We start from the raw sequence: 127,786 nt of genomic DNA on the forward strand, positions 1-127,786 counted from the left end.
ATCAATAAATACAGTTTTACTTCTTCCTTTCCAATCTGGATGTCTTTTATTTCTTTTTCTCGTCTAGTTGCTCTGACTAGGACTTCCAGTACAATATTGAATAGATGTGGCAAATTGCTTACCACTTTGTGTTTTAATTTCTTCATCTATAAAATGGGGATAATAATAGTATGCATCTCATACAGTTGTTATAAGGATTGAAATGTGTAAATATTTATAATGTGCTTAGAACAGTGCCTGGATAATAAGTGCTATATAACTTTTTTCTTTGTTCATTTAAAATCATGGAAGGCTACCAGATTCTGCTTCAAGATGCAAGCCAACCATCCTGGCTTCCAGATATGGCTTTTGCTCCATCTTTTCCCTAATCCCTGCCGTCCTTGGTAGCACAGTTAGAATTTTAGACTGGTAGAACTATCATTTAGTTCTACTGCCAGCCCAAGGCAGGAATCCCTTCAGCATGCCACACCTGACCATTTGCTGGCTGCGTTCTGAGCAAGAACTCTTCAGGCTGATTGAACATTCAGGAAGCCTGAATTTCTCAATTCTTCGGAATGCCAATGATGTCTGGCTGTGAGGTGACAGTGAGAGTTCCCAGAGGCTGGAAAGCTAAGATTCTGTGTTCACTGTATGCACTGCTAGGTCCTCCAGTTGTTTCCACCATGACACCTGGCATGGGTGTTTGCATCTCCTATGATAGAAATAAGCTCTATGGAGAGGGTCTCCTGGGAACTGGCAGCTCCTGTTTCTTGCCCCTGGGGAAGCGAATTAGGGGCAAGGGTAGGGCTGGCTTCTCTGCCTTAGCAACTGCCCAGATCCTGAGTCAACACCTGAATAAACTCTGGGCTCTTTTTATTTAGCCCCATTGGGGATGGGATAGGAACCAGGCTCAGTCTTTTCAACATGGCATGTTAAAAAAACAAGTAGGACTCAAAAGTGTCTCATTCCTGGGAATTCTTAGCTAGAAGATCTCAGTTTCAGATTTAACATGAGTCTTTTTCTGATGCAGCAGCAGGCTGCTTTTCTCACTTAAAGAGTATTGTTACATAAACAAGCAAGAGATGGGTTTGCCACAAGCAAAGTCAAAATTTCCATCTAAATTTTAGCTAATAAGACTATTAGGACTGATTCAGGCTTCAGAGTTTTACATTTCCTGAGCCTGGCAGCTGTGTTTTCCCTCTTTCCACTAAATTCTGTAGTGTAGAATTTAGGGAATTATGGAAAACACACTTGCAGCACCAGAGCTTAAATGGGGTAAGATCTCTGCCCAGTAGTAATTGCTGATGGTGGGGGGAAATGTCTCTTGAAAATCATCCAGCTGCAGGAGACTGAGCAAGGGGTCTCAGGCCTTCTTAGTCCCAGGACTATCCTTTTTCTTAAAATAACTTTGAGAATTGAGTGCAAAAATATGCCAATGTCACATTTGCTGTGTGCATTTAGTAATAGAAAAATGTGCAGTGCAAAGGCGTGTTTATACAACTAGCAATTGCACTGCAAAACCATCAACAGCTCACAGCCCAACCAGTCTTCCAAAATACAAGTGTGAAGCATTTAAAATCTGCAACTCTGCAACGAGGTGCCCACAAAGTACCTTCTTCGAATTTGCATATTTGTGTACAAGAACACAAACCGTTTATATAAGGCTTTAGCCCGTTTTAAATGTTAAAAAAAGTCCCCATGATTTGCTTTGCTTAAAATGCACGCTCAAACTTTATTAAAAACATTTTTCAAAAAAAGTTTCATAAAGCTAGCCGTCAGCGAGGCTCACTGGAGGGTGTGGAAAATGGATCGTATATCTTTAACCCGCAGAAGTTAAAAGGTTTTTTTTTTTTTTTTTTTTTGGTTGTTAGCTAACAATGGAAACTTTTTTTTTTAAGTGTTTCCCTCCCTCGGTCTTGCCAAGCAATAGAAAAAAAAGAAGAAAAGAAAAACTTGTTCCGCTGAGTTCAACCCCAGACAGGCTCACAACTTCCTTCCTGCTTTCCTCCCCCAAGCCCCCGCCTTTCTCCCTCCTCCCTCCTCCACCCCAACCACCCCCCCGCCCCCACTTTTTTTTTTTTTTTAATCGTACATTGAACAAACACTGAAGTAGCCGGGAGCAGACACTGACAGGGGTAGTATCTCCACAGCCCACAAGGGCGTGCAGGGTCGGCCGGCGTCGCCACCGCCCGGATCTCCCGCCCCGGCCGAGGAGCTTTCCCTCTTTTTTCCCATTCCCCCCCTTTTTTGTGTCTTCCAAAAGAAGTGAGGAAACCATTTCCGAGCTTTTTTACTTTTAAAGCCATCTTTCTCCTTCGAGGTCTGCGTTCCCGGGCCATGTAGTCTGCACAGGACGCGGGAATCTTGAGCAACTGCAGGTAAGTTTGGCGGCTTTTTAATGGCTCTCGCCTCCGAATCCTCTTTCCCCTCTCTCTCTGCTCTAGAGCGAATCTGAGGGTTCCGGGTTCTGAAAAGGCGCAGGGAGGTGGGCCGGGGAGAGGGGCAAGGGGGTTTGATTGGGGAGGGTAGCGTGGAGAGGAGGGAGAGGCGAGTTTTCGGCGTTTCCCGTGCTCGCCTTCCGGGCCGCTGACTCCCCGCCGCCTACCTCGGCGCGCTGCAGGCGTCCATGGGCTCCGGCCGCCGGGAAGCCGGCTTGGCGCCGGGCGAGGCTGCCCAGGATGCGGAGAAGCCCTGCACTCGGCCGCGCCGCCTCCGGGCTTAGAGCGGGGCCCCGGGAGGTTTGCAGAGCCCGGGCTTCCGCCCGGCTGCAGCCATGCCCACCCTGGAGTCCTTCCGAGTGGGCAAGGGTCCCGGAGCCCGCAGAGGCAGCCGAGTCCTCCGGCACAGGGTGTGCGGAGTGCGGACTCGCTGTCCGCGCGCGTACACACACACACACACACACACACACACACACACACACACACACACACCCCTACGCGGGGGACGACGGGGGGGCGGCGTGTATTGGTTCCGGTACAGGGGACGAGAAGCGCCTCGGCCCCGGGCGCGCGCAGACGCACCCACACTCACAATACACACTTGTTTGGGGACTGACGACAAAGCCAGTGCTGAAAAATGCCTAGGCTGCGGCCCCGCCGCGCGCCCAGGCCGTCGTAGGCCGAGGGACACAGCACCAAGGCCAGGGTCAGGAAGGTAAAAGGCAGGCACGCAGGGGTCTTCCTAGACCCGGGCTCAGGCAGCGACCGGGGAAGGCAGGTCCAGCTCAGGTTCCCTCCGAGTCGGTCCCTGATGGCCAGAGAGGGTGGAGCGAGGAGATCCTGAAGCCCAAGGTGGGGGGGGGGGGGGCGGGGAGCTGCCCTGTTATACCCGATGTAACCAGTGTTTGCAAAGCCGAGGGGACCCAGAGACGGTGGAGGGGTGTCCTCACTCTCGGAGAGCTCGGAATCTGCCGCGCCCCGCACATAGCCCGCTTAGCAATCAAGTGGTTGTACGGTCCCCCGCCCGTCCGCGCGGCTCTGGAGGCAACTCTTAGAATTTGGAATGTGAAGGGACCTTCAAGCGCATCACAGTCTGGGGCGAAGGGTGGGAGCGCCCTCGGAAAACACACCCACAACCTAGCTGGCGACCGAGGGCCCCTGGGGTTGGTGTCCTCGCCGTGCCGCACAGTCCCTGTAGATAAGATGTCCAGTGGCACCGATCCCCGACAGATTGGGGGATCCCAATCCCAGTCCTAGCCTCCTAGCCGTCCCCCGCACCCGCCCTCTGGGGTCCTGACTTTTCTCCTTGTGTCTCCACAGCGGCGCTGTTGTTTACGGAACTCGGCGGGGGCTGAGCCCGCGGTCTTGCCCCCCGCCCAACGCCCAGGCCATGCCACCCCATCCGCGCGCGGAGCCGCGGCCGCCGGGCCTCTGGGGCTGAGCCGGGAGCCGAGAGCCGCGGGAGGAGGAGGCGCCGGCGGCGGAGCCGGAACAGGAGCGGCGGCGGCGGCGGGCAGCGCGGCGGACCCAGTACTATGGCTATGTACTGCTATGCCCTCAACAGCCTGGTGATCATGAATAGCGCCAACCAGGTGAAGAGCGGCGGCGGCCCTCGGCCCAGCAGCAGCGAGACGCCCCCGCCGCCGAGGAGGGCCGTGTTGAGCCCCGGCAGCGTTTTCAGCCCCGGGAGTGGCTCCTCTTTCCTCTTCCCCCCAGCCGAGTCGTTGTCGCCGGAGGAGCCCGGGAGCCCCCCGGGCTGGCGGAGTGGCCGGCGCAGGCTGAATAGTAGCAGCGGCAGCGGCAGCGGCAGCGGCAGCGGCAGCAGCGTGGGCAGCCCGAGTTGGGCGGGTCGCCTAAGAGGCGACGGGCAGCAGGTGGTGACCACCGGTACCCTCTCCCCTCCGGGGCCGGAGGAGGCCAAAAGGAAGCTTCGAATCCTACAGCGCGAGCTGCAGAACGTGCAGGTGAACCAGAAAGTGGGCATGTTCGAGGCGCACATCCAGGCGCAGAGCTCCGCCACTCAAGCGCCCCGCAGCCCGCGTTTGGGCAGGGCTCGATCGCCCTCCCCGTGTCCCTTCCGCAGCACCAGTCAGCCCCCAGGAAGGGTCCTGGCTCAGAGTGAGGGGCGGAGGACAAAGTCCTGGGGGGAACAATGTCCGGAGACTTCAGAGGCCGACTCCGGGAGAAGAGGAGGGACGCCCAGCCAACGCCTCTCGAAGGACAAAGAGGGAATAGCACCGTTCCCCGGCCCTGCTGCCCCGGCAGGATCAGCGGCTCAGGGTCCAGGCGCTTCGGTGAAAATGAGGGAGCCGGTCCCGGCCGGACCCCATTGTGGCTCACCCATTGCTATGGAAGTTGACAAGAGGGTTTCTTCTCCTTTGGGAACTCAGAATTACCAAGCTCCCCCGTTGGGGCTGGTCGGAGGGAACTTAACGATGGCCACAGAAGTGGCAGCGAGGGCCACATCCACTGGGCCACACCATCCACAGAACCCTGCCCTCACTGAGCTGTCTGAGAGGGCCCGCGAGCTTGGGGGTGTGTACCCTCGGGAGGCCCTGGCCAAGAGTCAGGGGCAGTCTTTGGGCAGTGAGACAAGTCCGGCCCCAGAGAGGGGCGGGCCCCGCAGTGGAGAGCCCCCTGGGAAGGTGGGGAGAGGAAATCTGCCCGGTGGCATGCCGGGCTCCGGGGCGCCTGAAGCGGACAAAAGGCCAGAGGAGAGGACTGTGAACGCGCAAAGCCCGGCGGACTCCTCTGAGGCCCCGAGCTGCTTCAGGCAGCCCGGAGACCGGGGCTCAGTAGGCTCCGAGGGGCCCCAGAGTGGGGCCCTAGTGGCCAGGGAGGCACGGCCGCGCTCCAACAGAGTGGATGAAGGGTCTGCGTCGCTGGGCTTGCTTGGGGGCAGCAGCTCAGCACAGCCAGGCCCCGGGGAGGTGGAGGCGGGGATTCCCTCTGGCGGAATGCTGAAGCCTTTGCCGTGTTGGGAAGCAAAAGATCTGAAAGAACCTCAGTGCCTTCCTGGGGACAGGGTGGGTGTGCAGCCTGGGAGCTCCAGGGTTTGCCTGGGCTCCATGGAAGAAGCGGGTCTGGCCTGGACGTGTGTCACAGGGGTACAATCCGAGGGGACTTGGGGAAGCAAGCCTCAGGGCAGAGATGCCCACCCCAGCCCAGAGCAGCTCTCCCCAGATCAGAAGGACAAGACTTCCCGGGGAGAGGCCTGCAGCCGAAGCAATATCCCTGCCGTCATCATTACAGACATGGGTGCCCAGGAGGATGGTGCCTTGGAGGAGGCGCAGGGAAGCCCTCGGGGCGGCCTGCCGCTGAGGAAACTGTCCTCTTCCTCTGCGTCTTCCACTGGCTTCTCCTCCTCCTATGAGGACTCGGAGGAGGACATCTCCAGTGACCCCGAGCGCTGCCTGGACCCCAACTCTGCCTTCCTGCATACCCTGGACCAGCAGAAGCCCAGAGTGGTAGGTCTTGCCCTGAGATTTTTCTAGAACTTGTGCTGCTTTCATGCCCACGTGTCCCTTTTTCTTACCTTCTACTGAGTCAGAAAGACTCTGACCAGGGCCCTGGGGCAGTCACAACTTATAATTCTCTCCAGGTGTGTTTGCTGGGGAGGTACCTAGGCACTGGCCATGCACTTTGTAGCTTGCACAGCGAACCGGAGTCATTTCTGTTGTTATTTCCATGTACATCTTAAAAGACATTTTTTAAGGTACCTCTGGCAGGTCACCACTCATTTTGGGGGAAGATAATATTCATGAGTGTGACCAAAAGCCTCCTGGTGAATCTCCAAAGATAGTGAACAGAGCTGCTGAGTGTATGTAGCTTTTGTCTGATCAGGTGAAACACTTAATTCTGTGATTCATTTAGGCGGAGGAGAACTGACAAGGATGTCATGGAATTAACTCAGGCTCTACTAATAGGCTAGGAAAATGAGTGACGTGATTCTGGAACAGGGCCCTGAAACCTGCAGTTGTGGCATTGGCCGGTCTTTTGGGTGGACAACCACCTAGCCTCAGTAAATTGTCAGGACATTGCAATATTTGTGGGGCCAGCAGAAGATACAGTTTGATGTATGAATTAAAATGAAAACTAGGCTTTGAGCTAAGCAGATAGTTTCTTTAATAACAATTACATTAGGTTGAATTGCATCTGGGTGATATCCCGAGGGTAGATACGTCCTCATGGATATGCTTGTTGGCTGGTACAGGTACATTTCAAGTACGTTTTCAAGTGCATCTGTTGTGATTCAGCACACTGACATCTTGTTCTGGCTATGGCGGTAGACAGGGGTTTATTTCTGTACACAGTTCATCTCAGTCCTAGGCTGTTTTCACTCTTGGGAGGATCAGAGCATCGTATGAAAGATGTAAGAGTTGAAGCTAGCGCTTCTGAAAAGGTCTGGACTTTCTCTTAGCTTTTCCAGAGTCTGGGGAATTTCCTAGTTCGGCGTGTAAGGGGTTCTTGTGCTACCTTGGGCGAAAGTCTGCATTTTATTGTAGTAGGTAGTCTTCCGATTTAGTCTTGAATATCAAGTACTATTCGCTGTACCTCAATAACTTAAACCACAGCAACTGAGAACTTTATATTTCTACTCTACGTGCTGCTCTAAGTTATTTTGGACTCCAAAGCGTGTGTCTGTCATACTCCCACTTCAGAAATCACAGTCTGAATCTTTGTAGACCAGGCATTTCTTTTCATGAGACTCTGCTTTCTGCTGATGATGGGGAGGCAAATATGTATGCAGAATCCGGCCCCAGTCAGCCTGGCATTTTGTGGCCAGCACAGGGCATCTGGCACGGGCACACCACCTTTAGAGGAGGGGTGGTCCACCTGGAAGAGGATGGATGGTGGTGAAAGGCAGGTGGAAAATGCTTCTCACTGAAGGTATGGCTCAGGTTTCTCCGCCTTCTTGCCCACAATTAAAGGTCTATGAGATGGTCCCCTGTTCCACTCCTCCCTTTGGCTTTTTATACCCTGGAGCGTAGCCAGCATAGCCAAGTTGTTTTAACTTGTTCTCCAACTTTCCATTTGCCCTTTCTAGTGGTGGATTAGCAGCTCCTATTGGCTGGCTCTCAAAGTATTTTGTGTGTCCCGATGTTTGAAAAGGGCTCTTGTCTGGAAGTGAGTTAAAGGGGAGATAAATAATGATAGATGACAATATTTTTTTTTTCATTTGCCAGAGGGATGCCAGCTGAGAAACCAGAGGGTTGAGTGGTGTCAAGGTAGCGAACGGGTCCAGAGGGAGAAACGAGGCCTGCCTGTGGTCCAGCCTACCTCCCTTCTTTAAACAAGGTTTCAGACACCCACAGAGAAGGGCCAGGGAAAAAGCCCCTGCCAGCCTCGCTCTCTGGTCATGTGCGGCTGATAGGGAGTGTCTGTGGGGGGAAGGGTGGGTAACCAACTGGAAATTATGGGATCCTAGGGACTTTTGAGCTTTTGGTTGACTGCTTGCACGATACACTCAGTTTTCTTTTTCACGTACAGATTGTTGTGGCGGAGCCTTATCTGTGACACCAAAACATCTGCTCCTTGAGTCAAAAATCACTTGATTACCTGAGATTGATATTTTGTCTACAGAAGGCCAGACAACTTGATTGACGGGGCCTTTTGGCTTGGCTGTTCAGTGTTTTATAGATAAAACCCCAGCCGGCGCTGTTTGAGGCTCTACAGTATCAATACTCGGTCCTCTCCTCGGACTGTGCTGCTTCTGTCTACACTGCTGCACCGCACTCAGGGGCCCCCGTCCTCACCCGTGCGCACCCTCATACATACACTCCCAGCATCCCACTCACACACACAGGTTGGAAACTGCACGTTCAGCCTTCTGGTCACACAACCAACCCCTGACCTTCAGACCCATACTGAGAACACTTTTTTGTGTGCTGCTGTGTCTTTGAGCAGAGTTAGACCTTTCATGCCTCGTGTGCGCGGGCGGTTCTTTGCTTCTGCGGAGGGATGACTGTGTGTGACGAGGTACGCAGGCAGAGGTGACAGCCCCGCAAAGCCTGGAGCCTGGATGCTGGGTTAGCTCTCCTGCTGTGTGGCCTCCCTGCCTGCTCATCACTGTGAGAAGTCCCAGCGCCAGTGTAGGGGAATTCGAAGATGTCCCTGTAGTTAAAAACAAAGTGAAAAGCAGGTTGTTTGGAAATACACTCTGAAACTTATTGAGCCATTTAGATTATGCAAATTAGCAGAGGCCTTTTTACTGAAAGGGAATGTGGTGAGAAGCGCCTCTGCTCATTTGCTTCCATGGGTAGGAGCTGTATGCAAAGTGCTTCAGGCCTTTCCTACAGTTCAGGCTTCAGACATGCCTGTCTCTGAAATAGTGTTCCGAGTTTTTGCTCCTCTCTGTCTGTTTGTAAAGGAGCAGGCGCTTGAAATTTGCTCACAAGTAGTTGTATCACGCGCTTTGCGTTCAATGGCTTAAATTCAGGCGTGTTCACATTTACGGTTTTCTGAGATCTGAACAGAAGCGAATTGCACGGAGGAAGAAGGGTGTTCTCTCTTGTTCTTTAAGACAACTAGAAATTAATCAACAGTTCTTGACCTCCCTGTGTTATTCCATTTAAAAGTAACCGGGCCATTGAAACACCAGGTTTAAAGTGCTAGATTAAACTAAGCATGCATCTTCCAAAAATAGATTTTCTTGATTTATTCCAAAATTGTACTATCAATCATGTGTACAAAAACCAAAACAAAATGCTGGTCTAGTTACCTGGGGGACATTTAAGGAATTATAATACAAAATCCTTGCCTTCTTGGTGCTTACTATTTTTTCAGGGCCATTGGAATTTTGTTTCCTTTAGTTTTTTGTGTGTTGACTAGTTTTGTTGCCTTTTTTAAAGTAAAAAACTAACCAATATATATGGTAAAAAAATTCGAGCAGTTTAAAATGGTTTTATGTGGTTTTTAAAAGTGTGACATTTTTATTTGAGGGTAAACCCAATTAAAATTTAAAAGCCTTAGAGGGATACTTACTTAAAAAAAAAAAAGAATATGGTGGTAAGTACTTTTAAGTGGGAAATTCTTATCTGGAAGAGAATATGGAAGGCCCAGATTTATGGGGTCAACGAGTTCGGGTTGCATATGCTGTTTTCTTAAGATGGGGCACCCTTCCCCCTCAGGTGTGCAGCCAGGATCTTTCTGGAAAGGCTTCAGGACTTTTCAGATCTGGGAGGACCCCTAGTCATTTATGTGAGGTTCTGCGTGTTACCCTGATCTGTTTAAGAAGGAGGAAACCAAGACTCAGAGGGGCAAAGGGACCCAAGGGCTGCAGCTCTGGCTCAGATTCCTCCTTTTAAAATATGCCTTCTGTGTGAGGACGAGCTCATGGGGGCCTGTAGAGTTCTAACTCTCTGTGACTATGTAATTCCAGACATTTGATTCAAAACCTGCTGTATGTGAAGTACGTATCAGGGTGTCTGGAAATGTGACAAGATTTCTTTGGTGTGGACCTTGGGCAGCCGAGGCCGAAACTGGGCACATTTAATTGTGTGCTTTTCCTTAAGATCCATTAATTATCTGCCTCTCATCTCTCTTAACTGGAAGAATGGTTCTTTGTAATTTCACATTGAAAAAGTATCATCAAAATAAATCAGTACAATACCCAAGATTCTCGTTAATGGTTAGACTGATTGATAGTAGAGGCTGCGCTGGTAAGATGCCAGCACATTAACCTGACAAGTGAAAAATGCATTGTTCTCTGAGGGCTTCGGCCTCCTCAGATAGTTAAGTTTGGAAACTGAGGCTTTGCCTCTGCAGAGCCAAAATGTCACTTCAAAGACCTCGTTTTATCAAAGATAAAAGTAATTCATCCAGCTTGAATCCTTTCAAATAAAGGTGGGGCATAGAGAAAAAGAGAGATTGGTGTTTAGGCATCACAAAAACACAGCTCAAGATTTACCAGGCTTTTAGGTTTAACAAGAAAAAACATATTAAACTGGACGGCTTCTGCTTTTAGAGAAATGTATTTCAGGTGTTACAGAAAGCATTTTCAGAACTTTGCTTTTTAGCACCAAATTGCTACCAAGCCACTTTTCTGATTTTGTTGGCACATGCCAGTTAAATGTAGTTACAGATTAGATTAGTTCTCTGTAGTTTATTTATATTCCTGGGAGCACTGATAACATTGTTTAGGCTTATTTTATTTTGTCGGGTTTCAACGTAGTTGTCTAAAGGCAGAATTTTAAAATATTTAATAGAAAGAGTTTTATATCTTGGTTGAAAAAACTTTGTAGACTTCAGGTAATCAGTGGTTCAGGATTAACTCGCGAACTCTTCTAAACTGTGTTGTGGACACACTGTCAGCACGGAAGGGTCTATATATATATATATATATATATATATATATATATATATATATTTTTTTTTTTTTTTTTTTAATTTATTTAGGCTGCGCCGGGTCTTAGTTGCAGCACTCGGGATCTTCAGGTGCGGCATGCCAACTCTTAGTTGCAGCATGCATGCTGGATCTAGTTCCATGACCAGGGATCGAACCTGGGGCCCCTGCATTGGGAGCGCAGAGTCTTATTCACTGGACCACCAGGGAAGTCCTGGTCTATGGGTTTTGATAAGAGACGAGATCTTGGCATTGTAGGTTATACACATTGTTCCCTCCAGTCCATGACAAATGTGCCTTGCAATGATTTTTTCCTGACTGGGTGGAATTGACATTGTGAATGATGTATTTTTCATGAATTGGGGAGCTCATTGTTCACATAATCACACCAAACCCAACTGTGAACTCTCTTGTAACGTGAAAAGCCAGTTAGAGTGCCAACCTCCATTGTCTCAATGGGCTATTTGGGACTTTGTATGTCCGGTTCTCTTGAGACTGTGTGCCCTCCTGTGGTTGCATACTGTTAGCTTAGTTAACTAAGGACTGTGGTACTACAGGTGGCCTCAACAACATGCAAACACTCAGCATTGTAGCATTCCCTCAGACCTATGGGTCCAGTCTGCTAGACTGTGGAGGCCACCCTGGGGGTCTGGAAGAATCGGGTCCAACCTGGTCCCATGATCCTGTAGTCAGACTTGACTTGCTGTAGTTCCGCCATCAACTCTCTTGTTGTGGTTCCCCCAGACACCTGGTCGTTCATTTTTCCAGGGGTGTATTATTATTTGAAAGACAATTCAGGTCTCCTGCGCTAAAAGACACTATAGATATAAATGTGATCTCATTAGGGAGTTAGGCCTCTGTTCTTAGAATTTAAAAAATAACAATTTTTTTTCTATAACCTACATAAATATCATAATATAAATCTGAGTCTAGGGGAGGCTTTAGAGCTCATTTTCTCCAATATCCACATTTTACAGGTGAGGAAAGCGAGGCCAGAGTGTATTCAGTACAGTCATGTTTACATTTTTCTTTTCCCTTAAAAAACTTCATTAGTGGATGAACTCCTTACTCACCTGGGGAGATCCACCTTGGCTTTAAACATAGGATGTGTTTTTGAAATGTTTGTTAAAGGAATGGATGAATGAATGAATGATAGACAGTAGCTCTGCTGCATTATCTACCCATAAAAGAACTGTCGAGTGATCCAGGAGAGGAGGAACAAAAAAAGGGAAAAAAGAACAATTAAGGCAGGCTCATTGCTTATTCCTGTGAACTTCCTGCCATAGGAGTAGGGGTGCCAGACTGGCGTATAGGAGACCTGGGTGAAATCCCAGTCTGCACATGGCCTGCAAGCCCTCTGAAAAATGGAGAGAGTAGGCATGACCTCACGGGGTGGGGGATGAGAGTTAAGGGATGCAGCATTCTAAAAGTGCCTCGGATGGCTCCTGGCACATGGTACGGGCTCAATTAATGTTAGTGGAGGTGGAATTAGGAGACATCTTAAGTATTGGTGAGGCAGTGTCTGTCTGGAAAATTCGTTGGGTCCCTTGGAAGAAATTCTTGGTAGCAACTCTAGGATTTTGTTGAGGTGCCACTTTCACCCAGTACCATCCTGGAAGATGATTCTGCCTCACCCAATAAGGCTGCAATAAAATGGATTTCTCAAAGACCAGTATTCACAGGCTACCCGTGAATTCACACACTATTGTGGGACCACAACAGCTTCCTGAAGTGTATTTCATGGAACATTGAGAAGAAGGCTGGTCTTACCCTCTGTCTGTTTCCTAGTGTAGTTTCCTTTGGTTCAGTTATGGGGCTGGGGGATCAAAGACCAATACAGGCCTCAGGGAACAAGATCAGTGACGATACCTTCTCCCAGAGTGTGTGTGCAGGGAAGACCACTCTGATGTTTCTCACGGGAAGGCAGGGCCCTCCAGGCTTTCTCTGATGAGGAATGATTTATGATCATCATTTCACTGGTAAGCCAAGACGCAGGCTTTTGACTAACTTGTCTGGTGTGTTTCTCAGCAGTTCCATTAAGTATTCACTCCTAGAGATCTGATCTTTCCCCTCCATTGAGCTTTACTTGGGCATTGTATTTACTCGATATCACTTTATGGAAACCCATTCAACAAAAGGTATCTCTTCAGGCCGCTAGTCAATACTACATTTTTTATTTCCTGAAATGTTTATTTCTATTTTGCTCCAAACCAGCTGGTAAGTTTTATAAGTAACCAAAAGTAGGAGCTGCAGACAGTAAGCACAGAATGAACCTCTGCAGTTCATATTTATGTATGATTTAATGGGGTATGGGGGAGCGTGGAGGGGGAGTATACTTGTTGTATACTCTAAGTATACTTGTTGTTTTTTATGTTTTTATTTTCCCATCTCAGAATAAGTAGGAAAAAACTTCTTATTCGACCTGGTGGTAACCAGTATTCAACTGAAGAGACTCCACCCTCTTGAAGGTCACTGTTATCCTGTTAATCTAGCATTTTACCTTTGTGGTAAGATTCTGGGTGGAAAGCGTAAATAAAATGTTACAGCATCTCAAACAAAGGCATTGAGATCATTTCCATTGACCTGGTGACTAAGATTAGGGTTCGCCTAACCCAGAGATGATATATATGTATTGTGAGGCCCGGTAAGGCTCTGTCCTTGCAGAGCTTACCGAAAGGGTGGTCTGGTCCATTTGCTCATGTTTATAAAATTGGTCTTAATGCATCCGGAGGGCAGGAATGAGGTACTTTGGCCTTGGGCTTTGGGGGCTGTGACAGCTGTTTTCTTTCTTTGCCCTTCTAAATGGGTCCTCTGCATCCTGCCCCCCCCATTCCATTTAACCAGGAGAAATAAACGGATTGTTTATTGTTCTTCCAAGAAGAAGCTGTAATACATTTTATATTAGCAGTGCTTAATATTTTCATTCACTATGGGGAGTCTTCAGTGTGCCTCGGAACGGAGGGATTTGGTTCCCTGGTGACTGGCCATCCACCAGCTCACCTGGCAATTTCTCTTGGTGTGCTGAGAGTTGGTGGCACCCCGGCAGTTACCGGGGAGGTCCCTGTACCCCCAGGCGGTTCCCAGCGAGTGTTTTTCCAATTTCACTGAGATTCTTTCCAGGCTCAGCTCAATTTGTTTTCTTCTTCTCTATGGCAATTGATGACTGAGTCGTAAAATGTATAATTCAGCAGGATCTTGTGTTAAGTGCTTCTTCCACAGTCGTGCAGAAGCTGGTGTTTGGCTAATCCTCTGCTATGCATGGGCGTGTAAGATTTTCTTTTTGCAAGTTAGCTATCTGGAGAGTAGGTTTCATACAATACATCTCATAACTATGGGGAAAGGAGACCGGCTGGGGTATGGAGAGGAACTCAGGGAGTATCACTTCTGTAAACCTTATCTAACCTGAATCTATTAGCAGGAAACTGAAAAGGCCTGTGTATGACAATGAGATAAACAGTTTAATCTATTAACAATGTCAAGTGGAAAATCCAGCCACAGCCAGTAACTTAAGAAATGGCTAGGAGGTTTTGTTGGGACAGCAGATCCTGAGACCCAGGTTGCTGAGCCAAGGGTAGGAAAATTGGTTGCTGTATGTTCAAGCTGGGAGGTTGGGAAGACACTGGTTTGAGAAACTACTGAAAAATCCTTACGGATACAAAAATATGCTAACGTAGGGGACATTTTGAATGCGTTATAATTGATATTTTAGTCCATATGAGGCCATTGAAACCTTTTCCTCCTCTTCACCATTGTCATCATCATTGTCACAGCATTTAAGTACTCATTAGTATTCAGAATCTTGCTAATTCCAAGTAATTTAGGATATGTCAGACCTTCTCTGAGAACTTTCCTGGGCATACTCTAGGAGTGCAGTGACTCTCAGATTCGGCGCTTGACCTCTTTGGGCTTTGGTATCCTCATCTGTAAAATGGGTGCATCGTTAATCTTCCTACATCATGTGGTCTTTGTGGGTCTTAAATGAGATCGTGTTTGTAGAGTCATTTTGAGAGTGTATTCTTTCCCGCCTAAATTTTTTTTTCACGAGTACTGTGATGTCACCTTTTTTCCCCAGATTTTCTCTTGATTTCTACAGTACTCAATTGTTTATTTCTGTCATGCACACTCTAAGTATACTTGTTGTTTTTTTAATAAACAATGATCTATTTTATTTTTTTAATTGATGTGTAATATTGCCTTATAATATTATATTAGTTTCAGGTGTACAACTGTGACTGTTTTTAAAGCTTTCCCAGAAGAGGATGGACCAGGGCAAGCACTGCACCAGTGCAAGGTATTCCCACACCTGTGTTGCTGAAAGAGAAATTGCTAAGGACTCTGTCAGAAACAACCTCTATGTCCACAGCAGAGCCAGTTCTGACGTGGACGTGGCAGGGGGCCCGGGGAGCAGGGATGAGTAGACATTCGGAATGACATCCTAGTTCCACTCCGGCTGCTCAGTAGCGCCGCCTCCTGCCCAAGTGACCATGGAAGCCAGTGCTGACTGTGGACGAAGCTTCATGCCCCTGTGGTTTGCTAACTGGTCCATGGAGATGCGAATGTGATGGACCTGAAGAAAGGCTGGAGGGAGCGAGGAGGGGCCACAGAGCAGGGGTCTCATGTTCCTGGAGCAGGTCTGTCAGCTCCTGAATAATTGAGAGCAGACTCCGCTCCATCCAGAGTCCGAGGATGCTTAATGGGAGCATTGATTTTTCCAATACTGAGTTGTGGTTTTCCCTTCTGTGTCCTGGAAAGTGAAAGGGAGGAATTCGGCAGTCTTGAGTTTTTTTAAAGCAGACATTACATTCAGCAGATATTTCCTGGGCACTTCCTAAGTCTGGCTGGGCCCTGGGCTAGGTCCTGAACCCTTTCACAGGGCCGGACCTCCCTTCTGGTGGCTGCCCACGTTGAGAGGCGGATGTGGCAACCCCGTGGCTGCCAAACAGCAGGCATTTATCTACCGCCTCTGTCTGCAGATACCTGTGCTTAGGAGAATGGCTTAATTGATGCCATCCCTGTCCTTGGGGATGTGCCCTCTAAGGCAGAGTGGATGCCAACAGACAGATTTGAGATTTGTGAAACTCAAGAACAAGTTGTCTAGCCATTAAATGAGCACATTCATTAAATATGAGTTAATAAATAATGAACCAGTGTTGGCATGGGAAACGCAGGAAGCTTCAGTGCGTGTCGTGGAACAGGGAGGAGAGGAATTGAATTTGGGCAACAGCCACTGAGGACAGTCAAGGCCTTGAGGGGTTTGCTGTCTCTGTTCGAAGTGGTCAAGCAAAGGGACTATTCTGGATCCAAAGACTCTGCGAGGTTGGAAGGGAAGAGGGCACGCCCCTCCCTCTGCAAGCCTTAACGCCCTGCATTGAACACCACACAAACTGGTGCTCAGCAGATAAAGGATGTAGTGCTTGGACGGGGCCTCGGGAGAACCCCCATCCCCACCCCAATCGACCAGAGGGACATGGTCAGGAAAACTTGGGAGGGACTTCTGCTCAGTGAGTGTCTGCTCAGTCTGAAGCTTTGGAAGAGCCCTGGGGGTGGCTGGGCTGGGGGTTGTGTAGACCCTTCCAGGGAGAGAGCCCTGGTGTGGCGTCAGGACAGTCCTGGGTTTGAGTCTAAGCTCTGCCACTTCCTGACTGTGTGACCCTCGAGAAAGGTTTTACCTTTCTGTCCCTCAGTTTCACCATCCGTGCAGTGGGGCTGCTAATACCAGCCTTAAGGCTGTGAGCCTTAAACGAGGTCATGTGTGAAGTGCCTGGCACAGCGACTGGACATACTATAAATGCTCAATAAACAGCAACTGCGAGGATTTAGAGGCAGCCGTACTCTCGTTCCTGAGCGTATATCATGCTGAGCCTGCAATGTCCACCATTCTCTTTGTTTAGGTGAAAGTGACGAGGGTGAACAAGGGAGTATTGCTTGCTGGTGCCCTTCTTCCCCTAGCAGAAAAAATGGGGCCTGGGGGCTCTGTGATGCTGAGGTTGGTAGGAGGTCTGTGCTAGAGTGGGGAGGAAGTGAGAGGGTCTGCTGGAGAGGGGACTCCAGCCAGCCACACCTGAAGCCACACCCTCACTCCGTCCCAGACCTTGGCAGGGACTTCACTTCTTTGAGCCTTGGTTTCTTCATTTCCCACGTGAGGATGACAACCCTCTGTCACACGCTTTTGTGAAGATGAACTGAGACCGTGTGGCCCGAGGACCTGGCACAGAACAGGCAGGGATAGAGGCAGCCCCTCTTCTGCACCGCGCGCCCCCCACCCCACCAGTTGTGACACTAACTTGCCTTCACTGAGTGGCCTCAGCCACCTCATCCCAAAGTGCAGTTACTTGTAAAGGATGATGACAAGATAGGCAGCAGGACTTATTTTTCCAAGAAGGTTTCTCAGTTGCAGGAGAGGCCTCACTTTGTCACCAGGGCTCAGAGCTTAAAGTTTAAAAAACAATCCATTATATTCAGTAGCTTGGCAAGAGGTGTCAGATTACTCACCGGGGACCAGCCTCTTTTTATTCTGTTTTGGAGGTGGAAACTGGCTGAGGTCACCCAGGCCCGGGAGGCCCAGCCTTTGCGGGTGAAGAAGGCTCCATCTCTTCTCTCCCCTCCCCTCACTCCTGTGCTTTCTTGGTGTGTCTTTTAGAGTCACCATTGCTCAGAAGAGAGGGAATGAAATATATATACATGCGTATAAGAAACATCACCGCTTTGTATAGCTGTGGCTCTTCCTGCCAGGGAGGTCTTTGAACTTGTATGTGATTTCACTGGGCTTCATTGCTTTCCTGTGCCGTGTCTGGTGGCGGGCTGGGCACATGCTTATTAAGATGTTCCTTATTCTCTTTCTTAGAATAAAGAGATGCTTTCTTCCACTGCAGACCCAACTGAGGTCTTGAGGCCCAGGCTGGTGGTCTCTGCAGCACGCTTTGCACACCCCAAAGGAGAGCCTGCCCAACACTTCCTAGCCACACGGTTGCTTTTTGCCGTTGTCCCGGCCTGCTGGCCTGTTCTCAGGGCTGGGAGGGTGGAGGGTGGTATGGAGGCAGAACGCAGTCAGGCGGCCGGGCTCAGCTGGACTGACCTGGGCATACCGGCATGCTTCGGAGTTCCAGGAGGGCCTGTGGCAGTCTGTGCAGACCCTGGCAGGAGCTGGGGCTCTGTGGCCACAAGTCCCCGCCGAGCAGCACGGACTGTTCCGGGGCCAGACGTCACCATAGTCTTGGGCACCCTGCCTGCCAAACACGGGCCTCTACTTTGCTGCACACTCGATGTGTGATGTGGAAATCCCTCTTTCCTTCTTGGCTGTAATATGGGGTGGCAGCCTGTGGTGTGCACCCTTGGGGTTCGCATCCTTCCTGTCTGCCGCTGGTCCACGCTCACCTTCCCACCCCAAGACGGCCACTAGGCATCCGGGCAGAGTTTCCAGGCCCTAAACTGTTGGGTCCTTCGCGTGACGTTACTGGGCCACGCACCTTTCTGGAGAGATGGGTCTCAGGGTGGGCCTGTGCTAACATCCCCCCTCCCCCGAGCCCCAGTCTCCGCCTGTCCTTTGCAGGGATGGAGGGGCTGATGTCTGGAAGGAATGAAACCACGAAAGGAACTTGTTAGTATGTGGCAGCCTTGACCTCAGAGGCGGTCTGGAGAGTGAGTGCACAGGACAGTAACTCCCTATTGCCCGGACCTGGAAATATACACAGGACGGTAATTAGTTTCCATCCCAGGCTGAAGCCATATGGAGCAGCGTCTGGGATGCTGTTTACATTGCGGTATCACACTGCACATGAAAAACCAGCCCGCTCCCTCCGGAGAGCCGCCTGCCGCCTCACTGTGGGCTGGCTGCTGGTTCACGCTGAGAAGGTGAAGTCTTGCAGGTCAGAGGTTCTTCCTGGCATCCTTTCTTTGGCATTCTGCACTGGCCTAGATTTTCTAATCTGTCACCATTGGCCTCAAATACCGAATCCCCAGGGGAAGGCAGGAGTGTCTCACCAGGAGATGCAGAGGAAGGGAGCTGGCCCTAAGGGTCGATGGGGGTGAGCCTGGCGGGAAGTGCCCTGAATGTCCCAGGTGGCACGCTGCTGGGGATCATTAGCTTGACCTCCGACCGTGGTGTGCAGACATGTTACACTGACTTTGGAAATAAGATTTCAAGAATTTCAGAAAATAGTTCAGTACGACTCCATGACCAGGTATTGTAAAAGAGGATGTAAGTCCCGAGTAGAGGTTTTGCAAAGTCAGCTGCACGAAGGATGGGATGGAGGGGACCCAGCCCAGCAATATTTCTTATGAAATTCGCTGGGAGTTATAATGTTAACAAAAATTCAGCGTGCATTAGCTGGCGGTGCAGCTGTTACAAATGCCTAGCAGTCTTAGGCCGCACAACAATAACAGTGGCTAGGATTTCAGAAGTATCTGTTCTGTGCCAGGCACGTTCCATAAGTTACTTCATTCAATTTCTGTAAGGTGTATATTACCTTCCTCCTTTTACAGCGAGCAGACTAGGGATCAGGCAGATGAGGTTGCCAGTCCCAGGGGCACAGCTGGGCATTGGCAGGGCTGGGATTTGAGCTCGTGGGTATCTCCCAGCTCCCTGCTCCTTCCATTGTCTGTCACCTGGAGGAGAGAGGAAGGGGATGGAGCTCTGTGCAGAGGGATGCTGAGTTTAGGTCTGGGCTCCGTGCTTTAGGGATATGGGGACTAATTGTATTGAGTGCAGAGGAAGATGCTGGGCTGACCAGGGGTCTGAACCACAGGCCTTGGAGATGGTTGAGGGAACTAGAGTTGCTTGTTGCCGCGGACATATTATATCTGGGGGCGGGTGGGCGCGGCAGGAGAGTTGCCTTCACATGGTTGCCTTGGAGTAGCATTTTAGTCTGGTTCAAGATCAGTTTTCTGTTCACAGGGGTGGAACTGAGAGAGGATTCTTTTCCTTCCAAATGAATGGGCCTTTGTACAGAAACACAGATCAGTAGATGGAACCGCAGCAGAAGCGAGCTTCTGGAGCTGCCTCTCGGCCCCCGGCCTGGTGGAGTGGAAAAGTGAAGAACTCCTAGCCCAAAAGGGCAATGAAAAGTGAAAGCTCCAAACTGCTCGGACAGAGCCGGGCTGTGAGCCCCTCACCGTGGCGGGAGGGGAGGGCATCAGGCATTCGTCCTGCGGCCCCCAGGGGCCCTGGGGACTCGCCTGTCCCCTCCCATAGGAGAGAGAGGGCAGTGCTGCCCGAGGACGGGGTCCCCGCAGGTACAGAGCAACGGTTTCTACGTGTCCCGTTTCCTCAGGCCACCCAGAGGGGCGTCACGGGTCTCTTCATTTCATGGGTTCCCGGATTCAGTTATACGGCGCAGCCCCAGGCATTCTGGCCCCTTTCAAATGGCATAGGTGAAAGCCTGTCCTGGGTTTATATTTCAAACACAGTATTAGCACCTCACTTGGAAGTGGGTGCATCAGGTTGCATCACCTGCCTACAGACTTCAGATAAATTAAGAGACACTGGATGAGCTAAGGGAGGAAGTTTATTCCAAAGGGGCAGGTGGCCGGGAGGCCCAGGCTTCCCATAGATGATTGCCTCGGGGCTCCTGACCTACAAGAAGAGACTTTTCTGTGCAGAGCCTCAGTGGGCAGAGCTGAGACCTGAGGGTGTGAGCTCGGAGGATGCCGTGCGTCTCCTTAGAAAGGAGCACAGCACTGTCACCACATGAAGGTGACTTCCAGTGAGCATCATGTAGGGGCCACGTGGGGCAGTGAGCAGCGCCCCAGGGCAAAGGCAGGCCGGGGCGGAGGGACCGCCAGCCTCTCACGGGGTCCCTCAGCTTGTCAGTTGGAATTCTCAGCCTCGGCTTGGCCTTTTGAGACTCTGAAGAAAGTCTCACTTTTAGGAGGGGACGTCTAGGTGGTTTCCAGTTTTTGGTTCTTTAGATAGAGCTGCTGTGAACCTTCCTGTACAGGTTTTTGTGAGACCATAAGCTCTCATTTCTCTGAGCTGAATGTCCAGGAGTGGTGCAGTCGCTGGGCCATAGGCTGTTGCATATTTATTACGTTTTTTAAGAAACTGCCAAGCTGTTTCCAGAGTGCCCACACCCTTGTACGTCCCCACCAGTAGTGATGCCGTTTCCCTGCATCCTCACCAGCACGTGGTGGCGTGGTGGTGGTAACTATGTTTTATTCTAGCCACTCTGATAGCTATGCAGGGCTATCTCTCTGTGGCTCTAATTGGTTTTTCCCTGATGGTGTTGAACACCTTCCCATGTGCTTATTTGCCATCTGTATATCCTCTTGGGTGAAATCACCTGACAACTTCGGAAAAAAAAATTCCACAGAGTTGCTGTGAAACCATGGGCAGGGGTCAAAAGCCTTGGGCATTGGTCCCCCGCCCCCGCATGAGCTTCCCCTCTCAGGGCTTCAGGTGAGGGTGCTTGGTTATCTCTGAGGTCCCTTCATGCCCCAAGCTTCTCTGACTCCAAAATAACGTGGTGACCTAGAGCAGCGCCTCCTTGGCGGGACCGCGGTGTGCAGGAGGGAGGTCCCGGGCATCCTCACCCGCACACCGTCAGCCCTTGTGTCCTCAGGATCCCGCCGAGGCTGACTCACGGGTGATATATTTAAGGAAAGGTGTCGTTGGGCCTGGAAATAAAAAGAAAAACAAAGGAAGAACTGTCGAGTGTCTCCGTGCCTCCTCTGGGCCTCCTGGAAGGCTGTGGCCCAGCAGGCCCCCGGTCCCCAGACGCTCCTTCCCTCTGCGTCTCCTCAGCGGGGCCTGTGCTGTGCGGTTTAGTTTTGCAACAGGGTCATGCTGAAGGTCCCAGCAGTGCTTCCCTTTTTATGTTAATTAAACAAAAAATGTGTCTGTGTAATTTAAAACCGCTAAGGACAGTGGTGGCTGAAGTCATTTTTCAGGGTGCCCTGAATCGCACCCTCTCAGCCTCGGCTGCTTGGCGGCGTTGTTGATTTTTCGCCTCTTGCCTCCTGTGTCAGGAGTAGTGGCGGCCGGAAGTGGTCTTGAGTGTTAATGGAATTGCTACCAGTTTGAGGGCCTGCTGCAGGGCTTGGTCTCCACTGGGAAGCAGGGTAGATGACATCTGCTTAAGAATGTATTTATTTTTGTTTTTCTGCCTAATGATGTATATGGGACTTTACAGTGCGTGAAATAAGCATCCTTGATCTTCGTGTCAGTGAGTCATAAGAAATGAAAAGACATGGTTGTTTCTCCCTCGGTATAATGAAGTATAATATTTGCAAAATCTCCTTTGGTGAAATTGTACGAACAATCTATCATAAAGAACGAATTGTTTTCTGTGTGGGCTTAGAGGAGTTTCGGAAAAAGAACAGAGGAGTGTCCCTTGAGCCCGGCCCGGGCGGTGGAGATAGTCTCCTGAACATAGATGGTCATGGGCTTTTCCCCGTGGCCCATTAGAATATTCCAGCACATGGTAGTGGTCGTTTAATTGGGTCCAAGACCAAAGATAGAGCTGAATCACATGATGCTTTGGTTCAGAATGCTTTTCTGGTTTGGTACTTTTTTTTTTTTTTTGCGGTACGCGGGCTTCTCACTGTTGGGGCCTCTCCCGTTGCGGAGCACAGGCTCCGGACGCACAGGCTCAGCGGCCATGGCTCACGGGCCCAGCCGCTCCGCGGCATGTGGGATCTTCCCGGACCGGGGCACGAACCCGTGTCCCCTGCATCGGCAGGCGGACGTTCAACCACTGCGCCATCAGGGAAGCCCTGGTTTGGTACTTTTTGAAAATCTAGGTTTATTTCTGGTTTGAACTTGTTCAATAGAGTTAAGAAAGAAAAAAAAAACCCTCTTGTTACGTTCCTGGTTCAAATTAAAATTTTATATTTGCACTTGGTTTGAGGTTGAATAAATAAAATGTATTATGGCTATTGGTGAGAAGTTCATTTTGATTCAAGTCACTTCTCCAGATAGCATCACTGTTATAAAACTCATTTCCCATGAACTTGCATTCTTCCAGGATGGTGTGTGTGTTGACCTCATTTCTTAAATATTCTGGATAATGAGAGTTACTATACTTGCATTAGTACTTTGCAATGAACTAGAAGTAATAAAATACTTAACATTAAAACCAGCAGAGGTTTTGCTAAATGCACAGACTTTGTCTTCTTGGGACCAGGTGGAGGGTTTTATCTACTATTTGCAACTAACTAACTTTCAGGGAAGGGTGAACTAACTCTTTATTCCTACGGCCCACAAACATTTATTGTGTGCTGACTGCATCCAAGTTGTGCTGGCAGGTAGGGATCTGTATATTAGTGAAGCTTAGTTCCTACCCTCTAGGAATTTTCAGTTCAATGGAGGAGGCAAAGGACAATACCTAACATCTATTATGCGTTTATTTATTTCATTTTTTTGTTTTGTTTTGTCTTTTGGTTTTTATGGCCATGCCACGAAGCATGTGGGATCTTAGTTTCCTGACCAGGGATTGAACCCATGCCGCCTGCAGTGGAAGCTCGGAGTCTTAACCACTGGACCGCCAGGGAAGTCCCTATTACGCGTTTATTATGTGATCGGCATTGAATGAGGAGTTAAGTGAGCTGCCTAAAGTCACAGCAGTAGAAGAGTCAGAGTATGAATCCAGACATTCTTATTCTAGAATAAGTTTTCTCAACTTTGGCACTATTGACATTTTGGGCCAGATATGTGTGTATATATATATATATATATATATATATATATATATATATACACACACACACACACACACACACACACACACACATACATATATATATATATATATATATATATATATATATATATATATATATACACACACACACATATATATAGTTTGGGGGACTGTTCTGTGCACTGTAGGGTGTTTAACAGCATCCCTGACCAATAGCACTCCCTCACGTTGTGACAATCAAAAATATCTTCAGCCATTGCCAAATGTCCCCCGAGGGGCAAATCACCTCTGGTTGAGCCACTGCTCTAGAGCTTGTCCTAGTAACCACGGCTCTATACTGCCTACCCAGGTAATAAGTGCTTAGCACAGTGTCCGTGTGTTTAGAATGATAAGTCCATGCAGAGTCCTGTCGGAAGCAGAGGACAGATGCCACTCTATCTGGGGTCACTGGGAAGAGAAATCTCCAAGATAGTGCTGTTTGAGTTCAGTTTTGGAGGAATTCACTTAGGTCGAGAAAGGGGAAGGGTATTCGGAGTAGAAGGACCCACAGGCACAAAAGCATGAAAGCGTGAGAAGACAAGGCAGGTTTAAGGGATGACCGTTCACTCTGGACCCTTCACTTCCCTCTCTGGATGTTTTCTTGTTTCCTTAGCATCAGGCTGGCTTCACAGCAGCTGCATAATTCTTTCTTTCAATCAGAGGTGTTGTATCAGTCAGGATGAGCTAGGTTTTGTTGCATAACAACCTCTCAGTCAGCGGCTTAAAACATCAAACGTTTGTTTCTTGCTCATGCCTCCTGCCTGATCTGGGTCAGCTGTGGGCTCTACTGCTTGTCGTCTTCACTCTGTGACCCAGGCTGGTGGTGCAGCCACTGTCTGGAACACTGCTGGGCACCAGGGCAGAGGGAAAGAGAATGTGGTGTAATCCATCCTGGCTCGTAAAGCTTCAGCCCAGAAGTAGCATCTATCACTTCTGCTCATATTTAATTGGCCAAGCAAGTCTCATGTCCTCAACTTTAAGGCGGCAGGGGATTTGAGTCCTACCACGTGCCTGGGGAAAGAGCTGGAAATGTGCTGGAGACAGCACTCACGTCTACCACAGATGTCAAAGGTCCTCACCTGGGATGTGTGACCACGGACACCTCATCCTCTCTTTGAGGGCCTCCTAGCTTGGCTTTCAGTGATGGCCTATTGCCAAAGCCAGTGTGAAATCGCTGAGCAAAAAGAGAAAATTAAACTATTAAGATTCCAAAAAATTTTAATACTCTGAATAAGCCAGAGAGGTCCTTGTGGGTTAGGACCAAGTCACAGGCCCTCATTTTAGAGTTAGGACGTTGGGGGTGGGAGTGGGAGAAAGGAGTCGAGAAAATAAGACCTGGATGCAGTAGGTTGTTTTATGGAAGTGGGTGTAGTTGTTCAGGACACTGGTAGTTATCTCAACACCCACCCAGGATGTTTTCCCTGGCTGATCCTGTAGTAAGTAGAACAGCTTTCAGGCCCGAGCCAAGTAGCAAGATGGTGTCCTTCGTGGACTGCAAATTTATGGGGCTGTTCTGAGACAGAAGGAAGCCCTGGATGAGAGCAGGAGCCACCGAGAGCATTTGGGATGATTTTAGAAAGTCTCAACCAATGCCTTATAAATAACCCAGGAGCATTTTCCTTGCTGGAAACTCGCTCAGACCGCGCCTCTGTCCCAGGCCCTGGGGAGAGGAGATAGAGACAGAGGCTGGCTGCAGTGGATCTAAAATGGGAAAAAACCGGAAACCTGTGGGGAGGATGCAGTCCTTGTCACCCCTAGGCAGAGGGGCCACAGAGGTCTTAGAAAAATAGAAATAAAGATAGCAATCGTTGGCCACTTCCCTCCCCAGTGAAGTGCTCTCTCCAAACCTGGTTTCCACTCTGTTTCCAAACTGTTTCTCCCCGTGGTGTGTAGGGAGACAGGGCAAGTGAGGTGGACAGAAATGGGGCGGGCGTGGGGGACACACAGGCATCGACCCACAGGGAGACAGGATGAGTCACAATCTGGGAACTTGGAGGTAGGGGCTCCAGGGACCAGAAGAGTCGAGAACAGCCAGCTAGGTCCAGAGTCTCCTTACCTCTGGGGTCTTGCTGGAGCGTGTGTGAGTGTGTGTGTGCGTGCGCGCGTGTGCAGCTGTAGGGGTGCGTGGGGTGCCTGTACCCAAGGGAGGGCTGCGATGCCAGGTGTGCAGTGGGGTAGCGTTCCTGACCGTCCTGCGGTTTGCTGACAGCTGCCTGACCTGGGTTGCACCGGCTTCCTCCCTCTGCTGTCGGATACCCCAGGGTGCTCTGTGATGCACCGTGTCTCCCTTCCATTTTTCACACCCCCAGCCTGTCCTGTTCTTTCTCCCTCTGAGAGCTTCAAAGCCGATGGTGCCCTTCAGCAGGTTATGCAGGACCAGACGGGAACAGACAGGTGGGCCTGCGGGGTGCAGGGCCAGGGCCAGGCCACCTCCCCCTCGGCCCAGGCCAGGGCTCCCCAGCCAGGACCACCGTCCCTTCAACACCTTTTTCTCGGCTGTAAGGTGGGCATGCTGCAGGGAGCCGAGCAGGAACTGTTTGCAAGTGCACGGGCTCTGGGGACCTGTTTGGGCAGAGGGGGCCTGTAGCCCAGCTGCCTTTGCCGTCTTTCTCAGTTGCCCACTTAGTGTGGGGAGGCTGTGAACGCTTGCTAACCCTTCACTCATCCTCAGATTGGCACTGTGCCCACAGTGATCGAGAGGGCAGGGGACCCAGACTGCTGTGGCCCCCACAAGGGCCCGACCCTTCCCAGCAGGGCTCCGAGAAGGGCTGCTTCCTGGTGAGCCCTACCCACCCCTGGGGAGGTGGAAGGTGGTTAAACCTGTCCTTCCCCACTCTGAGGTCTCCGGAAGACACAGGTGCTATATATAAAACTCAGCGATTATCTCACTCTTGCTAAGTTTCCACCCTGGCTTGGCACACTGTAGCCACCGCAGGGAGATTTCCTGAAGCCCTCCTCCCAGTCCCAGGGGCTGGGGGACTCTCCCCCAGAGGGCATTGCAGGGCTCGCTTGGGAGGAGGGTGGAAGGGAACGAGGGGTGTCTAGAAGAATGATCAACCTCACGCTCAAGCTCCTGCTAACGGACTTGGGGCCCCACATGGCCCCAGCCTGCCGTGAAACCCCTCTTTCTTCTCTTTCTTGCCCTTCCCGTGGGGCCTCGGGGCCAGGGACCAGCGTGGTGGGTGAGGGATGCTAAATACTGGCAGACACCCCAGCAGTTCAGCTCAGACCTGGAAGAGACAACAGGCAGGACTCCTGAGCTATTTCTGTTGTCGCCTCCATGACAAGGGAGAGGAGGTCCGGAAGGGCAGGTTTCCACTGAAGCTTCGGTGACTCGAAATTCCCCTGCGTGGTTTTTCTAGCTGGGGCGTTGCTGGCACGTGCTGGGTAGGACCCGTCTCATAGTTTGGGACTGCCCAGCACACTGCTGGCCATCTAGTATTTTCCACCACTGGGGACTATTTGCCAGTAGTAACCCCCCTGTCCACTGTGCACCCCCCTTCCAGACACCCCCTGGGGCCAGGCCACATACTGTGTCTGGTTAGGAACCACTGCAAGGAATTAGTTACTTGGGCAGCATCTCAGGAGGACACCAGTCAGAGCCAGAGGATTTTGGAGAGGTGGGGAGAAGACAGGGGTGGGATATTAGGCAAACACCTTGCTAGCTTGAGCTGGGTATGGGCCTGATATATATATTTTTTGTTTTTGGTCATTTATTTATTTTTTAACATCTTTATTGGAGTATAATTGCTTTACAATGTTGTGTTAGTTTCTGCTGTATAACAAAGTGAATCAACTATACATATACATATATCCCCATATCCCCTCCCTCTTGCATCTCCCTCCCTCCCACCCTCCCTATCCCACCCTCTAGGTGGTCACAAAGCACTGAGCTGATCTCCCTGTGCTATGCGGCTGCTTCCCACTAGCTAGCTATTTTACATTTTCATTCCATCTTCTCTGAATCAGCACTGTTACCTCAGGGCCAGCTTCATGGGTGCGTGAGCAGTGCAGTCACACAGGTTCCCGTGCTCCCTGCAAAGTCCCCACCCTTGGGCTTAATGCTCTGCAGTCGCCATCTTGAAATTCTTAATAATTCTGTCTTTGAGTTGTGTTTTGTAAATGAAGTCCTGTGAGACAATGCAGCCTGGGTCCCCTGGGGTGGGGCGCCACCTGCTTCCTTTCCCCATCCCCCAGCAATTGCTGACGTCCCAGCAGGGGCCTGGGGGAGGGGTCAGGGAGGGCCAGGGTCTGTGCCACTGGTGTCGCAAGGTGGGGCGTGGTGGCCGTCCCCACCCCAGGCTGGCAACGCCGCAAAGCGACAACTTACTGGGTCGAGCCTCACTCTCCCTCCCCATCCAGGTACCAAGAGTGTCCCACACGGAGGCTGTGATCCTTTGGGTGCTCCCATCCTGGGGCAGGCGAACCTGTGGGGAGAGGAGACCTCTCTGCCCCTGACCTGGCGGCTGGTGGGAGGGGACCCAGCAGCCCCCTTGAGTGGCCAGAGTCATGGGGTGAGACCCCTGGGTCCCGTGAGGGTCTGCACTAGCCCAGAGATGTTAAACAGCAGAGAATCAACACTACCTCAGGTAGAGAAAGAGAGACTGTGGAAGAAAGAAAAAAGTTTTTTTTGTTTGTTTGTTTTGGTTTTTTTTTTGCTGTACGCGGGCCTCTCACTGTTGTGACCTCTCCCGTTGCGGAGCGCAGGCTCCGGACGTGCAGGCTCAGCGGCCATGGCTCACGGGCCCAGCCGCTCCGCGGCATGTGGGATCTTCCCGGACCGGGGCACGAACCCGTGTCCCCTGCATCGGCAGGCGGACTCTCAACCACTGTGCCACCAGGGAAGCCCAGAAAAAAGTTTTATATTTTACCTTTCCTGGCCCTTTTCCCTGCATTTTGAACAACAGGTGCTGCTGTTTTGACTTTGCCCTGGGCCCTGCAAATTATATAGCATTCTTACCTGCCATTTCTGTTTGGTTCTCCTTCCTGTTTCTGGAAGGAAAAAAGACAAGTAATTAAAAGGGATCACTGTGAATGTAGGAGATTCCATGTGTTTTCTCCCTCTGTCCTTCTGAAGGTCATGGTCACCAGCCTCAAACTTTTCCAACAATACCTGTTGGCACAGCAGCTTCTACAGGAAGCAGCAAACGGGGAAGAGGAGAGAGAGGGGAGCGGAAGGGAGATCTGTCCCTCGCTGGAACGTGGCTGGAGTTTTTGGCCAGTCAGTCAAATCCTCCTTAGTCAGTGAGCTGTTTCTTCACAGGCACTTACTGTGTGCCAGTTCTGGGCCAGTACTGGCCTGGGCAGGACACTGGAGAGATACCAGACAGGAACCATAAAGCCAGGTTCCAGGAAATGAGGCTCCCTTCTCATCGGCAAGCTGTATTAAGGGATTGTCTGTGAGCAGGTGTAGATAGTGTCGCACCAAGCAAATTACACACACCTCGTGCTCGGCCTGGGGGACTGTGCCGTAAGACGTGGCCTGCTGGAGAGAGACCACGCGGCCGACGTGACCACAGATGAGGTGAGTCTATAGACAGTGGACCGGCACTGGCCAGAGGCAGGGAAGTCACGTTCAGACAGGGCAGGCTCAGGGAAGTTTCTGCTTCATCAGTGAAGCTCTTTTGGGGGAAGTTGGAGGTCAGGAGCCTCTGTGTTTCTCCAGGTCCTCTACCGCCTGCTGCATAGCTGCCAGGCCTCCCAGGACCATAGCAACGCCTGCCCCACGCCTGCATTTGAAGCATCAGCCACTTCTTGTCTGTTACTATATCATGCTCATCAGACCTTCCTAGACTCATCGGAGACCTCGTGAGGCCAGACGCAGGCCATCCTCCTACCTCTGGGCCAGACACACCCAGGGCAGCCCAGATGACGACCGGGGGTCAGGGGGGCCATCTCCATGTCCAGTGTGCAGGCAAAGGCCTTTGTCCCTAGTCTGGTGCCTGGCAGAGGCGGGGAGAGCTGGAGCAGGGGCACGGAAGCCTCACATGTGGGATATACTTATACTAAAAAGTTACCGTTCTGTACCTGACTCAAACTTAGCTGGGTGTCCTGTACTTTTCCTGGCAACCCTACTCCAGAGGGCAGTTTTGTCCTAGGCTTTGTGAAATGTGTGAATCCAGAAATGAGCGTTGGAGGCCAGGAGGCCTCCGGAGGTCCCCTCTTAAGGGGCCAGACGTCTGGGGCTCTGCTGCCCAGTGCTGTCACCTGCTTGCTGTGCCACCTGGAGTTGTCCTTAGGCCTCTTTTGTAAGATGGGGATAGAAAAGCCAGTGTCTTGTCTTCTTCCACCTCCCCTGACCTCTCTCCCGGGATGGGCTACAATGAGGCCTCCTGGCAGAATCCACAGGGCCCGGGGCTTCGAGGGGGCTGCCCAGGCTCCCTGCCTCATTAGTTAAGACGCTTTCGCTGCAAGTATCAGAAAACTGCAATTCTGTGGGCTTGAACGTAAGGAAAATATAATGTTTCACCTTAATTAATTAGCTCCAGCATAGGCAGCTGCAGCGCTGGGTAATTCATTAGAGCAGCAGAGTCACTCATGTCTTTGCATCGATCTGCTCCGTCCCCACAGCACGGGGATGCCCCTCTTCTCAGGGTGGCAGGACGGCTGGTGCAGGTCCAAGTGTCCTGTGTGGAGGGAAAAAGGGGATGCCTCCTCCTTGTGTCTGAGGCATCTTTCTCAGAAGATGGCTGGCAGATAGCCCCGTCTCACTGAACAGAATGTGTCACAAGCTTGTGCCCAAGTCCACTTCTGGCGTGGAAGTGACTTAAAACCATTGGTACGTGTTTACTCCTGGAAAGCTCCACCCAGCACACGTTTTGCTGGGTTCCTTCAGGGCGGATGTAGACACCCAAACAATATCAGGTCCCTCGCTCTGTTCCCGCAAAGGGTTTGAGGCAGTGTTGATTATTTTCTTTGTTCTTTCTGATTTTTAACATAAACATTAGGGAGAAAGACTCTAACGATAACCATGATCAAAAGAATGATTTCACTCATTCTGAGTGTACTTTGATAAGCTGCATATAGTTTTGTTTTACAGACGTGTAATCTGATTGTAGTATTGATAGTTTTATCTTTTGATTTTATCATTTTAATGTCGTCTCACATTTTCATTTTCATGAATTGGCATGGGGTCATCTGCTTGTCATTTTAAGTGAATATAATAGTGATAGCACCTAACTTCTATCAGGTACTTACTGTATAGCAGGCACTGTTCCAAGTGTTTTCTATGGATTATTTTACTTAATCCTCATAGCAGCCCATTTTCAGATGAGGAAACTGAAGCACAGAGTATCTAGAAAGGTACTGCAGCCTGATTCCTGAGTCTCAGCTTTGAACCGCTATGTAATTTACATGGTCATGCCTTTACTGTAGCTGTCGCTACATGCAGCAATGAGCATTTTTGTAAAAATTACCCTCTCTCTACTCCCTTTAGTTACTAATTTGGAAAATGTTCCTCTTAGTGGTACTGTCGGTCAGAGCCCAAGAAGAACATATGGCTGTGTCATCTTTCCACCTTACCCTCTGGAAAAACTGAACCAGTTCAGGGTCATCTGCAAGGTCTAAATGCTCTGGCTTCCCTCCCACCATTGGGTTCTCTTTCTAGTTTGGTATTGTCTAATTGTCCCTTAAATTTTTTTTCCCCTAAAGTTTTAATTTGTAATTCTTTAGTTAAAGTGAGACCCTACATGTTTCCTTGTGATGATTCCTTTAATTATGCAAACTGGCTGCTTATCCCCATTGAGCAACCATGTAATTGAATTGCGGTATTAATGGCCCGTGTTGATAGCATTTTTTCTATAGTAAGTGATCAGTTATATTATTTACAAATGTCTTTCTATTCTGTGGTTTTCTCTGAAAAGCATACTTTATTTTGCAACAGTGTTTCATTCCGATTTATTCTAATCTATCTCTTTTTCTCCCCCCCCTGTGAAACTGTTCTTAATTGTCCTGGCCTGGAAATAGGGACCATGTGGTCGTTGAGGGCAATGATTTTTACTGATTTTTCTTATGCAACCAACCTTTGTGATGGGTCCTTGGAGGACTGAACTGTGCCTCACCCTGTGAAGACTGGGTTTTTTGAAAACTCCCTTTTGAACTCTCAGGAGGCAATTTGGTGGAGAGCTGGTGCCTGGGTGCTGGCTAGCTGGCGGCTGGCCATATCCAGCCATCCCCAGCCCCCGGGCCATCTGTACACCTTGGCAACCGAGTGGCGACCGACACACCCAGGCCCAGAAAGCCAGACAGAGTGGCGGCTGGAGACTTCACGGAATCCTTGTAATTAGAAAGGGAAAGAGCCTGTTAGCGCATGCGGTGTCCTCCCCTCCCATAGGCCCAACCAGCTTTAGAAGGTGGCTTGTAATTTGCTCTGTCACCTGGAGCACTCAGTTGAGTTTCTGGGTCTTTGAAGTCCAGGAGTTGGACTAAGTCGGTGGTTTTTAACCCCTTTTTGGGTCTTGTGCTTTTGGAAAGTGGTTGAAAGCAGTGCACCTTTTCCCTGGAAAAATGCACATTTCAAAAACCATTTTGCACGCTCTTTCAGGACATGTGCAGCTAGAAGCCCATCTCAACTTCATTCCACAGTCTGCAGGTTTAGAACCCAAAGACTCGTTGATCTCTGAGGTCCCTTTTTAGCTCAGAAAGTTCCAGAAAGTTTCCGGTCAAGGAACCTGGGATTAGAAGTGGGCAAAGGGGAGCCTCTTGTACGTACTTGGAGGAAGCAACTGTCCAGCCCGAAGGGTTTTACTATCTGGTTTGTTTGTTTGTTTTGTGTTGTTTGTTATTTTCCCGGGTTGAGTTCAACTTTGTGATACCATGTTCTTTTCTTATATCTTATTCTTCCAAAATTTTGGACTGCCTCTGAAACTATTGAAATCTTTTAGGGTTTTGGGGGTGGAGATGGGTTCTGAATGCTTTTTGACATTCCTATCACAGGAAGGGGGAGGAGAACATCTGCCCAGATGTTCCTGGCAACTCCCAGCAGCTATTAGCCTTTGCCTGCTGACCCTTCGCCTTTAGCAGCTTGGGACATGAGAGAACGGGCTGGTTGCATTGATGTTTTTGTGAGCAGATGGGTCCTTGGGAGTTGGAAGAGGGGGAGGAAAATTTCTTCTGGTTGATCAGAGTGCTTTCCCAGCACCTCTGGGCCTGCTTGGTTAAGAGGCTTTGCTTCAGTTCCCAGGGACTTTTCTAATTCCTCAAATGACCTGCCTGAGAGGGAGCTGAAAGGAAGGACTCGGGTCTCAGAGATCTGTGCTCAGGGGTCAGGAGAAAAGTCCCAGTGTAATTTGGTATTAGCTGGAGGGGAGATGCCCACAGTCACCAGCTGAGCCTCCAGCTGTCCAGGCCAACCCAGCCTCCTGCAATGGGACAGAGACAGTCACAGATACAAGTCTTTCCGGTCGGAGGTTGAAGGTATGTGTGCATACGTGTGCACACAGCTGCTTCTCAATATTTGGATTCGACCCAGGACGTTGACAGGACTTGGGGCAGGAGGGAGAGAATCAGAATCTTCAACCTGATTTTATGTTTCTGGGATCTCTTCCCTCCCTCTGGCCGTCAGAATGTTTACGTAAAATGTGGGGCAAGTGATAAAGGAATTAGCCCCTAATATTTTACAAATTTTAGGATGATTTTGCTGTGTGGGAGAGTGGCCTGAGTGTGGGGAACCTGTGGACCTGGTTCTACCATAGTTACTGGTACTTTTTTTTGTTTCCTGCGTATTCTGGAACTCATCTCTGAACATTTAGCACTTTTAACCAAGCAGGAGCAATGCTGTGATTCTTCTAAAAAGCACACACACGATTTTGCCAGTAGTTCTCCCTTCCAGTTCTAAGTTTTGAGGAGTTTTTTCACAGTGCAAGAGAGCCTACAACTTTAAGAAAGTTTATTCCAGCACAAGATTTCAAAGGAAGCTGAAATTGTGTGAAGTCACAGTTTTTCCTGTATCAGCTGAGGAGGCGAAAGCCTCTTACTCCTAGACTGGGCACTGCATTGCTGAACGTCCATCGCTTACTGTTTAAGTAGCCAGTGATACCTGAAAAAAGCCTTCCTGTAAAGTTGCCAAAATGATGCACTGCTCTGTTTCAAGCCACTGTAAACTCTCTTTCCCCATGTCATTTTTATCTCCAGTGCTTTGGTCAAGGTCTTTCTGTTTGTTTCTCCAGAATGAGAAAATGTTGCATTCCCCAAGAAAATCTCCCAGAAAGACAGTTTTCATTGTTGCCTGCTCAGTTTAGTTCTTCATAATGACCCAGGAAAGAAACTAGCTGGGTTTTTCTCCAGTCTCACATTTTCATCAGCACACACAAGTTTTATACAGGAAATTCTCACAACTTTGACCAGCTATGTTGGCTGTTGGGGGGCGGGTGTGTGGCTAGCCTAGATTATATAACAATTTTTAAAAAGATAAGTCATTTTTATTACTTTCTTAGTCATGTACAATTACATCGGGGACCTAATTTTATAACAGTTAATAATTTGTAACTGATATTTTATGGCATGCTAAATAGATTTTTCTTAAGTGCTTGTACTGTTAATGTTTATTCTGCTCTAAACTCTTAGTTTAGCAGCCCTTTTTCATACATATTGAATTCAGCCTAAGACTGAATTATCCCAGGTTCTCTGGGCTGTGAATAAATAGTATTAGAGCCTGACCTTCTCAGTGTTTGAGGTCTAGGGAAATACAAGCTTAAGTCTGCCGGTTTCGTTTGCGGAACTGGTCAGTACCCTTCGCAACCGGTCAGTACCCTTCGCAAGCTGTCCGTGGCGTTGGGCACAGTGTTTTCTGAATAAATGAAGGGTTTTGTGGTATCAGCCCTTACACAAAAGTTAACTAACAGACCAGAAGTTGTTGCTCCTGGGGTGTGAGAGGGATGGGGAAGACATAAGAGCCGGTAAGTTCGGTAACTCAATGTGGGCTGAATTCAACATACTTGGCGGTATGAAAAACGGGGGCTGCTCAACTAATAAGTCATATAAATAGTAACAGTACAAATACTTTAGAAAAACCTGTTTAGCGTGCCATAAAATACCAATTACAAGTTATTGCTAACTCAGTAAATTAGGTCAGCAGACGTAGATTGTCCCTTTTGGTTCTCACAAAATCCCTACAAAAGAGCTATTCTACCCACTTTACAAATGCGGAAACCGAGACTTCGATAAATCCTCCCAAGACCACGGAGCTGGCAAATAGCGGCGCTGAGATTCCTTCCCAAACGGTGCAGTGGCGGCCCCCGGCCTTTCCCACCGCCAGGGCACCAAGCAAACGCCCAGGAGAGCCTCTTAGGTCCCCTTAACCCGGCCGCCGGCAGAAGCGCAGGCCCGCCCCTGCCGTCACGTGACCTCCGCGGGCGCGCGCCCCCCGCCGCCGAGCATGCCGGGAGACGGTGCCCCGTTCCAGGCCGCGGGCTTCCGCGAGCGGGCGGTGGGTGGTGCGCCCCGGAGGAGCACGCGCTGGGTGGTTGGGGCCGGGCGCGAGGAGGAGCTGCTGGGCGGCCAAGCCCCTTCGAGTGCCGGCTCTCTTCCGACCTCCCTGGCAGGGCGAACCAGAGCGGGGGGCGGAAGGCCCGCCGCTCCGTCGCTTAATTGTAAACAGCTCGAGTGGGAAATGAAGTCAGGCTTGGCCCCTGGGTCCCCGGTGCAGGCTTCGCTGGTTTCAAGGGAGGCTCAATACCTTCACACCCAGGAGTGCTGGCCCTCGCTTTTTCTCATGCTTAGGCGATAGGACTTTGTGTGCAGTCTCATTTTTTCCAGCGATGTCTGCACCTCTTTCCCCTTCACCTACTCAGACATTCCCGTGTTTCTTCATAATCACTTTCTCCTACTTAAACATACACACTTAGCCCTTGGCAAGCGAAGTGGAATCTTGGGTCCTTGTCAGACCTCAATGTTTAAGCTGCTGAAACGCAGGGCATGTTTGGTTTAGATATTTTACTGTTGCGAAAATAAACCACCTCCTGCAGTCTCACCAGCTCAGATTTTTCCTCGTTAGGGTCAATGTAGATTATCTACTGGAGGAAAAAATGTTTAATTAGAAAGGAATGAAATTATTCTAACACCTGGTTCCTTGAGACTGGGGGGAGCTGAGGCAAGGAGCAGTTACACAGATGAGTACAAAACATACCAGGGACCAAAGAAACCCCTGTTGAAATGCAATGTCTGTTGGATCCTGGTGATGGACTTTCCTTAAATTTGCTTTCTTGCTCACAGCACGTGGCCCCAGGTTCCCTGGCTCTGGGTTTCCCTGTTCTTACTCCGCTCGAGTCTTAGAGAGTCCTAGACGGATGAAGTGGGAAGGCGCCCTGTTAATGGGTCTGCATTACCACCTGCCCAGTAAGGAGACTGAGCAGTTGTTCCACGGGTTTCTTAGAGCCAAATGATGGGAATTAAATCTATGCTCTTATCTATGTGTAAGTGTAGTCGCTGCCTCCGCTCCTGTCTCTCTAGGCATAGTGCCTGTTGTTTCCTGCCTTTTTAACAGAGATACAGTGAGGCCCCAGGAAGATGACAGGCAGCACGGGAGAAGGTAACTCTTGGTACCTCACAGTGATGAGATAGAGGGGGAGTCTCAAGTTGATCTTTCTGTTAGGGAATTAGTTGCCCTGCTCAACAAATAACCTGGTGCCGTTTTCTTGTCTCTTTCTGTTCTCTGGTATTTTCTCTGGTCTTAGGCAAGCATTTCCTGCTTTTTCTGATCCTCTCAGTGTGTGTGCAGGGGTGTTAGAGGAGGAAGGAGGAGGAAGATTTCTGATAAGGGAGCAACTGGTGAGCAGGAAATGGCTATTTGGTACTGGTTGTTCTGCAGAAGTAGGGAGTGGTTATGGTGCTGATGCTGTGAGGTCAGTGAGAAGCATTCATGACCAGGAGCCTTTTCATCCCAAGCGGGTAGGTTAGTGAGGGTCCCTGAAGTGTGCTCATGTCAGGCCCAGTCAGCAGTGGGTGGAATTCCCACCTCTTCTATTCCCTGCCATGCTGACAGGTCACTGAGCAGGTCTCCCATGTTTCTGTAGCGCTTAAAAGATGAGGTCCTTAGAGAAGATGGGGAAAGTGAAGTTTTCGAAGTAGGGCTCTTGTTAGAAGATGTTAGTGTCCTCAGAGCCTCAGGGAATTCTCCTGTTGGGATTGTACTTTCTGTTCTGTAGAAATGGTACTTCCAAAAGCAGGAAGTTCCCGGCTAATAGAGCAGGAAGCCTCACCTGTAGCTCACACTGACCCTGCATGGCTGGCTTCTGATCAGAGTGCCAAGAGTACCTGAAGTTCTTGGAAGGTGTGTTCACACGAAGAATGGACGGCACTGTGTACTGCTGTGCAATGCCCTGCACAATCTGAAATCCAGAGTCCAAGGGAAAGCTCTCTAGGTCCAGAGAAAGACACAGACCTTTACAAGACAGTGAATTTCTTCTGAGGTCCACAGCGTCTCTATTTGTATTCTCTTCTTCTCTCTCTTGCTTGACTTCTGTTTGGGCTTCTGTTCCCGTCTTGCTCTGTGCTGAGCAGGTGGTGGTTAGCAGTCAGGCAGTGTAGCCTGTGGGAAGAAGAAGCAGGCTCTGTAGTCAGAGGCTGAGTTTCAATCCCAGCCTGGACAGTTACTAGTATCATCTTAGGCAAGATATTTATCTTCTGTGAAAATACTTCCTGCGTTGGGTTTATGTGGGGAGTGAGTGATGTAAGTCTCCACGGTGCATACGTGGTCAATGGTACTAATTGTTTCTGTTTTTGTTTTACACTGATGAGGCCGTGCTACACTGGGCACTATGGAGAATATCTGAGTGAGGACTGCTCTCAGAAAGCTGACAGTAAAGATGATAATAGTTAACTACTGTGGGCTTACTATGTGCCAGGCATTGTTCTCGGCACTTTCAACCTCTTGGCTTATTTAATCCTCATAATGGCCCTGTGAGGTAAGGCTGTTAATATATCTGTTTTGCAGATGATGAAACTGAGACACGGGTTAAGTAAGTTCTCAAGTCTCAGAGAAAGTCCTAGTATGTGAAAACAGGCAGCCTGGCTCTGGGGTCTGGGCTCTGACCTAGTCTGCTCTCCCCTGCCTCGCAGTATAGGCTATTAGACTAGGGAATCAGTGTTGTCAGCAGCCAGTGGGTGCCTGGTGGTGCTGAGACCCTCAGAGGTCATCGTCCAGGCATCCTGACCTTGAACCTTTCCTTACTCCGTCCCAGTGCCACTGTGAGTCGGAGGCCACTTACTCAGCTTTCCTACTAAACAAACGGCCCACTGAATGCTTCCCATTTGGCTGAGACTTTTCCCTCTCTCTTGGCCTGATAGATCCTTATTATCAATGTGTTAGAAAGTCAAGCCTGTTCTTTATGGAAGATGGTGGCGGGGAGAGGAGGCCACGGGGGGAGAGGAGGCCACAGGGCCATGGAGAGTTCAAGAAACCCGAGGGAAACTTAAGGCATTGTTCCTTGGCCATCAGCTGCTCCCTGGGTCCTCCCCAGCAGTTTGTTGGAGTTTCCAGATGACCCTGGTTTGATATGAGTTTTCCAGCTCTTTCTTGAGCTGCCAGGCTCAATCTTCTTAATTTTAAGCAAGTAAGTGCAGCAGGTTGGAGAGGCCTGAGCTGTGACCAGCATAGCAGAGCTAGTGCTGCCCAGGGCTCTTCCTGGAGCTCATCAGCAGATCTGTGAGTGCTGAGTCAGCAGGAGGGGAGGGGAAGCCAGGTGCAGGACTGAGCTCGAGCTCAGTGGCCCAGCGGGGAGAGGGTTGCCCCATTCAGGATGCAGCCTTCCAGAACCTCCGGCAGATGAAGCCTCTCCTCTTCCTGATGCTCTGACCTCAGTCAGCAGCTCCCGAGCTTTGGGATCAGCCACGTGCAGGAGGAGTCTGTCTTGTCTGTGTGTCTCCAGCTGCTGGAGTTATGGAGTTATGACGCATTCAAATGTGAGTGAACAATACCTGTCTCTCAGCCTCTGTCTTTGCAGGTGTGCTTTGGTTGGGCCCTGCTCTGAGCTCGGGGGGAGGCAAAATGAAGGGAAAAGACGCGCCCTTTCCAGCCTTATGATTCTGAAAGGCTCTCCTCCTCTCATTAGCTCAGAGCATCCACGTTCTCAGTTAAGAGAGGTTTCTCATCACCCATGCATTCAGCATCCCTAGCCCTGCCCCTCTGTCCTGAGGCCAGCCCTGTGCAGTCCAGAAATGAGCTGTAGCTGCTGCTTTAGAGGCCTTAATAAGTCAGTGACCTTTCTCATCTTTCACATCAACAGAGATTTCCTGAACATCCACCCCATGCCAGGCACCATGCTAGGTGCTGCAGAAACAGAAATTCAACAGATCTTCTGCCCTTAGGAAACTGTCCAGTATGAGTGATTCCTCTTGGCCCCTTGACAGTCCCATCCATGACATTTAGGGAACAGAAAACAAGACTTGAACTGGTTGGGCAGACAAACCCAAAGCTGCCTTTCAGCCTGTGGTGCTGTCCTGTCGCGGGACAGTGCCACACCGTCTGTCTGGAGGGGGCAGTGTGACACATGTGCCTCTGGGTCTGGTAGCTTTGACTAGCACTGTCCCAAGAGGGTGTCCACTCCTCTCTGGCGCCCTTTACATCCAGATGTAAAGGCACCTGTGTTGCTGGCTGTCCTTACCCACTTCGACAGGACCCTTCCCTGGAATGATCTCTGAGGAGATGCTTCAGCCTTCATGCACGTGGAAAGGCACTTTTGGGGGATAACGTGTAGCAGAGGACCGGCCACATCACCAAATTCTGCCCTCCTTTTAGCGTTTGGCTTTGGCGGTTACTTTTTCCTTGGAGGGCTTCCTTTCCTTGGAGAGGAAGGCTCGAGAGCCCTTCGCCCCTCAGTCCTAACCCCTCAGGCCCTCACCCACCTCTGTGAGGTCTCTCAGGAGACACCAACAATCCTAGCTAAGGGCCCTGGCCTGGGGCGTGGCTGGGGCCCAATGTGCCAGGCGAGGCCGGAGAACCGTGGCCTTGCTGGGGCAGCCCTTGCTGGGAGAGCTCAGTGTTCTGGGCAGAGATGCTGAGAGTTCTGTCTCTCTCACTCACACCACCCGGAGCGGGGTGCCGGTGTCTTCCCCTGTAATCACCCACCCTCCAGCCCCGGCAGTTGTGCTGAGAAGTGACTGAGCCCTGATCAGAGTGCTGGGAACCACGTGCAGCCCGTCTTCATGTGAGATGTGCTCCATTTCAGCTTCCCCCTCAGCGTGGAAGTGGCTAGATGTCAACAGCAGAGTTGGAGAACCGGAGCAAAGGGATCCCGCACCTGATGTCCGAGCAGGGAGGGTGCCAAGAAGAGGAACTGGTGCCTTCACTGGCTCGTGCCAGGGCTCTGTCTGCTGTGCTCACTCATCTCCAAGGCGGGGATTCTGTTTCTCGTGTTCGCTGTACTGTGTGTTTGTGATCTTTTCAGATTCGCTTATTGGTGGAGAAAAGGGAAAGAAACTTCACCTCTGTTGAATATTCGCCAAACACTGTACTGTGCCCTTAAATGCGTCATGCCTTCATCACACCCCACAGTGATTATTTCCGCCATCTCTCAGCCAAAGAAACAGATGCAGAAAAGTTAGCGACAGGCACGTAGCCTGAATCAGTGGATTTCCTCCTGGACCTACCAACTTGTAGTCGACGCTTGCCCATGTTTTCTGGTTCAGTGAACTATATGGTTATTACTCTCAGATGATTACAACTCCAAATTCAAGTGAACCAGTTTGTTTAGTGGTTCCTGGTATGATTTGTTCCCAAGAAGGCTGGATGAATGAACATCAGGGTGTGTCCTCTTTTTAATTAGGGACACTCTACCTGTCCTTATGTAGGAAGCTGGCATCCCTGAGTGTGATCCATGCTCCTGGGAGTGATTCCTGGGAGTGGGGACGGGTTGTGCCAAGCTCCCTGCAATCCCTACGGGGGCACTCAAGCCTAAGGGGGAGGCTGGGACCATGTCACCTCTACAGTGTCTCAGCTCTGAGATTCTGTGACCTTACTAAGTGTGATGAAGCACTTAGAAAATATGCAGAGCCCTCACTGGATGTCAAGGTGTTGTGTGTTGTTTTTCTCATTGCTGATGCCAGCAGTGACTTCTCCGGAGAAAATCGGTCATCTTAGTGGTCACTTTGTCTCTGAAGGGACCCTGAGAAACAGGAGCAGCTAATGCTCCAACTGGAAGATGACGTCCTCAGGAGACGGAGGAGAAGGTGAAGAGCCTGGCCCGCCACCGTTTCCTCTCTCAGCTATGGCCTTGTCAGAGGTGGGAGTTGGCATTCGGGGTAGTGGAATAAGGTTACTCTTTACCTGCCAGGGTCGTCCGTTACGTCTAATTCTAGGTACCAGGGGCGCTTTCTGTGGGCCAACCTAATTCTCATTTAATCCCATAGCAAAACTATGAGCGAAACTATTATCCCCATTTCACAGATAAGGCAACTGAGGCTTAGAGAGATTAAATAATTGGACCGAATCATACAGCTAGTAATTGGTAAAGCCAGGATTTTAACCAATTGTATTGAATTCCAAAGACTCGCAGGTAGGGCATTAGTGAGTGGGTAGTGGGCAAAGCTGGGTGTCCTAGGTGAGGGGCAGGCAGGAGGTGGAGGGACGAGGGAAAATGAAAGTGGGAATGACAGTTGGAGGGCTGGGGAGGAGGCCTGGGGGCCATGAGTCTTTTCCCCTGCTCTGCCTTTTTCTCTTTTCTTCTTGGTCCTGGGCCTAGGGCCCTTCCGCCCTCTCCCTGCCCGCATCCTCCTGCAATGCCCCCGCACTGGGGGCTCCATTGGTGGTGTGGGCCTTGCCATAATTTCTCCATTCCCCTCCTCTTCTCCTAGCCATTTCCCCCACCTCCCTTTCTTTCCCCAGTTGTACGGCACGCCGGCCTCCTCGGAAGGGCAGGGTGAGGATGGGGCGGAGGCAAGTTCTCCAGGGGCAGCGGGGGCTCTGCAGTGGCTCAGGGTCCGCTGTCGTGGGTGGGGAGGGGGAGAGAGGACCACGGGGCGGTGCTGGGGCAGCGGAGCTGGATTGAAGGGCGGGAGACACCTGCACTGCTGCTCACGAGCTCGGCCCCCGCCCCTGGTCTGCCGTATATAACTGCTGTTAAAGCGGCATCCACCTTACTGCACAATGGGTATCTTTAACACCAAAATACGGACTCCATTCTCTTTTATTATTGATTTTGGCCTAACATTTCACTCAAGATAATTCTGACTCCTGTGAATGTCTGTGATTTATCCTATTCACTGTCCCGCCCAGCTTTTTGCAAGGGTAGGAAGAATAAGCAGACTTGAATGCAAAGACAGCCCCAGCAACTTTTTAACTCTGGACCTAGACACATTTTTTGTCTGTCACAACTACAAGGGAGGGGGTGCTACTGGTATTTTATGGGTAGAGGTCATGGACGCTGCTCAACCTCCTACATGCACAGCAGAACAAAAAATTACTCCATCCGAACTGTCAGTACGGTAGAGGTTGAGAAACCCTGATGGCTGAGTCTGAGTTTCTTCAGCTGCAAAATGAGTGTCCTGATCCCAGGCTCCCTCACTTGGGAGGCTCAAATGAGATAAGATATGTGAAAGTACTTGATAAAACTGTGATGTGCAATATGGGCGTCCAGTTCATCCGGTCAGTTATGGTGGAAGGCACTCCAGACCAGTTAGTCCTGCTGTATTCACCGGTTATAAGAAGTCATTGATATCAGTGAAAAGGTTGTCTAGGGTTAGACTCAGGAAGGAACCCTGTGGGGTCCTAACAGAAGCATCCCTCAAGGTTCCTAAAGGTCTGTTGTCAATAGTCCCCAGGATGTAGGTCAAACAGCTTCAAAACTATTCAACCACGCTCTCGTGCAGATTTTATTTCTCTGCGTCTTCATGCAACTTGGTGAGATATAAACACATTCTCTGTGGCATTCTTCCTGGTTTTGTAGCCTGCATCCAAAGAAGAAAGTAGAGTGGTTTGTTGAGACTTTTTTCTTACTGAATGCATTAGACTGTTAGCAATTTCTACTTTTCTCTGTTTGTTCACAAATCACTTGTTCTATAATCCAGCCCTTTGTTTGCCAGTTGGCAGCTTCCAGAATCCAGGTTGGAAGAATATTAGGCAAATCATATTGACCTGTCTGTAGTCCTCTGAGCCTTCTCATACTCTCTGTGCTGTCTTAAGGGTTACTCGTAGCAGTTCTGTGAACACACAGTTGAGTTCTTTTGGGCTGTCCCTGAAGACAAGTATAGTAAGCAAAGTGTGCTGGGAGATCCCCTGTGGCTGGGGCCCTTGGATAACTTGAGTTCTCTTAAAAGAACCACATGAGGCTTTGTGGGGAAATTGGGGTTATCCAGGAAATGGGAATAGGATACACATCAGCCCCCGACGTAGCCCTTCTGTCTGACCCATGGTGTCAGCACGTGATGTGAACTCAGAATGGGAGAACTGCCTGCTATGGACATAGAAAGTGGTTCTAAAGTCTAGAAATTAAGTTCTTAAAACCATGACTCTTAGACAAGCGTTTCCCTAATCTCTGTGTGTAAAGAGGTTCTCAGCATCGCTTGATGGTATTCGGTTTAGACCAGCCAGGAAAAGGCAGGAGAGGTGGAAGGGGGTGATGGAGGGCCCTGACTCCTTCCAGAAGCCCGAGGCAAACTTAGCTCAGTGTCTTCCGTGCCTGCTTTTGGGCTCCTGGGCCTCCCATTCCACACGGTAACTTTAGTCCAGCTTCTGGAAAAGCTCTGTGCTGTCTGCTCCCAGCAGTTGACCAGAAGGTCTGTTGTAACAGTGTTGCCTTGAAGGGTTCTTTGGTCCTTGCACAAAAGCAGCAAACTGGACCGAAATGCCTGCTTTGTTCCCTGACCAGCGAGCTCTGTTCCAGTCGGGTCTGGCGTAGCTCCAGGGCCAGGAGACTAAAGCCGTGGACTTAGGGCCAGATGTTGAGATTTTATTGTCTGCTGGTTGTTGGTACGTGTTAGGAAAAGAGGAGGAGGAGAAATGAGAGACAGCGTTCACGTTGGCAAAAATACTTCCACAAGGTACTGTCGCGTGGTGAGTTGGCCTGTCTCTTTCGTTGTTTCCATTTCTTAAGCAGTTGGCATGTTCCTCAAACCTGAGTATTTATATTCTGGACATTAATAGTTCTGCAGGTGAAGCTAAGTCTCTGGAACACCATGTGCCCTCCAGCTCTTTCTTTGGGGTTCAGCCGGGTGGTGGTGTGATGTGACTTTTCCTTACAGTGGTGGCTCAGAAATAGCCAGCATGGCCCAGACCCCCAGGCTCTCTAGAGGCCAAGTTCAGCCTCAGCTCCTTTGGGGCCGGGTAGGGTGGAGATCGGCCCTGGTTTCTGTTGAGGATTTCAGGGCTGCAGAATGGGGGTGCTTTCTTTAGAAGCTTACCCCTTTAAACATAATTTCCAGTTTCCTATTTATTTGAAGAGGCTTTTGGACTTGTGTTTTTGAAGCCTCTTCCCGCCATTTCATGTGACCTGGGACACAGCAGCTGGGATGATGTTCTTTTTACTCAAATGGAAAGTTGGACTGGGCTGGGGCCTACAGAAAACTTGGGAAAGCTTAGAAACCAGTCAAGTGAGATTTAAAAAAAGTATAAAAGTCATTGTGAGAGGCAGCTGAGCCTAATGGAAAGAGTGTAAACTGTGGAGTCAGATGACTTGGAGTTGAATTCTAGCCCTTCTTTTTGGGCAGATTGCTGAATTTCTTCCCCTTCATTAAACTGGACAACTATGCGGTTGTGAAGGCTCATGAAAAGTTAAGGTCTAGCATCGTGCACATTGTAGTCCCTTGATAAATACTGACCCCCCACCTCCCCACCCCAGGCCTTTTATCCTTGTTTTCCCGGAGCTGTTATATTTCATTACTGGCCATTCATAAGTCACCATTTGGGCTCCAGCCGGTACCTGGGAGCCCAGGACAAAGAGTAACCGCTATGGACTCTGGGTGGGTGGTGGTTGGGCCTCCCGGGACCCACTGCAACTTGCCTTGGGGATTAGGGCTGATACCATCTAGAGCTGCTCCCAGAGCTCTTCTGTGTTTATTTTTAGTTTGGGGTCATTTAAAATTGAACTCATCACGTACAAAGACTCCATGGGGAGAGATGGAAGCAACACAGAAGAAATATTTGGAAGCAGAGTACACAGCTGTTGAGGTGACAGGACAGATTCCTGGGGATTACAGCATTATTATGTATCAGGGAAAGTTGAAATTGGTCGGAGAACAAAGTTTTCCTTAACACATCAGTCTTAGTACCACAAGTCTCTTTTTATTGTTCCTGAATTAAAATTATTTGCTGTGCTCTGTATTGGGCCAAATACACGAGCCAACATACTGTTTTGCAAATTGGGAGGGGGCATGTGTCTGCTAATTCTAGGTCCTCCCTTTCCTCCTGTTGATTCAGGCTCGAGCTAAGGCATTTATATACATTTGGGGGCTTTTTCTGGGGCTCATTCTAGAATGTCTGCTTACCGTGTGTGCAGCTGCATTCGGCCACCACCTGCTGCTGACACTGGAAGCCTTATGGCCTGAGGTTGGGAAGAGAATAGAAGAAACTGATCTTATGAATGTGTCTATGGTTAATTTGAGGAAAAGAATATGCATCTTACCCCCAAGGAGAATAAACAAGTTTTTTTTTTAAGTGTGGAAAATTTACTTTTTTAAAAAAAAAATTGAAGTATAGTTGATTTACAATGTTGTGTTAGATTCTGGTATACAGCACAGTGATTCAGATATATATATCCTTTTTCATTATAGGTTATTACAAGATATTGAGTATAGTTTCCTGTGCTATACTGTAGGACCTTGTTGTTTATCTATTTGATATAGAGTAGTTTGTATCTGCTAATCCCAAATCCTAATTTATCCCTCCCCCACCCCCTTCCCCTTTGGTAACCATAAGTTTGTTTTCTATATATGTGAGTCTGTTTCTGTTTTGTAAATAAGTCCATTTGTGTCATATTTTAGATTCCACATATAAGTGATATATTTGTCTTTCGCTGTCTGACTTACTTCACTTAGTGTGATAATCTCTAGGTCCATCCATGTTGCTGCAAATGGCATTGTTTCATTCTTTTTTATGGCTGAGTAGTATTCCATTATATATATACACCACATCTTCTTTATCCATTCATATATTGGTGGACATTTAGGTTGCTTCCATGTCTTGGCTATTGTAAATAGTGCTGCTATGAACATTGGTGTGCATGTATCTTTTCGAATTAGAGTTTTCTCTGGATATATGCCCAGGAGTGGGATTGCTGGATCATATGGTAACTCTATTTTTAGTTTTTTGAGGAACTTCCATACTGTTTGCCATAATGACTGCATCAGTTTACATTACCACCAAAAGCGTAGGAGGGTTCCCTTTTCTCCACATCCTCTCCAGCATAAAATTTACCATTTTAACCATTTTTAAGTGTGCATTTCTGTGGCACTAAGTACATTCAGATTGTTGTGTAACCAGCACCAGAGCCATCCATCTCCAGAACCTTTTCACCTTCCCAAACTGAAACTCCATACCCATTAAACAGTAACTCCCCATCCCTCCCTCCCAGCCCCCGGCAGCCACCATTCCACTTTCTGTCTCTATGAATTGGACCACTCTAGGTCCCTCATATCAGTGGAGTCATATTGTATTTGTCTTTTTGTGACTGGCTTATTTCACTTAGCATCATATCTTCAAGGTTCATCCACGAGTCAGAATTCCCTTTCTGTTCAGGGCTGAATAATATTCCATTGTAAGTGTAGACCACATTTTGTTCATGCATTCATCCATTGATGGATACTTGGGTGGTTTCCACCTTTTGACTATTGTAAGAAACTAGTTTTGACATGTTGGAATGAAGGCCTGCTTCCCCTGCCTCCTTGTGACGTTGACAAGTTGCGTGGATGGTACTCTGTGTGAGCGAGGCACGTCTGGATGTGTCTGAGTGTCCGTCTGTCTGTCTACATTTACATAAATAGTTAGGGTATAAGAGTCCTGTTTAATATGTGGAGAAACTCTCCCTGCCCACCTGGCTTGTCACAGAGTCCTGATGAAAGGATAAACAGTAGGCGCGTGCAAGGCCAGCTCTCGACGCAAGAGGAGACATGCGTGGCAAGCTCCTCCCCTGGGCCCAGATGCAGTTTCCCTGCTCTGAGCAGCCTCTTCTGACCAGCCCCACCTCACCTCCTGTACTAGGATGGCCTGTTTACTGCCGGGTGCTGCAGTGGTGGGAGATCCAGCTGGGAGCCTGGCAGCCTGGGGCCAGCACCGGTCCTGTATTTCTCGGGTTGTGTGACTTTGGCTAAATCACTGAACCTCACTCAGTCTCAGTCTTTTGCATTTAAGAGGACGTTTTTTTTTGGTGTGCCTGTATTAAAGGCAGTGTAGCAAAAGCTGCATTATGGTATGCATTCCCCCCAAAATCTTTGTTCCCGTTCTCCTCCCTTCTCCACCAGATAGTGAGCACCTTGCTGGGACAGGCCTTGTTTTATTTACCTGTATGGCCTCGGGGCCTAAACAGTGCCTGGCTCACAGTAGCAGCGGCTACTTCAGTGCTTATGACATCATGCTGGACTATATGCGAAACAGAGGCTCTCCTACGACAGGACTTTCCAAAAGTGTTCTGAACAAACAAAGCGCCAGTGCAGTGAGGGCAGGGCCCCCTAAGGAGACCCCTTTGAAGAAAATATTATTTATTTGGTTGGGTAGATTCTGGCTTGATTGAAAAACAAAAACCTAATACTGGTCTCATTACTTTTTTGGTCATTGCCTCCTTGTCTGTGTGTAGAGTGCCTCTCGAAGATTATTGGTTGGGACTTTAAAAATAGGCCAGTTGTCAGCTATCTTGGCAAGAAAACATATCCCAGTAGCTTTAGGTATTTTCATAAAGCTAAACATCTCTCCTTGGAGAGGGCTCTTTGGATGAAGAGTCACTGAATACCCTGAGGGAGTTGGAGAACAAACTCCGTCTGTCCCAAGCTAGTGGCGTGGAATCTCGATGTCAGTAAAGTGGGGAGGGCTTGTGTGTTGGCGTTGGGGGCTGGAAGATTGGTGACCCGAGCATAAAGGGTTCAGATCCGACCACCACCCTCCCCTCCCCCCACCAAGGGTGTCTGTCTTTGGTTTGACCAGTGAATCATACCAGCCTCCGTGGGTAGTTGGTGGCTTGGGCAGAGAGGAGGATGCAGGGATTGTTGGTGGGGTTCCAGACGCCAGGTGGAAGGCAGAGGAGAAAGTTCTAGCATAATAGCTCCGTCCTGGGCTGGACAGGCTCCTCCCACACATGGGAATGTTGCACTGGCTCTGAGATCCCGTGGCTCTGAGCAGCCCCCTAATTGCGATGGGCCTCGTTAGCATCGGGCCACGGGCCCAGCAGTGTGTCTGCCGTCAGGGTTGCTTTGGTGACGAGACCTCCCTTCCTCCTTTCTCCTCGTGGCCTTCGTTATTACCTAATGCCAAATATAGCGGGATGGGGGTGGCTCTTCTCTTTGTCTTACAGGAGACGCTAAACAGATGGGGCCGTCCTGGCAGAGCCGGGGGTTTACATGCTGGGTGTCCAGGAACAGCTCTGCCCAGCATGGCAGCTGTCACATAGAGGGCTGCGGGGATAAAGGGGGTGCTCTTCTTTTCTGGGCCCTTCAGGGCTGCAGGGATCTTCTTTACAGTAATATCACTAGTCTAGTTTGTCATTTCAGAGGGACTTGGAGTTGGTGCTTAGCTCTATCAGACGGGTTAGGCCCAGGGTTTTTTTCTTCCTTGCCTTGGATTTGGGCCAGACTTGGTACATAAGCTTCCACTTTTCCTTATCCTAAGGAAAATTCAGGAAAATTGGGTGCTTTCTCCTGTTTCTTGTTTAAAAAAAAGGGGGGGGAAAGGTTGTTGCAGACACCCTTGGCTGGTCCTGGTTCTCAGGGGCAGCTCTTCCCTCTCCCCAGATGCCTGCAGGAGCTGGTGAGCTCCTTGAGGAGGTGTGGGGTGCTGTCTTTTGACCTCAGCCTCTGTTGCCTCGCAGAGGGCCACGTGTATGAGGCCCTTGAAGGTGCGGATCGATCACGGAGCTGCCCGGGCCCTCACTGGCATCTGCTTGGCTGTCTCTGCTCCAGGCAGGGCCGAGGGAGGGCAGGAGGCACTGCGTCTCCAGGTGAGTGGAGCTGCTAGGGCCAGGATTTCAGGGAACTCCTCGGTTTCACTGGCTTCAAGTCTGCAAGCTCAGAAGCAGACTTTGTGTCAGAGCTCGCTCATGTTCCTTTACGCTGGAGGAAGCAGTTTCCGGGGACAAAAGGCAGAGTCTCTTTTCCAGGCTGACCCCTGGGCTGGAGAACAGAAACCAGGGAGCTTTCGGGGACATGGGACACAGCTGATGGCAGCTGAGACCCTTCGGTGGCCCCTTTTTAGGCCCACTTTGGGCAGCTCTGTGTGGGAAGTGGGTGAGGTTTTTGTTTCCATCCAAGGATGAGAGCTGTGGACTCATGACCCTGAAAGAGCTCTCTTCACAAATAATTTATGGTTCCATACCTCATGGGCTAAGTATTCGGCAGCATTCCTATTTCCTATCCCTAAGCTCTGTTTCTGCTTTCTCCTCTTAACCAGAGTTTATTTTGCTCCACCCTGAACTTACTTCAGCCCACGTGTAAATGCCGCTATATAGGAAGATTCCTCTTTTAGGTATTCTTTTGGCTCACCAACTACAGAACTGGAAACTCAAGGCAGCAGATGACTTGTACCACATCAGTGAGGCAGGGGTTGGTCCAGGGCTGCAGCACTCCCTGGAGGTTCAGGCCGCGCACCCAGCCAGGCGAGCCCTCAGGGGGCTTTTGTCGTCACACAGTCAGACCCTCCCGAGCAGCACCTTTCCTCTCCCCACGTGTCCTCCTGCACCTCACGCTCTGCTGCAGCCCCTCCCATCGTCATAAACCAGCCACAAGGAGCCCCCAGGCACATACGCCCAAACCCTTTGGGTGCCCTTTTCCAGCATTGTGCGTAGCTAATACTACAGAAGGGAATCCTAGGTGGGCAGGAGGCACTTTTAGTGCTGGGTTGGTCTGTGCTGGGTGGGGGGCGCTCACAGCTCAGGCTGGACGAGGCGGGGCCTCTCAGAGGCTGGGGAGAGGCAGTGCAGGAGCCTCGAGATTTCCCGCTGGGCGTGTTTTCCCAAGGAGCCTTGCTTGAATGGTCCGATCCTTCTGAATTTATCCCATTTTCCCAAAGCCCAAGGTGGATCTCCAGCTCTGGACTGCAAAATGCTGGAGGGGACCCGAGTCCAGTAATGGTATCTGTGTGAACCCGAGGGAGTTTTTCCATGTCCTTTGGTAACTAACCATGCCCTCCTTTTCAGTCAATACCAGGCGTGCCCAGAAGTGGAATTAGGCTCACTGGGCGGCTAAGGAATTGGAGATGTTCTCCAGCCAGCCAGAGCCTCGCTGCTGATCTAAGGGCAGATGCCTCTGTGACCTGCCCCCAGCTTACTCACCTCCACTGCTTCCTTGCAGCAGACAAAACCAGTTGGGAAGCCTGCTAGCCCACATGGCTTTCCCTTGGGTTCTCCTGAAGTTCCCTGGGAGTCCTGTGGGCATGGGCCTTATCTACCATGCTGGACGAGCTATTCGCTTTCCTGTGGCAACTTGTCCTGTTAATCGGGGGTGGGTATCGTCATCCTCCCCCGACTCTTCACTCAGCTGCTTACACCCGTCATCAATCAGCTCCTGTGTTGCTCCACATTTATCTGCTCAGGGAAGGCCTCTTCCCGAAGACTGCCCATCAGTCCCCTGCCCTCCTGGCACTCAGAAGCAAGCCACTTCACTTCCCCAGATCAAGAGCTTTGTAATCAAGAAAGGGGATTTTTCTTTTTCCTTCTACAGCGTGTTTGGACTTTTCATTAGTTCAATTTATAAACACTGAACTAAACACTTGTTACATGCTAAGCATTCCAGCTGAGCGATACCCAGTGCCTGCCCTGGAGGAGCTGGAGGTGTAGCTGGTCACAGGGGTGCAATCAGATCCGGAGCCTGGGAGTGGCAGGGCAGGGCCTTGGGGCACACTGGGAAGCCTCCAGCCCAGAGCCATCCGTGAAGGCTTCCCGGACGCGGGGTCAGTGGAGCCACGTCTTCACTGGTGAGCTGGACATCGGTGGCTGGACAGGGAGGGCAGTAAGATTCCATGTCAAAAGAGCCAACAACCAAGAGACTTAGAGAGTGTGGTGGGACCGGGAAATGGTGAGTGAGCGGCGTCCTAGGACTGTGGGGCAGGGGGTGGGGAAGAGCCGGAGTGTCTGTACCAAGGGTACTGAACATTGAGCTCAATGGGAGCTGAATTTTGACGGTATCATTCTCAGCAGATTCAGATATCCTGTGAGTGACAAGAGGACATGGCGAGGTTTGAAAACGGCAACAACACATCTAGATGTAGAGAAGCAACTCTGACGACAGGGACTTTGGGATGCCTCTCCGACCATGTTGTTCCCGTTGATGGACTGTTTCCCTCCTGGTGCATGGAAGGTTACCTCCTTCATTCCCCACCTTGGTTTCTTTCGATGCACCTGTGGATCAGTCTGATCCTGAGTTCTATATTCTGCTGCCCTGGGAACGCTGACCCGTGGGCATGAGCGGCGGAGGGCAGGAGGCAGGGTGCCAGGATGGAGAGGACAGCACAGTGGCCTCTGAACCCCCCTGTGTCCCTCTGGGCGAGTCACTTAGGCCCCTGTGCCTGGGTTTTCTTATCTGTAGACGTGAATGACTGCACACCTTCTGGATTCTCCCTGAATGGCAAATGATACCCCTGCATGTGTGCATTTGTAGTCCTGTACCTGGCCCTCCCAAGGGCTTTCACTGGCTTCCTCCATTGTGGAAATGACTTTCTGTCTGAGGAGAAGGACTCTTAGAGACCCCAGTTCTGGGTCATGTGTGATTTCGCATTTGTAGGGACTGTACCTGTGCATGTCCCTTTTTGTTTTAAAAACAAACAAAAAACAAAAAACAGAGCTACCTTTCGTCCACCCCTCCCCGCTCACCGACAGAAGGGCTGCTCCGTGAATCCAAGTGTAGGCATATTCTGCACAGGCTTTTGAAGGAGGTTGGTGGGGTCTAAGGGCTGGCTGCTCTGCTGCCTGGCTGCTGCTCATCTCCTTCTGGAAGCCTTGTGCCAGGCGGCTCAGTTGGAGAGGGCCTGGTAACAGATAAGCAGGAGTTTCTCCTGCCCTGAGTCCTTTGGGGATGAGTCTGTACTTCTCCCACATTCCCTTCTGGTAATGCTTGTGCGGGTTCCATCTCATTCCCCTCGGTTTTATTCCTAATAGCGCCACATCACTACTTCATGCTAAGGGCAGGAGAGAATTCTGTTGGTGAGAACTGGATGCTGTACAGGGGCTATGTTTCTACTGTTTCAAGTTCATTTACTGTTTGTATTGGACATTTCCCTGAGACCCATCAAGCCAGATGGTTTTTCAGTATGGAGCACGCCTTGGGGAATTAGCAGGATATCTGTGCCTTCTTTGGCTGGAACTTAACATTTCCCACTTTGGATCAGCAACTAATAAACTCTCTTTGCAAAATACCTTGCACTATCCTCATTTACTTAATTTTTTTTTTTTTTTTTTTTTTTTTTTTTTTGTGGTACGCGGGCCTCTCACTGTTGTGGCCTCTCCCGTTGCGGAGCACAGGCTCCGGATGCGCAGGCTCAGCAGCCATGGCTCACGGGCCCAGCCGCTCCGCGGCATATGGGATCCTCCCAGACCGGGGCACGAACCCGTATCCCCTGCATCGGCAGGCGGACTCTCAACCACTGCGCCACCAGGGAGGCCCTAATTTTTTAAAAGGAAGTTTGGTAAGATTAAAGCTCTGCTCTGGGGCATAGATCTTGTAAGGGGCTTGGTGGTTGGTTTTTTAGTCCTCCTATGACCTGGCCTTGGGTAGGTGGCTTGGCCATTTGTCCGTTGAAGATAGGAGACAGGCATAGAAAAGAGAGAAGAATGTGTTGCCCACATTTACAGTTTTGGAATTGAAAATCAAGCCTGCCACCTCTCCTCATCCCCACCCCCCCCCACCATATTTCACAGTTGACTTACACTACACAGCTAGCGGGAGGGATTTTGAAATGGGTAGCGGCAAGGGGACATAGCGTGGTGGAGAGAAATGGGTTCTCAGTACACAGACATGGATTCAAGTCCTGGTTATGCCCCCCGATGAGTTCTGTGACCTTGAGCAAATCATGGCATCTGCTGAGCTTCTGTTTTCTTATTGATGAACGAGGGTAATTTAGTCCCTGCATCGCCTGCCTCACAGGTCTGTTTTGAGCATCGTGTGACATAGTATATGCAGAAGAGCTCCATCAACTCTGTGGATGTGGAGGAAGGAGAGGAGAGGAAAAGGAGACATCATCATGTTGGCAGCAGGGTCCTTTATGCTGGGCTGCTCAGAGCGTGAATGGGGAACTGTTGTTCCAGAGTGGGATTCCCCCCTTCCTCTCTGCCCTCGGACACCCGTCACAGATTCCCAAGCTCTCTCTCTTCCACCCAGGTCTGCACACGTCTGTACAGGACAGGTGACAGTTTGCTGTGGTGTGGCCGCCCCCCTGGGGCCTGGCTCCCCTCGGAGCGTCGTGACGTCATGGCATCAAGTAGGAGGGAGGGAGGAGGCGTGGGTCCCTGGGCGGACAGGCTTGTCCTGGGCAGAGCTGCCTCGGGTGACATAACCCAGGGTGACACAATCCAGTCTGATGGCCACCCACTTTGGGAGGTAGAGCTGTAGCCAAATGCATTTGGATTCTCCCCCGAGCACACACCTCCTCCTGAGGCTGAATTTGGAAGTGAAAAGGGGACTGGAGGTGGGGAACCAAAGTGGGAGGTGTCCTGGAGGCTTGGAGGGCTGCCCTGCCTGTCTCCCATGCCACTTGCGAGCTTCATGGATCTCCTCCCCAAAGAGGTATGAATCTCACTCACTCAAGGGGGCCCCGCTGAAGACTGCCATCAGCCCACAGCATCCCTTCTCTTCATACCAAGTGCGAGTTAATCCTAGGTGGTTTGTTAACAGGGCATCACCTACCGAGGACCTAATACGGGCCAGGCAATGTCCTAGTACAGCTAGTCCTTAAAACAGCCCTGTGAGGGAAGTATTATTAATACCCCCACTTTACAGACCAGGAAACTAAGGCTCAGAACCATTAAGTGGCTTGGCCTAGGCCACACAGTGGGCAACATGCTGGAGCTAGGGTTCTGATTTCTGCTTGCTTGGCTCTGAAACCTATGCTCTACCTTGCCAACTCACCTTCACTGCTGGTCAACAGAAGTCCTCAGGAACCCCGAATGGCTTGCTGAATGTTACTTCTGTTTTCCCAGCTCTTTGGGGCCACTACGACCAAACACTAGCCCAATGGTTCTTCCCTAGGCTGCACACTGGAAACGTGGGAGCGTTAACCAATCCCGATGCCAGACTGCAGTCCAAACCAAATAAGTCAGACTCTCCGGGAGTGGGACCCAGGCAACAGTGGTTGTAATGCTCCCAGGTGGTGCTGTGCAGCCAGGAGTAAGGACCACTGCACTTGCCCACCAGGCCTCTAGCCGGCGGTGCTCCTTTGAGTAACGGAAATTAGATGGTGGCAGCTGCCTGGGATCCTTCAGGAGGCCAAGAAATTCTTCAGCCCGTCCTTTAGGTGGCCCACCTCCATGGCTGCTACACTCTTTCCAGATAGCTCTGCCACTGACTTCTAATTTAATGGTGTCAGACCAGCCTATAAGCTTTTTTTTTTTTAATTTATTTAATTTATTTATTTTTGGCTGCGTTGGGTCTTTGTTGCGCTGCACGCGGGCTTCTCATTGTGGTGGCTTCTCTTGTTGCAGAGCACAGGCTCTAGGCGCACAGGCTTCAGTAGTTGTGGCATGTGGGCTTCAGTAGTTGTGGCTTGCAGGCTCTAGAGCACAGGCTCAGTAGTTGTGGTGCACGGGCTTAGTTGCTCCGCGGCATGTGGGATCTTCCTGGACCAGGGCTCAAACCCGTGTCCCCTGCACTGGCAGGCTGATTCTTAACCACTGAGCTGCCAGGAAGTCCCAGCCTATAAGCTTTATAAGCAGCATGAGAAACTCCCAGTCTGGGTTTCTCAAGACAGATGTGGAAGTGAATTTATTTGTTTTGAAGAGGGAGGTGAGTTATTGTCAGCAGAACTGTGTCCTGCAGGGATGCCAAAAAGATGGCCAGCTAGTAGACCGGCATTCACTCCCTTTTTCAGCACTCAGGTTGAGGCATGTAAATGTTGCAGGTGGGAAAGAATAAGCACAGATCCAAATCTGTACAATGCAAAAGTATGCAAATTGGGTTTTAAAATAAAATACTATATTTAATTTTTAAATCAAATCTTCTACCTTGATGTAGGTGCCCCACCCAGGCAATTGCAGGAAGGCAGCCTGACATCTAGCAGACCTGGGTTAGATCTGGGCTCTGCATTTATCAAAATTTCTACACTTACCCACTCTGTGCCCTTGCCAGGGTGGCGGATAAGCCTGAGAGAAGGGACACAGTCTCTCTCACACAGTGCCAGGCACGGAACGCACACCCGACGCATATGAATTCCTTCCCCGTCCTTCTCTGCCCCATTTTAAAGACAGGGATGTCTGCTGCTCTGCAGTAGTAAACCTGCCGGTCAACCCAATGTTAAGTGAAGTAAAACCCCTCAAGAGCAGAAGGCCTGGTCGAGGCAGGATCCATAGGCTGGGAAGAAAGGAGCTACTTGGCTTCTCCGTGGGAACTGGCAACAGCCCACCACACAGTGTTAGATCTTCTCTCAAGACCACCCGGTCTGACACGGTAAAAGAAAGCGGATGGTTAATTTTCTGACCAAGGTGCTCAGCTGAAAGGCCACCGGAGGTGGCACTAATAATTCTGCCATCCCTGGTGAATTTTGGTTTCAGAGGACAGTACCTCTCAAAGGCACTGTCAGGCACAATGACTTCACCTCACAGGCTGACTATTTCCTGTTTGGGGACATTTTCTCAGCATATGAAGAAACACACCCACCTAGCCATCACAAGGCGTGTGTGTGTGTGTGTGTGTGTGTGTGTGTGTGTGTGTGTGTGTGTGTGTGTGTGTGTGTGTGTGTGTGTGTTGGAGTGTGGTGTGGCCTCGCATTCACCCAGCATGAGGTGGAACACTTCCCTGTTTATCGCAGGGACAGGCTAGCTCTCTTATGTCCAGTGGGCCTCCAAGGCAAGAGGGTAGCATAAATCCCTGTGATGAGAGAAGGCATTTAAAATGTCTCCTGGACAACAGTTCCTAGCTTAAGTTCCCTTGATCTGACTTTTCTTTGGCTTGAGCTGAATCCCAGCTAAGCTGAAAAGCCTGGGTCCCCTTTTTGCTTCCTCCACAGATTATGAGCCTTTGCTTTCCTTTTTAATACAAGTCGTGGATAACTTAATACAATTAATCATGGTAAAGTCACCTGTCCAGTAACTCGTCCACCCGCTGTTCTTAGACAAGGACCCTGAAACGTTCAGCCTTATCTCTTTAGGGGAAGAGTTTCTGTTCCTCCTGTCGGTACTATGATGCCCTCGGGCTTTCCTGCCTTCCACCTCGCGGCCAAAAGGGATTTAGAACCTCAAATCTCAAAGGAATGCGAATTAAATTTCCAGAAGCGTGGCGCTCTTTCACGGTCGCGCTGATTTGGGCGGCTCGTGAGCCCAGAGCGCCGGTCCCTGCGCTCCGGCCCCGCCCACCAGCGCCGCGACTCTTCAAGGCAGGGGCGGGGCCGCGGTCACGTGGTCGGCGTGAGGCTGGGAGGCTCGGCCTTCTGACTTTTGGGTTAAATTTCAACCCCCTGCTGGGGCCAGGGCGGCCCGGGAGTTGACTACCCGCTCAGAGATGTGTCTTAGGCTTGGAGGTGGTCTCCGTAAGCAGGTTAGAGGCGTAGACGCGGGGCCAAGGTGCCCACATCAGTAGGAAAACAACAGGTTGTCAGGGGCTTTTCGCATTTCTCTTTCTCCCACGCCTGGTATCGCGTTAACTCTTGTCAGGTTTCTGCCTGGTTGGGAGTGAAGGCAGTTCACAGTGGTGAAGAGGGATATTTCTGAAGTCAGATTCTTTCTTAACCCTGTCTCAGGAAATATAATATGGAACAGTAACGTTTAAGTTTCTTGAAAACGTTATACGTCCGTTGTAGACAATTGGATAAATCCAGAAAACTATAAAGAAATGAAAATCACCTATACTTATCGTGTTAGACATTCTAAAGCATTTTTTAAATTGCTTTCATACTGTCAAAATGCAATTTTAAGTATACTCTTTTGGGTTAATCTGATAAGGTACAAATTTTCCATTCTCTTATCTGCTCTCTCTCTTAAAAATCACTTCAAAGGGGAAGCAGAATATTAATGCAGGTCAGTAACCACAATTTGGCCTTTTTTGAGATTATCCCAAGACCACGGAATTTCAGAGCCAGCTATTGTTTTGGGGTTTAATGTGGTTAACCCTTCCGTTTTGTGGACTGAGATTCAGAAGTGACGTGACAAGCTTGGGGTTGCCGAATTAGCTGCAGATCTCCCCAAACTCCAAGAACACGGAATATGACAACTCGTTTTCAGGTTGGAAATCTAAAATAAGAAAGGCAGAGAAGGGTACAGGGGAAGTAGGCAGTCAAGTTAGAGAGGGACAATTTTCTTTGGAATTTTGATACATTCTAATTTCTTTTTACAAATGGAAATAAAATGACGTTTTCTAAAATTCTAAATAGATGCTGTCCCCATTGGAAGAAAACACCAGCAAGGAGATGGATACATAGAGAAGCAGAGGACTGTGTCTTAGAGAGGCGCCCATTTCTTTGGGACACATGGCCGTATCTATGAAGAAGTCAGCCCCCAAATCCTCTAGCCAAAGTCCTGACAGCTGTGTGCTTTCTCCTGCTGGTCTGTCCTCTGGGCTGCCACCATTCTCCATTCGCCCATTACTAGCACCTTCTCTGGGGCCTGCCCCTTGGGGATGCTCCACTTCCTGGCATCCGCTCTGTGCCTGCCCTGTTTCTCTTGCTGGGAGAATTAATTGACACTCCTCGTCACTTCCTGGGAGGCCTCGCTCTTCACACGGGAAGCCTCTTTCCTGAGAGCAGCCTAGAGTAAGCCTCTTGCGAACAGGGTTGTCAAGACCATGCAAAATCCCAACCAAAGCCTTAGCCCAGCTTGGCTCTTCTTGGAATAGATAATTCACTCTTTTTCTCTCTGACTGGGATGGTAATGATAATAAAAATGGACACCTATGAGACAGAAAGGAAGGGGGCAGGGCACAATCATTAAAAGAATGACACAACCATTAAGAAGAACAGGATACCACAAAAACTGGTTAGAACCTACTAGGCCCAAAATGGCAGAAGATTTGACTTCCAGTAGACCTTGAGCCTCATTATACACTCATTGTAATACATCAGCATATGCTAAATGACACACCCACAGGTGCCCTGACAGTTCCAAGGCCAACCATAAAAGGCCAAAAAGTGGGTGGTGCCCAATTCCTAGAAATTCCCACCCCTTCTCCAGTATAGTTAGAATATTCCTCCCCCTCATTAGCCTATGAAATTACCCCGCCCATAAAAACTAACCACCCCACACCTCGTGGCCTTTTGAGATAGACCAGAATGCATTCTGTCTGTGGAATGTGTTTCTCCCAGTGCCCTTTCCAAGACCCCAACCCCATGCCCTGGGACGGCCTACACTCTGTCTGTGGAGTAGGTATCTCTCTAAATAAACCTGTTTTCACTTAACTATGGCTTGCTCTTGAATTCTTTCCTGCATGGAGCCAAGGACCCTCACTTGGTGGCCCATCCCGGGGACTCACGCGATACCTGGGACATGACCATCCTCTCGCACCCCATTTTTTCCTACAACACCTAGAGAGCATTTAATGCTATCTCACTGTGTCCCATGCTCATTTCACAGATGAGGAAACGGATGGGGCACAGACAAGCTTACCTGGAGTCATAGGGCTAGTACGTGGCAGAGCCAGAATTCACACTTGGCCTGGCTCCAGAGATCATGTTTCTAATTGGTTTCCTACAGGGGCTCAGCCCTTTCCCTGTGTGACAGCATACTATAAGAGGTCTGCAGCCAGCTGCGCAGGGATTTTATTTTCTTCTCTCCTGAGCCAGAGTCTGAGGTCTTGAACACTAGGTAGAAGCCTTGGTTCCTATGCTCTGTCCTAAGTTTGCATGGCAGCCAGTTTTCATTTTGTGTCATTTTCTTTTCTTTCCAACAGGCCATTTTTGTCATGTTTAATAACTAATTGTCATTTAGTAACTGGTTCTTTTGTAAAATTTTTCATAGCAATAATGTTAGAAAAATAATCTTTGTCAGCTTCCATGTCCTGGTTTGGGTTTGGACAAGTGTAGATGTGTGACCAGAGAGCATATTCTGGAATTGGACACATCTGTTTAAATATAGATCACCACTGACTGGCAACATATCTTTTTAAAAAATTCCTTCATTTGATGTTCAAGTAATGCCTATACAAGCTTGATATAGCAAGTGAAATAATATAAGTGAAATACCCGTACAGGCAGGATAATACATTACAAGATGTATAAAAGTGAAGTTAGTCATCTCCCCTTTCAACGCTGTCCCTCTTCATCAGTGTTAGACACTTTCTTCTCCTGGGCAATTTACTTAGCCTCTCCAAGCTTGTTTGCTTGTCTGTAATGCGAGCATGATGCCCCACTTTCTGAAGGACTGAGCGTGATTTATGTAGAAGGTTCTCTTTATTTATTTAAGATTTTTTTGATGTGGACCATTTTTCAAGTCTGTATTGAATTTGTTACGACATTGCTTCTGTCTTATGTTTTGATTTTTTGGCTGCGAGACATGTGGGATCTTAGCTCCCTGACCAGGGCTCGAACCCGCACCCCCTGCATTGGAAGGTGAAGTCTTAACTACTGGACTGCCAGGGAAGTCCCTAGAAGGTTCTCTTCAAATGGTAGAACCAAAATAAAAGATATGAAGGAATTTATTTACAAAACAGAAATAGATTCACAGGCACAGAAAACAAACTTATGGTTACCACAGGGGAAAGCAGGGGTGGGAAGGGGTATAAATTAGGAGTTTGGGATTAACAGACAGACACTACTGTATATAAAATAGGTAAACAACAAGGGCCTACTGTATAGCACAGGGAACTATATTCACTATCTTGTAATAACCTATAATGGAAAAGAGTCTGAAAAAGAAGAGATATATATGTATAACTGAATCACTTTTCTATACACCTGAAACATTGTAAATCAACTATACTTCAATAAAAATAAATAAATAAAATGGTAGTTGTTATGCAGTGGGAACATATGTCCATTAAGGCTGCAGTAAGTTGCGTTTTTGCCGTGGAAAGAGGGGCTCGCCAGCTTTCCCACTCACCCTGTTTTTCCAAGCTCCTCCGTCTTGCAGCCTCTGGCACAGCCCGGAGCTCAGGGGAGTGGGCAGCGGCGGCTGGTGACTCCCAGCGAGGCCCAGAAGGCGGGTGGGAGCTCACCTCTCTGCTGCAACCAGAGTGGGTCTGGGTCTGGGTCTGAGTTCCAGGCCTTCTGATCCTGGGCCTGGGCTTGTCTGAGGTTCAGATGAGGTTAGAGAACTGAGGAGGAAGGAGAGACAGCCTTAATGCCCCCTCCTTCCCCCTCAAACCTCAAGCAGCTCTTCATGCTTCTCTCCTGCACACACACCTCTTCCTACCTTCTCCACCTTGACACACAGGTCTCTCCCCAGCCCGGTGGCATCTTGCCTGGTGCTAATAATAGAGAGGGGTAAATCTGCCAGGCAGTGCATTCAGGAGGCTGTCCCAGCTCTGCTCTGGCAAACTTGCTGGGCTGACTTGGTAAATAGCCTTTGTGAGCAGAATAAGCCTTTGTGTGTCCTGGAAACTCCTGCTGTCCCTCCCTGAGGGCAACACCCTCCTGGAAGTGTGATGGGGATGCCTTTGGCCTGGAGATCTTAGGGAAACCTAGTTTCAAATAGCCCTAGACTTCCAACCCAGCTGGGGTCTGGGAAGGGAGGGCTTGCAGGTTTGGCCAAATTGCTGCCCCAGGTGCTGGGGGAAGAAGTGGGAAGGCAGGGTGTGTGTGTGTGTGTGTGTGTGTGTGTAAATGTGAGGAGGCTGTGCTGCATAGTTCTACCTAAAAGGCAACACAATATGCTTATGGTAGTCCTTTTCAAGGCTCTAAAGCAGAAATCAGAGTGAAAGAAGAAAAGTAAAAGATCTACAGTTTTACTATTTAAAAAAATCCCCAAAGCCTACTATCCAGTTCATGTGGTGGTTTTTGTAACTTGCTTGTATGAACTTCTTTAGAAATTGTTTAAGCATCCCTCCGGGCAGCTACCTTAAATTCTTGTTAAATGAATGTAGGATATATGTCCATTAATGGATTCAATAAAACACTTCCAGATTTGGGGGTTATTCTCCAGGCACTTTTGCTAGGTAATACCTCGCACTTGGATGATGTTTTGTGGTTTGCAAAGCACTTTCACATCTGTTTTCTCACTTAGTTGTCACAATAACCTTGGGAGCCAGGCAGGGCATGTCTTGTTATTATCCCTGTTTCACAGATAAGGAAGCCAAAGTTTTGGAGGGTTCAGTGGCCTGCCCAAGGTCACACAGGGGTTGGAGAGGGCCCTGGAGCTCAGGCTTTCCTTAACTGGCCTGCCTCCCACTGAGATGAAACAACAGGATGGTTCCTGGGACCCAAGATCTGGGGGTGGGGTGGGGGTGTTCTTGGATTAAATTAATTCACAGTTCTTTAAAAAATAAATTTATTTTTGACTGCGTTGGGTCTTTGTTGCTGTGCACGGGCTTTCTTTGGCTGCGGCGAGCGTGGGCTACTCTTCGTTGTGGTGCGCAGGCTTCTCAGTGTGGTGGCTTCTCTTGTTGCGGAGCACGAGCTCTAGGCGCACGGGCTTCAGTAGTTGTGGCGCACAGGCTCAGTAGTTGTGGCACACGGGCTTAGTTGCTCTGCGTCATGTGGGATCTTCCCGGACCAGGGCTCGAACCCTTGTCCCCTGCATTGGCAGGCGGATTCTTAACCACTGCGCCACCAGGGAAGTCCCCACAGTTCTTTATGAGTGTGTGGACCTGCTGGTTGTGGCTTTTCTTCATTAGAATTTGCACGTAAACAAAGATGGCTGACTTTTACTGTGCCAGACCCAGCCTGCTTTCGCACCATGCACAGTGGCGTGGATTAGCATGGGGGTGTCCATGATTCTTTTTTCTGCATTGCTTTACACATCAGAATTGCCCTGCAGGTAATTGTGAGTCAAAAAACCATACACAAAGGCATCAGGCAGCAGCCAGGTGTTCATTTTAAAAAATGGAAAATATGACTCCGAACTGGGGCCACTCTGACTCACCAAGCAGGCAAATTAGCCATTGAGGATGAAGTCTTTGTCTCTGGATTGATTGTAGAAGATGTGGGAGCAGGGGCCCAGGGTTAGGTAGTGTTGTTTATTTCTCCCCACTTTTTCTGTTTGGTCTTGCTTAGATCCTCTGACCAGACTCTATAGGGTATTCTACCAAAATTCTGCAGAACTGTGGGCAGAATAATAAACAAGGCTCAAAAGGATGAGTTGGGCAGGTACTCAAATGGAAATGTAGCTGAGGGGATGAATTGGAGGAGCCAGAGGTCAGCACTCAGGAAAGCTTTGTAAAGACTTGAATCTTGCTGATGGCAACAGCCTGCGTTGGCGTAGCGCGTTGGAGTGCCCTTTATGCCTTATTCCATATCAATCTCACAACAGCCAAGGATGTGAGCAGAGCGGTTAATAATATCCCCGTTTTACAGAGGAAGTAGAAACCGAGAAGCAGGGAGGTTGAGTAATTTGCCCAAGGTTCCACAGCTAGTAAATGGCAGAGCAGGGACTAAACCCGGGTCTTCCGACCCTTTGCTTAGTTGAGTGTTCTTTCCAATCCGCTTTCCAGGCTCCTTCCCCTTCTCCTCCCCTCAGCTGCCCAGGGGGTCCTGGCCATCCGTCTGCTTAGAGGTAAGGGAAGTGATAGTGAGAATTTTTCCAGTGCTGAGATGTTTCTGGAAAAAAGTGGACCTGTATCTGTGTCCTGATCTGTGCTTTTTAAGGTTTAGGGTAGTAGGACTGAGTCTTAGACACTCAGCTCTGGAGAGTGCTGTGCAAGCGTTTCCAAGTGTGGCCGGTTTCTTGCACGCTGCTAGTGGAAAGTAGTAAGAGTTCCATTTTCCTGTTTCAAGCGAGCATTTCCCCCTTGGGGTTATAGTAACCACTTCCTCCTCAGCACCCAGTGGAACATGGTAAACACCAGTTACAGAAGAGTATTCCCTTCTGAGAGCCTCATCGGGTTCCTTTTTTTCCTCTTGTCTGTAAATACACACGCAGGGCTGTGAAGGATAGGTCCCTTTCCCCTCTGATGTAGGGTTTTCGGAACACAGAAAACCCACACACAAGTCAGATGCAGGTCTGCCGAGGTGCTTTGTCATCCTGCTTCATTTTGGAGGGAACTGGGTTGGAGGCAACTTAGTAGGAATACGGAGCCGTTAATTCTCGGGGGTGGAGGGGGACACACTGCACCACATCGCAGACTCCACGGTCAGGTTATTAGGGAAGATAAGGAACAGACCCTGCAGTGGTTCTTTTGAAAGTGGCCAGGGGAGCAGGACTTGGTGGTTAGGTAATGATGAAAAGGAAGCCAATAGGGAGTCTAGAGAAATTAAAAGGGTGTGGGGAATATAAGGAGAGGGTCAGTAAAAGATGAGTAAAATGTCTGAAGAGAGACTGTTGATTTTAGATATTTTTAAAGTACTTTAATACTGAAAAAAAATTGTAATGCTGGTTTGGGGTTACCAGAACTTCTGAACCCACCCCAGTCTTTCTTGGAGCCTTGAAGACCGTGAAATCCCATCACCAGAAAATGCTTATCATGTAGATCACCCTGATCACCCCTGACTTTGGAGGGTGGCAACTGAGATTGACCAGGAAGTGGAGGAGTTTGAGGCATGTATGGGCTGTAAAACCTCCTGACTCTGTTCTCCAGTTATGCAGTAACTGAGCCAAAGGAGGGGGAAAAAAGTAAAGCCACTCTTTGTGTGTTTGTGCTTAATCTTTATGCGTTATTAAATAGAACAATAAAAGAGCAGATCTCCGAGAGATCTCTCAGCAGAACAAGAAGGAGCTTCCTGGGGCTTCCCTGGTGGCACAGTGGTTGAGAGTCCGCCTGCCGATGCAGGTGACATGGGTTTGTGCCCCGGTCCGGGAGGATCCCACATGCCGCGGAGCGGCTGGGCCCGTGAGCCATGGCCGCTGAGCCTGTGCGTCCAGAGCCTGTGCTCCGCAACGGGAGAGGCCACAACAGTGAGAGGCCCGCGTATCACAAAAAAAAAAAGAAAAAAAAGAAGGAGCTTCCTGCAACTCTGGCAGGGTTGCAGGACAGTCCAGATATAGAAACTTAAATTGCACACAGGCTTGTAACGTTTCTCACTTTGCGCAGATAGATAATAAAGCTGAAAGGCCAAGAAACAAAAATATATGACGTATATCTAATGTATATGATGTGTATTATGTATCAATCTATAGCTATGCTATACTCTGTACTCTGCAGGCTCCAGAAGACCTATAAAATATTTCCATATGTCTAGAGAATTTAGGAGGATCCCCTGATAGGTATAGGGGTTGAGACTCTGGCTACGGGTTGGGTGTTGGCTGAACTGGTTACCAGTACCGCCCCCGGTTGCTGTGCTTGTGTTTAGATGGACCAAGGCCTCTGTGTTGGCCTTCCTCACATCGTCTCCACTCCTGAGCAAGACTGAACCTGTTTCCACAATTTCTCCAATGCATCCCTTTTTTTAAAAAAAATGGGAATATCTAGAAGAAGATTCTTGTTGTTACAGTTGGTACAGTTTAAAGCATGTTCTCCACTTGTCAGGAGCAGGATTCTGGTTAGGAAGGGCCGGTGTTCTGAACGTGGTGGGGATTTCTCATCACTGGAATTGGGGGACAGAAACCAAGTGCAGGCTCTGTACCTGGGACCTACTTCCTGTTTGTCTGCCCAAGTACCTCTCTTAGGAGCTGCAGTCTGGAGTGAGATTATTGCACCCCGAATCAAACCTGGAATTCCTTCCAGGCTTCACCTCCCACCAAGGCCCACCCAGGGCAGCACCCCTCACCTGCCCACAGACAGGCTCACATCTCTGGCACAGGATTCCTTCCCACTTCCCTGTTGTCAGGATCCCAAGGTCTTTGGAAGCACCTACTTTGAACAGGGATCTCGCCTCCAGGCTAGAGTGGGCATGTGAAGGAGCTGTGCTCTCACACCCAGAGACCAACAGTCATGGTCCAAAGCAGAGAGCTGTTGGTTTTCTTAAAAGTCTGTCTTCCTCTCTTACCTGGACGATTACAGCAGCCTCAAAACTGATCTCTCTTCTCTGCCCTGCTTTCTGTCCCCCAGGTCTGCTCTTCACAGGCTGAGTGAGCCTGATTTTGACACTCCTCTCCCAAAACCCTCCAGTGCCTTCCCGTCTCACTCACATAAAATCCAAGATCCTCAATGCAGCCTGAAGAGCTCTGCCTGAGTGCACCTGGTTTCATTCCACGCCTCCCTTTGCTCACTCCATTCGGCCACTCCGTTGCTCTTGCTGGCCTTTGAACCTGCCCAGCACGCCCTGTCTCAGGCCTCTGTACTTGGCTGTTCCCTTGGCCAGGACCAGGAGGTGTGCAGGGCTCAGCCCCTCACTTCCTACAGGAAGGGCTTCCCTCAGCGCCCAGCCCAGATGGCACACCCTCCCCCTGCCCTCGGCCATACCCTTTCCTCCACCTCCCGTTCTCTTTCTTCAAAACACGTGCTGCCATCCAAGGTACTGTGTATGTATTTATATGATGCACTATTTATACATTTATGCCTTTTTCTACTGGGAAGGGAGGGGCTTTGCTGTGTCCACTGCTGCGTCCCCCGTGCCTAGGACCCTGCGTGTGGTAGGTACTCTATAAATATTTGTCCAAAGGCCAGCAAAGAAATGCATCCACAAGCTGTAGCATTTATGGAGCTCTTGCTTGGGCGTCGTGTTTGTAGCAAGGGGCACAAAGATGAATCTCATAGCTCGTTGCACAACCTTGATCTCTTCTCTGTGGGAGGGTTTCACACATAATTCTGTTCCCCACTCCTGTTCTTGCCTGTGCTTTTTGAATATTGGGAAGGCCACTCACCATGTGCTTCTAGCTGTTTGTTATCCTCTGCTAATGTTCCTGGGCTTCCAGAGTTCCACGGGGTCCCATTTAGGGAACAGTGTTCAGTCTCGACCTTGAGGAGCCTACCCAGAGGGGAAGGAAGGCTGCTGCTCTCTCAGATGAAGAGGCGTTTTGGAGGGGGCTGTGTTCTCAGATCAAATGCAGGGAGAAGCACTGAAGGTGCTGGAGGAGATACAGCAGCAGCATATTCATGTTGCCTGTTTTGTGTGTGTGTGTGTGTGTGTGTGTTTGATCCATACACTTTTTTAAATTATAAAAGCAGACTAACCACACGCAGACATTTAAAAAATAAAGCAAAAGGGCCTATAACCATACTATCATCATAACCCTAAAATCTTAACTAAATCTATTGATTCTGTTGATTATTAACTGGTTACTTTATATTCCATCTTAATTCAAAAAGGTTTGAGGATGCTTACAAACATATGTAGTGCAATAGAACATAATAAATAGCTAAGAAATCAGAGCAAAGGGTTAAATAAGTTTATGGAAGTCAGTATAAATTTAATATGCAGAAATGCGTACTAATGCAACTATTCATATAAATTGGTATAGTTCTTCCTGGCCTTTTTTTTTTGGCGCACCACACGGCTTGTGGGATCTTAGTTCCCCAACCGAGATCGAACCCATGCCCTCAGCAGTGAGAGCGCAGAGTCCTAACCACTGGACCGCCAGGGAATTTCCCCCTCCTGACCTTTTAAATATGCACATTCTTCACAGTCTCTTCTGCTTTTGCCCCCACTTAACATTTTACCAAATTTTCCATGTTTCCTTCTAAGTCTTATTGTTCAGGACTGAATGATAAATCCCAAGGACAGACCCCTAATTTATTTAATCATTCCTCTATTGTTGGATCTTGGGTTATTTTCAATGCTATTGTTAAATAAACAATGGCCTAATTAACATCTTTGTGCTTGTAATTTTTTCCATATTTTAGAGTATTTCCTTAAGGAGATTTCCAGAGGTAAAATAATTAATGAAAAGTTCAGACATTTGTATTGCCTTTGAAACATATTCGAGGGTTGCTTTCCCCGAGGGTCCTGTGCACTTGGGATGTCTCCAGCAGACTTCCATGGTGTCCTTCTCCTCACAACCACTTGTATTGATTATTTTTCTGTTTTTTTGCTAATTTAATAGGGAAATGGTATATTGTTATTTTCGTTATGTGTTTGCTGAATTTTGTGTATGTTGCCAAGTTATCTGTTGGCACCTAAGAGGTTTTTTTCACCGATTTCTTTGAGTTCTTTACGTACAAAATGTGTTAACCCTTCCACCATAATGTATTTTGTAAAATATTTTTTCCAGTTTATTTGACTTTTATTTTGATTTGGGGGTTTCTTTGCCTTTGATACTTAGAAGTCTTACAGTTTGGATAGTCAGAGCTCTTGTTAATTTCCTCCGTCATTTCTACCTATTTCCCTAGAGACTGTAGTCCAAGTTCATTCGCCTGGCAGTCCAGGCCTTGGTGATCTTGGCTTGGTTCTCCTTTGCCAGAGCCTCACCTTCTGCTCTCCTCTTGACACCTTCTTGTCAGGAAGCTGAATCAGTGGCATATCTAGCATATTTGGCACCTGGCATGGATGATTTTTTTAACACTCCTCTCTTCTGTATGACAGAGTTATTTTCAGTGATAATTAAGAGATAAAACAAATAATGAAAATGGCCAGAAAAGAATTGCAGACAGTGAAACTTTTCTCTTACTGAATTTTGTGTATATGATCATGGCAGTAAATAAAAACTGTGTGTTTGGTGGGGGGCTGGGGATTAGTAGTGGAGAGGGAGCAGCTGGACTGTTTGTTCTCAGTAAGGATAGACCCTTCTGGAGAGGATGGCCTGACAAAGAGAGGTGACAGACATACTTGTGGAACCAGCTTTGGCCTGGGTACGGAGAGACCTGGATTCTTCTCTGCTGAGCTTGTGATTTGGGCAGGTCCCTTCCCTCTGGGCATCCTCTGTGGTGATGGACCTGTACAGGGTGGCCTGAACTGTGGCTGCTGCTTGCTCCAATGGTCAGAGCATCACACAAGGTGCCTCTGGGGGATCTGCCTTCCTTGTGTGTCCTAGTCCCCAGGCGGCCCTGCCCTAGGTCTGCGGGAGGAAGCCGACCCACAGTGTGTTGTGTGCAGGCCAGGACCAGCCTCTGACAGCGGGGAGGCCTGGGGGCCTACCCAGGGATACCTGCCTGGTTCCGGGGTCTGGGGCTCTCCCTGAGGGGCTGGCCCTGGTGGCGGGACCTCATGCAGGCCTCAGAGGCTGCTGCCTCTGGTTCTTGACCTCTGTGTGAGTGTCAGGCTCCCCTTCCTGGTTTAGGAACCTCCAGCATCCAGCCAGACTCCTTAGTGAGGGCTGGGGATTCCGGGCAAGTCTCCCTCCTGCCTTCCCAACCGGGCTCTGAGTCTAGGGGGCTCCCAGCAGTTTAGTGTAACAGGCACTTATTGCTTCCTGACCCTGGGAAAGTAGCGTGCTAGGGCCTAGGGGTTCAGCTGTTCGCTGCCCTCAAGGATGGCTCTCTGTCGTGGGGGTGACAGCTGGGGTACAATCAGGTGAGTTGAATACACTCTAAAAGGAGCAGCGAATGCACGTACAGAGTAGCAGGTCTGCAGAGGAGGAAGCAGTGAGCTTTTTCATGCGCTGCGCAAGGGGAAGTGGGGTCTGGGGAAGGGCAAGGAGCAGGTGATAAGTGAGCATGGTTTGAGAGAATGGAGGAGAACTCTCTGGGCAGGTTAGGCGAGGGCTCTCCAGCCAGAGGGATCAGCACAAAGGGCTCAGAAGTGTGAAGCAGCAGGATGTGTCTTGGCGGATAGGTCAGTTTTCCTTCAGCATAGGGGGTAAAGGGGCATGGCTGGGCAGGAGCCCTTGAGAGTCCATCTGAAGGAGGTTGGTCTTTGTCCTCAAGGCTTTGGGTAAGCTATCAAATGAAGGTTTAAAGCAGGGAGGGGTCTGCTGGAATTGGTGTGATGAGCTTTACATTTCAGAAAGATCTCCAAGGCAGAGGTGTGGAGAGGGGCCTGCAGGACGGCACACCTGGAGAACGGGAAAGCTGTCAGATCCAGGAGAGACGGGAGGAGCAAAGGGGTGGCGCAGGTAGGGACGGGAGAGGTGTCAGGGTGGTAGAATTGGGGGCCTTTGGCCATCTCCTGGATGTCCTGGAAACACAGTACCAGGGTCTCCTTAGCTCCCCTGAGGGGAGATTCCAGGGTCCCCCACGTAAGTTGTGATCCTCGTAGTTGCATCAGGCCTGCTGGGCAGGAGCTACAAGGCCGGGCATTGGAGCAGGACTGTGCCCAGAGCCCCCAGAGCCCCCAGCCACCAGGAAAGCAGTTGAGGGTGAGGACAAGCAGTGGGGCTCCTACCCTCTGGATGCTCTGGGAAGGAGCTGGTAATGCCAGGAGCAGTGAGCACTTGGGCTCCGCCCTCTGAGCGCCTCTGGCTTTTTGGGAGGCGCCCTGATTGGGTGACCCATCGCCGAGTCCCCAGCCCCTAGCCACAGGCACACAAGCCATGGGATCCCATCCGTGCTCCCTGCTCTTCTCGTTTCACAGTCACTCTCTCCCCAGCCTTCCCTCGTGCGTTGCCTTAGGGAGGACTAAAGGATGGAGGTGGGACCAGGGCATTTACCACGGAAACCTCTCCTCGTCTGGAAGAAGCCCCTGGTGGCTAGCCCTCTACCGTCGAGTCTTGTCATTTCGTTCTTATTTTCGGCAGGCTTGGGGGAAGAGAGAGGATGGGGCAGGGGCTTTGGCTCTGGCGTGGCGACTGTCCTGTGAAATACTCAGAGGCCATGGGACCCTCTGGTTTTCCCCTAGCATTTGAGTGTTAAGTTTCATAGCCAGGACGTGAGGCTTCCTCCTGACCCGCTGCAGATGCCATGGCGAGTGTCACCTCTCCAAGGCTGGGCCACAGCTGGCAATCCCAAGGGCCGGGCACCCCCAGTTCTAAATTCTGCTCTGACTCGAGGCCCATCAGAGCCTGTTCTGTTCGGCCGTGACCGAGTGACTTCCCACCTCTCTGGTGAGCAGGTGGGGTTCAGAAGTCCCCGGTCCTATTTCAGCTCCTGTAAGCAACCACTGAGCCACCTGTTGTCTCCCCCTCCCCGGCTACTAATCCAATCATAGAGGCCAACTTCCTTTGAGTGTTTTATTTTATCCTTTAGACCTAAATGGCCATCTCACCTTGCCTGTGGGGCGGGCAGGTGTTCAAAGCACTCCTCTTGTTTTCCCACGCCATCCTCCCTACAGTCTGAGAGCTGGGGGAGGTTCTGAGCACTGTCTGCAGATGGAAAAACAGAAGCTCGGGGAAGGAGGCGACTTGTCCATGTTACGTGGCAGTGAGTAGCCTGCTTACGACCAGTTGGGGTCCTAAGGCCGTCCTTGGCACTCCGTCCCCTTCGTCTGTCCTCGAATGCCGTCGGGGGCCGGGCAGGTGACGCATATGAACAGGGCCTGGTGACAGGGGGCGGAAGGCCCGTCTCAAGGTGTGCAGTTTAGCTCCAGCCCACAGACGGTCGCTACCGGCAATGTGGGCCCAGTATTTCAAAGAACGCTGGAGATTTGGATGTTTGTGTGAAATGTCCCGATTTTTAAGTGTTGGCAACTAATTTAGAACAACAAAAAAAATTGTTGCCAAAGAAAATAAGTCTGCTGGCCACTGGCCGGACACTCAGCCCTGCATCATTGGTCACTAAGTGGCTTTCCTCTGGGTCTGATTCAGGGTTGAGGGGGAACTCCACTGACTGACTTCCCTGGCAAAGGGCAGGGGAGAGCTGAGCTTGGGAAGTGAGGGAAGAGGAAACGGTCCCAGGAGCTGCCAGTCCATCCGCGTCATGCTGGCCAAGCACCGTGTAAACAGCTCAGCCGCCTGCATTCCCAGGGCAAATACTTTCCATTTTCCTCTTGGGTCACCCTGAATTCTGGGGTTCTTTGGAGGTTTATCGCCTCACTTCCTTTTCCAAAGATTGAAATGACGATGGCTTGAAAATATTTTCTCCATTTGGGTTTTTCCTTGGTGACTTCATTCGGAGACAGATGTGCCCTAATAATAGCATTGAAAGTTGAGGGGAATAAATCAGCCAGCTGGTTCTGTTCCCTAGAAGTGATCTTACAGTTCCTAAATGTGGGCCGTCCCCAGAGACCCAGGGCTGCGGGCGGAGCCTGCGATAGGGCCACGGTCATTGTGAGACTCCGGAGTGTCCCTCTCTCTGGGACAGAGTCCCTGCGGCTCTGTTCACCCAGGAGGGCAGCGCTCACGTCTCGTCCGGGCTCCCAGCTTAGCTGCTGGTCTCCTGGCACACGGCAGGTGGACATCGCAAAGAAGGTTTGCACTTGTCACAGACTGGCAGACAAAGCGCTCACTCAGCTCCTGCCTTTTCCCTGTGCCCAGAGGCCCAGAGCTTGGTGACACCTAAACCCAGTCTGTCTCGAGCAGTCCAGTCCTCCAAAGGGTCTCTCCAGTTCCTTTGGTTCAGGGCCACTGGCCGGAAGGACCCTCAGTCATTAAGCCCCTTCCTCAGCCCCTCCCATTCCAGAATACATTTTCCAGACAACCCACTCGCATCTCTCAATAACGTTTCACTTCCTCTAACTCAGTAGGAAGGGGATGAAACACGTCTAAGAGAACCAGAAGCATTCCATAAGCTGCACAGACAAGAGGGGGACTTCTGTGGGTCAAGCTTTGAGGTAGAGGGTGGTGTGTACCTTAGATAGAAAAGGTACCACCCATATGCAGGTGCTGATGCTGGGTTGTGGGTTAGCTTCTCTTTAAATCTGAGGGAGAGGACAGGAGGGACTGCAGCGGAAGCCGGCTTTGCCCATCTCTAACACAGGAGATCCCCACCACAGTGCTGTGAAGGTCCGTCCCCCGTGTAATTACCCCAAGAGCTTCTGTAAAATACCTCAATATAAAATAAATGTTAATGCATGGTAGCCTAAAGCCCAAAAGTGATGGAAACAGTGATGGGGTGTCCTTGCTTCCAGGGTGTGGGAGACCCCCTTGCAGTTGGGCATGCAGGCTGCCAGGGATAGGGGTTGGGGCAGGAGCCCCAGGTCTGTCCCCTGATTGGGACCCAAGCCTGGCTGAGCCCCTTGGCCCCTGCTGCTCAGGGAATGAGAGGTGAGTCCGCTGCCTGTTTCTCAGGGCCCGGGGAGGCTCCTGCTACACAGGAAAGTGCTAAGTAAGCACTCAGGGCCCCAGTTGACAGAGATGCACGGGGACGGGCGATGAGTCAATCTGTTTATGAAAATCACACAGACGTCAGGATGAACCCCCCCGCCGCCGGGGTCATCTCACAGCTGCGCTCTGAGAGCTGACAAGTCTTGCTCATACTTGGGGGTTCACTGGTATGTCTTTTTGGCCTCCAGTAGGCTACACATGAACAGATGCATGACTGCCTCGCTGAAACAGGCCTGTGCCCTGAACAGCCCTGGTCGGGAGAGGGAGGCCGGGTGACTCAGAACCGGCATCAGAGCTGTACCTCAGCCTCTGGTGGGCAGGGCTGCAGCAGCTGGGTTTCTGAGCCTCTGCAAGTCTGCCTTCCCATTTGCTGAGCGCCGTTTAGCCACAGGCAAATCAGTGTAATCTGTCAGAAATATGAATTGCACCAGTATGTCTTGCTGGGAAATATTTTCTAAATATAGCTAAATATTTGATACTGCACATGATTTGTTCTCATGTGGTATTCACGCTCTTCCTGAAAAGTTTCCTTGTTAGAAATTCCTTTGGTGTGTGTTCCCCCCAAATCTGACTTTGGAGTTAGTCCAGAGTAAGCCCCTTACCAAATCTCTTACAAGTGCTTTCTGGGTTCTCCGAAACTACTTAAAAGGTAGTATTTTGTCTGTGAATGTTCTTGGCCTAGAGAAGTAAACTTTCAGCAAGCTGGAGATTGAGGAAATCTTGTCCCTTCTACTATGTACACAGTAGGATCCTTAGGTTCTCAAATTTACAACCAGAAGATTTTCAGTCTCAGGGAATCTGGGAGAAAATACAGCAGCTGCTAACACAGGAGAAGCTTGTTTCCATAAGCAGGGCTGTGCTTGTAAGAGCTGGGGGCAGAGAAGAGGACTTTTCTGATTCTTCCTCATTTTGCAGAAAACTTCATTTCAGATTGCTGGCTTAATTTAAATGTCATCTTCCAGCATGGGATGAAGCAGTCTGTTTCCACATGGGCCACCCGTCAGAGCCCATGGGTCCTGTTGCTGGGTTGAGCCTCCCTGGGAACAGGCAGAGTTACTTCCTTCAGACTTTGGGTCCATGGAGTGGACTGGGGCGGTGGGAGGGGAGGGTCTGCGGGAAACAGAAGGACCGCTGGTGGCTTCCGTGCGAGGCCGCCTCCTTATGTGCCGCCTCTCACACCCATCCTAGAAGGGCTCCTGGGCGTTCTGGACTTCCAGAAAGTCTCTGTTTAAGGCCAGCCCCCAGCTCCTCCAGGGTTCATTTCATGGCAAGGAATCAACTTGTTACCGGGGACCCACGGCCTGCCATCTGTGGCCTTCAGCCTCTGCCCTTTCCTCTTGGAAAAGTGGCCCCTGAAGGCCAGGGCTGGGATAGAGGAGGAGGTGATCAGACCCTGCTGCTAATTCTGCTGAGCCAACGCAGAGTCTCCTCCTGTGTGTTGCATCCCACACACAGTCTCATGCCCTCAGGGGGCTTACAGACCAGACTGGACACATGAGAAGTTTGTAGGGTAGGTGGTATTCCCATTTTACAGATAAGGAGGAAACTGAAACTCAGAGAGGTTTGGTAACTTGCCTAATACCACCAGCCAAGAATAACAGGATCTAAACCTAGGTTTATCCGGCTATAAGTTTACCATGTTACAAATGACCAATGAGGCAGCCTAGCAGAGTGATGGAGAGCTTGGACCCTGGAGCCAGACTGCCTGGGTTCAAATCTTGGCTTTGCCACTTATCATGTGTAGAACCTCGGGCAAGTCGCTTAATCTCTCTGTGCCTCAGTGTCCCCATCTGTAAAATGGGCTAATGAGATGACCTCTGTGACAGGTTGAGATATTTGTATCATGCATACATAATACTTATGAAGCACTTGGCGTTGTGTCTGGCTCTAGAAAACAGTCGAGACATATCACCTATTTATTACTAGAACAGCCCACAATGCTATTGGCTCCACCCCGCTGCCCGCCTGGCCTTACGTCTTGCGGGCTGAGAAGGAGGGATTGAGCTGGAGGAGCTGTGTTGGGGCTGGGGGTGTCATGACTGGCCCCTGTGAGGAAGTCGCCCAGGAGGGGCACTGGGGGTGCTCAGCCGTCCCAGGCCTTCAGTGCCAATTGTCTGTTGACCAGTGAAGACCTTCAGTAAATTTCCACCCTCTGTAACTCGGCCTTGTTTTTTGCATTTTAACCAAAGTAAAAATAAAATCTCTGGGGAGGGGTGGACGAAGCGAAGGGAGGGAAGGGACCTGGTGTATGTCGCAGGGGCCGCCTCCACCAGCTGGGCAGGGCTCTGGATGCCCTTTCCCAGAGGAAAGGCTGAGCCTTTCTGTCCTCTGAGCTTTGTCCATTAGGAAGTCAGCTGCTAGAGGCTGCCATTCCCCATCCCCCAGGGCTCTTCCTCAGCCCCCTGGCCACTCCCTGTTTCCTGCAATTGTTGGCTCCCCCCAACCTCGGCTCCAGCGGCCCCAGCAGACTCCTGGTGTGAGAGGTAGGCTAGGCCCCTGCGCACCAAAGCATTTCCTTTGCTTTCAGCTGCTTCCCCTCTCTGGCCTCTTTCTTCTAGCGCTCCATTATTTTTAGTTCTTAAGAAGATGAAGTCCAGGAGGGAGGAGGAAGGAGAAGCCAAGCCTGTGACCTTCTAGATCAGAGATGGAGCATTTGCCGGGCCTTCCTGGTAGGGAATATTTGGAGCATTTCCATTTTGGGTGAAGGATACCTCCATTCCTTGGTAACCAAAAAAAAAAAGGCTGGTTTGGCAAGACTGTGAGCCCCTTTGTTGCCAGCTCCTGTAAAGTTAGGAAGAGGGAAGGAGGGTGGATCTGGAACAGTCACTGGGAGAAGTGCTTTCTTTGCTGGGTTGACTAACCAGACTGAAAGAGTGTCCTCCAGACCCTCATGTGTGCATGTGGAAAGGCCCCTGGGGCCGGGGCCTGCTGTCCTGGAGCCTGGTGGTGTGTAGTGAACCCCAGGCAGATTGGACAGGAAGTCCCCCCAAGTATTCCCCCTGGAGATGTCTCTGGAAAGCTCCAAGCTTGAGCATGCGAGCATAAAGAGGTATGAGCCAGTGGAGGTGTATTTCAACTTCCAGGAGATGGCACGCAGCAGGGCCTGAGCCCCGGCCGTGTGACGGACCTGTAAAATTTTCTCATCGGTCATGCAGCTGGTAGTATTGTACTCCCACTGTGTGTCCAGCCTGGGGTGGGGGGGCGTCCAGAAGTGTTAGGACAAATTCCAGTTCTCCAGAAGCTTACCCTCTGATGGGAGACACAGCACAGGACCCAAGAATCACGAAGCTCTCAAAGCCTATCCTGCCAGCGGGGAGGATTCTTGGAATGGCCTGTGGCTGGTCTGAGAGGCTTTATGGAGAAGGTAGGGCCAGTTCACGGACTCCAGCACCATCAGCTGTGGGGACAGATGGGATGTGGATAAAGAAAAGGAGAGGGGAGAACACTGCAGGCAGAGCCCCTGCGTGAGCGGGGACCTAGAAGGGGGGTAGGCATGGGAAAAGAAGGTGGCCAGCCCTGCAGGATCAGAGAGGGTGTCCGAGAGCGTGAGCGCAGGAGAGGAGGGTGGGCGGGTGTCTGGGGCGGCCCTCCGTCCCTGGTGGGGGCCTTGATCCCATCTGTAGGTGGTCAGGGAACTCTTGGTGGCCAGTAGGGCCAACTGGGCCTGGGGGGACTCCTCAGGCAGGGATTCTGGATGATGGTAGGGGAGGGAGAATGGCAGTGAGGGATGGACCCCTGTGTGCCAATCTGGGTGCTACCCTTGTCCCAGAAACTGGGCCTCTGGTTGCGACAGGAAGAAGGCAGCTGCTCAGGAGAGGGCAGCTAGGCAGCCGCTCAGGGTTTTCCTGGCTTTGGCCAGAATGTGCTGCTGGGAGTTCACCGACCGAGGTGGTAACCCTCAGGAAGGGCCAGCCCGAGCTGAACACTTGCATCAGGAGCTCCCGTTTTTCAACAGGAGCTCTGGGCCCTGACCGGGTCCTACGCTCCAAACCCGGAGCAGCGCAGCCCTCTGATCCGACCAGGAGTGGAGAGGACAGGGCACCCACCCTGAGACCACAGAGCTGGTTCCTGCCTCTCATGCCCTCAGTAGCCAAGGGGTCCAGGCCTGCAGGGGCTGGTGAGGGCCCAGCCGTCCTCATTCTCCTGCCCTAGAGCAGCCACTGATGCTGTGGGAGGTACATCGCCCACCCCACTGCCCTCAGCGTGATTCCGACCATCTGTGGGTGGGTTTCCTGCAGAACAGGTGAGGAAACGCTGTGCCAGCCGTAGGCCCTGAACCACTCATCTTGTGGGAACACCATGTGGGGCGGGGAGAGAGGTAGGGATGAAATTCCACATTACTCAGGTCTTTCTCAAAGAGTGTTTCTGCATTCGGCTTTTAGGGGAGTTTCCTTGTTTGTTAAAGGGGAAAGACGGTTAGTCTTAAAATCCAGATTCTTATTTTTAGCCAGAGCTACCTGCCCTGCCAAGTCCTTGGGCTTTGTTTCTCCTACCCTTGGTGTCTTGGTTTTGAAAGGCCTTCCCTCCTCCGCTCCAGGCTCCCAGCTCACTTTGGCAGGGGTGGGTTTGGCCCCAGCCAGGTTTCTAACCAGGCCTCCAGGACGGAGCTATTGAGCCAGGGGCCCCTACCTGCCTGGGCTTGCACCCAGCTGCCGTCACAGGAGGGCCCTGCCAGGACGAATACAATGAACAAAGTTGTCTTGCCTTGGCTCTGCGTCCTGGGAGAAGCACAGCCTTTTCCCCAGCGAAGGAAAGAATGATCACTAGGGAAACCCAAACTGCTTTTGTAGAAAGACCAAAAGAAGAAGAGAAGGAAGAAAAAAGCATTTTTCCCAAACATGGACAACTCAGTGCCTTTTGCTCAGACTTCTGCAAGGCCAGAACAAAGGCACTGACACAGAATGAACCTTCCCGGGCAGGGACGTCTTCACCCACTTTCAGCGCTTTGTTAATGTGTCTTCCCAAAGTGGGTGTCAGTGAGGCTGTTCTGGGAACCACTTGGAAAGGAGGGCAAGGCGGGTCATTAGTCAAGCCTGCCCCGTCGGAAAGGTCACTCTTTGGACAAAGCACTTGCTGTTTATCTGAGGCTATTTTTTAACTGGAGGAGAGACGATGGGGGGCCCAGTTACCCTGTTGGCTGAAACAAAACAAAATCCTCAGAGCAAACCAGGAAGCTGTGTGACCTGAAGCAAGTTACTTAACCTCTCTGAACATGTTTCATCATTTGCAGAATGTAGATAAGTATCAGTGCTGTGAGTGAGGATTACATGAAATATTAGCAGAGTACCTAGCAACATGTTAGGCATTTAATATGATGTGATTTCTCTGCCTCTTTCCCCGGACAAGCCAGGTTATCACCACTCACCAGCACATATGCACAGGCATCATATACACATGCACACGTGTGCAGCAAGGCAAAGGATTCTGGCAATCTTGCTTTGGAGGGTCATAGGGTCCAGAGATAATTTCCCTTTTCTGATATTTTAGATATTTCCCTTCATCTCTTCCACTCAAAAAAAAAAAAAGGATACTCTTTATAATTATCTAAAAACAAAAGTTTGGCAAGTGATCTAACTATTTAAATAAAAGGGGAAGTACTGGAGGAAAGAGGAGAATATTAGGGGAACAGCTCAGATGGGAAAGGGGTTAAGAAGAGTGTGTAAACCCTCTGTGTAAAATGAAATCCGTTCAGCAGTCTCACTGTTTATTATGTTCTTCGCTGGTGCCTAGCAGAGTTCCACACGTGTGAAATGGCGTTCTTTGGGGAACTCTTCTTTCTCCTTTTAGCAACTTTACTGACCTTCTGAACCAGAAACTGGTGTTGAGGCACCTGGACGCCGGCCGGCTCTGCTCTTTCTGAGTCACAGAGCTCGAGGCCCCAGGAGCCGCCCTGTGTGTTCCCAGTTGCCATGAACATCCAAAGGGAAGCTTTGTAAGCAATTAACCACACAATTAGCTCATCTTCTTGCCACCGGTAATGACTGACCCTCTGGAAGTGCCCGGCGGATTTTTGCCAGTCTCCTATGCCTTGGAGGAGAAAACTGTTTCAATCAAAAAAAACAAAACAGGGGCTTCCCTGGTGGCGCAGTGGTTGAGAGTCCGCCTGCCGATGCAGGGGACACGGGTTCGTGCCCCGGTCCGGGAGGATCCCACATGCCACAGAGCGGCCGGGCCCGTGAGCCATGGCCGCTGAGCCTGCGCGTCCAGAGCCTGTGCTCCGCAACGGGAGAGGCCACAACAGTGAGAGGCCCGCGTACCGCGAAAACCAAACCAAACCAAACAAAACAGACACAGAAGTACAAAGTGAACATCTAAGGTTCACCTGTCCAATGACGGTATACAGAGCATCCGTGTACATGTGTACCGCCTCATCAGTTCTCAGAACTGATCAGGTAGAGTGTGCATCAGGGAGAGTGTGATGTTATCGTGCCCAGTTTACAGGTGAGAACGCTGAGGTCGGAGAGGTTCAAAGGCTTGCTCACAGCTGCAGCCGGGAGGTGGCAGAGCCAGGGATCGTTCTAGCTCCAAAGCCTGGGTCGTGTGCCGTCTTCTGGAAACAAAATCCAACGCTGCGGCCTGCCTCAGAGGCAGAGGATTTTAAACACACTCGAGACGGAGGGGAAGAGTGTGTCGCTTCAGCCTGCGTTTGCAGGACGGAAACAGCGGCAAGCCTGGCAAAGCCAGCGGGAAGGGACGCTGCAGGAAGGGCCGGCTGCCTTGGGTAGAGAGGCCTTGTCAGGAGCTGGCTTCAGGAGGCCTGCTTCTCCAGACAGGAGACAGTGCAGGCGCTGCTGGGGCCGACAAGAGGGCCGCAGATCCCGCAGGACCCTGGAAACTTCAACTTACTTCCAGAGGCTCTGACCAGGTTCCCGACGGGCGATGCTGGATTCGGTCTCCCTCCTCCTGAGCCGGGCGGGGCTTGGCTCAGCCTGCAGGCCTAGCTGACTGGCCCTGCTGGCCTCTCCAGGACCCGTGGCAGGGGGTTGCCAAGTACCTGGTGGAGCCAGGTGCTGGGGGTCCTGGCTGTCGGGAGGGTACACTCGCCCAGAGGAGAGCTGGGGTGCAGGCGTGCCCCGGGCACTGTGAGAGCACGCAGGAGGGACAGCTCAAGTAGAGGAAGGGCCTCCGGGGTCTCTGAGCTGCCTGGGGTTTAGCGGAGTCCTTTGCCTCCCCGCCCGTGCTTGCGAAAAATCCCTGGTGGCGGAAGGTGTCACCCTTGCAGTGTCTGAGGGTAGGTGAGCAGGGGTACGTGCAGTGAGCCAGGGGTCGCCTGCAGAATCTCATGGGCCTGAGAGAACATGTGTTTCCTGAACTGCAAATACCTCCGTGTGTGGATGGGGGAGGAGAGCTAGGCCTGCAGACATCCTAGGGCATGTGAGGCAGTCCTCCAGCAAAGGAACAGCTGGCCCCCATGTCACTACCCCTTCTGGGCCGTGCATATCATGCAGCTGATCCTGAGGACAGCTAAAGCGTCCTGTGAGTGGGCTGCCCAGAGGCCCCCTCAGCCCCCAGCCTCGGCTCTGGGTCCCTGCTTCCCCACCTTCCTCCTCCTCCTCATCTCCACCAGTCCTTTTGGCCTGTTTGATGGAAGAAGACAAAGGCCTGCCTTTGAGGTCATCCACTTAGCCTTTTTATTTAAGGCAGTGTTCCCTGCAGCACGAGGCGGATGACTGGCTGGGGGAAACAGCCAGAGGGTGGTGTTTACCCAGGAGTCATTAGCATCCCTGGGAGGCTTGGAGTCTGGTTTAGATAAACACAGAGTCAGAGAGGCTGCCCAGGCTTCCTCCCTTGGGCCCCACTGGCCAGTGGACCGTTTCCGCGCTGGGCTCTCAAGGGCTCTGGGTGAGTCCAGGCCAGAGGGCTGAGGAGCTGCCTTCCTCGCCAGGGCTGCCCCCAGCGCTCTGAGGCTCTGCGTGCTGAGTGGAGAGGTCACCACACATGGGTATCGGCCGTTAGGGACTAGGTGCACATCTGCTGTGAGGCCAGAAGTCTTTGGGCAAAGAGGAGGAGGGAAAAGTGAGAGCCCTCGAGCCTCCCAAAGGCACCAGTGGCTGGAGAGGGCTCAGCTGGCGTTGGCCAGGTTCTGAAACTCCCTTTCCAGGTGACTTGTGTCACCTCAAGCTTGAAGAGGGGTGGGGTTTTGTTGTTACTAGGCTTTTTCTCCTGCTACAAATCCCTCTCCACATCCCCTGAATATTTCAGCTCCTGTCAAGTCAGGTATGAAGGGAGGGAACTGCCCAGAGCAGCTTCAGAGCACCAGGCGTCTCCAGCCACTCTGAGTAGTAAAGGACCAGCCTCCACTCCCCAGGTCTGGCTCTTTTCTGATCCTTTTGAACTCCTCTGTGTGAATTAGGGCCCTACCTTTTCCTGTGCAGCCAAAGTAGAGAACATGACCCCACCTCTTACAGAGCGAGGTCAGGGCTGTAACAAACATCAGCAGAAAGCCCGGCCCTGCCCTGCGCTCAAGTAGAAAACAGAGCGAAACCAAAACCAGTGCTTATTTAACCCAGGAGTGCAGTCATCTAGGGATTTGTGGAGCTGGGTCATCCAAGCCCATGAACCTGAGGTGTTACCTGAAAAACCTCACTTCTGGTCTGCAGTTGGCTTACACCCAGCACAGAATCAAGGTGAGCGCTGTGTGTCGTCAGCCCACCCTGTGGCTCCTTCCCTGCTCAAGAGGCAATCAGCTTTGTGGGGCTTGCCTTTCCCTTGAAGTGCCGTCCAAGAACATCCCAAGTGTAAAATTCCAGCCACAGTCTAGGAGCGATTAGCTGGTCTGATCTGACTCATGGGAGAGCCTTGTGTCACCTGGTAGCTAAGCTGGAAGTGGCACCTGCCCAGCCCCGGAATGACATCTGTCTGGGGTTTTGATGGCCAGCTGTGGAGCCTCTCCCAAAGGCTCTGGGCTCCTCTGCTGAAGAAGCAGCCCGAAGACCCCCTTACCCCGGAGCACTGTCCTGCCAGCCCAGCGGCCTGGCTGCCCAGGGGAACCTCCTTGAAGAAATCTCCTTGTCCTTCCTGCCCAATCTTCTGTCCCCATCACCTTGCCCAGCGTGCTCTGGGCTGGAAGGGCCCCTGCTTGTTGATAGGCACAGCAGTTGGTGAATCGGTTTGAGGTTCCCAGGGTGATCTGGCACCTACTGGCAGGGAGGACAATGGAATGACTTTGGGGAAGCAACTCAGCTAGTAAGAGTCTTCATCTTACAGAGGAGATAATCCTGTCTACCACCAGGTTGTTTGAAGATGAGAAATGAGGCCATAGGAGCCCGGTCCAGCTCCTGTCACATAGTGAGAGGCCATAAGTGATGAGTCCTGAACGCTCACGCCAGGCCCAGTGCTGGGGGAGGCTGGCCGTCCGTCCTGTTGCACATCTAGGGAAAAGAGCCCTGCCGGTGAGGTGACAACTGATGCCAGCTTGCAGGGAGTTTCTAAGAGCCATTCCCTTTGCTCTGTCATGCCCAGCAGACTTAGGAAGAACACCCCAGCTTATCCATTAGGTAGGCCATTTATCTATCAGATCTGCGTGTAAGTAGTGTGCCAGAGTAGAGCTTGGCGGAGTCAGCTAGCTGACTCCTCAGATTTACACAGGAGGACCCCGCCACCCAGAGAGGCCAGGGGGGCCTTTCAGGCATGTGGAGCTCTGGGGGGGGGCGTTCCAGGAAGGGTCAGCAGAGGGTGTCCAGATGACCCTGGTGACTGGGAGGTGATGGAGGGACAGGGCCAGTGAAATCAGCTGGCAGCCAGCACTGCCGAGGAGGAGGGACCAGGTGCCCTTTGCCACACCGTGCTCAAGGCATTTAAGAGCTGCCTGTGTGTCTGACAAAACTCAGCTTGAGAAATTCGAGATCTGGGACTGTTGTCTGATGGCAGAGAAGTGACTGAGGCTATTGAGACTCTCCCAGGAGAGAAAAGGTGATCAATTCCTCTGGGTGGAATTCTTCCAGGTTGTTGGGCTGCCCTCCTTTCTGGCCTCGTCGGCTGTCTTTGGTGGGGAAGAGGCCTGGTATCCATTGCTGAGGACTGTGTCTTCCTCCAGCGAGGGGCTTGCAGGGAGACTGTTAGCCCAATTGACCCTCTGGGACCCACCACCTGGAAGCGGCTTCTGCCTAGAGTTGGTGGTTCTTAAATGGGTGCTGTGGTCTCCCGGGCATCGTAAGGGAATCGATTCTCTGTAATCTCCTGCCCTTTTGTTTCTCTCCGCTCCCATGGGCCGGGGGTAGGGGCGGTGGTCACCCTGCTGCCTTCTTTCCTGGGCCTTTCCTGGACCTGCTTTTCTGTTTACTGTTTGGCAGTGAATCTAGGCACTGCCTGGGTGCTGCTATTTAAAACCCACAGGAAAATCCTCTGCTTGCTGCTGCCAGCACAGTCGAGAAATCCCGTGGTGTGCAAACCCGCCCCAGTGGAATATTCCACCTTGGAAGCGGGGGGACTCTCTGGCCTTGGCCATATGGGGCCCAATTTTCATGTTGAAGAAATGCTCCCTTGTGGAGGAGGTGTGGGAAAGAGGAAGCTACGCGGAAAAATGCCTCATTTACTCAGAGCCCAGCCATGTTGGGAGGCTCTTGGGTCCCGCGAGCCATCAGAGGACCCCGCCCTGGAGCACCCGCCTCCTTTCTGGACCCCTGAAGAGCGGTCCGGGAACTAGAGGTTTCGCAGCTCAGATGCCCCTGCTGGGCTCAAACCTGGCTGTTCTCGCCCAGCTCTTTTCCCTCCTGCCTCCCGGGTCCCAGGCCCACTGCCCAGTGTGTCCCCGTGGATCCCCAGAGAGCTGCATCCTGACAGGGTGGGTTTGGTCCAGCCCCAGGCTCCTTGACCTTTATTCTTGAGTAACTATGGCAACACCTCCGCTTGGCTCCGGACTGACTGTTCCTGGGATGACTTCAGGGACACCCCTCCTTGAACTCAGACCACTAAGACTCTTTCACAAACACCCCTGTGCCCGTGAACTTCTAATGGCTTTACCTCCGGGGCTCAAAGGAATGTATGTGTTATTCCCATTTTACAGGGAAGATAATAGGGCCTCAAGGGGAGGGTCAGGAACTTGTCCCAGGTCAGTCAGTGAGGAGCAGCCGCAGCCAGGACTCAGGCCCAGGGCAGCCTGCCTCCCCAACACCACACTCCCCGGAGTCCAAGCGTCTCGGCCCCGGCGTGCAGAGCTGGCCTCGCCCTCCAACCCTTATCAGCCACTGCTTCTGGCTCGCATTCCCAGCACATCCGGCCCAACTGCTCCAAAGCCCAGTCCCGGACCTCTGTTCCCACAGGCCCCGCTGCCTGCAGTAGTCTTCTTCTGCTCCCTCGATTGTGCCCCCGGCCTGCGTCTGTGGGGTCAGCCTCTGTGATGACCTTCCTCCCCGGCAGGCATCAGTCTTTGCAGGCCCCCGACCCCGGCAGCGGGACACATCCTCCCTGGGTCCTCTGCTGGCACCGCATCTGCAAGTGCAGTAGGAGGTGACACGCTGCAGCTGGGTGATCGTGGCCTCTCTAGTCTTCCTCTGAGGGGCCCTTGCTGTTGGGATGCGAGAGGTCATTTTCCAGAGTCCTAGAGTGTCCACTGATCGAAAGATAGTGGGGGGGACCAGTTGTCCATCCCTCACTAGACAGATGAGGAAGCTGAGGCCCTGAGAAGGGAGCATGAAGAAAGGCAGTGTGGGTTTAGTGGTCCCCTGATGGGGGAGTGGCATGGGATGGGGTCCGCCCTGGATGGAGAACACTGTGCCCTCCCCTTCCTCCCACCCCACTCTGAACCCGTCGGACCCTCGTCCCCTCTGAGCTCTGTTGCGGGGGTGTGACCAAGCAGGTGGTGAGAGCTGTGCACTTTTCTTCTGGACCCACCTAGACGTCTTCCCTGTGGGTGGAACAAACCATCACGTGGTTGGTCATCTCATGTAATTAGGTTTTCCCAGTGCTGCCCTCGTGCATTGTCTGTCCTGAGTGTTTGTGCAGCCTTCTGGGTGCTTAGATAAGAAACGCTGGCTTTCCTTAGCCTTCTTCGGAGATCTCCATCAGAAGGATCTAGGAAAAACACCCTTGTCGGTGAGGCCGGCCCTTTGTCACATGGCCTGGCAGAGCGCTGCCTTTGCTTTAGACTAGGTCTTGGCAGTAGAGTGAGGGTTTCTGGGGTGGGGTAAACATTGCCAGGTTCGGGAGGGAAGAATTCTTCTCCTGAAACAGATTTTAACTTGAAGCCTTGATGACAGAAGCAGCTGAGTCTCACCAGAGAGAAAAAAACGAAGGAGACTGATTTAACCTTGGGCTCCAGCAGCTGGAGTCAGTCCAGCAACCTCAGCGTGGCTGCTAGCGGACGCTGCAGGACAGAGAATGAGGAACCGCCAGGGGTCCCCAGGGGTCCACTGTCCAGGCAGGACCACTCCTCACCTCCCTCTTCTGTAGAATTCCCAGCTTCTCCTTCCCCGCGCAGAGCCTTGGGGGTTTACTGTCTGTGGTTTTGCTGTCAGGAATCCACTTCTCAGGAGCTTGAAATGCTTCACTTCTCATCACTCCCTTCAGGGGCTCGTGTCTGGGGACACTTGATCTTCATGTCTACAGCCCATTCTTATTAAAGTAACTTAGGGATATTTTTATAGAGAGAAATGTTTATAGCTGGGGACAAAAAGGATTTTCTTTAAAGTAGTCATATAGGTGAAGGTTTAAATGTGGCTCTATCACTTACTTGTCTGAGGCTTGGGTTCTGCAAATGGAAATAATAACGATTACCTTGCATCCTTGCTGTGAAAATAAAATAAGAAGGTGCTCAATAAACGTTAGTTCTCCTTTCTGCCCAAGGAGCCCCTCCTACACACACACACATGCACACACACACACAGAGTTTTTACTTAAGAAATGTCTTGAGAAGGAGAAGTGCAGTGGAGAGAGAGTCCTGCGGGCTGGCTCACCCCTGTGTGCACCAAAGCCTTGGAGGCACTGCTGTCCCCAGGGAGTTCCCTTTAAAGTCTCAAACCTCTCACCTCTCAGAGGCAAGAGGTGCCTCTGCTGGCACCGCATCTGCAAGTGCAGTAGGAGGTGACACGCTGCAGCTGGGTGATCGTGGCCTCTCTCGTCTTCCTCTGAGGGGCCCTTGCTGTTGGGATGCGAGAGGTCATTTTCCAGAGTCCTAGAGTGTGCACTGATCCAAAGAGCGTGGGGGACCAGCCGTCCATCCCTCACTAGACAGATGAGGAAACTGAGAGGGGGCACAAAGAAAGGCAGTGTGGGTTTAGTTGTCCCCTGATGGGGAAGTGGCGTGGGATGGGGTCAGCCCTGGATGGAGAATGCTCTGTCCTTCCCTTCCTCTGTGCCCAGAGCCTGTCAGATCCTTGTCCCCTTGATTCTGGGCGTTTTGCTCAGCCTGTCTGTAGGATGGGACAAAGCCCATAGATGCATGCCACGTAGTTGATGGAAGTGAAGTCCTCAGAGCTGCCTGCGCCATGGGCCTGGCACTCACCTCTTGGCCTGTGCCACAGGCAGGGGGTTCCCTGGTTTTGAATTCATCCTAAGCAGAAAGTAGTCGTTCTGTTTCTAATGTAGAGCTTTTCGTTTGCTTGTTTCTAGAGCAAATCATGGAGGAAAATAAAAAACATGGTGCATTGGTCTCCCTTTGTCATGTCCTTCAAGAAGAAGTACCCCTGGATCCAGCTGGCAGGACACGCAGGTAGCCACAGCTCTCCCGGACTTTCTGGCAGGATGTCCGGCTCTCTGGGGAGGCGTCCAGTGCGTGTGGGGGACGGGCCTGGCCCTGGATGCTCCCGGGGATGAAGCATCTGAATAGGTGCTCCCCGAGAGACTTCGTGGTCTGCAGTCGCAGACGTACTTGAGAGACGGGCCTTAACACTGCCTCGAAAATGCACATGGACACGCTCCCTGTCCACAGTCTGTGCCACCTCTTCACAAGTCATACACATTCCCCCCTCAGTCTCTCTGTCTCTTTCAATCTCTCTTCCATTTTAACTCAATAAAACAGTTGAAGTCATCAGTCTTTATAGCTTGCCTGCCATTTGTCACCTGGGACAAAGAGACAAAGCTAAGTGCTTCCTGAGTGCCTGTTGTATGCCCTCATCAAGGTGCTCCTCTGGGTGACAATACGTATGCAGATATAGTGTCTGCTCCGAAGGAGCTCGTAGCTGGTGGGAGAGGCAGGCAGGTTGCCCCAAGAGTGTTAAGACGTAGTGGAGTACCGGCTGCAGTGGCCACGCCCTGGGCTAGCCATGAGGTCTCCAGGTGGCCCCTCAGTGACAGGGGAGGATGTCTAGAGCTGTCTAGCCCACTCATGGTGGTCCTTTGGTGGGCATCGTCCCCAGGGGACAACTCAGTGGCCGCCCGTGGACTTCAGGCCAGCACAGGGCCTGATATTTTTTTTTACACCCTTAACCACGTTGGCCCAGACCCCAAGGCAGGTGGATGGACATCCTTCCTCAATACTTACCTGAGGGTGTGGCTCAGAAGGAACACCGCCCAGCCGGGCAGAGCCTTGGACCGCTGCTTCTCAGCCGGTCTCCCTCTCCTGGCGCTAAATCCGCTTCTATCAGGGCTTCTCCTCCACTGAGACCGGAGACACTTTCGTGGCTGGGAAGCAGGGTCGATGGTGGGGTTGGGAGGTGGTGGTCACACAGAGAGGGGTGAATAGGTCCTGGCACAGACCTCTCACTTCGCCTTGCTCACCCTCCAGCGGTGAGCACTGGTGTCCTTCCATCTTCAGAGGAGGAGCCTGGGGTCTGGGAAGTTGGGGAGCCAGCCCAGAGTTGCCGTCAGGGCACGGGGGGTGGGGAGTGGGGAACTGGGACTTGCACCCACTCCGCTTAAAGGGCTCGGTCCACCAGTGGGGACCTGGGCACACCTTCAGCCCCGTGCTTGGCAAGCTCCACAGCATCCCCGAGAGGCCCGGGCCCTGTGACGGAGGGCGTGTCTGGTAGGGCCAGGGGTCAGAGCCAGGAGGGCTCAGGCTGGGGACCCAGGGCCTCCTCCCACCTTGCTGTGCAGGGAGCTTCAAGGCGGCTGCCAACGGCAGGATCCTGAAGAAGCATTGTGAGTCGGAGCAGCGCTGCCTGGACCGGCTGATGGCCGACGTGCTGAGACCCTACGTGCCTGCCTACCACGGGGACGTGGTGAAGGACGGGGAGCGCTACAACCAGATGGACGACCTGCTGGCCGACTTCGACTCGCCGTGCGTGATGGACTGCAAGATGGGCGTCAGGTGAGCCAGGCTCCTCAGAGGGGGGCACACCCGCCCCTCAGCCCCCAGCTGGCCGGGCGGCAGATACCAGGCACGGCATTCCAGGCTTGCAGGGGGCCGGGCTTTCTGGGCTGTCCCTGAGGCCTCATGTGGGTGAGTCCGGGCCAGGGGTCTGGTTGGACCCGCTCTGCTCATCTCACATATGTGCTGGCTTTGCCCAGGACGGCCCCTTCCCTTCTCTGGTGAGCCAGGGGCCGGCGGGGGAGGGGACGGGAGCCGGTAGCCGGTGGGACCAGAAAGGGGACCTGGTGGATGCAGAGCCTCCCCAGGGAGAGGGCAGAGAGAACTGCCCATCCGGTCAGGTGGGATTGCTGGGGCGAGCAGGGGGCGGCTTCCCGTTGATGTGGGCTGCGAGGGGGAGACTGGAGTAGACGCTGTTCTCCTCCCACCCTCCCCGCCCTGCACCCCAGCCCCGAGCCAGAGAGGGAGCCGGTCAGCAGATCGTGTCGATTTGCCGAAAGAGACTTGCGCCTGTCATAAGGGTGCAGTGGAGGAGAGAGGAGTGTGAGAGGCCCTGACAGCAGTCACCAGCTTGCCGCATTCTGGACTGGGGCTGGCGGTGACCCCAGCCCAGTGGCACAGAGCCAGATGGGTATGTGGGCGTGTGTGTGGAAATGGGTGTGTCCCCCCCCGACCAGGCTCTGCCCAGAGAAGACCCGGGAGGGAAGGAGTGGGCTGGAGAAGACAGGGTGGAGGGCAGAGCCAGGAGGACCCGAGCCCCGGGCGCCTGAGCTCTGGGCCCTGCTTTGGCAGCAGGGTTTTCTCATCTCCTCTCAGACTCTGACCATTCCGTCTCAGGAGTCATGGAGTAGCTCCTTCCTGGCGGGTCAGTGGGTGGTGAAGTCCTCTGAAGCCTCAGAGAGCCGCCGACTGCAGGTGCCCAGACGGGACGGCCAGGCGTGGGCCTCCTCCATCCGGCCCGCCGCTCTCCGGGGAGACCAGGCTCCGAGACGCAGAGCTCACAGCTGGAGCCTGCGTTTGCTTTGGATGGTTTAAGCAGTTTTATTTCTTATAAGAGGAGTTTGAGAAAGGGGTGTGTGTGTGTGTGTGTGTGTGTGTGTGTGTGTGTGTGTGCCCTCAGGAAAGAAGCAGGCCAAGCCAGTCAGTTTTCCTTCCTTCCTCATTCCTCCTGGGAATTGTGTCATGAAATCAGACCCTGACACTGCAGGCTGACCCGCTGTGTTCCCTTGGCTTGGCCCCGAGGGCAGGGACGAAGGGGTGGGGAAGTAGAGACCCCACTCTTTGCACTGTCCCCAGCCTCTCTCTCCCTCCATCCAGGGGTCTCACCAGCTCCAGCCCACAGGGAGAAAGAATGTCCCTCCAGCCACCACTCGGCCACTGCTCTCCCCAGAGTCTTATTTCTGTCCCAGGAAGGCCTTCCCGTGATGCACCAGGATGTGCCCTCTCAAGGGGAGACACATAAATATTCTGATCGGTATTCACTCAGACCAGGGCCAAAAAAAGTACACCCTGTGGGAAGAACGTGTGGCCAGTCCTAAAAGGCTGCCGGGGTGCCTGTCTGTTCCCTGGGAGGCTGCTGGGGACAGGAGCCTCCTCTCTTACCAAGGCTGCCCCATCCCCCTGCTGCCTGGAGCTTCTGTCCCACTGCACCCAGGGCTCTCAGGAGAGACCCAGAGTGACCAGCAAGGCTGGGACGTGTTTAACCCAGTCCTGGGCAGGGCCGCCTGGAGGCTGAGGGAGGAGGTGTGTGAGGATCCCGTATGGAGGGGAGGAGGTAGGTCTCCCCAGGACCAGTCCCACCCCGGCACCCCCTTCCCTGTCTCACGGGTCCTGAGGACGCGGTGGAGGCCCTTCTGTGCTCTGGGTGCTGGGTGTTCCTTACAGCCGCCCTGGCAGATGGGCCACCATCCAGTCTGAGCAGGAGGACCTTTGACACCAGAGGCTAAGGGACTCCCCAGGGCCACACAGCCAGGCAGTCACACAGCCTGCCTCTGCACCAGGCCTCTGACTACCAGGTCGAGCCTGGGCTGCAGCTTGGCACTCCCCAAGGGTTCTGCGCTTGCCAGAGGGAGGGGAGGCCGCAGCCCAGGGCCACCACAAACCCTGAGTCCGGGGCATGAGAGGTTGAGACTTGTCACAGACTTGTCACAGTGGTGGAAGGGCTGGCTGGTCATCAGACCCAGCCATGGTGAGGCCTGAGGAAAAGGTGATGCAGCCACCTGTAGTGTCCTAACGAGGGGTGTCTTGGGACCCCAGTTCCACATGGACATAAGCTCACGTTGCTCTAGGGCGTTTTCTTAGGTTTGACCCCATATCTCTTGTGTGTCATGTAGCCTGCCGTGGAGAATCAGGAGTGTCTTCCTGACCTCTGGACCAGGGCTGGCAGGTGGAGACCAGAGCTGTCTGTAGCACCTGTGCCCTGGTGGGAAGCAGGTTGGAGAGAGCGTGGTGGGAAGTGGATGGCTTTGGTGTATCACCTGTTGGCTCCCCATGGGCTGGCTGCCTTCCTGAGGGGAACACTGCCTTTACTTAGTCTTGTGGCTTCACCCAGCAGGCTTCATGGACGTGTGACCTTCCTGCTGGGGTGGGCAGGGTGGGCCGGACCAGTGTCGGGACACCAGGGGTGGGGAGGCTTTGCAGCTCACCTCCCGGTGGACCCCTGACCCCACCACCAGGCTCGTGACCGCTATAGGCATCTCTGCCCGGCCCCTTTCCTCTCCCAGAGGGTGAGCAACTCTGCCCAGACTGCGCTGCACAGGCCCTTTCTGGAGCAAGCCCCATGTGGAAAGGGATTTGACAGTGAGGCCTGCTTCCTGCTTAAGGAGCTACTGAGAAGTCTTTGCAGAAGTGCACCACCCACCCACCCGCAGGCCCCTGCAGCGGACTCAGGAGCATTGGGGACGGCAAACCCTTTGCCCACCACACAGCACGTACACACAAATACACACACGGGCCAGCATGACACAAATCCATACAAAAGCAGCCTGCCTCACAGCTCCGCCCTGTAGCGCTCATCGGCACTGACCTGGCTCTGCACGCAGTCGTGTTTGTACATGCACGTGTGCGTGCATGGACGTGCATACAGTAGTGTGTGCATGCGCACGCGTGTGTGTGCGTGTGTGCGTGTACAAGGGCACAACCAAGGACGGAACCTCCTTACGGTCTGCATCACCCGCTGGAAGGTCCTAAATGACCAGACCCAAGTTCACCACCAAGGATTTGCTTTTTTCTTGAAAGAGTTGGTACAGTGGTTCTGGAAGCTTATCTTTTAAAGGATTTGACCAGTCTGTTCTGGGTCCCACACCGGCAGGTTGGAGGTATGGTGGGAAACAGTAGAGCAAGTCCCCGGGGACAGATGGAGAGTGGAGGCTGGGCCTGCCGTCACAGGCCGCCGTGTGGGCAACGCCCACGCACACGGGCCCGGGGAGAAGACTTCCCTCTACTCAGCTGACGCTGCGGATTCCTGTTTCAGGAAGGGTCACAGGCAGCAGCTGAGCCCACTGTGGGGGAGAAGGGGAGTTTAAAATAGGAGCAGGGAGGAGGGTGGGCGTTTGATGTGCAACAGGGGTGACTCACCCCATTGGCGAAGGGGGCCAGGGAGGCGGCCTGGGGCCAGGAAGCTGGTCTCGGGCTGCCCAGATCCTGTACTGTCCCCACTCCTGTTACCTCTGCCAGTTCCTAGGGGACCCCTGCCAGCCCGTGCGGAGGGCAGGGCGGTGAACAGTTTACTTGGCCACGTTGTCTTGAGGCCTGGGGTCCGAGGGATAGGAAGAGCCCAGCACGTCTCTGCGGTAGAAGAAGAGCCCCAAGGCTTTGCCTCCCATCACGGGCTTCTCCCTCCAGCACTGGGGCCACTTCAGAGGCCGCCTTCTGGCCTGAAGGTGCTCCCTCTTCGGAGAGAGCCCTTAGGCTGCCGGGGCACCAGGGAGATGGGTGGTGTGGACGAAACGCACTCCGCGACTCACACAGGTGCTGGCTTACGAAGCCCTCGCCTCGTGGAAGGCAGCCCGGGGGGACAGCTGGACCCTGAGCGGACCCGCCCTCAGCCCCCTTCCCAACCCTCACGCCAGCAGGATGAGCCGCCAAGCTGCCCCTCTCTTCCTCCCTCCTCTGCTGGTCCTGTGAGGTGCCCAGAAGGAAGAGCTCCTTGGGCTTTGTCGGGCCTTCCCCGTGCTCTTGGAACGAAGCTGCTCGCATTAGGCAAGGCTGGCCCGTGCTCGGTCAACAGCCAGGCCCAGCGCAAGCAGACGTGCACCTGTCCGGGATGAGGCTGACTTGGCTAAGCTGACTGCAGCCCTCGGGCAAGGCACCAGTGGGCCGCGCTCCGGCCACTGGCCCTCATGTGGCTTCCCCTCCCTCCCAGGACCTACCTGGAGGAGGAACTCACCAAGGCCCGGAAGAAGCCCAGCCTCCGGAAGGACATGTACCAGAAGATGATAGAGGTGGACCCAGAGGCCCCTACCGAGGAGGAGAAAGCCCAGCGGGCTGTGACCAAGCCACGATACATGCAGTGGAGGGAGACCATCAGCTCCACGGCCACGCTCGGGTTCCGGATCGAGGGCATCAAGGTGAGGACAGCCAGCGGTGGCCTGAGGCTGCCTGAGCCGCCCCGCTCCTGGGTGGGGAAGGGACTGGGTCCTGGGGCTCCAACAGCATTCACCCAGCGGTCCTGGCTGCTCTCAAGACCCTATGGAGGCTGTACGATTCCTCCCCATACGGGCCCAGGGCATGGGCAGCCAGCCCCAGGGACAGACATTTGGGGAGACTGGCCTACTCCTTGGTCTGGGTCTGGGTGGGATGGCCATGTAGGGGGCTGGGGCCTTGGAGAAGGGCTGGCTTCTAGCCCCACCCAGCGTTGAGCCCTCCGCCGAGGACCCTACATCTAGCCCAGACCATGCCCAGCACTGAGACCCCACCCAGGAGGCAGCTTGCTGCATGCCAGTGCTGGGAGCTGGCTCATTCTTCCCAGGGCCCGAAAATCAGGACTGGCAGTGAGACGCAGCCAAGGGAGGGAGCATGCCGGCTGCCTCTGACATCCGAGCCATCTGCCTGGGAGGCAGGACTAGGCGCTGCTCCTCCGGTCACCAAGCCCCTCTGGGGAGGCTGCACCGAGGCCACCCCCAACGTCTGGGCCACCTCATTCTCTTTTCTTTCCTCTTCACTCTCCCAAGAAGGGCCTGAGAATGCTCTCCCTAGACCCAGGCTCCCACACGCCTCCTTTGCTGCTAGATTTGAGAGCCTCTGCTCAGACACACGCTTCACCCCAAGGAGCGGGGCTGTGAGGCGCTGGCCCCTCGGTCTCGGGCAGCCGTCCCTCTCAAGCAGAGGACAGTCCGAGCGTGCTCGGGTTTCTGTTCTCTGCCCATTCTTGGCCCACGTTGGCCAGCCCTCGAGTCATAGTAGGGCAGCGGGGAGCCCTGACTCACGAGCGAGAGAAGCCAGGACAGCCTCCTTGCCGATGGCATTGGCTGGAAGTTTCTGCGGGGCAGTGCCTCGCTGCCGATGGTTTCGAGTGGGGCAAAGTTTTCGCCTTCCCCTGTAACAGCTGCTTTACGAGCTCCAGGCTGAGAAAGCCATCTGCCCCTCCCCTGTCTTCTGAAATCGGCTTTTGCTGTATTTTTGGATCCAGTGGGAGAGTAAATTATATGCTCATCTTCCTCCTCTTAAGGCTCCTTTCCTTTCTGTATCTGTTTGAAACCGTCTGCTTTTCCCTTGACCTCTCTCTCCATCTCTCGCTGGATCTCCTGGTCTCTGTCCACTGTTCAGCTGCAGGAACGGCCAACAGCCCATCTTCTCGGGCTGGGGGCCACCAGCTCCGAAAGAAGCCAGCTGCCTTCACCAGCACACCCCCGCCTCCCCCGTCCCTGGTCCAGGAAAGGCCCTGCAGAGACCCCTGTGGGGAAGGCCCAGCCCCCGGCTCTCTCCCTCTGGCCAGGGTCCTGCCTATTCTTGCAGAGGCAGCGACAGTGCTGGGCTAGTGGAGCCAGCCTTTCTCACCCTTTGATCTTAAAGAACAGCTTTCCTCGTAGAGATGCTGAGCCCCACGTGCTGCCTGAACAGCCTGCAACAGACAGTACTGGTCTCAGGAAATGGAGCCATTCTGTGCACTGGTTGGGGAAGGGAGTGGGATGGGCTGTGTTATATCCTCGCTTTCAGGGAGCCTAAGTAAGAGACCTTCCATTACAAGGGAATCGAGCTGAGCTTGGGGCAAGGAGCGCCTCTCTCCTGTGGTGAGGGAGGGTGTCCCTGGGCAGCAGAGACTTTCAGGCACCCCGGTTCCAGGGACCTGGCCCCTCATGGAAGCAGAGGCCCGTGCATCTCCCTCAGCCCCCTGTTGCTCACACTCAGGACCCTCAGGGCGGATGGTCGGGCCCTGCAGCCTCGCTCCTCCAGTCTTGGTCCAAGCGCCCCTCGGGCCTCCGGGCTTTCCTAATGCCGTTTACTCTGCCTGGGATGCTGGTGCCACCCACTGTGTTCTCAACCAGGGCGCAGGACAGGCTCTGCCGTGCCGTGCGGTCAGATTGACCACACGGCACCTGCTTCCTTGTGCCCCGTGTGGGCACCTGGCTGCCTGGGGGTCAGCCTGGGGCTCGTGGCTCTGAGGCACTGTGTCATTCTTCTTCTCAGAAAGAAGATGGCTCCGTGAACCGGGATTTCAAGAAGACCAAAACGAGGGAGCAGGTGATCGAGGCCTTCAGAGAATTCACTAAAGGAAACCGGAACATCCTGGTGAGTCGGGTGCCCCCTGCGAAGGGGTCGGGCCGTGTGGTCTCCGGGCAGGGGTAGCTGCACCCCCTCTGGAGGTTCTTGCCCAGCCCGAGACGGAGCCGAGGTTCCCACACAGAAAACCCTGGCCCCAAACTTCTGCTTGGAAGGTGAAGAGGGAGGTGGTGTGGTTGTCAGCCCGTCCAGCGGGTGAACACGCACTCACTCTTTCCCTTAGCCAGCAGCTCAGCTCCCAAAAACGTCTCCATCCCCTTCAGAGCAACCCCTTCCGATGCCTGTATTCCTCTAGCACCCACTGCAGGCCAAGTATTGTGCCAAGTGCTCACCAAACCCTCGTAGCAGCCCTCTGCAGCGGGTTGGCATCCTTGTCCCCATTTTACAGATGAGGAGACTGAAAGGTCAAGGGCACACAGCTAGGAAAGGGGAAGCTGGAGCTCACACCCAGGTGGGCCGGCAGCCTGCTGGTCCCTGCGCTTCTAGGCCTGGCTGGGCCTCCACCAGGCTGAGGCTGAGTGAGGGAGGTGTGCGGGCATTGCGAGGCGAGGTGCCGCATCACCCTCCCCAGCCAGAACTGATGGGCTCTCTGAGCCTGGAGGTGTGGGTGGCAGAAGTTCACGACAAAGTGACTTCAGGCAGGCTGCTGGACAGATGCTCTGGGCACTGGGATCAGCTGAGGGTAGGGTGTGTTGAGTCCCCACACCCCAAGGACAGGGCGCCCTGTGACAATCAGAGACCTGGGTACACCAGGGACCTGAGCCCTGGAGCCCCTGTGAGAGGCATCTTCCCCTGCACAGTCTCCCAGGATGCTGAGTGGGGAGGGCTGGACCCAGACAGCCTTTCTCCAAGGAGACTCAGCACCGGCTGGAACTGGGGAGTTTCCCTACCCCCCCTTTTCCAGCTGGGAGACTTCGCTTGGCCCATGGTAAGAGCTGAGGCTTCAGTCACGGGGCAGGCACCCCAACTCTTCCATAGCTGGAGCCTCTCGACTCCGGGTCAGCGGCTGGGGAGGATTCCGGCTCCTCAGCAGAGTTTGCCACAGAACGTGCGCTGCCTGCACCCGGACGAGAGGGATTATTCCTGGTCCTGAGGCCCGGGCTGGCGCTGCTTCAAATGGGCGTCAAGGGACCCTATGTGCCTGTGTGCGACAGGCTTCCCTCGCAGCCCCTGGGGAGGGCGGGCACCCCCAGGGCCAGCACAGCTCTGTGGAGGGGCCACTGGCAGAGATATTTGTGGTTCTGGCTCTCTTATTCTGTTCTTTTCAAGAGTTCAGGGCACTGAAGTTTGTATCAGGAAGACAAGCACCATGGCAACCGGGCTCTCTGGGTGCTGCTTCCACACTGCTGGTGTTCCAGAATAGACTTAACCCTCGTGCGAGGGGCTCCTGGAGGGCTCCCGGCTGTTCGGGAACTGTCCCCCGCTCCCCCGTCCCCAAACCACGCCTCCTGTCACAAAGCAGTGTGTAGTGGAGGGAGGGTGGGACCAGGGCTCCAGCTGCTCCGCCTTCTTTGAGCCTCAGTTTCTTCATTTCTAGATGAGGAGGTTGGAATAAACAGGGTGTAAGGCCCTCTCACGCTGACGCTCAGAGACTCTAAGGGGCCAAATAGCACCTGAAATCTACCTCGCACACCCACGTGTTTAAAAACCTGGTCATCTTTCTGTTCCCAGATCGCCTACCGGGACCGGCTGAAGGACATTCGGGCCACCCTGGAAGTCTCTCCCTTCTTCAGGTGCCATGAGGTAGGTGTTGGGCTTTGTCCTCGGGGACAGAGAGCCGTGTTCCGTGTGGTTGGCCACGACCCCTGGGCACGCCCGCCTGAGCTGTGGGCCTGACCCCCGTGCTAGCAGACCTGCTTGCTCCTAGACGGGCCGCCCATGAGGAAGGAGGGGGACCTACGGAGGGCCGGCTCGGCCTGGCTCTGCCCTGTGTGGCTGCACTGGGTCCGCCCATCCTGGAAGTGCCCTCTTCTCCCTTTGTCCTCACTGAAGCGCAGTGTCCCTGGGTCCTTGGCTTCTCCTGGGGTCTCTCTGTCTTCTCAGCTTTGTGCAGCCTGCAGAGCTTCCTCCAGCTGGCCTGCTTTCTTTGGAGGACAGCCTGCGGCCAAGGCTGAAAGGACCTGAGGCCGAAGAACCGCCCATGACCTCCTGCGTGGACGGAAGGACCGCGGCTGCCCACTTGGCAGCCCCAGGCTTCGTCTCACAGCTTTGCCTCCCCCTTCTTCAGCACTTTGCTGTTATTTCCTGAAAAACTGTTTTGCTGTACTCTTTCTGGAGTTTCACTTGGAAACTTCAGGTCTAGACCAAGGCCAAATTAGCTGGGGCTTCTGCTTTTTTCCATCTGGGAAGAGAAAGCCCCCTTCTCTGAGCTCAGCACGTCCAGGGGGTCTTCCCTGCCCCGGCCGGGGCCCTGGGAGCTAGAAGGACACTTCAGCGCCTCCCCACACCCCCATGTCTCCTTCGGGCCTCACACAGGTGACCCAGGGGGTTGGAGGGTGTGTTCATATTTGGGAAAGCGCCTTACCCCGCACAGGGGCTCTGACCTGGCCCACAGCAGGGAGGGCTCTTGGTGCCCGCTGTCCCTGGCAGAGACCGTGAGCAAAGACCAGCCCCAGAAGCCCTGTCTGCCCAGGACTTGCAGCAGGTGTGCTCCCGGGCTGGGGGTGACCTGGGCCTGACGGCCCACCCTCCCCTGGGAGCTGTGAGTGCCTTGGGACAGGGTCCTTTCCAGTCTCCCCACAGACAGGCGTGTGGCATCTCCTTGGCACCTCCCCCTCGGGCAGTTGGGGAGCATTCAGAGGTGCTGAGGGATGGGTTAGCTGTGGTCTAGAAATAGAGGAAAGTGTGCAGGTTGGGACTGGGGGATGGGGACGGGGTCTGCCCTCCTGGACATTCCTCCCTGGCGGTGTGGGCGGTCATTGTTCTGGGTCCCATGTCCCCCGTCCATGGCGTGGCCACTCGGGCAGGCTCTGCTGCTCAGATGAGAATGGGGGACGGAGCCCATCGGCTGAGCAAAGCTCGCTCCACTTCCCTGAGGTCTCAGGCTTTTCCAAGCCCCCCCTAAGGTGCCGGCTTGCTGTCTGGAGGGCAGGGCGGGGCCCCAGCCCTTCCCCGCCTCACCCCGCTGCTCCCCTCCAGGTCATCGGCAGCTCCCTCCTCTTCATCCACGACAAGAAGGAACAGGCCAAGGTGTGGATGATCGACTTTGGGAAAACCACGCCCCTGCCCGAGGGCCAGACCCTGCAGCATGACATCCCGTGGCAGGAAGGGAACCGGGAGGACGGCTACCTGTCGGGTCTGAACAACCTCGTGGACATCCTGACGGAAATGTGCCCGGGCGCTCCCCTCTCCTGAGGCCACCCTCCGCCCCACCTCGTCGCCAACCTGGCCTCTTCTCCCCCTTGCTTCCCTTCTCCTTCTGAATTTTTCCTTCACTTCCACCTGGGTGCAAAGCCCTAGAACTGACCCTCCCGAACGGCACTACAAGACACTTTGTAGACGAGAGGAGATGAGATTTTCTAGTTACTGCCTGATTGAAGGGTTTGCAGCCGGGGCTTCCATTTTGCTTTCTCAATAGGATCTCCTACTAGCAGAGAAATGCCCAAACCCAGGCTTGGCCGCCTGCAGGGAGGTCAGTAGGGTTTAGACCTGGAGGGAGGTTCAGGTAGCCGTGGGGTTCCTGGCTCCAGCGGGGACCCTAACAGAAGAGCCCCCAACCCCAAGCCTCTGGGCAGCTTACCTGTGGAGGCCTGCTGCCCCCTGGTGGCCAGTGCCATGGGCGCCACTGTTAGGCACAGCCGGTTCCTGCCCCATCCTCTCAGCCTGGGGATGGGCTGGTGCTGTAAAAATAGGTGCCTGGTGCCAGGCTTCCTGGTGTTTAGGGCATAAAACCACTGGGAACAGAATGTTGGCCATGAATAAAGTACCCTCTGCTTAGCAGCCTAGGGACTCCGAGGGATGCTGTGGTGGCCTCTGTAGGGCTGCTAAAGCAGAGACCCCATCCATCCGGTATTGAAACCCTCCAGCATTGGGACAGACCCAGGAGCCAGAAGTCCAGATCCAACTGGACTGTGCTCTCTGACACTGGCCTTCCCAGGAGGGGGCAGGCAGGAGCTGTGTTCTCCCATCTGTGATTTTCGCCCGTGAATTCAGAGGGACATTCTGCAAACCTGAGCTTCCAGGGATGCCACCCAACCCCCAGAGCCACCTGTACCTCCCACTCCCCACCTTACTGTGACAGGGTCCTCGGGGCTGGATGGCAGTGGGCCAGGGCCCAGGCAGCCCCAGGGGAAAAAAGACAGAACCTGCCAAGGACATTCCTCTCCTGTCCCCTCACCTCCCAACTTCCTGGTGCCAGGTGGTCCACCTGCTGCACACCCAGGTTGCTCATGAGGCCCAGGGTCCCCAGCAGTTACGGGGCAGAGCTCCAGGCCAGCGCTAAGCAGGGAGGAGGCAGGAAGCTGGCCTACTGCCATCATCCCCCCCTCCCCACTGCCCCCGAAATAAGTCTTAACAGCCTGAAGGCCTTAGACCCGCTTCCCAGATACGGTGTGAGCAGCTTCCAGAGTATGTGGAGGGTGCCAGGCATCTCTTCCTGGCATCTCTAGGTTGCTTGAAGATTCACGAGGAACCAACTGTAAGGCTTACTTTAATTGTAAAGCAAGTAGGTCTGTATTATTGAGAAGAATGTAAATTTGCGTGAGTTCTAAAGAACAGAAGTCCAGCTCTTTGGCCATTTGGAGCTGGGCCCCAGGTGTTCACCTTTGCTGTCGGAGGTTGGACCCATTGCTCTGCAGGGAGCTGCTCCAGGGACACTTGGAGATGATGTGTCCCCAGGGGTGTGTGCCTGGAGGACCAATCCAGAGGGAAGCCTTCCTGGGCTGCCCCCTGTCACCGCAGGGTCTCTGGAGGAACTGTCAAGTTGCCCACGTGACACGTTCGTTTCCCTTTTCATGCTGGGTGAGTGACGGTTGGTGGGGGCAGAGGTGGGACACATGAGGATGCATAAGTACAGAGTTTAAAAATGGAAATCACTTTTGAACTTCCTGGCTCTTGATCAAAACAGCAGTGAGCTCCTGTGTGGGCTGCCTTGCTAAAGGTCACAGCCCCTCCCGGCTGAGCACGAGAGACCTTGTGACACCACATGACCCTAGAAGGCAGAAGCACCAAAGTCAGCCCGGGGTCTTGGGAGCTGTAGTCAGCTGGGTCAGAAGGGACCCCGGGGGTCTGGGCTGCTCCTGTCTGCGGGGAAGGGACGTCATTAATTCAGATGTAAAAGTTCTACAACTATGGGCTGGCCAAGTGACCTCATTCTATCTATGAAAAAAGTTTGCTAAAGCAAATTAATGCTATGAACAAAAATTACAGGGGACCGACTTAACCAATTGAAGAGAACAAACTTTCCAAGCACTTTAAGCAGGCACCAGTTGTTTGCAAACAATGTGCTAACATGCCAGTGACTTGTTCATTAAAGGAGGCCCATAGGGCCTCTTCCTGGCAATCCTTTGCTTTGAGTTACAGTATATATGTGAATGGTAGAAAGTGGCATCTTTCTAGGGTTATGCTATTAGGGGTTTGGGGGTTTTGTAGTTCCCATGCTAGTTCTCTTGCACACCTACTCTCTCTCTCTCAACCCATTCTCCCCTCTGTTCCCCACTCCCTTGACCGAGCGGGATAGATGGATCCTGGAATGTGATTTCCCAGAACCCCTGCCCAGGCGGTCTGAAAACCTTCCCCAGCCAGCCTGGTCCAGGCCGGGACTCCCTGGGTCCCGGCCGTGCAGGTGCCAGGAGGGTGGGACGAGGTGTGCACACCTGTGCACAGGTGAGTGGGCGCCCTTTCTGCCCTGTCCTCATGGGGCCCCGGGGCTCTTGGGGTTCAACACTGCTCAGCAGTGGAGGAGGTTTCTCAACTGCTTGTCCCAGATGTGCCTTTAGTGTCATGTAAGAAGTTTTTAAGTTATATTTATTTCGTCGGGTTTTTTTAATTGCACAAAACACTAAGTCTGAGAGGCTGGATTCTGTTTCTCCTTTAAAGCTTCGCCTTCTTTCTGAGCTTCCTTACCCACCCCATGGAAGGAGCCGGATGCAGCCCTGGCCATCCTCCCACCCCACCCCGCCACCCTCTGCCATGGACTCTTTCCACGCTTCGCTGTATTTAGCTTTGAGTTTCTCTGCGTCTGGTCAACCCCCGTGTGTATATAACCCAGGCCGTTGCTTGGGGAGAAGCAGGGTGCTCACCCCCTGCCAGTGCCTTTTTCTGGAGGAGAGAACTCCCCTGAGCCTCCTCCTTCCTTCTGCACCCCTCTCCCCGCCACACCTTCGGAGAAAACTGAGCTGTTACAAACCCCCGCACAGTGCCTGTCAAACAGACTGCAGATGCTCTGAACCTTCCTGAATAAAGGCCCTGGAGACCACGGTGCTGGGTGCCGTCTGCGTGTGGTCCTTCTCACCCCAAGCCCTCCAGGGGTGTCTGGGGGTGAGGGAGTCTTTGGAAGCTGGAGGATCCGGGGGGGCTGTGACAACCCCCAGGGGTGGGGGTCAGATTGGGTAATATTTCAATCTGCAAAGGATTTTAAACACTCTTCAAAACTGCTCTTTTCTGCTCTCTCCATGAAAACTTTTACGAAGCAGCTCAGGGACGAAGCAACAAAGTGCTCCCCACCCCACCCCCCACCTCAGGCTGGCGGAGCTGCCAGCCGCTTTTGCCTATGGAGCCTCGCTCTGTACGAAGCACTGGACGCTTGCATCTGTAGTCCCCTTTGATCCCTGTATTAACTCCATGACTAAGGCTGTATAGTCTACAGATGGGGAAACTGAGGCTTAGAACAAACACCTTGACCTGGGTCATAAGTGGGAAGCAGGGATTCAGATCCAGAATTTGTCTGGTTTCAAAACCAATTGTCTTCCTCCCTCCCTAGGGAGCATCTAGAGGGCAGAGAGCTTGTCTTATCTTTACCCTGCATCCCAGGCGCTAAGCACCGGGTCTGGGACATAGTAGCTGCCCAGTGAGGGTTTGATGGACTAATGAATGGCCATGTGGCTGGGATGGCCAAGCTGACAGCAGGAGCCCCTGCAGCACATCAAGCGTTCACCATGCCCTTCCCTTCAGGCCTCGCCAGCTCTGGATAGCTAGTGGCTTCATTTGCAGAACTCAGAATTCTGTATCTGGGGGCTGGTGCATCCTTCCTTTATCATTTTGAAAAATTACAGGACAAAAGTACAAAGAGGCCACAGTGCCTTTGCACCTTCTGCCTGGACTGCTCTCCCCAGGGTATCATGTGGTAACTGTGCTCACTCCAGATTCTCACACCTGTATCTCATTCCTGCCCCACAGCTGGCTCAGCGGGCTCCAACCATTGTCTACACAGGTTCACGCAAACTGCTTCCTGCCCTCCGTTCCCTGTCAGCCCAGAGCCCTGGGAGGTACCCAGGCCCGTGCCCGTGTAACCCTGAAGTCTGGGGGATTTAACCCCCTTATGGTACAAACTTTTCCTGAATGGGAGATGAGAACAGGTCAATAGGTCGCTGCCTCTTCACCACACCCCTCCCTGACGGATGCAGCCTCACTGGCTTCCCCGAAAGTGGTCCTATGAGATCAAGCAACCAGCTTCACTTAGTGGGGCTTGCACTCTGACAAAGCAGCAGGAAATAAGCCTCCTCCTCAGGCTTTTCTCCCTGGGGAACCTGAACAGAGATACACCATCGTTTAGATGTTGGCTCCAATGTTGCCTCCTTGGAGCGGTCTCTGAACCCCCAGCTAAAGCAAGCGTACCCCAGCCGCGCTCTCAGCGCCCTGTCTCATCTCCCACACCCTTGCTCAGTGTTCAAAACCATCTACAGGACTTGGGGTCTGTCTCTTCCATTGCGACACGGCCCCTGAGAGTGGGGACTTGACCTTTTAACTGTTGTTTTCAGTGTCTCACCGTGCCAGGTACAGGTGCTTAGGGAATGTTGATGGGGTCCCTGAGCAACCTGCATGACCATGGCAGGTGGGCACACAGACACCCCTTCTTAGGCAGGAGAACAACTCCCAGGTTGTGTGGATTCTCTGGCCTCGGTCCTCTCCTGCGATCTTATCTGCGCCCCTGTCAGCCAGCCATTCTCAGCGTCTCTCCAGATATTGCTGTTGCCAGTAATCGACCAGTAAAGGCACTCAACAAGTACTTTCTGGAATGGGTGAGTGACACTCCCTCTTCTCATCCTTTCGGCTGTGGTTAACCCCCGCCCAGGGCTTTGTGATCACCCCCAACCCATGTGGAGCCCCCGTGACCATGAAACCCCGGCCTCTTGTGTCCGCCTGGGTTTCCCTGCTCAGCCTCCTGTGTCCAGTGCACAGGCTGATGGAGATGCTGCTACAACCCTTCAGAGGTGATGCCACTGTCCCCCACTCCCGCCCACCCGGGGACTTGGGCCACCCACCAGAGGGAGCTCCTCTCAAGCACTGCAGTTAGGGCACCTGGAGCATCCAGGCCTTCTCAGCTTCTGCACCCCTCATCCTGCTAACCTGGAGTGGACGCCACACATCCCCTAGAGGCTCTGGCCACAGAGAAAGGACCAGACCCCAGGCCATGGGGAGACCCTTAGAGGAGTCTGGGCGCCACCAGGGCTCAGGCCTCTGGGTGGGGAAGACTTGTTCTCTGGCGCAATTAATGGGATCTTGGGTCTTTCTGCCTGCTTCAGACAAACTTCACTGGCCAAGGCGGCCTGTCGAACTCTGCCTGCCCTGGGAAGGGAGAGTCAGCCTGGGAACCGGTGGAACTCAGGGAACCTGCTGCCTACAGGCCCCATTCATCCTGGGTGGAGACGGGATTGGCAGGGGAATGGGGTTCTGAGTCATTCTAGCACCGCCCAGCAGCCTCAGAAGGGTTTGACCCTGGTCCCAGCAGCAGGGAGGAGTGTCACCTCTTTCCCTCCATGGTTATCACCTGGCTGGGCGTCTGCACAAAACAGCCTGAAGCAGCTGATCACATTCATCTGCTTCACTGGGAGAATCTACCCCAGTCAAGGAGCCGAAGTGAGGTTCCATCTGCTGCAGATTAAACCCATTCCAGTTATACACCTGGGAACCAGGCTGGCTCTGTGGACCCACTGGACTCACGACGGGACGGCTAGGGGCCCAAACGCCTTCATCCCACGGACTCTATAAGCCCCTCTCTAAGCAGAGGCCCAGGGTGGCCTTTCAGGCGTCAGGCAGCTCTGTCAGCACAAACCCCAGAAGGCTGACGGCTGGTGCAACGGGAAAGTGCTGGCCCTCCCGGGACGGAGGCAGCCCACAGAGCCCGGCCACTGACTGGGGCCTGCCCTGCTCGCCGTCCACCTGCCCCTCTCCGCCCTGGACCACAGGGGAGAGCCATGGCTGCTGACACAGCTGCCTCGCTGCCTCCAGACCGGTGGGCAGGCCGACTTCTCAACCCCACCCTGAGGTTCTGCTTTCTAGGGTGACAGCCTGTGCGGGACAGTCCTGTGTCATGGGGAACCTGAAGGTCAGTCACCCTGCTGCTTCCCAGGACCACTTCTGGCACCAGCCGCCTCGGCTGGGTTCCCTGAAACACGGAACCTGGGGTAAAAGCTTATGAGCTAACACTTCATTGAGAAGAGCGGTCCCAAGGGGCGGGGGGGCTGGCAGGGATGAAGGCAACGTAAACACGAGGGGACACGTCAGAGGGGCCTGCGCACTAGTGTCGGGGGTCGGTCCTGGGGGGCAGGGAGGAGTGGACCTTCCCACTGGTCCTCTGCACAGATCTCCGCAGTGGCACTGCCAGCCTCTCCGGCAGCCCGTGTACAGGTGCCTGTCCCTAGCAGGTGGCTGTTGCGGTGGCAGGGGAGGCGATGTGGCTCCGGGACCGTGGGGCGCACGGGGCTTTGCTGAGCTGCTCCGCCCTGGGGTGCTGCAGTGGGAACTGAGTTTGATCGGGAGCTCTTTCCGTAAATACCCGCAGGGCAGTGCCCATCCGACCCCCAGGCTCAGGCCTCTCCTCACTCTGCCTCTTGCATTTCCCCGACTGAGGGCCTCACCTCCTTACCCAGTTGGGCGGGAAGCTGGTCGCATCAAACTTCCCCCCAGTTCTGCCAGGGCTGGGGAGGGGAGAGAGGTTGAAAATAACAGAGCTCTCCGGGGGGTCTACAGAGGGTTGGCTGGAGAGTTCTCGGCTGTCTTGGTAACAAGGAGGCTGTCTTGGGACCAGGGATCAACAGGAAAACCTCCTTGAGCCCGTTTGAGAACCAGAGGTTAGGGGAGGGCCTCTGGGGAAGGGACCGGGAGACCCCTGCCTGCCTCTAAGCAGCTGTGTCCCACTCAGCCAGAGGACCTCTCCTCCCACATCTGTCATGGCCCCAAGGTCTCCCGGGGCACTTTACTGAAGCCTGGGGAGTCACGTGGCTTAACACAGTGGTTTTTCACCTTTTGAGGATCACAGATGGCTGAGATAATCTACAGGGAGCTATGAGCCCTCTTCCCAGAAACATGTCCATAAGCATATACATAAACAAACGTATGTACCAATTTAGGGACTCCTAGACACACCCCAAAACCCCTTGAAAAATTCCCAGATGGTCTACGGGCCCTGGTTTAAGAACCCTTGGATTGCAATAGCCCTTCCTAATAATACATTAGGGACACGTGCCTGCCTTCCCTCGCTGCATGGACATCTCTGTGCATCAGAGACCTGCCTGGCCTCTGCAACGCCCCTTTCTCCTCCCTTAACCATGCAGCCTTCTGTACAGGCACCACCTTTGAACTATGGCCCACCTGCTTTCAAGCAAAGCATTATGGGAAACAACCATGTCCATTCCTTTATGTACTGCTTATGGCTGCTTTCATATTAAACAGCAGAATTGAGTAGTTGCCAGAGACTGAACAGTTGCAAAGCCTAAAGTATCTACTATCTGACCCTTTATTGAAAAGTCCTCCAACCCCTGCCTTAGAATAACGGTGACCACTGATGAAGAATTGCTACCTGTCAGGCACCATACCAGGTAATTTAAGGCTATATAGTTTAATCCTTATAAAAACTTCATGAAATGAGCTTTGTTAACCCCATTTTGTACACAAGAAAGAAGAGGCACAGAGAGGGTGAGTAACTTATCTAAGATCACACAGCTGATAAGCAACAGACCAGGCTTTGAACCAAAGCTCAAGATCTTTCCATGACCCTGCATGACTGAGTTTCCTCAAGCAGCAGGGTTTGTCCCTACACCTGGCTGCATCACAGGATTGCTGGAATGGCCTGTAGTCAAGCCAGGAGTCCTGGTTTTGGCAACTATAAACCTGACCAGGCCCTGGGAATGTTAATCCCAAACGTGGTCTTCTCCTGGGGCTGGGGGATGAGCTGCAGAGCCCCCAAGACCAACAGGCTGGACCTGGTCTCCAGCCAGCCTGGGGGAGTTGGGGGTGGAGGGAGACCCTGGATCAGGTGCTCTCTGATGAGGCACTGTTTGTTCTAGACTCTGTGGGACCCTGCAGGGAAGTGCAGCCTGCACAGCACCGTGACACCAACACTCAGACTCACACTGCTCCCCCTACCCCACCCACAGCAGACTGTGCAGAGCCACGTTCACTTGCCCGTTCACGGGCTGGCTCACACGCCTTTCCACAGAAAAACAGAAAACGCGCCCTAGCTTTCGAAAACACCAGGAAACAGCACGTGTGTCGTTTTTCTCTCTTTACTGTGACAGCTGTGGCCTGCTCCTGGCTTTCGGTGTGCCGTGTGCAGGCCTGAGGTGACAAATTCAGCAGAGAAGTCAGGAAGGGACTGCAAAGTGCTGAGTGAGAAGAGGGCTTTCACACTTTAGCAAGAGGTGAGGGCTTGCGGTTATTTCGGGTTTTTTAAAGAAGAAAATAACTAGTTAGATATAATACTGACAACAATAATAATATAAGAAAGGGAAGTGCTTCCCTGACTAGGTACCTGTCTCAAAACATAACCAAAAGTCACAGACTGGGCGGCTTAAACAACAAAAATTAATTTTCTCCCAGTTCCGGAGGGTGGAAGTCCCCGATGAAGGTCTGGCAGGGCTTGGTTTCTGGTGAGGGTTTCTCTCTTCCTGGCTTGCAGATGCTGCCTTCTCACTGTGTCCTCACACAGCACAGTGGCCGGGAATGGGAGAGTGAGCTCCTGTGTCTCTTCCTCTTCTTCTAAGGGCACAAGCTCTATCTGATTAGGGCCCCACCATTATGACCTCACTTACCTTTATCAGGCCCTCACAGACCCCATCTCCAAATACAATCACTTCTGGGGATTAGGGCTTCAACATATGAATGAGGCAGGGAGAGACACAGTCCATAACAGAGCTCCTGTGCTACCTAACTTCAGGGACTGTTTCCAACTCTACCTTGCAGTCCTGTACCTTCCAAACTGGTGAATTAGTAAAGCAGTTTGGGGGTGGGTTTGGGGCGTGCAATGCTAGTTTCTGTGGTTTGCAATGTGGTTTGCAACCTGTATTTGGGTTATTTTAAAAATAGTTTCTGCAAATCATGGACAAACAGCATCTTACTGAGACAATTTGCTGTCAACAGCAGCCCTGTTTTATTTCAATGGGAAAAAATGCCCAATTTTAGTCATGCTTTCAAGAACACATGCTGGAGTGAAATCAAGACTGCAGACTACACTGGCTGCTGAAATAATGCGGCCACTTCAGGGGAGGGTGCCCCCTTCTGGACAGTCATGTGCATTACAAGGTACATGAAGAAAAAGAAGATGGGTGGAGAGTTCGTTGAACTTCAGGTCTGGGAGCCCCGCTGCTCAGCGAGCCTCCTTCCTCTGCTGTCCCCCAGGAATGCCCTGGGGAAGAGAAAGTTCCCTTCCTCTCATGGCTTCTCCAAGCCTAGCTACATCTTTAACTAACAGGGATGCAGTGGCCATGGCAATGATGAAGGAATCACCAACTTCCATTACAGAGGGTTCAATGTTGGGTGGGGAGGCATGGTGGTGAGCACAGTACGTACATTACCTCATTTAATCCTTACAAGACCCAGCTGAGGGAGGTACTGTTAGTATTACTACCTGTGTTGTCTAAATCAGGGAACTGAGGCTTAGAGAGGTTAAGTAATTTGACCAAGCTTGCACTGCAAGTAAATACCAGGTGTACAGGCATGGCATGGAGGTGGGCAGTAAGCAGGCACGTGCAATGCAGTGTGAAGAGGGCCATGTTGGGGTAAACATGGGGCTCCACGGGGCACAGAGGAGGGTGCCTGATCCAGGAGAGGCACAAGAAGGCCACTGGAGAGAGCCTTTGCAGAGGAGGTGTCACTCAAGGTCAGTTGACAGGCTCAGTAGGAACTATCTGGAAGGGGAGGGCAGGTAGAGGGAACAGAACCTGCAAAGCCACAGAGGCACATGGGAGGACACAGGTCAGTTGTCACTCAGGTGGCAGGAGCATAGGGTCTGTGTGGGGCTGAGGTGGCAGATGGGACTGGAGGATGGGCAGGGCCCTATCACAGGGTTGGTGAGCCCAGTGCGGTGCATGGACTTTCCCCCCCTGATAAGGGGCTGTCCTATAGGCTCTTACACCAGGCCGTGACAAGATCGCCATTTGTACATGGCAGATGGCTCTGGCTGCCTGTGCCTTGGGGGTGCGGTGGGGGGACGGACAAGGTGAGGGGGTTCATTAGGAGGAGGTTAGGATAAGCCAGAAGAGAAATACTGGGGTCCTGAAATGAGGCGAAGGCTGTGGGCTGCAGAGATGTGAGAGATGCAGTGTGGGTGCCCTTCCATGAGTGGCCGCAGGACGGCTGGGCCTGGGGGCCCAAGAGTGACCAGCTGGTAGATTGGGGCAGGGTGGCACCACTCCCCCAGGGGAAAGGTGGGAAGGAGAAGCAGGATTGGGGTCGGGCTAGGGGGAGCAGATAATGAGTTTAGTTTGGACGTCCTGAGTTAGAGGTGCCTGGGGCACATCCACGTGGAGCCGTCCTTGGACAACTGGACACACGGGCCTGGAGTTCAAGAGCCAGGCCTGGGGGGGAAACGATGCTTCTGGAGTCGTCGGGATAGACTGTGATCTTCCCCAGGGAGGCCGAAGCAGGGGGAATGGTCACAATATCACCATAAGTAAGAAAAGCAGAATTCAGAATTGTATGTGCAATTTAGCCCGGGTTTTTGGAGTTAAAAGGAAAACATCAGATTATTAACGGTGTTTTTTTTGAGTGATGAGATCATGAGTGCTTTTAATTTCCTTCCTTACAGTTTTCTATTTAATCAAAAATTTCCCAGCAAGCATAATTTGCTTTCATAATCAGAAATTTTGTTTTAGTCACTACCTCTGTAACCAGATCATCCAGAACCCTCCCAGCAGTCGTGGGTACCCCTTTCCAAGCCCCCCAGCCCTTCTGGTGCTTATCACACACTGTTGTATTTGTTTAACTGCAGGAGGGTCCAAGTCCTTGTCAGCCCAATGTCCTCAGCTCCAGCCCAGGACCTGGCACACAGACATGGCATGATAAATGTTGCATGAATGGAAAAATAAAACCTAAAAGGCCTACCACAAAGCATGTACCCCAGAGCCTTGACAGTGCCCTTGTCAGGGTTCACAGTCTTAGGCAGGGGACAGGAACTTGCTTTTTATGGAGCTCTCAATCCTTGGCAAAATCTGTTTATAAAGAAAAATATATTTGCAAATGCTAATATGAAATAAGGATCAGTAATGAATAATATATCAACTCAGAAATGAACTCATAAAGAGCAACGCTACTCATTGACATATATATACTACCAAATGTAAAATAGATGGCTAGTGGGAAGCAGCTGCATAGCACAGGGAGATCAGCTCGGTGCTTTGTGACAACTTAGAGGGGTGGGATAGGGAGGGTGGGAGGGAGGCTCAAGAGGGAGGAGATATGGGGATATATGTATACATATAGCTGATGCACTGTGTTGTACAGCAGAAACCAACACAACATTGTAAAGCAATTATACTCCAGTAAAGATATATTAAAAAAAAAAGATGCCATATAAACCCAAGTCCTAACCACCTCCTCCAAGGTACTCATCACTGGGTGCTCCCATATGTATGCAGAATGCACACATTAATAAACTTCTGTCTGTTTTTCTCTTGTTAAAAAAAAAAAGCAACGCTACTTTCATAGGGGAAAATTTGGTGGTCAATAGTCCCAAGTTTTTAAAGCACATACATACCCGCTGACTGAGCAAAACTATCCAGGTGTTTACTTATAGATACCATAGCTCATATGTCCGATGACACTGACACAAGAATATTTATTCCAGGGCAGCAAAAGATTGCAAACACCCTCCGTGTCATTGTGGGGACTGTCTAAATGCATCCTTCTAACGCAGCTGTTACAAAGAACGAAACGGGTCTATCAGTACTGAGAGGCAACCCGCTCCAGAGCATATAGTTAATTGGAAAAAAGCTAGGTTGATAACAGTGTATGTTTGTTATTGTGTAGACTCTTTGGCAACAATAGTTGCTTCTGGGGGTGGGGAGAGCTGTGGGTGGGATCCGGTGGGAGGGGGCCTCTTCTCGCTGCGGTGTGTCTTTTTGTTACTTTGAGTTTTGTACCATGTTTAGGTACCCCCATATGAAAAAATTAATAAAATAAGATAAATAAATATTTAGTGAGGCACAATTAATACCAAACTATAGCAAATACATATTTTATTTTATCTATTTATTTTTTTGGCTGTACCACGCGGCCTGTGGGGATCTTAGTTCCCCAACCAGGGATCGAACCCCGGCCCCTGCAGTGAAAGCATGGAGTCCTAACCACTGGACAGCCAGGGAATTCCCAGCAAATACACATTTTAAACCACAGCATGTTGTATTTTGTTTTCCCCTTTTCAGACAAAGTTCTGCTCAGAAACACTAACCTCTCTCATTTTCAGGCAGCGCAACTCTCCTACCTATGTATCTTAACAGATTCTCTTGAAAAAAGTTTAGATGAAGGACCGGTTTGGTCGTTTCTTTAGAAAATGAGATTGAGGGCCTTCCCTGGTGGTGCAATGGTTAAGAATCCTCCTGTCAATGCAGGGGACAAGGGTTCGAGCCCTGGTCTGGGACGATCCCACATGCCACAGAGCAACTAAGCCCGTGCGCCACAACTACTGAGCCTGCGCTCTAGACCTCGCGAGCCACAACTACTGAGCCCGCGTGCCACAACTACTGAAGCCCGCATGCCTAGAGTCCGTGCTCCACAACAAGAGAAGCCACCGCAATGAGAAGCCCACGCACCACAACAGAGAGTAGCCCCCTCTCGCTGCAACTAGAGAAAGCCCGCGTGCAGCAACAAAGACCCAACACAGCCAAAAATAAATAAATAACTAATTTAAAAATAAGATTGAATGTGCCATTTCTGACTTTTCTGCCCTTTTCTTGCTGCCAGTCCCATGAAGGGGTCATTCAAGGAGCTACCAGCTGCTATGTGGAGCAGATTAGGTTGCAGGTGGCCTGTGAGGATGGTGGTGGGCTACTGGGAAGGTGCAGGTGGGTTGGAGGAGCCATACGTGGAAAAGCCCCTGACCCTCACCTGCCTGAGGTTGTTGGTCCTCTCATTTGCTAACTGGTGTGAGAAGAACCTTGCAGGGTCCAGAGGTGGGAACTACTGCTCGGAGCTGTGTGGGCTTGAGCTTCAGTTTCCTTCCCTATGACATAGGCATTACCTCAGGCTCAAAGGATCACAAAGGAGGGAAACCGCTGCACCTTCCAAGCAGGATAGAAGCTCTGGATCCAGCCCCAGAACATCATTCCCTTGGATTTCCTGTGAATGGTGCTCCCTGGAACCCACAACCTGGGCCTTTGGGCTTTATTCCAACTAGTGAACCCCAGGAACCACCCCTGAGGGTCTGTGGTGGACATTGGCCAGGTGGTGGCTTGGGGTGTGATCAGAGGGAACGAGTGTGTTCTAGGTACCCAGGGGAGTGGGAGGTCAGTATCCAGGAAACTGACCGAAGAGTGAGAAGGACTTTAAACAGTGTGGGGTCAAGAAGCAAAGGAGCACAGGAGCGTGAGAGGAGGGGTCCAGGGCAAGGTGCTGAGGGCCTGGTTTTGCTGGGTGCTGGGTGGGGGCTGGACAGGCTGCCCCTTAAAAGTGAAGAGCCAGGCTCCCAGGTGGAATTTTGTTGGACCCCACAAAACAGAAGGAGAGATGGTCCTCAACATTCCTCCCCTAGACGCTGCCTGGAGTCTCCCTCCAGGCTGTCCTCCCACCCTGCTGAGGCCCAGGAGGTCTGGCTCCCCTGGCTCCTGGATGTGGGCATTGTGATTCACCCAGGCTTTGTGCTGGCAAACACCCAGGATCTTTATAGAAAAGTGTTAGAGATTTGTGATCTGGGGGCCTGTTCAGGCTTTAGTTTCCAAGACCTGTACTTCTATAGGGCACCAGGGGCTCAGGGCTGGGTCAGACTGGGAAATTTGGGACATTGCTAAATGCACCAACATACATGTATGTAGACTACCAGAAGGAGAGGAGAGAGAGAAAGAAGCAGGGAAAAAAAAGCATTAGAAGATATGTATGAAAGACAGACTCTTAACATTTGATGAAAATCACTAACCTACACATCCAAGAAGCTGAACAGACTCTTAGTATAAACACAAATACTTCATAGAATAAATCCTGGAAGAAAAAGCTAAAGAGAAAATATTGAAAGCAGCAAGAGAAAAATGACTTGTCACATATAAGGGAACCCCAATAAGATTATAGCTAGCTTCTAATTAGAAACAATGAAGGCCAGAAGACACTGGCATGACATTTCAAAATGATGAAAGAAAAAAAAGGAGTTTGATATCCAGCAAAACTATCTTTGAAAAATGAAGGTGAAATAAAGACATCCTCAGTTATAAAGACAATAAAATATGTTGCTAGCAGACCTATCTCACAAAAAAATACAGGAAGAAGGGAGAAGCAGAACTATTTCTTTTCACAAGCAGCATGATCTTGCATATGGAAGATCCTAAGTATCTACTAAACAAACTATTTGAACTAATATACAAGTTCAGCAAGGTTGAAGGATACAGGATCAATATAGAAAACTCAACTGTATTTCTATATACTTGCAATGAATAATCTGAAAATAAATTTAAGATCTATTTAAAATAGCATCAAAAAGAATTAAATAGGAATAAATATAACAAAAGAAGCGAAAAACTTAACCTCTGAAAACTACAGAACATTACTGGCAGAAATTAAAGAAGACATAAATAAATGGAAAAGCATCCCATGTTCATAGATTGGAAGACTTAATATTGTTAAGATGTCATACATCCTAAGTTGATCTACAAATCCAATACAATCCCTATCAAAATCCAAGCTGGTTGGATTTTGCAGAAATTGACATATTGATACTAAGATTTATGTGGAAATAAAGAGATCCAAAATGGCCAAGACAATCTTAAAAAAAAAAAAAAAAAAAAGAACAAAGATGGAGGACTCATACTTTCTGATTTCAAAATTTTCTAAAAAATTAGAACCAACAGAGGTGTGACCAAGATGGCAGAGTAAGAAGACCCTGAGCTCATCTCCTCTTGGCACATCAAAATTCAACAATTTACAGAGCAACTATCTATGAGAATGACCTGAAAACTAGTAGAAGAGATTTTCCACAACTAAACTAAAGGTATAAAGAAGGAACCATAATGAAATGAGTAGAAGGGGTGGAGATATGATATAGTCAAGACCCATATCCCTGGGTAGGTGACCCACAAATGGGAAGATAACCACAACTGCAGAGGTTCTCCCCAAGGAGTGAGGGGTTTGAGCCCCACATCAGGCTCCCCAGCCTGGGGGTCCTTCACCAGGAAGATGAGTCCCCAGAATGTATGACTTTGAAGGCCAGCAGGGCTTGCATATAGGAGAGATGGAGGTCTGTAGGAAACGGAGACTACAGTCTTCAAAGGCTCATGTAAAATCTCACATGCTCTGAGACCCAGTGCAAAGGTAGTAGTTCAAAAGGAACCTGGATCAGACCCACTTGCTGATCTTGGAGAGCCTCCCAGAGAGGCAGGAGGCAACTGGGACTCCCTCTGGGGGCATAAATACTGGCAGCAGCCATTTGGGGGAGCTCATTCTACCACAAGGACACTGGTGCTGGAAAGCACTATTTTGGAGTCCTCCCTCTAGCCTATCAGTGCCAGAGGCTTACCTGCCACCAGTAAGCCAGCACCAGCCTCAGGTGTCCCCAGGTCCCACAGCCACCCACCCTGGAACCCAGCCCTGCCCACCAGTAGGCTGGCAGCCCATTCACAAGGCAGGGCCTAGCAGCCAACCAGACCATGACCCAGCCCTGCTGACCAGTGCACTCACAGTAGTCAGCTCTGCCACAATAGAAGGACCCATGTAGCCCAGAACATATAGTTCTGGTGACAAGAGGGGGAGTGGGCTGCTGGACCCCATTGAACTTCTCCTATATAAGGCCACTTCTCCAAGATCAGGAAAGGTAACCAACCTATCTAATACCTAGAAATAAACACAGAGAATTAGACAAAATGAGGAGACAAAGGAATATGTTCCAAATGAAGGAGAGATAAAAGAAGAACTAAGTGAAGTGGAGATGAGCAATCTACCTGATAAAGAGCTCAAGGTAATGATCATAAAGATGCTCAACAAACTCAGGAGAAGAAAAGATGAACCCAGTGAGAAACTTAACAAAGAGTTAGAAAATATAAAGAACCAAGTGGAGATGATGAATATAATAACTGAAATTAAAAATATACTAGAAGGAATCAACCAAAGATTAGTAGATTAGTAAAGGAATGGATCAGTGAACTGGAAGACAGAGTAGTGAAAATCACCCAAGCTGAACAGAAAAAAGAATTTTTAAAAAATGAGGATAGTTTAAGAGACCTCTGGGACAACATCAACCATGCTAATATTTGCATTATATGGCTCCCAGAAGGAGAAGAGAAGTGAAAGGGCCAGAGAACTTACTGGAGGAAATAATAGCTGAAAGCTTCCCTAACCTGGGAAAGGAAACAAGCATCCAAGTCCAGAAATCACAGAGAGTCCCAAATAAGATGAACCCATAAAGGTTTATACCAAGATGCATTATAATTAAAATGGCAGAAATTAAAGTTAGAGAGAGAATCTTAAATGCAGGAAGAGAAAAGCAACTAGTCACTTACAAGGGAACTCACATAAAGCTATCAATTAACTTTCAGCAGAAACATTGCAGGCCAGAAAGAAGTGGCGTGATATATTCAAAATGATGAAAGGAATAAACCTACTACCAAGAACACCCTACCTAGTAAGTCCATCAGTCAGATTTGAAGGAGAGATGAAGAGTTTTACAGACAAGCAAAAGCTAAAAGAGGTCAGCATGACTAAACTGGCTTTAAAAGAAATGTTAAAGGGGGCTTCCCTGGTGGCACAGTGGTTGAGAGTCCACCTGCTGATGCAGGGGACATGGGTTTTTGCTCCCGTCCGGGAAGATCCCACATGCCGCGGAGCGGCTAGGCCCATGAGCCATGGCCACTGAGCCTGCGCATCCGGAGCCTGTGCTCCGCAACGGGAGAGGCCACAGCAATGAGAGGCCCGCGTACAGCAAAAAAAAAAACCCACATGGACTAGGATTCCTTTTCAAAACATGGGCATGTCTGGAATCCAGATCACATGGGTGATGGTTAAAAGGACCAAAGGTATTTACCCTGCAGAAGAGAAGGGGAGATGGAGACAAGAGAGACATCTTCAGATAATCGAGGCCCTGGCTGTCTAGTAGAAGAGGGAGAGGACCTCCTGTACTCCCATCTTATCTTCATTCTTTAGCTCTGGAAAGAAGCACTGAGACTGATGGGGAGAAGTTACAGGAAAGTAGGTTATGACTCAACCAACAGGCTCTCACAATTCTCTTTCCATCCCACAGAGGAATAAGGTAGCGAGTCCCTGGTCATTGGAGGAATTTACACAGAAGCTTCATGACCACTCATCTGGCAGACGGTAGGGGGGATTCACAGAAAAGGTAGGGGATGGGGCACCGTGACCTCCAAGCTCCCTCCCAACTCTGAGATTTTATGAAGAGCCACTTGACATGCAGAAAAGTAATTTTCAACCAACAAATAAGCTTTTATTTTAACTGCCTTTTTATGTTTTCCAAAATGTTTTCATGAACATGTATTGCTATTATAGTGAAAAAGATACATTTAAAGGCTCGATTTTTTTACATCAAATCCTGCAAAACCAGATGGTCTGCCTGTGTCCTGAGGAGGATGTAATAATGGCATGATTGACAGGAAATGAATGTGGAAAGCAATCTGGGGAGGTGAGGTTTTTTGTTTGTTTTTTTTTTTTGCGGGACGCAGGCCTCTCACTGCTGTGGCCTCTCCCATTGCGGAGCACAGGCTCCGGACGCGTAGGCTCAGCGGCCATGGCTCACGGGTCCAGCCGCTCCGCGGCATGTGGGATCCTCCCGGACCAGGGTACGAACCCGTGTCCCCTGCATCGGCAGGTGGACTCCCAACCACTGCGCCACCAGGGAAGCCCGGGAGGTGAGTTTTGAATGGGATGGTCTTGACCTTCACCACTCAAACCAAACTACTGTCAGTAGAGAATTTGATCTCTCCAACTGGGCACTCAGGGCAGGCCACCTCCACGGGGACGGCCAGACCAATTCCCAGGCTGGGACCTCGAGGCCAAGGCAGCAGCTGAGGCCAGTGACCTGCAGTGACTTCTTTCCTTACACTGTGGTCCTTGGCACACGCAGTGTTCCCCACCTCTGCAAAGTGTGGATCCCTCAGACGTTTCCAGGCATGCTCCCAAATGACCTGGGGCCTCAGGACTCTGGGCTGCCATACGGCCACAGCAAACGGTGCCTCTTGGGTCTCACAGCAAAGAGAGAACAGAGTCTGTAGGTTAATGCTTTCGCTGAAGTTGAGAGACATTTTGGAAATCCTTGTCAGTCCACCCAAGTGTCACCATCGCTTCGAGAGGCTTGGCTGTTCATCTTCTTCCATATGTTTGTTCTCTTTCTGTCTAGCTTCTTTCTGGTCCAAATGAAATTCTTTGACTTGTGCTTATTTTCATGACTAGTAACCGGCATTTCAGACAGGCAGGAAGCCAACGGACACAAACTTTGCTTCTATCCTAGGTTCCGAGATGGTCCTTTGCACAGAATATTTCCCATTTTAGGTAGAAGGTGGGAGGTGGAAGAGGACGCCAATATGCAGGTGTGCTTCATGTCAATCAGCAACTTGCTGCTTCTAACTCTTCCTTCCCCGTGCAATAAAATTTCCCTGGAACAGGGCCAGAGATGGCACGAGGGAAATAAAAATATTATCGGAGCTGGTGCTATTTGGGGGAGAGTTTCATGTCTGAGAAACCGAGTTCCCTCTGTGAAGCGACTTGGGCCACTGGCCTTGCTTTGTGGAGAATTTAGTGGGGCTGGACGGCAGGACACTGGCTGAGGGTCCAGAATCACAGAGAATTCCCAGGGACTTTGGAACACTAACCTCTGGCTGCAGTTCTCACAACGGCTAAAAAGGAGAAAATTAGACGGAAGTCGTGAGCCTTCAGCCTTAGTTTCTTATTCTTTAACTGGCTCCTTATTAACCAGCTAGAAACTCCCAGCATGCTTTTGGTGACTTGCCACGTGCTCAAAGGCCCTGCACCCACCTGGAGGGTCCATACTTGCAATCTTTTATTGGTGGGAAAAGAAAGGGGTTTTGTATGTATGTTAACCTTTTCTGGAACTTCTTATTTATGTACTTATTTTATTATTATTATTATTATTTTGGCCATGCTGTGAGGCTTGTGGGATCTTAGTTCCCCAATCAGAGATCTATCCCAGGCAGTGAAAGCGCAGAGCCCTAACCACTGGGCCCCCAGGGAATTCCCAGGACTATTTTTTTTTTTTTTTTTTTTTGCGTTACGCGGGCCTCTCACTGTTGTGGCCTCTCCCGTTGCGGAGTACAGGCTCTGGACGTGCAGGCTCAGTGGCCATGGCTCAGGGGCCCAGCCGCTCTGCGGCATGTGGGATCTTCCCGGACCGGGACACAAACCCGTGTCCCCTGCATCGGCAGGCGGATTCTCAACCACTGCGCCACCAGGGAAGCCCCCAGGAACTTTTTAATATAAAAAAAGTTTTCATTGAAATCACTGTGCATATATACACCTACATTTTTTCTTCTAAATAGTGTTCTCCACTACTGTCAGGCGAGACAGGAGGGGTCAGGTGGAGTGGGAAGCTGGGAGGACGGGGCTGGAAGAGCTGAAAACCTGAAACGCGTAGGAGCCAGATCCATCACTTGTCACAGGTGGAAAACAATCACACGTGTGCCCAGGCCTGGTGCATGCACATGTGTGTGTGAGTGTGTGTATATAGGTATGTGTATGTGTACATGCCATGTACGTAAGGATCGAGTCTGTGTCTGACACACTGTAGAAGCTCAGTAGATGGTGGCTATTGTTCATAGGTGGGAAGAACAGTGAAGATAGAATGAGTCAGAGGAGGCTTTGGGAGCAAATATTTACTTAGGATTTTTTCGTGTCAGTGAGAGAATCTCAACTTGAACAAGTTTATGAAAAGGAAGAAAGAAAACAAGGCAGGGAGAGGGGAAGGGAGAGAGGGGAGAGGAACACAGATGGCTCATGCCTTTAACCTGTGGGATGGGCAGGGCTGGTACTGCCTTGGGGGTGACGGGTGACATCTTCCCTCCCTCTTTCACCTCTACTCTTCCCTGTGTGCTGGTGTCTTGCTCCATCCTCATGTCTCCATGAGTGGGGGGACCTTGGCCATTGGCAGATTTGGGCTGACGGACCACCGCCTCAGGACCAAGGAGGAAAAATTGCTTTCCCGTACTCCTGTTAGAAAGATCTCAGGAAGGAGCCGGATCTTTGCAGGTTAGCCCAGCAAGAGGGACAATGCTATGGGTCTGTCTGGGGTGGGGAGAGGTCTGGGAGTGGCTTCCTCCCCCAGAATCCCATGCGCTGAGCAGGGGAGGAGCTGGCCCCTGGGAAAGGCAGGTGGAGAGCAGAACAAAGAAGATTCCAGTCTTGTCTCACCCTGGTGGATGCGGTTCCTGAGCTGGGTCTGGGAGCCAGTGAGGATCTGAGTGGAGAGAGGAGGAGGGCTGCCTCCGCTCAGGGAGAGGGAACAGGCGGCTGACTCTGGGGGCACCTCCATGCTGGGGGACAGGATGCTCAAAGCCACCACTCTGACCTCTTTGTACTAAAAATCTATACATCACCACCTCAGCTTTTTCAGAAGATTCTGGATGTGTTTCAAGTTTCCCCAGAAACTTAAAAGCAACGGCGGAGGTGAATTCTCTGTCCCCTGACTGCTGGGTTCCCCTCCTGGCCCGGAACCTCAGGAGATGCGGACAGCTTCTAAGGGTTTGGAAAGTGCTTATTTCCTTCACTGAAGACATTCCTAGTTTTAAAAGTTTCTTTGCTTTCTAGAGCTTTTTTTTTTTTTTTAAAAAAAAACATAGCTATTTTTGACAAAAATATAAATATCCGCCGCCCTGACTGGAGAGACAGCTGCAGGCTCCTGCTCTGAGCCCCTCTTCCTCTGATTACTCCCCACAGAGCCAGAGCCCATCGGGGGGCCTGGACCCAGCATCGTGGGTGGAGGGGGCACTAACCCAGGGGCCATTCAGGTCTCCAGGTTTTCCACAAGGACACTCAGGGCCAAGGCCACAGGAGTGACTGCACAGCTGCGCCCCACAGAAACTGGGAAGTGGGTGGGCACCGGAAGTACCTGAGGCGCCCTGGGCCCAGGACACGGGGCTGCCCCGAGAGCCATGAAAGTGTACCCGGGGCTTCCCTGGTGGCGCAATGGTTGAGAGTCCGCCTGCCGATGCAGGGGACGCGGGTTCGTGCCCCGGTCCGGGAGGATCCCACATGCCGCGGAGCGGCTGGGCCCGTGAGCCATGGCCGCTGAGCCTGCGCGTCCGGAGCCTGTGCTCCACAACGGGAGAGGCCGCGACAGTGGGAGGCCCGCGTACCGCAAAAAAAAAAAAAAAAAAAAAAAAAAAAAAAAAAAAAAGAAAGTGTACCCCACTCACGTGGCCAGACATTGTTCTGTCTCCTCTTTTTCTGCGGGGGCTCCCCCTTTGCCCCCTGCTACCCGCCAAGTGACCATCTCAGTAATTTCTAGTTTATGTCGCTGTGTGAGAAGGTCTCAGTGACCTAGCTGGCGGCCATCCTCCAGGACTTTGGGCCACTGGCCAGCTGGGGGCTGAGGACAGGTCACGGGGCTGGGGGAGAGGAGCCATGCGTACAGGACGCAACTTCCTGCTCAAGGAGCTGCCCAGGCCCGCTGCTTCCTCAGCACCTCTGCCCTCCCTCCCTCCATCCCATTCTTCCTTTCCATAAACTGATTCAAGTTGAGTCCCTCTCACTAGTGACCACAAATCCTAGTTAAGTCCTTGCTCCCAGGACGCTCTCTGCCCCAGCTGGGTGTTCTCTTTCTGCTCTGAAGGCCATGCATCTTCAGAATAGATCCACAGGGCTTCCCTGGTGGCGCAGTGGTTGAGAATCTGCCTGCTAATGCAGGGGACACGGGTTCGAGCCCTGGTCTGGGAGGATCCCACATGCCGCAGAGCAACTGGGCCCGTGAGCCACAACTACTGAGCCTGCGCGTCTGGAGCCTGTGCTCCGCAACAAGAGAGGCCGCGACAGTGAGAGGCCTGCGCACCGCGATGAAGAGTGGTCCCCGCTTGCCACAACTAGAGAAAGCCCTCGCACAGAAACGAAGACACGGCACAGCCAAAAAAAAAAAAAAAAAAAAAAAAAGAATAGATCCACAGCCCAGTCTACAAACCCAACCACGGCCCCCCCGCCTCCTGCCCCCCGTGTATCCTCCCACGTCCCCTCCTGTGACTGACTACAGGGGACCACAAATCTCCCTCAGAGCCTGGGCTCTGGGAGTGCAGGGATTTCTGGACAGCAGATGGCTCTGTGTCTTTCACAGCCCCTTCCCTCTGGGTCTGAGGAGAACTCTCTGTCTCTTTGGGGGACACTGTTCCTCACCCTCCAGGAGAAGCACTAGAAGGTTCAACCATGTCACCTTCCTCAGGATGAGCAGGTGGTGGCGGGGAGGGGAGAGGAGATGTCGGTGTCCCCCAGGGTTCTTTTCTGTCACGTAGCAGGGCTGGAGGGTGCTGCTAACTTCATTTCCCACTGTGCCTTCCCACCAGCCCCTCTGAAGCCGGAACCCTCTGCAGGAAGAAGTCTCTAGCCAAAAGCATTCCTGGAATAACCTGAGCACTGTAAGTACTTGGAAGATGCACACGGTCAAGAAATGCTCCCTGGGGTGTCTGGGCAACCGTGATGTGTCTTCGGTCATTATGCTGCCTCAAGCTTTGCGTCCTGGTTTTAGCAGTGACAAAGTCAACCCTTAGGCACAGATGGCATTTCTGGGGCCTCGAAGCAGTCCCTGAGGTTGAGCCTGAAGTCTCCCTGGAAGGTGTACCTTGCAGCAGATTCACTCACTCTCTAGGGCCACAGCAGCATCAAGGCCTTGAGACGGCAGCATCTCTCAGTAGACACACCAAAACGCCCCTGACAAGTGGACGAGGATGGCGGGCCCCAGGGGTCCCAGGCTGACGTGAGGAAGCAGTGAGTGGCAAGGCCTTTCCCTTGGGGTGTGAGTACTGGGGTGACACGTGGGGATTCACCTCCCACAGCCCCCAGTGCTGAATGCAGCACTGCAGATGTGGCCTCATTCTGGACCCCAGCTTGCTGCTCCTAAGGCATCGGAAGTCAGACGATCTGTTCTGTCACCTACACCGCACTGCTGCTGAGTGCCAAGCCGCCTGTCAGATGCTTCCCTGGCACGAGGGAGAGCCTGGAGCCTTCTTAATTCCAAGCACGACTTGTTCATTTCACGCTATTAGATTTCATCTTGTTAGATGGCCTGTGCCTCTCAAGAGCTTTTTGAATTCTGATTGGTCTCATATATTTAGTTCCCTTCATCAACACATTTGATAAGCTCTCTAGGTCTTCATTCAGTTATTAAAGAGAACACCGACTGGGCCACGGGCCATACCCTGAAATTCCCTCCAAGGTAACATCAGTTCAACCAGTCCCTTGTTACAACTGAACCGCTAGTTATAAGTTCTCCTAACCACCCTTACCCAGCTTCTCATTTACACAGGAGACTTGGACAAATAAGTACGCTATACACACGTCCCTCATCAACCCGTCTGGCAATCAAGAGAAGGAAATGAGTTTCATCTGTACACTTATTTTTGGAAAACCCAGTCTGGGCCCAACACTCGATTTAGCGCGGGCAAACTCCAGGTTGAGAAGGGATCAGATTACCAAACATGTGGGCCTTTGAGGAGTAACTTGTACAAGCCTCCCAGGAGAACGGGGATGCGAGGAAGAAGTCTGAAGGAAGGCAAGGCCCGCCTTGGAGAAGGGCAACCTTCGTAACAGGAAGGACACCAACAGCAGATGCTGCCGAGGGAGAAGGAGGGAGGCATCGGGGACCAGTCAGAGATCTGCCCAATTCTGAAAACGAGAGGACACAGGGATTTGAGAAGCCACCAGAAAGGTCACATGGGTGTTTATTACATAGAAAAGAGGGAAAGGAAGAAAAGGTTTCCAAAGCCATAGTTCCGGGATTTAAAAAAACACAAACTTGGAACGTCGGAGAGATGCCATGCTTTCTATATTTATAATAGGAATATATAAATATGTACATGGAGATATGTACACAAGTTTTTATTGTCATACATGGTATTTTTCATGACATGTACAGTAAAGGTGCTTGAATTATGCATCTGAAAGCTGGCAGAAGGCTGGAGAAACTGGAACCCTGCTCAGTGCCTAGAGGGCGCTGTAGAGACCCAGCAGCAGTGGGCAGGTCCGCCAGGGTTGGGGATGGGGGCTGGGTTTTGAGGGTCTGTGGGAGCTAAGCTGCAGGCAGGCCTGGGCCCCAGGCTGCAAGGTTTGGGTCAGGGCGAGTCTGGAAGCTTCCCTAGTCTGTGACATTAGAAGTTTCTTCCTCTCTTGGAACCGAGGAAGGCTCCAGTCATTGCCATGGGTTGGAAAAGCCCCTTGGCTGGATTGGATCCCAGGGGAAGCTTGTGGAGGTAGGGTGGGCTCCCAATGGTCAGGGTAGGAGTGAGACAAGAAAGCCCTGGAGATCAGGGAGTAGGTCTTGCCGGAGAACAATAGAACTGTACGGCGATTAATTTAACATAAAGAAGAGCGACCCAAACAAAGCCAATCACAGAATCAAAAACTGTAAATCACAACACTCATCCATATATAAATTCAACTGATACGCAACAGGACCAGTCCTGTTTCTATGTATGTTGTTTTTTTAAAAAAAATGGCACCATGTACAACAGCATGGAGCTTAGCCTGTGAAGGGGGCCGGCCAAGGGCTCCCTCAGGGCGCCCAGGCCACTTATAGCCACCATCACCCTCTCCGTGCTTGGAACATGGGCCAAGCGCTAACCCAGAAAGTGGGGTGGTCGTGACCTCTGTGCCCCTTCTCTCCTCACTGGTTCCTATACCGGGGCTGGTGGGAGGGTTGTAGGAACAGAAAAGGACCTCAGAGGACAGGGTTGTCTGCAGTCCTACAAGAGCCCAGAAAGAGACCATTGTCCCCTCTTCTCTGGGCGGACTCCTCTCACCCCTCCCACAGAAGGCCAAGCTGGGGTGTGGGACTGAGCACAGCCAGGTTTGGTGGGGTGCAGGTGCTAAGCCCGTGGACCCTGGGAGGAAGAGATCCAAGACCAGGGGCCCTGGAGGGAGAGGAAAGAGTGTGGGCATCTGGGCCTGGGATGGGGGTGATGATGGCAAAAGTGCCACCAGCCAGAGGCCCTGCTGAAGGGAGATGGCTCCTGGATGGGGCACGGGGCTCCTTTGGAGATGTTAAGTCCCAATCCTGAGTCTCCAGACAGACCCTGGCCTGACTTCTCCCAGCATCAAAGGGGCTGTGAGTGTGCACATGCACGCTGTGTGTGGGTGTGACTGTGTGCACAGGTGGGAGTGTGCATGTGTCTGTGCTTCTGCTCACTCCAGGGTGAAAGTGCGGGGTCGGGGATGACCGTGGAGTCCGGACCAGCCTGGGTGGTTGGCATTTTGGCAAATCCAGACAGGGAGGAAGAGGGGTTAGGAACAGAGATTCCACAGCTAAATCAAAAGCGAGAGACAACTTGTACCAGAAATTAGGACACACAAGTGGGACCCTGTGGTCAACCTCCCCTCTCTGGGGCAGGATCAGGAAGGGAGAGCGGAAGTGGGGGGCCAGTGTTCCTGTTTTACTAGGAAGAGTCCGGGCCTCTAAGTCCATGGGGCCGGCTACTCCCTGGCCCTGGCCCTGTCCCTCGCCTGACAAGGCTCATCGTCCAAGCCCTTTGCTCTGAGAGAAGTGGGAAGAATGACGGTTGCCCAAGCCCCTCCTTGTACCCAAGCTATAGATTTTAAACTGAGGCACAAGACACCGGGAGAGACGAATAGCGCTGAGGCTGGAACTCACCCCCCGGGCTCGGGGGACATTCGGGGTCACTCTGGTTGGGGTTTCCCCCATCCGTCACCAGAGTGGCTCATCCTGTCTCCACGTGGGATCTGGGGCGGATCCATGAGAATCTGAGCATGAGCCTCCACACCTCTGTTGAGCCCAAGAGCTGTCTGAAGTTCTAAGAATCCAACGGGAAGAAAAGTGATGAAAAATACAGGACCCCGGGCATCGCCACCTGCTCAGGCTGACCTCAGCCTCCCTTCCCCTGACAGCCTGGACTTCTGTCTCCTCCAATACACACAGAGCTCTCTGCAGGGGAGAGGCTCCAGCCCCAGGCCTTGGAGAGCATCTCCCCTCTTGGACCTCCACTCACCTTGCTATTCCACCTGTGGAGGTGGGGATGCTAGTGATCCTGCTCACAAGGGAAGTGGTATCTTTGAGCTGCTTCTCCGAGGCCACGCCCAGGACCTGCTTGGCACACTCAGTGCCCACTGAGCGCTTGCTGAATGCATAAAAGCCAAACAGGGAGCCTCCACTGGTGGGCCTGCTAGAGGCCAGCACAGGGAGCCCATAGAGACAAAGGCCAGGTTCCATGGGGGAGTGTGTGTCAGCTGAGGGTCAGCAACTGCTTCAAACTGCTCGTCCCACAGACAAGGTCATGGTCCCTGGGGAGGGTCAGTGTGGTTGAAGTGGCAGTTGGTGCTTTAAAAGTGTTCATCCACCTCCGATGCCCCTGTTGAAAGCCCTTTAAGCAAGCCGCCCAGAGGGAGTAGCAGTATCAGTGAACAGCCCCTGCAGCCAACAACTGGAGGATTTACATCTCAATTACATATCCCCAGGCTGTTTACACAACGGAGGAGTCTTTCTCTGTCAACATCACTAACAGGATAAAATCAGCCGGTGTCATTAAATCCTGAGGTGGGCCTGGAGCCCATGGCCCAGTGCTTCTCCCCGGTAGGATCCGCCCTGGCTGGGGCCCAGCGGCCCAGAGGAGGTGGATCTAGCCAGAACTGAAGTGACCCTCACAAACTCATCTGTCTGGGTAGGGATGGGGGCTCACTAAAGAAAACATGTCAGGTCTTTTTTGTTTTTTTAATTTTAAAGAGCCAAGATGGCCCAGAAAGACCACTGTCAGCCAGTCCCTTGCTTTCCTCCTCAGGAGCCCCAGGCCTTTGGGAGCCATCCTCCTGGTCCTGTGGATTCGGTCCCTCCTTTCGCTGGCCTCAGGGCTTGGTTTTTGTTTCTGAGGTCTGGGTCCCATTCCTCCAGGGGGAAACGTTGCCCTGTGGCTTTCTTTCTTTCTCTCCTTCCTGTTTGCGTACCCCCTACAGCTCCTTAGCCCTGGTGGCGCCCAGACGAGGTTGAAATCACTGCCGTGCCTCTGAGACACGGTGGGTCAGGGACTGGAGCCCCTGGGCGGGGTCCTGCGTATTGGGACCAGGCAGGTTTGCCTGCCTTCATCTAGGGAGCGCAGGTTTGAGGGCCGCCCAGGATGGCGGCGGCAGGGTGGCACCCTATTACTTCTGAGTGGGCCGGGCACTGCCCCCCTAGAGGACCCTCTCGTCGCCTCCGTTCTGACATCTGAAAAACACCCCACCCCTTCCCATCCCCGCACACTGATATCCCCCCCTCTGATTCCCCGCAGGCTACCGGTAAGGGTCACAGGAGATGAAATGCACCCCACAGTGCCTGGCAAGGGCCCAGCATCTAGAGGTTGCCCTTGTCATTGAGGCTGACACGTGCGTCCGAGGCAGCAGAGAGAGGGTCTCGTGTCCCTTCCTTGTGTTCCCTCAAGCGCAGCCAGAGGCTGGCTCCGAGGCCAGGCCTGCTGCTCGTCAGGCAGGGGCTGCGGGAGGGCTCCTGCTTGCAGCCTCAGTGCCACAGCAGGCAGGAGGGGTGCCGGACCGGAGCCGGGAGCCATCCGCCCCTGTTGCTCCCCACGGGGACCCCGGCCTTCCCGGCCTGAAGTCTTGGCTCGGGCTCAGATCTTAAGATCCAGGTCAGCTGTGTCCACTGTCCACAAGACACTCCCAGGTGGCCAGGTGGCTCATTCTTGCTCCAGGATCCTGCTCTGGCCCAAGGGAATTGCCACTGTGTTCCAAGTGTCATAATTAGGTTCTGGGAGTATCTCATTCACTGTGAAGTTCTCTGTGTGCCTGGGATCCCTGCCCTGAACACCCGTGGCCTAGGAATGCCCTACGGAATTCTGACTGATAAATGGCTGGACCTGAAATGCACCCTGGGGTTTCTGGACCATCACTGCTGTACCACTGAGGTAAGCCCAGATCTGTCAGCAGAGGGCTGTGTGTCAACCAAGCTCTTGCTGGCCAGAGAACCATGCTTTTCAGCTGGCTGGTGTTTCATAAGTTAACTTTGGCCATCTAAAAGCCTGAGTGGCCGTCTCAGAGGACTAGCAGTACACCAGCCATTGCTCCTTATCTAACGATGATGATGATGCTGAGACCATGGTCTCACTCAGAGAGAAGCTATTTTGAGCTGATCCACCCGCCTGGCAATCCTCATAGACTCATTTTTCAGAAGACGGGCTGGGGTCCTCTTGGTTTCTTCTGCACGTCAGTTACCTGGAAAGGGGCTGCCTCTTGAGGCTGGTGTCTTCTCAAGTTTGGAGAAGCAGCCGCAGGTGAGGGGAGGATCCGGGGAACGGGGGGGATAGGAGGGCAGATGTCCTTCCAAGCACACAAACCCTGGCATGAAGCCATCCCACGCTGGGACACATGGTGACACTTGTCACTCAAGAAAACTCCACCCGTGTCTGAATGTGTCACTAAACGCGAGACATAAATTGCTCTCTCTTCTCTACCTCCTTAGCAGCCACCCCCGGCCACGCCAGGAAAATAAGATCCACCCTCTCCCTGTGGGGGCAGTCCCCTCCTGACACCTGTCATCTCTCCGGGGAGTCAAGCAAACTCGGGGAGCTTTTTGGGGTGACGGGCCGTGGGCTGGAGTTACTTCCCTCAGCCGGAGCTGTTTTTATCTGATTCTAGGGGAGGCTCCGTGTTCTGACGCCGCTTCCTCGAGAGCAGCCAGCCGCCAGCCTGCTCTGCTCTTGACCTGGAGGATGCTGTCTTCACACAGCAGAAGGTTCTGACTTTCTGGATAAAACCAGATCTGAGCCCACACCTTGAAAACACAGAGGCTTCCAAACGTGAAAGAAGCAGCAAAGGCCCAGGTTGGGGCCAGGAAGAAAGGAAGGGGAAGAGATAGACACTGCCAGGTGTCCAGAAAGTGCAACCCGGCCCCAGGCAGCTCATCAGAACTAAGGAGTGGACAGCGGGGTAGGATCAGGCCAAGGAGGAGAGAACCCACCCCTGAGTCAGGGCCAGGGTGGGCTAGGGGAGCAAGTGGTTGGAAGGAATTCTGTCTCTCCCAGGATGCCGGGTTGCTCTCCGGGCCACAGGGACCCTGAGGCCCACTTCCCAGCAGGACTGTAATTAGAAAGCCCAGTGGATGGGGTAGGTGGGCCACTGCCCCATGTGGAGGGTTGTAGGAACAGAGACTATGCAAGCAGCGGCTCGCAAAGGGGCTCAAGGTGGAGCGAGGGACCTGTCCTGTGGCCGGCTCCCCAAGCCTTCCCATCTAGCACGGGGAAAAAGGCCGGACAGGCCACTCCTCCAGCCCTGGCCAAATTCTGACTGAGCCCCTGATGGATAGGAAATGCCCCTTGGAGAGAAACACACCCAATGGCACAAAGTCCAGCCAGGCCAAACACTTGGCTTTGGGCCAGTCCCACATTTTAGTGATTCCTACATTAGAATGAAAATGAAAAGAAAACAGACATATAAATGTCCATCTTGTCACTGTCATGTAGATCTCCGTTCTCTTAATTTCTGATTGATCTTGAATCAGACAGCTTCTTTTGGCTCCGGCTCTGTAACAATCACTTACAGAGGTGTCTTAAAGGGCCTGACAGTCCCTTTGCAACAGGAGAAATCCCTGTGTAACACCAACAGCATCACCTGAATGCATCTGTCTGCAAGAAGGATTTTCAGAGAGAGGGCCAGCACCCCATACAATTTTTTTTTTTTTTTTGCAATCCTAAAACCGCCAAAGCTCTCAAATGGTGAGTTTTCTCCCATAGCTTATTAAGTGGCAAAATCTGACCTGTACTGAGGTAAGGCTATTTACAGTTTTATTGATCCTAATTAGTCTGACTATTCACATGTTTCTCTGCAGAAATGGTCACGTGTTTGATGGTGGTGAGCTGTTCCAGACTCTGCCGGGCTGTAAGGAAATGTATGACAAATATCTCTTATTCTCCTCCTCAGATCCAAAATTTGTCATGCCAGAGACCCATTCGGCCCCAAGGATTTCAGAAAAGGGAGTGTGGACCCCAAATGGTGTTAAGTATAATGGGAAAGGCTGCCCATGCAAACCTGGGTTGGTAAATTTGTGTATGAACATCTGGCAATTCCAGCAGTTTTGCCCCGGGAATGGAGCCACTGCCCTCCTTCCCAGGGAAACAAAGGTCAAACACACCCAGGCCTGGAGATTTCAGGGGCAAGGAGGTGAGGGCTGCGATTAGGGTCAGCAGACACCTGCGGAGATCTGTCCCCCTGACAGCTGAGGGCACAGCAGGCCTTTCCACACTGGGCTGGAGTCTGTCCATCCTCACTCCCGCTGCCCCCAGGAGACCAATCTGGCAGGGGCTGGGGACCCGGAGGAGGTGTCCACTGCAGTCCTGCCCCTTGACGAGCCCTGCTCGTCTGGACGGGGCCACTGCTGCCTGGACTGGCGGCCCCTCGCGCCCTCGCAGTGGGCGGCG

The 127,786-nt window shown here is 51.9% G+C and overlaps 1 protein-coding gene and 1 long non-coding RNA gene across 2 annotated transcripts; both read left to right on the forward strand.

Annotated features, from left to right (window-relative positions):
• Positions 1 to 3,952: 3,952 nt before the first annotated feature.
• ITPKB (inositol-trisphosphate 3-kinase B) lies at positions 3,953 to 96,998 on the forward strand (the record flags this gene model as incomplete). Its single annotated transcript, XM_079697483.1, has 7 exons — positions 3,953 to 5,884; positions 85,286 to 85,385; positions 86,711 to 86,924; positions 91,288 to 91,492; positions 93,552 to 93,653; positions 95,316 to 95,387; positions 96,783 to 96,998. 7 exons carry the CDS (start codon positions 3,953 to 3,955, stop codon positions 96,996 to 96,998), a joined length of 2,841 nt encoding a protein of 946 aa, XP_079553609.1.
• LOC307048745 lies at positions 38,197 to 39,911 on the forward strand. Its single transcript, XR_013810720.1, has 2 exons — positions 38,197 to 38,333; positions 39,599 to 39,911. It is a non-coding gene; the product is annotated as an uncharacterized lncRNA (long non-coding RNA).
• Positions 96,999 to 127,786: the final 30,788 nt, after the last annotated feature.

The sequence above is a fragment of the Hyperoodon ampullatus genome, assembly GCF_949752795.1.
Source record: "Hyperoodon ampullatus genome assembly, chromosome: 2".
Classification (NCBI taxonomy): Eukaryota; Metazoa; Chordata; class Mammalia; order Artiodactyla; family Ziphiidae; genus Hyperoodon; species Hyperoodon ampullatus.